The 105,533-nt window shown below is 38.4% G+C and overlaps 3 protein-coding genes, 3 non-coding genes and 2 pseudogenes across 7 annotated transcripts; 3 read left to right on the top strand and 5 right to left on the bottom strand.

Annotated features, from left to right (window-relative positions):
* The first annotated feature begins 14,805 nt into the window (after nt 1–14,805).
* LOC149814301 (TPR repeat-containing thioredoxin TTL1-like) lies at nt 14,806–20,296 on the top strand. Its single transcript, XM_089990241.1, has 7 exons — nt 14,806–16,087; nt 17,194–17,389; nt 17,479–17,663; nt 17,740–18,073; nt 18,422–18,626; nt 19,464–19,570; nt 19,734–20,296. Exons 1-7 carry the CDS (start codon nt 15,168–15,170, stop codon nt 19,884–19,886), a joined length of 2,100 nt encoding a protein of 699 aa, XP_089846367.1. The 5' UTR covers nt 14,806–15,167; the 3' UTR covers nt 19,887–20,296.
* Nucleotides 20,297–33,010: 12,714 nt separating this feature from the next.
* TRNAE-CUC (transfer RNA glutamic acid (anticodon CUC)) lies at nt 33,011–33,083 on the top strand. Its single transcript has one exon. It is a non-coding gene; the product is annotated as a tRNA-Glu (tRNA).
* Nucleotides 33,084–39,379: 6,296 nt separating this feature from the next.
* Nucleotides 39,380–39,452, bottom strand: TRNAE-CUC (transfer RNA glutamic acid (anticodon CUC)). The gene has a single exon. It is a non-coding gene; the product is annotated as a tRNA-Glu (tRNA).
* Nucleotides 39,453–43,176: 3,724 nt separating this feature from the next.
* LOC149814297 (dnaJ protein homolog 2-like) lies at nt 43,177–45,775 on the bottom strand (annotated as a pseudogene).
* On the bottom strand, nt 44,242–44,314 carry TRNAE-CUC (transfer RNA glutamic acid (anticodon CUC)). The gene has a single exon. It is a non-coding gene; the product is annotated as a tRNA-Glu (tRNA).
* Nucleotides 45,776–46,246: 471 nt separating the features above from the next.
* Nucleotides 46,247–50,788, top strand: LOC149814296 (uncharacterized). The gene is made up of 6 exons (XM_089989927.1): nt 46,247–46,836; nt 48,003–48,153; nt 48,249–48,533; nt 48,642–48,813; nt 49,762–49,840; nt 50,486–50,788. The coding sequence occupies exons 1-6, from the start codon at nt 46,346–46,348 to the stop codon at nt 50,697–50,699; spliced, it is 1,392 nt and encodes a 463-aa protein (XP_089846053.1). The 5' UTR covers nt 46,247–46,345; the 3' UTR covers nt 50,700–50,788.
* Nucleotides 50,789–52,359: 1,571 nt separating this feature from the next.
* On the bottom strand, nt 52,360–59,514 carry LOC149814295 (14-3-3-like protein D; annotated as a pseudogene).
* Nucleotides 59,253–90,790, bottom strand: LOC149814294 (uncharacterized). 2 transcript variants are annotated; one of them, XM_089990281.1, is made up of 12 exons: nt 90,523–90,790; nt 85,561–85,702; nt 84,795–84,862; nt 84,599–84,669; nt 84,271–84,513; nt 64,719–64,882; nt 64,565–64,620; nt 64,413–64,465; nt 61,267–61,435; nt 60,660–60,757; nt 60,476–60,580; nt 59,253–59,351 (listed from the first exon to the last, which is right to left on the bottom strand). In XM_089990281.1, the coding sequence occupies exons 1-11, from the start codon at nt 90,686–90,688 to the stop codon at nt 60,512–60,514; spliced, it is 1,299 nt and encodes a 432-aa protein (XP_089846407.1). In that variant the 5' UTR covers nt 90,689–90,790; the 3' UTR covers nt 59,253–59,351; nt 60,476–60,511. The 2 variants fall into 2 exon arrangements, with proteins under 2 accessions (XP_089846407.1, XP_089846406.1); XM_089990280.1 differs by lacking the exon at nt 59,253–59,351 and having other exon boundaries at nt 60,271–60,580.
* Nucleotides 90,791–105,533: the final 14,743 nt, after the last annotated feature.

The following is a 105,533-nucleotide window of genomic DNA, read 5'->3' as shown; positions in this document are numbered from 1 at the left end:
TAAGGGAATCAAATCTTTACTGCCTGTCTAGCAGCCAAGGCCCCACCTCAATACACCAACCTAGCTTAGGGTTACATAATAGACACTTGCAATTAGAAACAAATCTGTAATTATAGTCAATAATTATAAATATAATTTTAGTTAAGATCATAAATATGATCAAGCTTATTTAAATAAGCAATTGAATATGCCAAAACATAAAATGTTTGATTGTCATGCAATTTTGAACATGAAAGTTGAGGGATTTTTCTTTGGCTTAAAAAGATAGAATTTATAGAATTGAATAAGCTTTTCAAAGAATAAAAACTCACTGAAGTTATGACTCCCACAAGCTGACTATGTTAAGTACTATCTAATTTTGGGTATGATCCGACCCAAATATATGTATAGGATTCAAGAATGAATTTGAATAAATAATATACATAAATTAATAATAACATCAAGAAACAGAGAAAAAAAATATAAGTTTCATCAGCCAAAGCTCTCAAATCTATATAGATTGAAAAAAAAGAATAAGGTTAAATAAACTTACTTTAGCTTGAACCATAATAGAAAAAGAATTAAGCTCAAACTTTTGTGTCTACCCTGGAGTACACCAAATGAGGCAGACTGGGCTTGCCTCTTGGTTACCTGGTACAAGGTTACTCAAAAAAATTTCTTCATTACTTTTTCATAGGGTGAGACCCTCTATTTATAGAGTATAGGGACTCCAATCTCCCATTAAGAAAAAGGTTTTCAATTGATGTCAACCTTCAACTACACTTTAATAATTGACAAAATCATCCTTCATTAGGTAATATTTTTAATTAAAATAAAACTCTAAAAGTTGTAGAGATTTTAGGGATACCAAAATAAAATTTAACAAATATAATAGTTATAAATATATCTCAAAAAAAAAAAGATTTATAAAAAATTTGTTTGAAAAATCATGACTTTGACTTAATATATGCATATTTATTAATATACTAATTGGAACTACATTGAAAGATATACTAATGATCTGACATTAATATAATGCGCTTATGCTAGTTACCATTACAAGCATAAAACAAACTTTACTCACCCAATACGTAGACATATGATAGTAATATCAGGCACATTGATTGTCTAAGACCAAAGTTCATGTAGACAATCATATCTCGAAGGTTATTAACGAGTGTGATTATTAAACCAGTATCCCTTAATAGGATTACCTGCCCTCGCATGTATCAAATTGTCTAACCGGTTGGGAGACAATGTCAAGTCTACAACAAGCATATGTGATGCATGTTTCACAGTCTATATCGTGTCCTTAGGTGATTTCTCGATATTGGCATCATGAGTAAATCTATTTCTTGAAGTCTTTATTTTCAAGAGACTTTACTGTAAAAAAAAAAAAGATACATTGCATCACCCCAACTCACTCAAGTTTATACCTTTAATCTGATTTGTAAAACATAAAAGTAGTTTATCCAAAGTTTTGAGGATAGAGCTTTTTTCCTGTTCAAATAAATACTACTTACATAAGTTTCTAGATGTACAACCAAAATTAGTAAAACCATGATAAAATCTTGTAATGCCATAACAACAATTCATCAACATAAGAATGGCTATATTTGAATATCCATGTAAAACCTCCAAAAGTCATAATCAATATTGGCCTTGAATCAAATTTTCAAAATGATTGAGGGAATCAACCAATTTCGATTATGAACTAAATCAGCCATTTTTTAACCAGCAAATGGCACGTGTCACAAAATTATAAAAATAATATTTCAAACAATTTTTTAAAAATAATTAAAAATAAACTGAATCAGCTTGGTCTGTATCGTTTTCTTGGCAATATGATACATGTAAGCCCATTCCCATCGATACTGACACATTAAGACAATAAAATTGATTAACCTCTCTCTCTCTCTCTCTCTCTCAAAGAGCAAGCTAATACTATAGTCTTGCTTGAAACCAACAAACAATAATTATCTCGGGCAACATCAGATTTACAAATTTGACAACGCATCTTATGCAGAAACAGCTAGTTGGCTAATCTATTCCTTGGGTAATTAAAAAAATCACCTAAATCATCAGCTATTTCCAAAAAGCTACCCAGTTTTTTGGTTATTACATTCAGCCACCAACTTTATCTGAATGAGTACCCATCTGATGTATCAAAGAACAATTTCATTGAATCCTCTTATGTTATCTTATGCTCTTTTGTTGAACAAATTAACAAATGGGAGCATTCTGTACACTTTATAAGTCGACTGAATGATTTTAGGACCAAGTGTGCTATTCAATGCGGCTCTCCATTACTTGAATATAATTCACTTTTTGGCATGCATAGAAACAGCCTCACAAAACACCAAGGTGAATTGGAGGATACATGTTTCAGTAGATGACACACATTATGCACGTTTCTTCAATGGCTTGTCCCACTAAAAACACATGAATGTTTGTATGTGGGTACAGTCTGTACATGTGCTATGTTGCATGTCACCATAAAAAAACATTAATACATACAGTGGTATAGATGTCTCTTTAGATGATTGGTCTTAGAGACGTAAGGCTAGGTGGTCGTGTCCCCAACCTTAGGGATGGCAGTGAACGGGGGCAGGGGCGGGGGACAAGGTCTCCACCCCTGCCCCGTCTCAAAATCTTCACAGCATGGGTTTTGATTTTAACCTCCATCCCCGTTTCATGTCCTCCATCCCTGGTTCAAACGGGGCGAGATGGGGGGAGGGGCGTTTCCCCTCGGTCCACTGCCATCCTTGCACAACCTGTAGTTTTACCTTACAGGAAGGCTCCTGAGGGTCCCTTCTTCATAAAAAAAGATTGATTTTAGAGATAAATAGACTATTTGTTTCCATTATGTAGTTTGACAGGCCATAGCAGAAGTATGTGATATAACATGAAGCCATAAAAGTTTTCCTTGTGTGCCTAGACGGCCTCGTAGCATAAGCATGTGAAATAAGATGAGTTTATTTCTTGGTGGGCAAGGGGGACCTAGGGCTCTATGCCAATGAACTCGATAAAATTAGTCGGGCTTGAGTTTTTTTTTTTTTGACAGAGAAAGCTGGGGCTAGTCTGACCGCTACCAGTTATACAACTGTACCATTGGGATTCAAACTTGCAACATCCCAACACAAGGTGACATGCACTAACTGCTCCTGCCAGACAAGTGAAGCCCCTCACTGGTGCCTTTCTTGAGTTATTACACACACACAAAGTATCACCCTTTGTTTTTAACTTTTTCAAAAGCTGAAATTTATCCTTGATTGGATCTTTTTCCATGTCAGTTAAACCAAAAAGTTATAGGCCTATGAGATTTTTTTTTGTCTATAAGTTAACTTACGTCCTAAGTTGCCCAAGTGGTTAAGGTGATTCTTGGAAAGATGATAGAACCATGTTAACGGGGATCGATTAGCCATAGCCAATCACATCACATGACAACATTTCATGTGGGGCCTGCACTCTGAAAATGTGAGCCCCATGCAATGCTGGCATGTGATCGGCTATGGCACTTAACCATGTCACTTAGCCGCTCCTTTGATCTCAACTCTGGTTCCTTGCCAACAAAAGAAAAAGAAAAAGTAGCTGAGTTATATAATACTATGTGAGTACTCGTCTTTGGGGTCATTGTTTCATTTTTCTTGAAATCTGGAAGCTTACCTCAATTCATAGAAAAAAGTTGCTTTTAAATTCACAGTAAAGTAAATAAATTATGAACTGATAAAGACGTAGATGGCACTAACTTTTGGCACCATTTCATGTTTTGGCCGTGATCGATAAAATATGACAAACATGACCAATTTACCTTTTTTGATGGGTTTGCACTTTTTGCCACCTGAAGAATTAGGTTGATTGAAAAAATCAGGTGCCATTTAAGTTCTCCCATGAAAAAACCAGGCACCTTGATCGAAACATACAAGGCACCTAATTTTTTGCAACAAATGGGTAAAACTGTAAAGACAGTAAATTAGTCTTTTTTTTAGAATCAGAGAATATTTATTTATAAAATTCAACACAGACGATGAGAAATCGTCTAGGGGATAATGGATTGCATGAGAAAAATAGGTGTTGCAGCTACATTAACAAAGGGTCCTAACAGACAGAACCCCAACCAAGAAATATCCTCCTTAGGCTAAACCTCTTGAGCAGAATGATATAATCAGACTGTATAGCTTAAAACACAGTATGAACCTCAGATTTTTTGTCGTTGAAAAGTCCTATCATTACGTTCCTTCCAAATCTGCCACCAAGCTGAAATGAGCCAGCACTTCCATGCCCAGCGCCATTCTTAGAGAAGTTCACTAACAGAGGTCCCAAGATCAGTGCCTTGAAGCAAGACGCTGAGTTTAGTTGTATTGTAAGGTTCAGACAAGCCGACTTGAACAGAGACTGGATGAAAGTGCAGAACCAGAATAGGTGCACTGCTGATTCTAAATCCTGTTCACACAACACGGATTTACAATATGAATACCCCATTTTTTTGAAATCGGTGCAGAGTATTGACGTGCACCCCCCATCGTATGAAACCAGGCCAAGAACTGAGCGCAGGGTAAAGGCCCCACCCCCCAAATGAGCGCGGTGTGAAGGCTTCACCCTCTGAAATGATGCCTTTTGGAAAGAAATTCATACCCACCACCTCCAATCCCGAAGAGTAACAAGAGGCGACAGAGTACTCAATCAGGCGTGAGAAACCATTTAAAGGGTCTGAAACCCTCCGACTCGATCAGGAAACAGGCCTTAGCAGTAGCCTTCCAAACAGTAAATTAGTCATGTTTGTCATTTTTTAATTCGTGGTCAGTTATGGTATTGTGTACAATTGACATTGTGATCTTGATCTTCTATGGTTGATCCTGTTTAATTCATAAAAGAGAAAATATCTCGATACCTTTTTACTTTTCTTTTTGCATGTTAAGGAGTTCGTTGTTTCTCTAGACAAGAAGAAAACATGAAGCTTGAAAAAAGGGAAAGTATTTTTTATTTTCTCTTTCCTTTCACAGCAATGTCTCAACCAACTTGCTCCAATGAGAAGCCATTGGTGCCCACTTGCTACAAAACAAAAACAAAAGGGAAAAATAGACCTTTAAGCCTTTTTCTTTCTCAAATTCCAACTAATACCAAAATCCATCATTATCAACCATGAGAGGGAGAGAGATGTCCAGGTGGGTCAGGAAGTCTGGAGCTTTTAATGGGTCAGGACAAAGTCATGAACCCAAAATGTTTGGATCTGGTCAACTGTGGGCCTGCATCCAGGCAATGCTCATCTAAAGTAGACCAAAACTCACAACAAAATTCCTAAGTCTACAGTTTTAAATTTTCCTTTGATCTATCTCATGTGGTTTATGGGCTGGGATTGGATTTTAACCTGGTAAAAAGAATAATAATGAGTTGGATCTGAACATGAGCATACTGAACCCGGATCAAATTCATTTACCCGAAAAGCGATCAACGTTACTTAAAAGTGAAACTCAACAAAGCGTTGAGACCCACAAGCACAAACACAACAGCATAACATGAGAACACCAATAACACAAAGCAGAACACTCATAGAGGATCACAAACATCTATATGAGGATCGGTTTGTGGTCTATGATCAAGGTTAAGGTTGAACAGGACATCCCGAAAAGTAGCATCATTTCTGGCCATCCATATGAACCACCACACTGTATATAAAGAGAGAGAGAGAGAGAGAGAGAGAGAGAGAGAGAGAGAGAGAGAGAGAGAGAGTATGCTTCACTGCACCTACTTGTTGCGAAATGGACCAACAAAATTAACTTTTTTTTTTCTCCGTTGGAAAATTGACCAAACAATTTTAACACTTCAACCCCTAGAAATTGTAATGTATATATATATATACTGTACAGATGTATTTAGCATATTTGTTTACAGGAAATTATAATTTATCTTTGGTGATGCTGCTGGGTTGGACAGGTTGGGTCGGTTCGGGTCTATAAAAAGGTCCTTGTAGTAGACCCATATCTGGATCTGGGCTGGATAATGATTGGGTAATGACAAACTTGAAAACCACTACATGCTTGGACAAACACTCGCACTAGCCAGTTTTCATCTTGGATCAGATTCACATGTTTGATTCCAGCCAGAATAAAATGCGATGGATTTGAATTGGACAAATTAGATCTGTATCTTGGACCGGATTCACATGTTTGGATCTGGAAAAAATCCAGTCCAATGGATCTTAGTAGGTCCAAAAGGTCGATTTGAATGTGAAAGAGGATTAACAATTTTAGGCTTGCAGCCAACACTAAGGGCCAAAGACCGGGTTGGATTGGATCCAATTCATTTTCACATTGGGTGGGGTTAGGCCATACATTAATTGATGAAAACACATGAACAGTCCATAGAGATGACTGATATTTGCTCTTTTTGGGTGTCATTGTGCTGGTGATATTTGCTCTTTCCAGCTCCAGCCAGCCTCTACCCTTTTGTTGGTAGTGATGGCACTCTCCAGCAACCCTCATGTCAGCCCCACCATCCTATAGCCAACTGGTGCCTAGATTGCATCCCTATTTCTTGTTTAGTAAGAAATGGGTTTTGAATCATATGATTGCGACATGTAAGCAGTTTTTTCGTGGAAAAATCATATATTTTCACCTGTAAAATATGATCCAATGTTCAATTCTTAGTAAACAAATAACGTTGAATTCATCTGTATGGTCAGATTGAGCCCATACAAGTTGCACCTATGATTTCTAGTTCAATAGTTTCATACACCTCTTTCTCTCTCTTTATATATATATATATATATATATATATATATATATATATATATATATATATATATATATATATATATATATATATATATATATATATAATCCTACCCAATATAAAACCTCCTAAACCTAGGAAATAAGAAACATTTATCAGATTTTTTGTGTTTTTTTTTCAAATTCTAATCTTACAGATATGATCTATGTATTTTTTTATAGGAATCAGTTTTTGAAGCATTTGATTCCGATGCATGAATGTGTTTTTATAAGGTTTCAAAAATCAAAACCCTATAATTTTATAAATTTTGGAGGCTCCAAATACTAATTTTCATCCAAAATGCATGTTTCAAGTGTCAATTTCTAGTAAATTAATTATGCTGAACACATTTGTAAGGTCAGAATTTTGAAAAAACACAAAAATCTAATAAATGTTTTTTATTGGGTAGGTTTGGGAGGTTTTCTACTGGGTATATATATATATATATTATAAACATTTGTAGGTATAAATGCCTTTAGATTACCATGGAGCATATATGTTGTTCTGATCTAGTTGGACCTCATGGATGAATTCAGTATGGTCAAAATGCTAGGAATCAATATTTGAGTTGTGTTTTTATGAGCTAAAAACAAGATTTTAGGTGCTATATTTTTTCAACAAAAAATTTATTATTCTTTTTTAGTCATGAAATTCATCGGTTATACAGCCATCAAATTTTGAATCCTTGAAAAAAGTTGCACACATCTCGAGACCTAGTATTTTATAAATCGATCCCCACTAAATGGACCATATAGATTACATAGATTCATTAAGAAAAGAGATATTGCTCATTTTAACTCATTAATACTGTTTTCATGTCAACAAATTCCCACTTAAAGAGACATTTTTTATGACATTTAAACATGGACAAGCATCCTGCACTTTTGGTGTATTTATAGCATGCCCAAAGTCACCTACCAAATCAAAGTGTGTATAATTATTTTTTACCACAGAAATAACAAATCCATACCTAATCAATGATTAGTTGGGGGATTATTTCATGGATAATTTTTTAGAATATGTGATCCCCAATGAGCAGCTAATTTCCAAAGCCTCATTATTGGAGAAGTTAAGATAATAATGCACACATGCTGGCTAAAACTTACCAATCAAACCTTCACTACAAAGACTTGTGTTAGAGACATCAATGAGTTAGATGACACCACATTACACTGCTACAACATGGATGGCAAGACTACAACTATGTTTAGACTGCCTCATGATTGGGGGTGGGCAACGGGCCGGGAGGCCGATGGTCAACCCGGCTCGCCATGGGCCGGGTTTGGGCCAAGATTTTTAGGCCTGAGCCTGTTAGGTACCGGGCCGAAACCCAGGGGACTACCAGCCGGTTGAATGAGCCTGAGTTATTTATTAATTTTTTAATAATATAAAATTTTAAAAAATTAACTATTGCATAATAACTTGGTAACTTATTATTTACCTAATTAGTTGCATTAATTTTATGAAAACTAGAAAGATAATTAGTTGGATACATGAGAAGTTGAGAACTTGTTAATTATTACTATTTACAAATGGATTTGGGTCAGGCCAAGACAGACCCATCCTGACACGCTTCACATTGACTCGTTGGGCCAGGCCATGGACTACTCTTCAAACCCGAGTCAGTTAAGAATCGGGCCAAAACCCGGCTCGTTAGTGAATGGGCTGGGCCAGGCTGCACTTAAAGCCTGGCGAGCCAAGCTCTAAACGGCCCACCCTTACTCATGATCTTAGTAAAACTAAGTACACCAATGACAATAAATGTCTGTTAGAGAGAGAGAGCCAATTAAGTGTGAAATGCTCGCATCAAAGACAACGAATCAATCGATGCATGCATCCACTAGGCTTAGGGATATCAACTGATCAGATTTTATCTGATATCTGAATGAATCTGACTCCATTTACTCAGATTTGGTAAACCAAAACCATATCCGATTATGATCAGATGCAGACATGTTTTTGACTTTTTGCTGCTAAAATCTGATGAATAACTAATTTTGATGGACATCCGAATCTGATTATGTATAGAAAAATTGGATTTGGTATGAGCTTTTCACTATGAGTTATCTAAATCTGTTTAGCTAACAACCTATTAGTCAGATTGGGTATTAGCAAGCCGAATTCGAACCGTTTACACTGCTAACTGTGCTAACAAGTGTTCATATATATACTTGCATCTAGGTTGTCATGATCTACGTGTGAAAAGTGCATGCTGAGGTTAGGGATGCAAACAGATCTGATACAGATACAGGGCAGCTAAATACATGGGGAGTTGGATCCAGAGCAGCCAAAAATTGCAAAACCTCCAACCTGGATCAGACCATTTGCCTCCCGAGTAGAAGTGAATGTACCAACAAAGTCATTGTTGATTAATTACCAAGTTTTTAGAGGAAATCCATGTTATGAAAAAAGCAATTAAGTGCAAATGTCATATTAATCCTCTCCTTAAGTAGCCTTTAAAGAGATCGACGTGCTCGCGGCAAATAAGAACATCCAGCCGAGTTAGGGTTAACATATTGGAGAGCTCCAACCACACTGCAGTACATATCATGAGATTGTTCAGTGGCATCCCTGAAAAGGCAGACAGGCGGGTGGAGGTCGCCATGGGTGTGAACATAGGTTCGGCATCAAGCGTATTGGTCTACAGAAACCGTTCAAAAATCTATTTTTTCTAAAATAAGTGCAGGCCTCAAGAGGAGCAAATGCCTTGAAGACCCAAAAAATAATGTAAAACACCATGATCCTTAAGTGCAAGTCGGACACCCAAATATATGATAAAAGACTTAACTACAGCTGGAGAACTTCCTATAACAAGAATATGGTCCACATATACCAAAACAGATAAACAAAGACGGCCTCGAAAGAGAATAAACAACAAAAGATCAATGTGGGAGGCATGAAACCCATGTATAATGAGAGCCTGGATAAGTTTCTGAAACCATGCCCGGTGAGGCTGACATAAGCCATATAGAGCCTTATGCAGTTTATAGACATGACGTGGATTATGAAGATCCCACGATATTCATTACGCAGATTCAAGAAATTCAGATCTCTTGCAACATCATGTGACACACCAGAGTGGAGGAGCGATGCATCGCTATTATTTCCCGGAACAAAATCAGATGAATAAACATGAGGCAGTTCACTGTCAACCTGATGTTATCTAAACACATAGCACGTTTCGGTAGTGTGACCTCCCTTGTCACATGATTTGTTGGTTGTACCATTGACCCGAATTCTGTTGATTTTCATAACCCTTGTTATTTTGTTAACCACGACCTGATTTTTGCTGAAAATGTCCTTGTTCAGAACGACCTTGATTTCTTTCTTGGTTGTAGCAATTGAGCCTCTTCAAACAATAATAGGTGGTGCAGTTCACTAATGGTGATGGACTCCATGCAAGTTGTTACTGATATGCAAAACAAAGAATATTCATGCGGTAACCCCTGAGGGCGTACATCACCAATAGTGATCTGTCTCCAACCAGTTTGGTGGCTATGGCCAGTTGATGACCGATCAACTTCGCTCTTAATTTGGATGTAGTCTTTGATATAGACTTGTCACCCTTACGCATGGTCTATACAATTGACCTTTTAACTGCATGATTTTTTATCGAGCGTGGGCAACATACCCCTCTCTCAAGGCTTTCCAAACATCAAAAGAAGTTCTTAAACCGATTACCTACGTGTGCACAAGTTTGGCAAGAGATGAGATAATCTAGCTTAACAAAGTCTGATATCTTCTTTTCCATGTGATATACTCAGGATTCAAAATATACTCAGGATTCAATTTATGAGCATCATCGTGAGTAGTGTATTGATTTGGACAGGGATTCGATATATCTATGAACCCTTCCATATAATGCGAGATAAGAAGATAGAGTGAATTGAGACTCTCATAACATGTAATTTTCGGCAGTTAATTGTGTGGAGAGCAAATATTGGAGAAAGCTGGGAGAAGGTAATGCTGACGATGAATAACTTATCCCAGAAGCCGATGACCCCATCACAAAAATGTTCAAGTGGGCTAAACAGATCAAGCGAGCAGGCTGGAACCGGGAAGACCCTTGCTAAGATGACTGCCCAAGAGAGCACTATGATACCATAAAGAAATCAACGTGTTCGTGTCAAATAAGAACACAACAAGAGGTCGATTTTTAGCAAAGAGAGAGATCTCTCACACACGTCAGGAAGGAAAGTCACTCATGCGTACACACACACACAAACACAAAACATTTTTAAATGTGATTCTATCTGAAATGACCTACATGACATCCATGATGCGATCTCTCTATTCAACCTGAGATAGAGGCTCTCCATTTATAGAGAAGCTTACAAGGCTGAGATCAAAGTGTGAGAGGTGTTTTGGAAAAACCGTGTTACATAAGGAGACTGTTTGGATTCCAAACTTATCAGCAATGGAAGTCTCACAACCCTGGACTTCCTTGCTGGACTTGGTTTCCAAGGTGAACCTGTCATCTTGAGATGTTGAACTCGAGTGGAGTATGATAGGTAGACCGGAACCATGACCTGGAGTTGGATCACATCATGGATTCGCTGGTTCATATGTCTTGACAACCTTCAAAATAAGAGTACATTTGGACATCACATGACACAAAGTAAGTTCACGCACAATAGTAATCGGTTTATAAGATTGGTTGCAAATTATTGGGGTCATTCACAAGTTTTTTCCTACTATGGTGATCAAATGTACTATTAGGCTATTCTTACTTTAGGGTTCAATAGTGTCACATAGACTCGTTTTTTTTAATCCCTGTGCCCTTGGTGACACGACTAGACACGCTATGACACATTGACATTGGACATGGGCCTGAACATATATTATTTTTATTATAATAAATTTTAACAATATTTCAAAAATTGCATTTTTATGTGTCAAATATCAAGAAATATTATATATATATATATATTTTACCATGATAGCATTTGCTATCCTCGTGGGTAAGGAACCCCCCAGTTGAAACATATAGGGAGAGGTTGTTTTCACTAAAACAGAATAGTTTTTGGACGTAAAAAAATATGTTGCTCCAAGGGGGTTGTCGTAGTGGGGTGGGGCCTTGGCTGTTAGACGGGCAATCAAGGTTCAATTCTCATAGGCATCGCCCCCTCTGCGCATGCCAACGCGTAGCATATATAGGCCCTGGGGGCAGGGGTCCTAGTCTCAGAGTACGATGACCATAGATATGACAGGCTGAGCCAGTGCATTCAGGTCTTCATGTCGAGTGCAGTTTCTTCGGGTTATAAATTTAAAAAAAGGTAAAAACTAAATTTTTTTTGAGGTTTAAAAAATTGATACATTGTGGGCAGTTGATTTTTCAACTCTCATAAAATGTGATACATATCTCAGAAAAAACATGATTTAAAGGCTAGTTTGTACTAAACATAATATATATGTAGATCATGTCTATAGGGCCAGATGTGCAAAAAAACTTGATTTATTTTTAAAAAGTATATTTTTTCACTAGAGGTAGCTTACGGTACCAAACATTACCCCTATATAACATTGTTTATTTACTAAAGATAGTGGTTTACATCGAATCAATTTAATTAGCAAAATTGATTTTTTTATTTATTGTCAAGTTGTTGTGCTATATGAGCTAGTGATATTTTATTGCTCTAAAGAACATTTAAATCTGAAAAGTGACTCAATTAAAACATTTTTTCTATTGATCAAGTGTTACAAAATAGGAAGTGAACCCCTAGCTTTATACATGTTTTTTTAAAGCAATTTAAGATGGTTTAGTAGATAATGCTGTTCTAGACTTACACTCTACTCTTTCCTGCGAGCTACAAGCATACGAACAAGGAATCAGACCAATTTCGGCCATCCAATCTCGCAAAATCAAGGATGCACAAAAAAGTAGCAACATTTTTTGACAGCTGCTACTAGATTGTGAACCTAGATTTTTAATTAGAGTGACACAAAAATGCTATTTAGTTTTTTTTGTTTTTTTTTTGTGATTCTAACTCCAAATATGTGTTCGTAATGGTTGATTTACTAGGAATCGACACACGGATCATGTGTTTCATTAAAAAAGATACTTGAAACTTAAAAAATTTACAAAGATTTTAAACTATTGATTTTTTTTAACCTTATGAGAACTCACATATGTATCACAATCGAACACTTTAAGAGCTGATGCCTATAAAATCAAGTATTAGATCACATCTGTACGATTATAAATAAAAAAAAAGCTGAAAATCCCATTTAGCATGTTTGCATCATGAAACCAAGCTAAATGTGGTTTTCAGCTTTTTTGGTGTTTTTTTCGTGACTTTGACCTCATAGATGTGTTCAATATAATCAATTTACTAAGAGTGAACATCGGGATCATGTGTTTTCGACCAAAAAAAAAAAAAAACATACCAAGATCCTAAAAAAAATTTACAAAAATTTACCGATCCTTAATTTTTTGAAGCTTATAAAATCAAGTATGTAGATCATATATGTAGTAATAATTTAAAAATAAAACAAAAAAATCTCGATAAACCCATTTATAACGTTTGCATCACTCATATCGAGTTTACTAAATATAATGGCGTTTTTGATAAATACTACGACTTTGGATAGAAAGAAAAAATCTAGAAAAAAATAGGTGGTGAGCTGGCAGGAAGGGGAGGAGATATGTCCCGGTCATCATTTCATTCCTACGCCCAAACAGAACGTGGATGACAGCTCCGGCTTGGTCAGAGTCTCGTCAACCCACCGGACGGAATATCCTTCTCCGTTACCCCTGCTTAGTTGGCAGGACGTCGATTTTTTAAAGGTTTTTGGCGAATGGGCCAGCTGGAACGGCACTCTGCACATGGCCAGCTGCCCGCTTGCTGATTCTCCAGCGTGTTAGAGAGAGAATACTTTTTTGTTCCTAATCTACCCCTTCCACCCCCCCCCCTCCCTAACTTCTGAAAATTATATTTTAAGAAAGACTTAGTAGAAAAATAAGGACCTTTGTAAATCAAGCAAATAGATTATGCAAAAATTCCATATTTATGCTCCTATGAAGCGTATTTCTCAGGCAGTGGCAAAAGTTGTAAATTGTATGAAAATGAAGGGCGATGTATCAGACGGTTCGGAATAGTGTGAATACCGTTAAGATTGAGGGTAGTTTCGACCTAACGGATTCCATCGGGGCAATTCGAAGGAAGTATTTTTTTTACCTGCGCGGGGAATTGACTAAGTTTGAATTGAGGGTAATTACGTCATTTTATTGCAAACAAATCGTTCTCGGGTCGCAGACCTTGACAGTGGGGGAGGGGAAGGCGCGCTTTGTAGTTTGATAAACAAACTAAATGTCAAAACTACCCCTCGCGGTACTCTCGACTTTTCTGTGGTTTTTTTCATAGGACGAAAATACCCACAACAGATGCCCCGTGTGTGCCAGATCCCTGCACTATGCAAGGGTATTTTTGACATTTCAGGGGGTTGAAAAATCCTTCCCGGGTTCGGACCCTGATTGAACGCACCAGGAGCACAAAAATGTTACCAAGAAAAGTCCAGTCTTTCAGAAAAGGACGAATACGCCCATGCCGTCCCATCCCGTTTCTTGAGCAAATGACTAAACCACCCTAAAGCAGTCACCGCAAATCAAGCTACGAATTGCATATATGTGGAAGACAATAAAATCTCCTCCAGGAATATTTTAGTCATTATCCGAGAGGCCAGCTTCGAATCATCTTGTCTGATATATGCACAGTACACTGACACACACGCACGCGAAGGGAGGGGCATTCTGGTAATCTAAGGGACGAGCGAATCGATTCGACTCGAGATTCGTATCGGAATTTTCCGGATCGGATCAATCGGGGAGCCCCGTCAACGTGGAAGGCAAACCCCATCGTCGCCTAATAAACTTTGTTTGCAGGAAAAGACGAACATGTCCCTCGAGTTGACAATGGAAAACTACCGCGAGGGATACCTTCGTCATTATGAATTTACTAAGGGAGATGAGGGTTTTTTCCCCAAAAATAACTCAAAAGGGTAAAAATATAATTAATTTGAATATTTAATAAATTAGATGGAGGACAGAGAGAGAGAGGAGACTGGTCTCTGTGAAGTAGCAGAAGCGAGACCGCTCTCCCTCTTTTTCTGTTTTTCATTTTTTGATTTTGTTGTTCGTTGCATTTTTTGGTTTTCTATAGATACTCAATTTCCTCCCATTTCTCTTTTTTTCCCCTTCTCTCCTTTTCTCTGGTTTAGCCTCCTTTGGTTTCTCTCTCTACTCGGACTGGTACTCTCTCTCTCTCTCTCGGAGGCGTCGGGCTAAATCTTCGTCCTCGTCGTCTCTCTCGCACTACAGATTCTTGATCTGAGGAGAGAGAGGTTTTCTCTTTCCTGAGAGAAGTTTGGATTTTGTTTTTGCTTAATTTGGTTCATTGTCGTGGGGGGAGAGGGTTGAGATGTCGCACTCCGGTGACCAGAGACCACGACGGCCGCCGGCAAACCAGAGGAGGGCGACGACTCCGCCGCCACCACCGCCACCGAGGGAGCTGGGCCTCGAAGCCCTACCGGACGACTTCCGCGTCGCGCTCTCCAACAAGCCCAACTCCGTTGACCTCAGCCTCGGCTCACCGGTGTCCCCACTCCTGACGCATTCCCACCCCGGCGGCGGCGCCACCACCAGCTCTTCTGGCTCCTCCGGAGCCCCACCTCCCAGGAAGGCCAGCAACAGCAACTCCGGCGAGCTCTCCGCCGGGAGCAGTGGCAGCTCCGGCGGTGGCGGTGGCAGCAGCCCTACTGCTGAGAGCGTGCGCAACTCCGGTAGATCTGTTCGGACGGGGAACATCTTCGGAGCTGCTACGGCAGCGGATACCCCGCCGGAGTTGGCCTGCGCAAGGAGGCAGGTCGGTCCAGCGGCGACTGGGCTGCTGATCCAGTCGGGGAATCCAGTGAGGAGCAGCTCACCGGTGACACCGGCGAAGATGGGGCGAAGCGACGTGCTGGGTTCTGGGATGGGGAATTATGGGCATGGAAGCGTAATGCGGGGTGGTGGGAGGCACGGTGACTCTCCGAGGTCGGGGAATATCCAGCTTTCCAGGGAATCGGTGATGGTGCGGCAGGCAATCGAAAGTGGCGACCCGGAGGAGGTGAAGAAGGCAGGGAACGAGCAGTACAAGAAGGGGCATTTCGCGGAGGCGCTGTGCCTCTATGACCAGGCGATAGAGATCTCGCCGGAGAATGCTGCTTGCCGGAGTAACCGGGCAGCAGCGCTCGCAGCGCTGGGGAGGTTGATGGAGGCAATCCGTGAGTGCGAGGAGGTGATCCGACTGGATCCAAACTATGGGAGGGCGCACCAGAGGCTGGTCGCATGGTATCTCAGGTGAATTTTTTTTCTCTGTTCTGGTTATTTCTTGATTTTTTTCTTTAATTGGTCCAGATAAGTAATTGAATGTTTCTTTCTTTTCTTCCTATAGAAAGAATTAATCCATCTTTATTTCTTGAATACTCAATGTTTTGGTAAGAGTTTTGTGCTTTGTCGCTGCAAATCTTGTCGTTTATAGTGTTTTTGGTGGTACTCACAGTTGGAGAAATATGTATTTGAGCATTAAAATTATTTATATCTTTACTGTAGGAATTGTGTTATGGTTAACTCATAAGTTTTGTTGGGAGAATTGTCGATCCTGGATCGAGTCTTTTATGTGAAATATGTTTTGTTTATTCTGTGCACGTCCAGTCATTTGCCGGATGTCAACCTCTTTTTGTTTCATGATTTAGTTAAAGTGCACTGGTTTTGCTATTGTTCTTGTTTAAACACAATCATTTGAATTTGATTCTAGGAATTTGGTTTCGTAATTGTGTTTTATAAGATGGACTGATTTTTAATAATTTCCTTCCACTGCTCTGGATCTAAGTTTGCCAATTGGTTTGATTGATTTCAAATAGCAGTATGTTGCTGTTATAGGTTGAAATTATCTCTGTCATTTAGCTGTTCTCGCTGGTTTCAATTCATGGTCATGGCTTTATTATTGGTGCTCATGTCTTTTGTTGAAATTTTCTATAACTTCAGCTGAGATTGGTTCGGAAGTTCTGGTTCCAGGCTCTCGCTATTGAGTTGCTTGAGTAAGTCTGGTTTTCATTAATCTTTCCTTGTTGAGCATGGTGGTTGATTGATATTGTGATGGGGCCTTCTTCCTCCTAGTCGATTTGTTTCTTTTTTAATACATGACTTTAGCTTCATTTTTTAATGCAGTTCATCTGGACTTTTTATCCGGTTTGCTTTTGGGCAGTGAATTTTATCATTCTTAGCCGTTTTGAATGGATTTTGCTTACAATAGCTTATGGCTTCATACCCTGCGCCTCGTGCTTTTGTTTTCTGAAACGTCTACGTAATTGCAACATTTGTTTTGCTTGAAGTGTTTATTAATTGCATTAAGACTATTCTAGTATGTGGGTCAATTTGTTTATTTTATGTTATTCCTTATGCAGATTAGGACAAGTGGAAAATGCAAGAAGTCATCTTTATTATTTTGGTCATCAACCAGACCCAGGGGAGCTGCAAAAACTGCAGACCATAGAGAGGCATCTAAACAGATGTGCTGATGCCCAGAAAATTGGTGACTGGAAGAGTGCTTTGCGAGAAGGCGAAGCAGCCATTGCTGCTGGAGCAGAGTCTTCTCCTCAAGTAAAATTCTCTCTAGAATGATATTTCAAATAATTTTCCCATAGAAACAAAGAAACGGTGTATTTATATGAAACATGTTGTATTTGCAGCTATTTGCATCCAGAGCTGAAGCTCTGCTCAAACTTCATCGTCTGGATGAAGCAGATTCAGCTCTATCTAGTATACCCAAGTTTGAATCACCCCCAGCTTCCTGTTCGCAGACCAAGTTCTTTGGGATGAGTGGTGATTCTTACCTGTTTTTTGTCTGTGCACAGATCGAGATGTCATTAGGAAGGTGTGTTTTAGATCATAAGCTCTTGCTTTAGTTTTATGATTCCCAGTGTTTAGAGCACATTGTATATCTGTTGCAGGTTCGAGAATGCTGTTTCAGCTGCTGAAAAAGCTGGGCATTTGGATCCGCAAAGCCATGAAATTTCAGTAGTGTTGAGCAAGGTGAGAGCTGTGGCCAGAGTTCGAGCAAGAGGGAATGATCTTTTCAATGCTGGAAAGTTTGCTGAGGCCTGCTCGGCGTATGGTGAAGGTTTGGAGTATGATCCATCCAATCCTGTCCTATACTGCAACAGAGCAGCTTGTAGGTCAAAGCTTGGGCAGTGGGAACGGTCAATTGATGATTGTAATCAAGCTTTGAGAATTCAGCCCAATTACACCAAAGCCCTTCTTCGACGAGCTGCTTCCAACAGCAAGGTATTTTCTTGTCTTCTATTATTTGCCTGTTCTCTCTTTTGTACATTGTTTGGAACAAGAGATCAGCTCCAAGTCATCGCAAGTTCAGTGGATTGCTATTGGGATATTTGGATTGTTTCATCTTGAAACACTTAAGGACTTGACTGCTTAGTAATTTCTCCATCATTAGTTAGAGACCAGTGTTATCTTCCACCTAAAGATACTAGGGCAGCTTTGAGTGACTGCATGCATACTATCTTGGTTGAGTAGTTCATTCTGTCTATAGTACTGAAATGCTGCATCACTTGCATGATTACGAGTCAAGTTTGATGGTGATGCATTCATGGGGTCTGGTTGTGTGGGTTGCAGTTGGAGCGATGGTTGGAAGCAGTTCAGGATTATGAAGTTTTGAGGAAAGAATTGCCAGATGACAGTGAGGTAGCAGAAGCATTGTTTTATGCCCAAGTTGCACTGAAAAAGTCGAGAGGTGAGGAAGTCTGCAACATGAAATTTGGAGGTGAAGTGGAAGAGATTTCTGACACTGATCAATTCAGATCAGTGATTTCTTCACCTGGTAGGTGTGCTTTGCATCATACATATTTTACACAATTCCTTCTTCCTTGTTTACTAGGATATGAACATCGTAATCTCTAAACTTTTGAATGATTAGTAATATCTTTAAGCTATGGATGAACATCCAAATGAAGCTTATGTCATAGTTCTTCTGACAGGCAGCTTTCTTGGTTGTTGTTAAGTAAATATTTTTTAAGTCTGTTAATGGACTTTGAACACTGCTTCACTTGACAAACTGGGAAAATCTAGGGGCATAAATCAGAACTTCTTAACTGAACTAAGATGCCCTACATGTAATTTGAGCTCTTTTAGCGCAAATTTCTGAACAATCATGTGGTGTATCGTCTGAAAGTTTATGTTTGTACTTGGAAGGCTAGTATTCATATCAGTAACAAAAAAGGTATCCCACCAAATAATGTGGAACTCTAATTTGCAATAGTTCTTATTGACTTTTTTGGTGAATATGAATGAAGAAAACAGAATAACTTGTTTTTGTTTTTGTACGAATCTGCAATGAAATTCTTTACCTTGAAACATTAGGATTATATACCTCTCTGATAATCTGTCAGCAATTAACTGATTGCAAGTTTCCCTGAGATAAAAGTTTTCTGATGCCTTTGGGAAACTTGAATCAAGAGCTGTCAGAATTTTCCCACCTCCTTTAAGTTTTTTACTATTTCAAAATGATCCAAAGAAATTAGTGTTAGCTTGAATTTCTGATCTATTTTTTTCTCAACATCAAAACGATGGCTAGACAAAGCATAAAATTGTTCAACAGGTATCATCGTGCAGCATGCTTATTGTCATGACATGTATTCCCTTTTCAACTCATTTCCAGGAGTTTCAGTGGTGCATTTCAAGGGACGCTTAAACCAGCAATCTGAGCAGATGTCTCCATTTGTGGGCACACTTTGTGTTCGGTACCCATCTGTTAATTTCCTCAAGGTAGGTTGAAAGCCCTGTAAGAGACTCTCAAAAAGCAGAGCTTGTGCATGTTCATGGTTGATCTCCTTTTATGCAGTGCTACATAGTTTCTGTTGAGTTCCCTATCTTGTTTCAGGATTTCAATTTTTCTTGCTTACTATGTTATTGTCTTCATGCAATAAAGGTGGATGTTGATGAGAGTCCAGCAGTTGCCAGATCAGAGAATGTGAGGGTCGTTCCTACCTTCAAAATCTACAAGAACGGAAGCAGAGTGAAGGAAATGGTCTGCCCAAGCCAGCAGGTATTGGAGTATTCGGTCCGGCATTACAGTCTCTAGAAAATTCACTCATTTATTTTTCATTCTTCCCCTCATCCCTTGGCAAAATTCTTAAGTTATACATCTTGTCACAAGCGCAGCTAGATGCTCAATAATTCTTAGATTCAAGGCCAGAACTGAAAGATCAAGATTTTCCATTCAGCCTTACCGTTCTTTTCATTTCACTCCCACTGCGTTTATTTTTTCACCTTGTCCGTTTTTCTTTTCTTTTCCATGAGATCAGCGCTTATCCTTGTGCCCACTCATCATCTTGAGAAGTTGAGTGAGACTATGTACCATTACTTGGCTGTAGAGAGAGAGAGAGAGAGAGAGAGAGAGAGATTGGTTGGTTGGTTGGTGGAGAAATGTGTACATGTATATATTGATATACATATTGAAATCCATGATAAATTTAATTCTGCTATTCAAAATTTTGTTTGTTTATTGAGTGCTGGCCAGTGAAGAGGATGATGATATGTTGCAGCAGCAGCTGCAAATCCTATGAAATAAAAAAAGTTTTGAGATTTCTCTGCCATCTTTCATCTGTTTGGTGTTTGCGGTCCCTATTGGTGTTCTTTTTGCCTTTTTTCTCATATGGGGGTGTGTCTGTATAGGCATCGTTTTCTACCATGCCCAGACCGTCCAAGGTCCTTCTGCAGTTATAGTTTTCAACCGCAGAACAGTCACAGCAGGTCTCATTCTTTATTCAAACTTGGCTTTAACGGCTATATTCTGCCTTCTGGTCAACACACTGCTGCCATAAACCAATGCTTTTACGAAAATGACCTTAGTCGGTGCTTAGATGACTCACCTAGGGTGGCCTCAGTGTGATGGGCCTTGGTGGGACCCACGTTGCCAAACCAGCCTATTTAACTCGCATAACTGAGTTATGGATTGTGGAGGACTAGCTAGACCTTGAGACTTGTAGATGAGGCTAAATTCTCTGTTCAACATGCAATTCAACCGACCTTGATGGGGGACTAATGTTGATTGGTATTCCATCTCATGCCCCTGGTCGGTAAACTGCGAACCCAGAACTATGTGACCTCCACCACCTTGGGGACAAGGTTGAGTGGTAGCTGAATGAGATATCATCCAGTATCATTTTTTTCATTGAAAATACATGATCCAGGTGTGGATTTTTTGTAAATCGATCATGCCCAACATATTTATAGGCTCAAAACTGCAAAAAATACACCAAAAGAGCATACAAACCCATCAAGCATGTATCGCAAACACCTACTCTCTCTCTATGGGAGTGTCCAACCAATGACGATCAGAAAACTCTCCTCCAATGCTTGAGAATCTCATTGATTGGATCTCATATATTTGTTATTTATAATTTATTTAGTAATATATATGCTTTACATGAAACTTTACTGACATATAGGCATGTTTTTCCAAACATGAAAAATCCATAGCCCACAATGTATTTAAGAACTTTACTATACAAAGTATTGTGGGTCGTTGATTTTTAGTGCTTTAAAAAATGCTTCTTAACATTAAAAATTTATAATCCAAAACATGTTGCTCACTAAATGAATCATAAAAATCCATTATATAAAGTTTGATCAATGAAAATCTTGATCGTTAGAGAAGAAAGATTGTCCATTTCTATCAGCAGTAGAGTTTGGACCTTCTTTTGGTTGAAGGGTCCTCCTTTCCTATATATATTGGTCACTAGAATATGAGAAATAATGTGTGAACCATGTTTTTCATGATCCTTTTTATTTTTCCTTGAATCTATCAGTACAAATGTGATCTACATTCTTGGTTTTATAAGAGCCCGCTCTTGAATCTTGATTTTGATGCATAAATCAGATTTTTTAAAATATATAAAATTAATGGTTGATAATCTTCACAAATATTCAAGCATTCAAAAATCACATTTTTCATCGAAAATACACTATCCAATGATTGATTCCTAGCAAATTCATCATGCCAAGCACATCCATGTGGTTGGATTTGCAAAAAAAAGTGTTGAAAATATACCGATATTTCTAGTTCTCATATATATATATATATATATATATATATATATATATATAGAGAGAGAGAGAGAGAGAGATGTTCTAGTTAGGCTCCATTTTTTGTTAGGTCCCAAATTAGGTATTGTCTAGAAACGTGGTTGTATATGTTTTTTTATTGAATTTGAACCTCTAGAGGTGTTCACAATTGTTTAGTTGATTCTTCACTTTAAAAAACACATATATGCATGAAAAATACCTAATTAAATGCATGTTAATTACTAAGTAAATTATGATGAAGACATCTATTGATTTAGATTAAGCAAAAATCACTTGCATGTTTGTTTTTGGCCGGGACCGGGACTTAACTTGGAGCCTAACTAAGAAAAAAAAATCTTATATATATAAGTTTTAGACCGTCCCCGACTCTTTTAAAAAACATATTTGTGTGTGTTTTTTAATTAGTTTAAACATTTTTTAGGTTTACGTGTTTCTAGCTCCATAAAAATAATTTTATATTACTCTAAAAACTTGATTAACTAAAAATCAAGATTTCTTGTTAAATTTATTTTATTCAAAGTATGGTTCTTAGTGAATATGTAATGAGACACATTTATAGGTTTGGATTAAGTAAAAAAACACATATAGGTGCATTTTTTAAAGGCCTTGAAATGATTTGAGAGATAAAATGTCTAGAACAACACATTCTCTCTCTCTCTCTCTCTATATATATATATATATATATATATAAAACGAAACCTAAATTAATCATGCTATTGGATTTTCAATGTTTTTTTCAAAATTTTGACAATACAAATGTGATATATATATTTGTTTTTATAAGAATAACTTATTGGAGAATTTGATTAGGATGCATGGATAGATTTTTATAAGGTTTCAAAAATCAATGACTTGAAAATTTTATAAATTCTGCAAAGCTCCAAATAAGCTGTTTTCCCATCCAAAATGTATGAACCAACCATCTCAATCATGCCGAAAATGTCTTTAAGTTAGAATTTTGAAAAAAAAAATACCGAAAATCTAGTAGCATATATTTAGCACATGACTATTATATATATATAGAGAGAGAGTAATGGGTCTGTGCTGAACCCATTTAGTGTTAAATTGGGGTTTTCAGCTTCTCCGATGCTTTTTATGCGGTTTCAGCCTTATAAATGTGTTGGGCATGATAGATTTACTAAGAATCCACTTGGATCATGTCTTTTCGATGAAAAAAAATGATGATTGGTGCCAGAATTTTCTTTTAAAAATTTTGGACAGTTGATTTTTTGAACTTTATAAAAACCCACCCATGTGTTGGAATCAAACTATTCAAGATCACTATATCTGTACGGTTATAATTTAAAAATAAAATAAAAAATTCTTAAAACCCTATTTAACACGCAGTTTAGCATCTACTCATTACTCTCTCTCTCTCTCTCTCTCTCTATATATATATATATAAGAAAGAGAGAGAGAGGAGGAGGTGTTTTGGTGGTCTGATTGTGTCAGAGACAGCGGGTACAGTTTTTAAATAAATGAGGCTTGTAGCAGTCGTGGGTGGTGGGTGCATTGAGTGTGATGGGTTGGGAATACTTGAGATTTAATGTCCTTTTGGAGACCAACCCCCCTTGTTAATTATTCGTGTTTGTTTGTTTGTTTTGTTTTTCAATTATTGTTTATTCATTTATTTATTTTCTGAGGGTCCCGTACCTTGGATTGAATTCAATGTTTACTGTAGTTGGTATTGACACGATGCTTTAATCTTTAACAGTTAAAAAAGACAATTACTCTCTCTCTCTCTCTCATATTTTACACTGCACATGCTGGGCATCTTTGTCTGCTGGTTGGGTAGTGGCTAAGGGTGTGTTTGAGCATCCCCTAGTGATCTGGGCTGGAGCTTTTAGGTGACTGATCAATGATCAAAAACTGTACTAGCATTGTTGCTTGATTATTCATGACAGTTAAAAGAAGTGGTGATTGCTGCTACATATTCCTAAGGTGTCAAGCCGTTCTGGGTGGGTTTGTAGCCAATATTGGATGATCAACTGCACCTGATCACCTTGGCAATTAGCTCCCTTGTCCATTAAGGTGCTGTCATCTGGGAGTAGGGATGCAAATGGGTCGGATCCATGGTGAAGGTTTTGCAATTTTTGGCTGTTTCTGTCCTTTCTGATCTGATTCCAATCTGAATTCCCATACATTTAGCTGTTCCGGATCAGAACCATTTGCATCCGCATTTGGGAGAGCACCAATAATCATGCGTCATCTTAACCATGTGCTAGGGCAGGTAAACAAGCCGAACAAGCCCAACTTGGGCAGTTTAGGCTTTGCTTGTTAAGGGTACAACCCTGCTCTTCATGAACCGAGTCAATCATGAGCTGACTTGTTTTCTTAAAAAAAATTGGTTTTTTTAAGTATTTTTTAAAGCTTGATAAATTTTAAATTATATATATATAATATGTAAAATGAGCCTATGCTAGCCAAGCCGAGCCGAGCCAAGCCGAACCAAGAAGGCCATTGAGACCCATGGCGTAGGAGAAGATCTTGGGCTTTTAGAATACTTAATTAGCCATTGAGACAAATGATAGTCATATAATAAACTTTTAACCAAATTGTTGGCCCCATATTGATATTTCTGTTTATCATATTTTTTTATCCATACCATAGATTGGAAGGTTCATGTAGGAAGACAGAATGAAAAAGGGAAAATTATTACGGACGGAGCGGATCCTTCGAATGTTGAACAAGTATCTAAGAGATTCACTTAAAAAAAATGGGACCAATCCCCCCATTGCGTATTGGTACTTATCGGGTATAAAATAAATCTGCTTCTCTTTGTTCCTGCGAACAGAACGGAATCGTTCCATTATTACTATCACCAGCGGCACGTAATAAATGTGAACCCTTGCACAGAGATAATCCACTGAATGAGGTCCATAGCATAGTCTTTTTCAATGTGATAAAGTTACATAGTGTCTATTTTTCTTTGATGAAGGGGTATTTTCATGGGTTTGCCTTGGTATCGTGTTCATACTGTCGTATTGAATGATCCTGGTCGCTTGCTTTCTGTCCATATAATGCATACAGGCTCTATACGAATTAGCTGTTGGACCCATGGCGTAGTAGAAGCCCAAGAGAAAGAGGTCTTTTTGTGATCTTTCAGTAGGAGGTCCAAGGCATGCTCCTGCAGGGTTAGGCAGTCAGCAGAGGAGGGCGATCAGGTGCGAAGTGATTTTACACTTTGAGTGTGCTGCTGTATCTGATCTATTGTTGGACCCTACAGCTGACAGGCTGTATCTTAAAGATGAAGGGTGATCAGGTGCAGCAGCACACAAAAAGTGCACGATCACATTGCACCTGATCCTTACACTCATTCCCACGCAAAAGCACTTATGACAATCACTATGATTGCTTCTATAATGGAGAATGTGCAACCACATCGTTTGTTTTACAAATCAGACCCTACAAATGTGATTCCTATAGATTATTCAGCAGAAACCATAATTAGATTAGAATATTTTTAATACATATTTATAAAAGAATGTCAAAATCAATGGTTCACATTGCATCTAAATTTTAAAGTAAAGAAAATCAAGTTTTCTCGTTGAAAGAGTCTGAACCAAAGCATGGTTTTTAGTAAACAAGCAATGATGAATACACCTGTGGATTTATATCAAGTACAAACCATGTTTGAAAACTAGAACTGTCTACCTACAGTGTCATCTTACCTCTCATGGAATACTCAGCTAACTCTATTACTTTAAAGTAGTGATTCTTACGTTTGCAGGATCTTCCCCAGTGGAATGGGTCAAGTTCTCAATGGCATTTTGTCTTCACCGTGAGGTTTGCAGAAGGTGAAATTTTGCTTGCAAGATGTAAATAGTAGGGGTTTGCCTAACCCCAACTTAATCTTAGAAAAAAAAATGGTGTTAAGATGTACGAATGATATATACATAACACCTAATAAAGTCGATGAAGGCGTAACTAGGGGTGGCAAAACCTGATCCGACCCGCCAACCCGCCTCTTAGGCGGATTCGGGTTTGGCTTAAACTAACTTGTTTAATAAATGGGTTGACCCGCCTAACCCGTTTATTGAATGGGTCGGGTTTGCGTTAGGGGTATGCCAACCCGGATGACCCGTTTAATAAACAGATTAGGCGGGCAGGTCAACCTGTTTACCCAAACCCGACCTGCCAACCCGACCCGCCTGCTAACCCGTTTACCCGACCTAACCTGTTTATTAAACGGGTTAACTAGGTTGTGTCGGGTTACCCATTTAATAAATGGGTCAGGTTCGTGTTTGCCACAGCCGACCCATTTAATAAACGGGTTGGGTTCGTGTTGAGGTATGCTGACCCGCCGACCCAACCCGCCAACCCAACCCGATTGCCACCCCTAGGCGTAACCTAGGTCAAAAGTTATTTTCTTTTTAAGAAATTCAAAACTAGATTAATGTGGTTTTTCCTATCATTAAAAAAAAAACTTATTTTGCTTTCCATTTCCTCGAATTTGATAGATCTGCACATTGAAGGATGAACTTTCTCAATGAGACAGAACCATCATTGCATCTTTAAAGTTATAGTTGGCTTGGGGTTAGAAAAAAAGGCATCATCAGATCCCAATTGAATGTGTTAATGTGCATGCAACCTAAACCAGCACGTTTATCTCTCCTGTTTTTGAAATAAGGGTAGATCATAATTATTGGATTAGTACGATTATTATTGCAATGTTAATATTCCAGTTGGTTTGTAATTAAGCTAGAGTGGTTATAAGCTATTACCAATTGAATGAATTCATGTACATGCAACCTAAAGTGACCATTCCTGTCTGTTCTTTGAAAAGGGTATCTAGCGCAGTTGTTGGCTTAAGTCAATTCACCCCATAGCTGCATTGGTACTCGATCGCATATCAACTGTGCTTGTATAATATGAAACTTTTTTTTTTATATTTACATGAACAAACCCCGACCATCTTTAGACCTAGCTGTACTGACTTTGTCCGGCCATACTTATGGTCGCTGTCCAAAACTCCATGGGCTTACCTCTTGGCCCCAGAGGGTCGTCAAGCTTCGGCTTGCACAAGGGGGTAACACCCATGAGGTTTGGGATTTGAACCTTGACCCCCTGCCTAGTTGCCTAGGTCCCATCCCACTGCGCCAAACCACTTTAGGGCTTACTAAACTTCATTTGTAAACCATAAATAGAAGTCTCTAATGTTTAGGAAACTTGTCCTGTACCATCTATAATGAAAAGTCGTCTGTGCATTAGGTGAATGAGTATTAACTTGATTATCTCAACATCAAAGCACATACAAACGACGATGTCATTATAGGAAGATATTGTTTTTGTTAAGGCGTTTAAATACTGTGAAAGATAAAAAAAAAAGGAAATAATGATTGGTTAAACATATGTAATTTATGACCTTAATTTTTGTGTGATTTTATTATATATCTACTTTATATCATATTTTTAAAAATTTGTACAAATTCTTTTAAAAACTTGAACACTTTAAGAGCCGATCCTTATAAAATCAAGTACATAGATCACATATGTATGATTAAAATTAAAAAAAAAAAACATGAAAAACCCATCAAGCACATATCACAAGCACCTAATATTCGAGCACTATATATAAAGAGAGAGAGAGAGAGAAAGAAAGTAGGGGGAGAGAGAGAAAGAGAGTAGGGGTTAACATCTATCTGCTTAACATCAAATAGGCAGTTGAATGTTCATATGTCGCTAATTGCGAGAACGATCAACACACTTTTTTCCTGCAAAAGGAGTTTTGATGACACTCAAATTTTTTTGGGTTCCCCAAACCATCTTTGATCGTTGGTTCGTGACATCATGTTAGGTCATGACTGGTTGAAAATTAGTATGCATTCATTCACATTCCTTGAGATTTAGAGTGTGAACATTTTATACTTTGTTATTCATCAAGAAAATATTTTTTTTTTATAAAAAGTTTTCTATCATCGTAATCGATCACAAAGCACATTCAAGTATTTTTGAAAGGATATTTTCAAAGTCCAATTTGATAAATGCATTTCAAATGATATTTCTAAATGTTTTCAGGTCTTTTCCAAGGAAAGTTAGTTTTTAACAAATTTTAACACAAGAAATACCATCCTCAACCGCTTTTAACCAAAAGTATTTATAGCTTTTCAAAGAACCAAAAACCACTTCAACATGACATTGAGTGAAAAGTTATAGGCAAAACATATTTTTGGTTACCAACGGGGAGCTTTGCTTGTCTACCCGAAGCAATTAGTGCGCGTCACCTTGACGAATAAAACATGTTTTTGGTTTTAAAAATAAATTCTTTGAAAAAGTAAGGTCTATTTTTATAGCATTTTAACATTTCAAATGATTGAATTTGGTTTTGAGACTAACATGTTGTTTGTAGCGAAGGATGTTAGCTTTCAAATGCATTAAACCACTCATCAAATAGATTTGTAAATCTTGAGATATAGGCTTTTTACCACAACTGCGTTAGAACAGGTGTGGACTATTTTGGGATTCTGACTCAACCTGCATCCATATCCATCTGAAATGGCACCAGTGTGACCCATTGGTGCTAGTTTGTTTGGATCGGGTCCATATAGATCAGACCTGACCTGACTCAGGCCCAAATGCAACATGGACTGGAGGCAGTGCCTCCACTAGGCACAAGTCTGGCTGGATCTGAACAAAATTTGACCCGTGATCCCAAATCCAACTTGGATTGGTGCCAGATAAAGGCTCTGTCGCTAGTCTGGTTGGATCTTGACTAGATCTGGACCCAATCTGACCTATAAGATCCAAATCCAATCTGAACTGGCACCAGTGCTTTGATCTGGCGTTAGTCTGGCTAGATCTGGATCTAATATGATCCAACCTGACCCACTTTTGGGGTTGGTGCCAGTCTTATACACCAGCTTGGTGTTAGTGTGTCTAACTGTCACCAAGCTCTTTGGGTCAAGATTGGACCTGGATCCAACCCAGTCCATCCATAACCTGATCCAAGGGATTTGGATTGGCAGCAGGCCATTTGGCTCCAGTGAATCAATTTGGCGCCAGTACTTGTGGGTTTACTCAATGAAAAGCTTAGAAATACCCCCCATATGTAGGGATGGCAGTGGACTTGGGGACAACGGGCCCCGCCCCGTTTGGACCAGGGATGAAGGGCATGAAACAGGGTTGGAGGCAGGGATGAAGGTTAAAATCTATCCATGTGCGGGGATGGAGGCGGGGATGGACTTACACTTTCCCCCACCCTGTCTCATCCCCGCCTTGCCCCACCCTGCCCCCTCCCCAATCCTTCAAGGGATGACTATAGACCAAGGAGAAACGGGTCCCCGCCTCGCCTTGCCCCCGTTTGGATCGGGGATGGAGGACATGAAACGAAGATGGAGGCAGTGGTGGAGGTTAAAATCCATCCTCGTGTGGGGATGGAGATTCGGATTTTGAAACGGGGCAGGGGTAGAGACCTTGTCCCCCGCCCCGGTCCACTGCCATCCCTACCCATATGCTTCATTTTTTAAACATCTTTGAGCTCGAGTGAGAACCGAAATTTGGTAGCTTTTACCTTGCACCTTCACTTTCTTCCCACGAGGGAGAGGCCCCACAAGATTGGTTCCTAACTTTCTTCTTAAGTTAGTTATCTCTTTTGCTAGCCTTCCTAGCTAGTTTTTTTATGTCCTTTCCCACTTGGTTGACCACCAAGTCGGGAAAATAGGAAAGAGTGCTTAGGATTTTCTTACGTTCTAACGTGAAAATATTCTAAGTTACTACTATGTCTTAAGAATAAATTTTTCTAGCTTATTTGAGTGATATGTGTTAGGAAAGTTTTAAATTATTAATGGTTACTATCAAAAGTGTTTTGAAAAGTTTAGTCCCATATCTAAGAGAGAAAAGCTTTTCAAGAGGTTTAAATAGAGAGTTTGTAATCTATTCTTTACTTTGGTAAGCCTTGAGTATTTAGGTGGATTGCGGACGTTGCTGCGCATCGTGCAGCAACGGACGCGCCGTTCGCGCACACGCGCGCGTGCGCAAGGGCGCTTGAGGCGCAATGTGGCGTTTTGACTTTGCACTTTGCACTTTGCACTTTGCACTTTGCAGCGGTGCACTTTGCAGCGGTGCGAGGTGCATATGAGGCGCAAATATCCATTTTGATTTTTCGGTTTTGAGACATCTGGCCGTTTGAAAGGTTTTAATAGCATTTATATTGAGTTTAAGGCGCTTTGTGACTATTGGACGGTTTTGGAGGCCTTTGATTGACAGTCAAAGGTGGGTGACCGTTCAGGTACCTTTCATCCTATTTTCAAACTGTCAGATTTATGGCCTTTAATCTCATTTATCGCAAAACGTTTTGGCCTCTCTAAAAGGTTATAAATATCTTCTATCTTCGTCTTTTGGAGATAAGAATTTCTGACTCTCCAGTTTTCACCTTTCTTTCTTCTCGGTTTGGCTTGCAGAGTTCATGTGTGGGAGAGGTCATCTGTTCTTGCGAAGCAGTGACTCTCTTGAGGTTCAAGCCTAGTTGTATCCTGGGAACTCAGTCGTAACAAAACCCTTTTTCGCATCTTCGGAATTTCCGGAGTGGGGCGATTGAAGTTCTAAAGATAGCGATCTTAAGAACGTGCCTCTAAGCTTGAATTCTCTTTTCTGAAATCCTGTTTTCACTAGGTTGGTATAACAATATGTCCTATTGAGAATGCCCTTTTCCATGTAGGGTATATAATCTGAGAGGTGAAGCATTGCCAGATTTTTTGCTCAGGGTCAGTGAGGAGACTTTACCGGTGCAACGAGCGAGGGTTAGGGCTTCTTGGAGCCTAGGTATTTCTTTCCCTCTTGTCTCTTGTATTTTCTCATAAATTGCTTTCTCACTCACTTTTACTGACTAGCACATACATTTCTTGCTTTATTTGAGCCCAGAGTATGTCCACCACTCTTGGCTTATTACACAGGTGTTCAAAAAGGCTTCGGAAGCTCAACTTTTCTCACCACTTGCTGAGAAATAGTTTGACCTTGTATCAGTTGGTTTGTAAAAAAAATATATCTTTTCAAATAAAAATCATTGTTTTCAAAGGTAAGATTTCAATCCTACAAATCTTTATTACACTAGAGGGCATTTGGGCAGACACTAGAGTGCCATTGCACATCCACCTGTTCCACGCTCAAATAGCTTATATATATATATATATATATATATATATATATATATATATATATATATATATATATATATATATATATATATATATATATATATATATATATATATATATATATATATATATATATAGTGTGTGTGTGTGTGTGTGGATGATCATACTATATCAATGAGTTGAAATGAGCACTATCTTATTGCTCGTATTAAAGTAAATCTATATGCTCTACATGATATTTTTTGGGGGATAGACTTTTGAATCACTGAAATTCGATGTGAAGGTTTTTTTGTGATTAAAAAATCAACGGCTGTAAATAAATCAAGAAAAAATGTAAAAAACTGGCCCACTAACCATAAAACTTGAAAAAAGAAAAATCTAGCATTTTCAACCATTTTCCAATCAAATGGCCAGACCAAGGAAGGGGTGGTAGGGGCAAGGGCAGATCAGTGGGACGAGGAGGGGCTAGAGCCCCTCCTAAAGTTTTGAAAAGTTTAGATTTTGAAAAGCTTGGCAAAGTTTTGAACAGTTTCTAAAGGGAGGGCATCACTTCCTAAAAGGGGGCATCTCAGATCTTGGCAAAGTTCCTAAAATTTTGAAAAGCCCCCTTTAAGCAAAAGTTTCTAAGCTTCCCTTTAGGAAGTTTGGCAATTGGCAAAGTTTTAACCCCCCCCCCCCTTTAGGAAGTATGCCAATTGCCAAAGTGATGGCAAAGTTTCTAGTATTCAAAACTTTCTAAAGGGGGGGCACACTTCTGAAAGTAAGTGAAAATTTTTCAAAACTTTTCCATCACTTTCTAAACTCCCCTTTAAGCAAAAAAGAAGAAGAAATTTTTAGAAAATTTTCAACTGAGTAAGTGATGCCATCCTTTGAAAAATTTCGAAATTTTTAAGTATTAAAAACCAAATTTTTTTTGTCCCATTTTAAGCAAAAATTTTAGAAAAATTTCAACCGAGTAAGTGATGCCCCCATTTGAAAAGCTTTGAATTTTTTCTTTTTTGCACCCCCTTTAAGCAAAATCCTGGATCCTCCACTGGGTAGGGGTTCAGGTTGTGGACGGGGAAGTGAGGTGGTGGGAAATTGGGGATTGATAAACCTAATCGAAAAAAGAGGGGGAGGGCATTTTGCAAAACTAGGTTGAAACTCTATTTTGCTCCCAAACCAAGTTTTCGTTGTAAAACCTGGTTTGACACCAGGTTTTGAGTGTCATCCAGACAATATCTTAGTGTTTTGAACATGTACACCCATTCACTAATGTCTTCTCTAAATAAGTCATTATTATGACTGTTAGGATGGTCCTACCTCAATAGTTCAAGTCTTTTTAGCTTTCTCTATATCTTTTAACTTATGACCCTATAATTCCAGCACCAACTCCATTCCAATCTCCTCTCCTGTTCCAACTATGCCACAACAAAATGGTGGACAGGGGATTCTACAAAAACCCCATCTCCCTTCCCGACATCGGATCCCGAACAGAGCCCGAATGATGACTACGAATCCGGAGCAGGTCCTTGTAATGGTATTCTAAATAAATGATTACCATTTTGGCTAAATGATACATTTAAAACCCTAAAATCTTTGAAACTGAAAAATCACGTAACACATGATCTGGGATCATGTCTCTCCGGCCTCTCCCAAGTTTTGATTTTTCTCCGGCTTTTTAGAGAAGACCTTGCCAAACCAAACACATTTATTTATTTATTTTTAAAATGCAAAGGCGAAATAAAAGTTTTATGTAGATTTTTTGTGGATTAAAATGTAAATATCATGATAAAATTATGATTTTCTCGCAATATTGTTATTTTGTCACATCTCTAACTTTTATCGAAATTTAGTGTTTTTTGCAAGATTTAGTTAAATATTAAGACATTATGGTGACAATCAACCAATTGCATAGAACCTTGGTTGCCTAACAGGAACAACTATAAGCTTAGGGTGCGTTCATGCTTAACTCATGGTGGATCAGGAAACACAGCACCATGTCTAAATAAAGAAGTTTACACTTTTTGGAAGTGTTGTCATCACCTCCGTTGTAGTCTAGTTGGTTAGGATACTCGGCTCTCACCCGAGAGACCCGGGTTCAAGTCCCGGCAACGGAACTATTTTTTATTTTTTTTGTTCACTTTTGAGGTTTTACTGAGAGGCCACATGAAGTCCTATCACTATTTTTTTTTTCATGTTTCTGGAAAAGTTAAAAAATGACGACCGTGAATCTTCTTCCATCACAACTAGACTACAACGGAGGCGCTTTGTTGCCATAGAAAACCTGACCAAACTCTATGACAAAAAAGGCTCTTTTTTTGTTAAAAAAATCATGATACAAAGTTTGATCTCTATCAAATTAACTATCTTGAATACAACTTGCACCTATGAGTTTCAACTAGTTCTGCACACGAGCCGAGCTTGGGCTGTCTTAGCTCGGCTCGATAGAAAAACTAGGCTGGACGAGCTGATACCGAGCTTGAACAACCACCATCCGTGATCAACTTGAGTCAAGCTTTAAACAAGCTCAGTTTGGCTCGAGCTGAATTTTTTTAAATCAGCGTAAAATTCTTTTGAAAACAAGAAAGAAGTAATAATGAGATTCAAAGTAACACCTTCATCCAAGAGGACATCTTACCGATCGAGATAACGCCTTCTCTTTGTCTCTTTTGTTAACGAAATATATACATATATCAAAATTGTATATTTATAAAACTTTATCAGTCGAGCTTAATTGGGCTTACTGTGCTTATATGAGCTCCATTGCCTGTTCACCCATGCTCAAACTAGGCTCATTTATTTTCTTGGATGAGTTTAAGCTGAGCTTAACCGGTCAAGCCCAAGCCCAGCTCGGCTGATAAAGTTTTATAAATATACAATTTTGATATATGTATATATTTCCCTCTTTTCCAGGTTGCCAGATGCCCTCATAGACATAAAAATGACATAAATCCCTCTTTTCCAGGTCAATGGCCTCTTGTGTCTTGAGCCTTGACTATTGACTATTGTGAATGAATCAAGACTCATCAAAGTAATTACAAACCCTAGACTGGGCTAGCTCAGTGGGCTTGAGCACATGTTTTATGCCAAAATTCAAGGCAAACTGGTCTAACCCAGCTTGATAGAGAATCGGATAAACCAGCATCGGTGATCCAGACCGGGTTGTCATTGAGCTCAATTTCAGTCTCTTTACGATGTCTCAATCTATGGTTAGCATGGTCAGAGCAAGAGATCCAAGTTTACCTAAAGTCAAAGGGCAAATGAGTAGCGAACAAGAGCTTAATTTTCACAATTCTCTATGTGGACTCTGCTCAGAGACTGACTTGGAAAGGCGTCCCCAGTTCAAAGAATTAAGTCATGACCCAACCTAGCCTTGTGCAGCTCGGTTTGGTTTAAGTTCGTTTTAGCACACACTAATCACAGTCCTTCGCATGCTCGTGTGTAACCAAGTCTGAAGCTCACTCGAGCCTAACTTGACTTACCCCAGTCATGCCTCTGCATCAAGTCAAGGAACAATTTATCCTGGAAATGTTTTTGAGGGTTATTTCAGTAATTTGATTTTCAAACGTCTCCTTACCCTGCTCCCACGCAGCGCTCGTGGATTACACCAGTGATGGGTGGTGTACCGAAATTCCATCAATTTTTTAAATTAATCCTTCTCAGAGTGCACAGCCGGGTTACCTAAATTCCCTCAATCTATTCTTTGTTTATTCCTTTTATTTTGTAACTCTCAGAATTTTCTCTAGATTTCCGAGAAGAACCCGTTTCCAATCTCCCAAGTTAAAAAATCACACAGAAAAATGGTCAATAAGTAGTGTATTGTTAGTCATATCGGTCGGGCCAATAGTAACATTATATCATATTGTATCGTATCGTAAACTTTTAATAAAATTTTTTTAAAAAATTATTAAAATTTTTTAAAAAAATATATCACATGAAATAATGATGAATTGTACAAAATACAACCATAAAATCATATATGAATCCTTTATATCTCTATGAGCTATCTAATTAAGACCTCATCAAACATCAACTAATATAGATAATATTGCATGCATATCTCACAAAAACAATGCAAAATATTAAATATATTTTGCAATTAAGAACATACCACAAGACTCATATTTTTTATATTATATAAACAAAAACAAAATAACAAAGTTCATGAATAATTAAGTAATAAATAAACAAGTTTTTTTAATATAACATGATATATCAATAATCATAATCATAATCCTCTATAACGGGCTTATAAAAATTATAGTGGAATGCATGAGAGGTATTCTTCAATGAATCATCTATCAAAATTAGATAGCATTTCTCATAGGGCGCCTGAACATTTAAGAGAGCATGCTAATTGATCGTGAGATGGTTGACACAATAAGAAGCCTAGTGTGATGCTCAATACTACTGACTTGTCCAAGGCCTGCGATAGAGTAGAGTGGTGAAAAGATCAGGTGCAATATGATTGCACAAATATTTGTGCATTAAGCACCTGATCAGTACCCTCCATCTTTGGGACAGGGCCTGCCAGGTGTGGGGGCCCATGACCTGATGGAGGGTGATCGTGTGCTTAATGCATGATTTTTTGTGCAATCATATTGCACCCTATCCGGACTCGTAGAATGAGGCAAAGATTCACTTCACTTTGGGCTTTGTGGAGTGGATCCACTGTCCACAGTATCATGCTGTGTGTCTTCGCCTTCTTTCTCAGTGCACTGGCAATCAATGATGAACCTGAGAAGCAATTTTATATCAGTAGAGGCTTGCAGCAAGGAGGTCACTTCTCCCCTACCTCTTCCTGATTGTGATGGATATTGCTTGCTATTAGATGAACATAAATGGGTTTTTTTTTGTCAGTACAGATTAAATCCAAACCTTGGGGACACTTATTATTCGATTATGATGTGTTATTCTTTGTTCTTGATGCACGTCACTCACTAGCTTCCTTCATTACTACTATGTGGGATTTTGAATCCAAATCTGGTATGATGTTTAACAATGATAATTTTTTCTTTGTACTGTTTTAACTTGCATAGAAATCGCAACCACATCAACCGGCATCTGTGGTTGGAATAATTAAGGGTTCTCTTCCTTCAACATACTTGAGTCTCCCACTTTTACAAGGTCTCCCAATTGGTGGCCTCCTTTTGACCAAGTTACACAGTCTGTTGGAGGTGTGGGGAGGGAGGCTTTTTTCCATTGCTGGGAGAGACACTCACCCAGTCGGTGTTTACAGCTTTTCCATCTCACTGGATGGGTTGCTTCAAGCTAAGATGATCAATAATCAAGAAGCTTGAGAAGATTATTACTCATTTTTGTCTGGTATGATCCTGCAGATCAACAATATCAAGCACATCTTAGTAAATGGAGTGACATTTGCAAGCCAAAAGAAGGTCTAGGCATTCGTTCTCTGGTGGACTTAAACCGCGTTACTTAGTCTGGCTAAGCTAGTGTGGCATGTTATGAAGAAGCATGATAACCAGTGGATGAACATTATAAATCTGAAATACAACCACTGGGATTCTTTTTACATACCTCACTTTCAAGGCTCTTATGGTTGGAAGAGCCTCAAGATAGGTGTTAATGTAATCACTCAAAGGTAGTAGGTGGGTGCTCAAGAATGGTCGTTCATTCAAATTTTGGGTTGAATTGACCCTGGCTACATAATTCTCTTCTCATTGGGAGGATATTGCATGACAACCGTAGGGAGCTCTCTAGTAGGGTATATATTTTTACTAGCTAAGTTGCTTGATTTGGACTATAGGCCCTTTTGTAAGTTGTTAATTAGACTATCCTCCATTTTTGTCGATGGACTCTATTCAATAACTGCACACTCATAGATGGGATCTCTGTAACAAATATCGCGAGATTTATGAAAATATCATGAGATTTATGACAAAAAAAATTAATACCGTGATTTAAACGCGATATTTACATTTTAAACGGCCATTTATCATGAAAAAACCATGTATTTTTATTTTTAAATAATTGTTATTAATATTTTTTTATAAAAATATTTTTATATTTTTTAATTTAATTTTTTATTACCGAGATTTTGCCGAAAAAATGAGAGATTTATGGATTTTTTTTTTTACATTTCTCATGAGCTTTTGACAAATGAGATTTCGCCGATAAAAAAGTTTGTCACTATGGATGGGATCTTGGCCAACCTGACAGGATTTTGTGGGAGGCTTCAAGGGAGTTCAACTCCTGCTAAGTTTGGAACCTAATTCGAGACCAGGGCTTGTTAACCTTTCCTCTAGCTAAGGCAATTTGGTGCAAAGACTACTATCTGTGTGCTGTACTCACCCTTTACTTTGCGATGTTCAAACGATTACTAACTCAGGAGAGGCTTATGCAGCTTGGTATCTCCCTCCCTAGTTAGTGCCAATTTTTACTAAGAGACAACAATTGGATCAGATCCTACAAATGTGCGTTTAGCAGTTTTGCAATTGAGCAATGATTTTATTTTTATTTTATTTTTGTGATGAAGGAAAATCCTCACTGAGAACTGGGTCACTTAATGTGCCTACCTCCCTTCTAGGTAAAACTCTAGGTTGAGAACACGACCACCCAATCTTACAAGCCCCAACCATGATAAAGCAGCAGCAGTCTCCATGCGCCAGCGGGATTTGATCATGGGCCTTCAGCTTACTCTGCTGACTACAAGGGTAACCACCACAATGGAACAATGATTTGGATAGTGTGATTGCGATGAGTACACAAGTTTTTAGAAGATTAAAGAAAATCAACAACTTACATTGTACCAAAATTTTACAACTCAAAAAATATATTTTTTATGTTGAACAAAAAATATGATCTCTAACAAAACACATCTGCAGTATCAAATTAGATCGATACTATTAAATTGGATGGTTAGATCGATATGAGAACCAATCGTGAATCAATTCCCTAAGGTGATATCCTTTCGTCATACTGGGATCTCATTCTTACAAGTCATTTTGATCAAATCTGATTATCTAGGTGAATTAGCATGATTGATTTATCTCTTGGACCCTATTCTTTTGACGAAATATATAAGTTTTCAAATAATAAAAATTTAGTGCTTTTATGGCTATTGAAAATCTTGCACATAATGTTTATCCCCCCATAAAAAAAGAAAAAGAAAAGTCATGACAGGAATTTCAGTAAATTTTGTCTCACAAGGTTTATCCCCAAACTCTCATCTCAGCTACTTTTTTCGAACATCTAGTTTAACCATGCTTTCACCAACCAAATGCATAAACTTTAATCGCAGCTATCAGTTTCTAAACAAGCCCTAAATGCTAAACAGATGTTTCTCTTTTGGATAATCAAATTATGGAAATACCTCTCATCACCGGCCAACTGCACATTGGCTGGCCTCCAGTTGGCAAAATCTTTGAGCTTCCTTTTCCGGCTTACCGGAAAGTACACCAAGCTTAAACCTTGCCGCAAGAGATGCCACTCATAGGCTTCCAACTTGTACCAACGCCGCCCCCCCCCCCCCCCCCTTGTCTGGTAGGAGCTGCTAGTGAACCCCACTTGTGTTGAGACATTGCAGTTAGGGGTGTCAATGGGTCGGGTTTGTTTGGGACCCAAGTCAAACCAGACTTGGACTAAATTTTTTAGTATGCTATCGGGTTGAGGCTCGGGTCTACTATAAGAAAAACCGTACTCGAACTCGATAATAACTACATGAACCAGACTCGGACCATATCAGGTAAAATAATATTTTTTATCATTTTTACATTGAAAATTTGTGGATCTTAATGGGAACTTGGGTCGGGCTGAGGTCTGGTATAAAATTTAACAAACTATACCCAGGTCCATGTATTAATTGGACCTTTGGATCTAAACCCGGATTTTAATCAGGTCTTCTTATTTGTCACCATACCCGGACCTTATAGGGTTTGGTATAGTTGTATTACTTATAGGGGTCTGCCAAACCCCAACTTGCCTTTAAATATATATATATATATATATATATATATATAGAGAGAGAGAGAGAGAGAGAGAGAGAGAGAGGCTTCAACCTTGTGATATGGTGACATGAGAGTCAAGTAAACGCATCGGTTCACATAAAAGGGCAGTTCAGTAATTTTCTTAAATGTCATGCCACTCCTTCCTTGCCTTGGAAGGAAAAAGTAGTGAATGGGGACATAGTCAGAGTCAGAACAACGGGTTAGACGTGACCAAGTTCTTGGTCTCGACCACTCTTTGTTATTACAAATTTTAAATGCCCGATTTCACGAACTTGGTCAGGTTTTCTATGGCAACAAAGCGCCTCCGTTGTAGTCTAGTTGTGATGGAAGAAGATTCACGGTCGTCATTTTTTAACTTTTCCAGAAACATGAAAAAAAAAATAGTGATAGGACTTCATGTGGCCTCTCAGTAAAACCTCAAAAGTGAACAAAAAAATAAAAAATAATTCCGTTGCCGGGATTTGAACCCGGGTCTCTCGGGTGAGAGCCGAGTATCCTAACCAACTAGACTACAACGGAGGTGATGACAACATTTTCAAAACAAACATCTTTATTTATACATAGTGCTGTGTTTCCTCCATCACGAGTTAAGCATGAACGCACCCTAAGTTTATAGTTGCTCCTGCTAGGCAACCAAGGTTCTAGGCAATTGGTTGATTTTCACCATAATGTCTCAATATTTAACTAAATCTTGCGAAAAACACTAAATTTTGATCAAAGTTAGAGATGTGACAAAATAACAATATTGCGAGAAAATCATAATTTTATCATGATATTTACATTTTAATCCACAAAAAATCTACATAAAACTTTTATTTCGCCTTTGCCTTTTAAAAAAAATAAATAAATGTGTTTGGTTTGGCAAGGTCTTCTCTAAAAAGCCGGCGAGAAATCAAAACTTGGGAGAGGATGATCCCAGATCATGTGTTAACGTGATTTTTCAGTTTCAAAGATTTTAGGGTCTTGAATGTATCATTTAGCCAAAATGGTAATCATTTATTTAGAATACCATTACAAGGACCTGCTCCGGATTCGTAGTCATCATTGGGGCTCTGTTCGGGATCCGATGTCGGGAACGGAGACCGGGTTTTTGTAGAATCCCCTGTCCACCATTTTGTTGTGGCATAGTTGGAACAGGAGAGGAGATTGGAATGGAGTTGGTGCTGGAATTATAGGGCCATAAGTTAAAAGATATATAGAAAGCTAAAAAGACATGAACTATTGAGGTAGGACCATCCTAACAGTCATAATAATGACCTATTAAGAGAAGACATTAGTGAATGGGTGTCCATTTTCAAAACACTAAGATATTGTTTGGATGACACTCAAAACCTGGTTTTGGTTGTCAAACCAGGTTTTACACCGAAAACTTGGTTTGGGATCAAAATAGGGTTTCAACCCAGTTTTGCAAAATGCCCTCCCCCTCATCTTTCGACTAGGTTTATCAAGGGTGACAGTCTTCCCTAACTTCCCACCACCTCTCTTCCCCGTCCACAACCTGAACCCCTACCCAACGGCGAATCCAGGATTTTGCTTAAATGGGGGCAAAAAAAAATTGGTTTCTAATATTTTAAATTTTAGAAACTTTTCAAATGGGAGCATCACCTACTCGGTTGAAAATTTTCTAAATTTTTTGCTTAAAATGGGGCAATTTTTTTTTTTGGTTTCTAATACTTAAAATTTTCAAAACTTTTCAAAGGATGGCATCACTTACTCAGTTGAAATTTTTCTAAAATTTTCAAAAAAAAATCGATTTTTTTTGTTTAAAGGGGAGCTTAGAAAGTGATGGCAAAGTTTTGAAAATTTTCACTTACTTTCAGAAGTGATGGCCCCCTTTAGGAAGTTTTGAATACTAGAAACTTTGTCATCACTTAGGCAATTGGCAAACTTCCTAAAGGGGAGCTTAGAAGTGATGCACCCTAAAAGGGGGCTTTTCAAAACTTTGCCAATTGCCAAACTTACTAAAGGGAAGCTTAGAAGCTTTTTCTTAAAGAGGGGCTTTTCAAAATTTTAGAAACTTTGCCAAGATCTGAGATGCCCCCTTTAGAAAGTGATGCCCTCCTTTAGAAACTTTTCAAAACTTTGCAAGGCTTTTCAAAAATTTCAAAAACTAAACTTTTCAAAACTTTTGAAGGGGCTCGAACCCCTCCTCGCCCCCCCTGGATCCCCCTTTGCCCCTACCACCCCTTCCTTGGTTTGGCCCTTTGATTGAAAATGGTCGAAAATGCTAGAGTTTTTGTTTTTTTTTTGTGGTATTGAATTAGTGTTTTTCTAGTATTCAATCTAATAAGACACAAACATTTATATAAAAAGAATATCAATTCTTATTTTTTTCAAATTACCCAAATTTTTATACATTTTTTAGTGTTTAGAGTCAATATGATATCTATATCAGACGTTAAAATCCATAATAAACATGTTAAAACACAAATATGGCTGGTCAGATTGGGTCATACGATCCAAAACGAAGTAATCTGACCCGTTATCCATGACACAGTCCAAGTTGTCTGCACATCATCATCAAACAACAGATATTTGAAACACAGCATCTGAATACGGTTTAAATAAATGTTTTACTTGCTACAGTTGGTATGTAACCAACAGAACCAGCATTATGTTCCGTCTTTTTTGTTCATTTCATCCCATCCTCGACAAGCCATCAAACATACCCTTAAGGTACTGTTTGGATGATACCCAAAACCAAGTTGAAAACCTGGTTTTGGGTGTCAAACTAGGTTTTATTAAAACAAATTGGTTTGTTGGTTGTTCAGGTGTAAAACATGGTTTGGTAAAACTGGGTTTTCAACCCAATTTTACCAATCCCCCTCCCCCCAGTTTTTCAATTGGGTTTATTTGGAGGAGGAGGTCCCCCTCTTTCTTCTAACGCCTCACACGCCCCTCCCATCTCCACTATGTTTGGCCATTTTTTGGTCTGATTTCAAGCCCTTTCTTTTTCAGTAATATGGACATCGGCGATTTTTTGGCTGATGGGTGGCTGAAAATAGTCGGTTTCTGTTTTTTTCCGTTAGTTTATATCCAAATTATTTTTCAGCCACCCACCAGCCAAAAATGGTTGTTTTTTATAATATTCTGTCTATTTTTCGGCCACGCAGGTGGCCAAAAAAATAGCTGGATAGTACTTCTTAGGAGAGGTGACACCATTCCGGCCATTTTCCAGCCAAGGGATGGCAAAAAAATGGTCAGCCTCTATTTTTCTTTTTCATTTTTTAGTTTTTTGTGATCAAAATCCTGGAAACAAAGGTTTTTGGTCATCCAAACAAAGCTTTTATCAACCTAGATTTGACGAAAACATGTTCGTCATACTTGTTTTTTAGTAAAGTCGAAACGCGGCAAGTTTATTCAGTCAGATTCAAATGGTTCAAGTCTTAAGTAGACCCGTTTTTTAATCATGTCTAACAATTAGACCTAGACCCAACCCACTTTGACTTGGGTCTGAGTTTGGGTTTGGATATGACAAAAAATTGTGGACCATACAGATTAATGAGTTCAGGAAAAAAATGGGGAGTTTTAAATGAGTTGGGTCTTAGTTTGATTTATATTCAGATTGGGACTATGTATTAGTAAGATCGTAGGCTTTTAGGGGTTGTTTTACAGCCATATAGCTTTTGGGCTTGGCTCGTTTGGCTCATTTGAGCCAAGAAGCGCTCAGCTCCTATAGGCTCCAGCCAAATGACCCGAGCTCCAGCTGGGTCGCTTAAATAATAATAAAAAATTAATTTTTTATGAAAGGGTTCATGTCATAGTGTGAACGGAATGCTTAACTTGTTGGATATAAGTATACCCACGAACACAGCTGAGGTAACATGTTTTTGAGCATGGAGGACACATGAAACTCTATATACACTACAAGAAAAATGTGGATCAGCTAAGGGTGCTATCCACCGCTATTCGTAACTAAATGTGTTTAGCGATGGACAATGTCCGTCGCATATCCTTGGTCGCTAATTAGCGATAGAATTGATATGTTACTACTTTTGTCGTTAATTTGCGATGGATTAACGACAGACATGATCCATCACGAGTTTGTCATTAAATTTGGTTTTGCGACAGATAAATATTCATCTTTAATCTGTCGTTAAATTGGTGATGGATATTAGCGACGAATATTATCCATCGCTAATCCATCACAAAATTAAAAAAAAAATTAAAAATTTTTTGCTCTTTTCTTTCTCTGTTTCAGTAAAATCTTGAATCTGATCGAACATCTGGGTCTTCTTTTTGTTCACCACAACAGTTCAAGGCAGAGCTCATCGGGCTTGATGACCTCCCCTGGCTGAGACTTGATCAGCAATTGCCTATTGTCCAAGTGGGTCACTATGAATTGGAAACCACATAGTGCTTCTGTTAGAGAAAGAGTGTGCTCCACAAAGAGGTCGTCCCCCTTCCTCTTGAACCTCGGATGCTCCTTTTGTTTCAGAATGAAAATTATGTCGCCCCTCACCGTGTCTGACTGTGATCACAGAAGCATCAAATCAGTAAAGTTTTTGACAAAATCAACAAGAACAACCACAAAGATGAAGAAGAAGACGATGAAAATTAACATACTGCTTCATTTGCCTCGCTTGAGAAAGTGATCTTCTGGCCATTCTACATACCCTTCTCGATGATAACCTCGAGCACCTTCTTCTCCAGGACCACCTTCTCTCCCCTACACTGTGGGCACCGATCCTTGTCGTTGATCATCTCGCCGATCCCTTTATACTCATTGTAGGGTTGTTGCATTTGCTGGATCATGGAAAACCCCAATTGACGGACGGTGACCTTCATTCCACTACCTTGGCAACTGCGGCATTTCATTAAAGCCCCCAATTCCGATCCTTTTTTGCAAAAAAAAAAAGACTATGGCAATGTTAGAAACTCGCTCAAATCTAAAGAAACACACAAAATTGAGGAACCAGCAATGTACTTATATAGGTTTGAGGTGCATGACGTGCTCTGATTGGTAGAACGTTGTCGCACACGGATTGCCAAAGTGGCAATCAATATGTAGTCTCGTGTGCAGAACTAGTTGAAACTCATAGGTGCAAGTTGTATTCAAGATAGTTAATTTGATAGAGATCAAACTTTGTATCATGATTTTTTTAACAAAAAAACGCCTTTTTTGTCATAGAGCTTGGTCAGGTTTTCTATGGCAACAAAGCGCCTCCGTTGTAGTCTAGTTGTGATGGAAGAAGATTCACGGTCGTCATTTTTCAACTTTTCCAGAAACATGAAAAAAAAAATAGTGATAGGACTTCATGTGGCCTCTCAGTAAAACCTCAAAAGTGAACAAAATAATAAAAAATAGTTCCGTTGCCGGGACTTGAACCCGGGTCTCTCGGGTGAGAGCCGAGTATCCTAACCAACTAGACTACAACGGAGGTGATGACAACTTTTTCAAAACAAACATCTTTAGTTATACATAGTGCTGTGTTTCCTCCATCATGAGTTAAGCATGAACGCACCCGAAGTTTATAGTTGCTCCTGCTAGGCAACCAAGGTTCTATGTAATTGGTTGATTTTCACCATAATGTCTCAATATTTAACTAAATCTTGCAAAAAACACTAAATTTCGATAAAAGTTAGAGATGTGACAAAATAACAATATTGTGAGAAAATCATAATTTTATCATGATATTTACATTTTAATCCACAAAAAATCTACATAAAACTTTTATTTTGCCTTTGCGTTTTAAAAAAAAATTAAATGTGTTTGGTTTGGCAAGGTCTTCTCTAAAAAGCTGGAGAAAAATCAAAACTTGGGAGAGGCCGGAGAGACATGATCCCAGATCATGTGTTACGTGATTTTTCAGTTTCAAAGATTTTAGGGTTTTAAATGTATCATTTAGCCAAAATGGTAATCATTTATTTAGAATACCATTACAATGACCTGCTCCGGATTCGTAGTCATCATTCGGGCTCTGTCTGGGATCCGATGTCGGGAAAGGAGACGGGGGTTTTTGTAGAATCCCCTGTCCACCATTTTGTTGTGGCATAGTTGGAACAGGAGAGGAGATTGGAATGGAGTTGGTGCTGGAATTATAGGGTCATAAGTTAAAAGATATAGAAAAAGCTAAAAAGACATGAACTATTGAGGTAGGACCATCCTAACAGTCATAATAATGACCTATTAAGAGAAGACATTAGTGAATGGGTGTCCATGTTCAAAACACTAAGATATTGTTTGGATGACACTCAAACTGCAACTAATTTCATTTTTAGAAATGACTAGTTTTCTCTAGCTCATATATATGGCAAATTTGCGATGAAAAAAATTCATCGCAAATTTTTAGCGCTAATTAACATTTTTCTTGTAGTGATAAGCTATCTAAACAAGCCTAGCCAGGACAAACACCCCTGCTCTTACTCGACTCAGCTATATATAATGAGAGTTTGTGTTTGGCTCGCCACCCAAGTAAACCGAACAAGAACGATTTTGGGATGAGCCAAGCCACGAGTTGCACGGTTCGTTTACCAACCCTACTTGGATCAAATTGAACAGTGTTAGCCTTGATGTAAAGGTTTAAAACTCTGTTAACCCTTATTAACATAAGGTTAGTGACTAAAAAATGGCTTGAAATGTGGCACAATAAAGAATAGCTGCTTATGTTCAACATTACCCCAAAAATCACTCCATCATTTTTTTCATGCATAATTGAAAGAATGCAGACCACGATGACAACGGTCTCCCTTAGGCTTTGTTTGGGAACACGTTATCGAGTATTTGTAGTATAATCTGAGATCGTTATCAGACGTGGCACTCATCTCACGGATTTTGCTGTTGTTTGGTAGAAGGAGTCGGTGAGAGACAGAGCCGACTCCAACTCCTCCAAAATATCCATTTGAACTTTTTTTTAAAAAGATGAGGTATTTGCAACTTCTAGAACCACAAGGATTCCAGTGAGTTTTAAATTTTGGATGGTTCAAAATTTTTTACACCATTTACTTCAGTAAATCTTATATTCACCTATCCTACCTAAGTAAATAATAAGATTTTACTTCATTAAATCCTATATTTTATGTTATATATATATATATATACATATTATGTATATACATATAATATATGCATACATAATATACGAGAACAGTGTATTCTCTGACGCTCGCCGTTGATCGTGCGTGCATCTATGCAGAAAACAGCTTCAGCGACTAAAAGGCGCCGGGAAAAGGTATGGAACTTTTAGCGGCGACTTTTAGTCCTTATAAGTTTCCCAGACCGGAATCCTTGTAGGAATTGTTTACGCTTCCAAACAAAAGAGCCTCCCAAATCCGTTTCTCATCAGTAGTTTCTCCCCCGACTCCTTGCACCCTCCAACACGGGTTCCAATTTGAGCCTTCTTGTCTACTCTCCTCCGACGAGCGACCGTTGCTTCGAATCATTACAGAAAGGTCCACGAAGAATCCTCGAAATGAACATCCTGTCCCAAGCCAGCCTCGCCACCCCCCACCACCGCCTTCCATCACCGGCGCCAGAGCAGAGGCTCTCCGTCTCCGGCGGAGCCACCCTCTCCGGCCACGTGAGGATCAGCGGGGCGAAAAACTCGGCGCTGCCCATCCTCGCTGCCGCCCTCTGCTGCGACGGCGCCTCCGCTGTCCAGAGGGTCCCCGACCTCCTCGACACCCGGTCGATGGTCGGCGTCCTCCGGTCGGTGGGCGCCCGGGTCGAGTGGCAGGAAGGCGGCGGCGGCGAGCTGGTGGTCGACGCCTCCGGGGTCGGCCCGGGGCCGCCCTGCTCCGGCGAGGTGGGGAGGACCCGCGCCGGGTTCCTCGTGATCGGACCGTTGCTCGGCCGGTTCGGCGCGACCGAAGTCGGGCTGCCCGGTGGGTGCAGCATCGGTGCGCGGCCCGTCGATTTGTACCTCAGTGGACTCAGAGCGCTCGGGGCCGTCGTCGAGATGAAGTGGGTACTCTCTCTCTCTCTCTCTCTCTCTCTCTCTCTCTCTCTCTCTCTCTCTCTCTCTCTCTCTCTCTCTCGATTGTTGGTGAGTTATGAAGTGATCTGTAAATTTAGTGTTTTTTGCTCTTGGTTGAGGGAGAGAAGATTGTTTTAGTGGTTTTAGATGAATATGCTTGGTGATTCTTGTTTTGAATTTGTGTTTGGTGGCTTTATTTCTTTTGGGTTGTGAGAAATCTTGCTATTATGGTAATGAAGAAGATCGAGCGCTTACGTTGCTGGCGGTTATGTGGTCCGAATTAGGTCATTTAGTTTCATTCTAAGCCAGTCTTTTCAGGAAAAGAAAGAGAAATTAAAAAGAATTCATGGGCATTGATTGAACTAAGTTTGATCCATAGTCTACTCGCTCGTTAAATTAACCGCATTCAAACAAAACAATCGATTTAAACTCATTTGTGATTGATTTTGTCCCCAAAGGAAAAACTTTCACACAGGTTGGCTCCAAAAGCTAGATGAGGAAAGGGAATTTATCCGGATAGATGATTTCTATTTATGGATTCAGCATATGGTTGAAGATTCTGCCTTTTATCCTCTAGTTGCTGCAGCTAAATGTTTTTGGAGCTTTCATAGTTCTCCTTTAAGTTTTGTACTCTATGTTGGGGAGACACCAAGATTAGGTCGCGGCACTCGGGGTGGAGTACTGGGCCAATGACCCTTAGGCTTGCTAGGTTGGGTTCGCCTAGTGCCACACATGGCTCACTAAAAATAAGCGTGACAGTCTCTTGCCCTTAATCTCTACAGGAAAACAAAGTTATGCTATTCATCGTCTTGCTAGTGGTAGAAGAATTCAATGGCATTCGGAATGGCTACTGTGGAGCATTAGTTACAGGGCAAAGAGATTCAGATGATTACTGTAAAACACATCGTAGTTAAATAAATGAGCTTTAAGAGTACTAGGTGACAAACTGACAATCCATTGATCGTATGGGAGCATTATGATTCTCTTGGGGGTGACTGTAATCTTATAGCATTATCTTCTTTAACCAATAACATTGCAGATGATGTGAACAACCACCAATCTTCTCTAAGGTTTGCTCGGTGACATGAAGAATTTTAAAGCAGCATGAATACTTGCGATTCCTACTCAAGAGAATCTGCCATCATCTTTACAGGAAAGATAAAGTGGTTGCACGTGCTGCAAATGGCAAACGACTCGCTGGGGGAGCATTTTATCTCGATTATCCTAGCGTTGGAGTGACCGAAGCTCTTATGATGGCAGCTTCACTCGCAGATGGAGAGACTGTGCTCTTAAATGCAGCGCAGGCAAGAATCATGCGATGTTTTTCTTTTACTCAGTCTAGCAATCATCAACATATGATGTGTGCTTGTTCACTGTGGATTCTAACTTTTAACCACAGGAGCCAGAAGTGTCTGATCTTGCTCAGTTTCTGACTGCTTGTGGAGCGCTTGTGCGTGGAGCAGGGACGAGTGTGGTTGTAGTCAAGGGTGTGAAACAGTTGCATGGCGCTGAGTTCACTATTGTCCCGGATAGAATTGAAGCTGGCACCTTTATGGCTGCAGCTTCCATTACGCGCTCATGCTTATCAATGTCACCTGTTATTCCAAGTCATTTAAGTGTTGTGATAGACAAACTTTCATTGGCTGGTTGCAGGATTACTCAAACAGGAGACTGTACTTTGGAGGTCAGCATTTTCTGTTGCCTGGAAAATTATGATTTGAAATGTACACTTTTCAGCTTTTTTTCCCTCTCCATTTGGAAACTTGTTATATTTTCTAATATGTACTGGAAGGTTTCAGCCTTGAAGTCAAGGTATGGTGCTGGCCTCCAGGGTTTCGATTTTAAAACATGCCCGCATCCTGGGTTTCCTACAGATCTGCAGCCCCAATTTATGGCATTATTGTCTACATGTAATGGCTCAAGCCTTGTGGAAGAATCAGTTTTTGAAGGACGCATGAATCATGGTATGTACCATGTATCTGCTTTGTGCAAATTGTCATAGCTTACAGTAATCAGTGATTCAAAGCAATTGATTGAATCTGGATTATGAACCCAACTAGAATCAAGGTAAATGCTTTGAGAATGGCAGTCTAAGAACCTTCAAATTCTATAAACCTTCTCGTTTTTCCAGAAGGTGCATCTCTCTCCATGCATGAAAATTTGGAAGAAATTAATCTGAAGCTCCCAGGTTGAACACATCCGGAAGTTCCTTTTAGAACTATCTCCACAAGTTTCTCTGAAGATAATGTTTGACAGTTGCAACCATGAACATGAGAACAATTTAGCACGTTAAGTTTTAAAAAGATTAGCGGTGTCAGTTGTTTCTTTTTATTTCTGTTAGTTGCCACGCTATATTATCATCACAGAAAGAGGGGGGAAAAGTCGGGGGAGGGGTGGGGGATTTGGTTTTGGAAGAATCGAATGCAGTCATAGAAAACCAACTTTACTAGATTAGTATTGAAGCAGTAGATGAAACCATTCAAAGATATGGAGTAATATGATATCAGGATTTGAATATTCGGTTATTTTGTGGGATAAGGCCATTCTTAGGTGAGTAAAGGTGAAGTCAGGAAAGTAGAAGAAAGTCATACTTAGGTGATGTCAGTAACACCATTACGCAGGTTCTGCTGCATCATCAGCTGATGTTTTCGGTTATAGAAGCAATGCTAGTCCTCGAAGGAAGGAAACATTGAAAACATATTTTCTAGGAGATGACTTGGTATGTGGGCTATGTTTGGTATCAGGAGAAAATTCCTATAATTTTTCAGCTACTTCTTTTCTTTAAAAGGCTGTTTCATGTTAGCTTCCAGGCATCTCCCCAAGTCCTGTTCAATCTTGTTTCGAGTTTTCAACTAGTTGTTCATGTCTTGTACGATTCATGCATTCTATATTGTGTTTTGTATTGGTTACAGTGAAAGAACTTAAAAAGCTTGGAGCAAGAATTTGTGTTTCTGGTAGGCATGCACTAGTCAGTGGAAAGGATCAGGGAAGGTATGGTCTGAATTCATCTCTGCTGCTACAATTTACAAAATACAGTGTTTAAAATAACTTCAAGGCTCAGGTCAACCAGCTAAATGAGCTTAGCTGTTTTGTTATACTGATACTAAACCTTCAGTACTAACCTAGCTGGGAATCCAAAATAACAACCCCCAGTCGGCAGGCATTGCAGAATGCATGCTTTATATCGGTGAATGATTGGATGGAAAGCTATGTCCACAGGGATACTCCAATTTAACCACGTGTCATGTCCCCTTATATACTATTTCTTAACGGGAAAATTAGACAAAAATGATGTTACGCCGTGTCCTTGTGACATGATATGAGCCAGTCCACAATGAGTTGGCTCGATTCTGGCTAAATTTGCATTTCAATCATGAAAAACTCCCACATGCTATGACACAAGGACACGGCTAAAGGGACATGAACTTGCCATTTTTGTGTAATTTTCTATTAAGAATGGTATCCAACATGGGGTTAAATTGGATATCCCTGTGACATAGCCCACATGTTTAGTCCATGACCGCTCTGATGGACACTGTATTCTGGAAGTATTGGACCTGGATACTAATCACACACACAGAGCATGCGTACGCTACAAAGTCAGTCTATAACAGTGTTGCACGTGTTATTCTGCAGTAAGTTGGTTGGTGCCCGTGTTATGGCTAATGATATAAGAGGTGGAGCGGCCATGGTTTTGGCAGGCATGGCATCTGAAGGAATTACAGAGGTGTTTGCTTCACAACATATAGACAGAGGATATGAAAATTTTGAAGCCAAACTTTGTAGTTTAGGAGCTGATATCAAAAGAAGCCAAGATGCATCACCACTTATGCTTTCATCAATTACTTAGAACAGATGCATAATACTGTTGTAAAGTCACCAATTTCCATACTCAAGAATGAATTGCTTATCCATTTCTTAATGCATCTTCTGAAACCTTTTTTTGTGCCTTTTCACAGATTATTTTCTTCAAAACAACGCCACTACTGTAGGCTGTTTGTGGTGAGATGGGGATGTCAACGGGTCAGATGTAACCCAACATCCAACCTTAATCTGATTAGTCAGATTCGTAGCCAAATTCAAATCTGATTAATAATCGGATTCCGGTTTGGTATTGAATTTTGCATTCAAACCCAAATTCAGCTAATTAAAACCTGAATCCGATTAAGTGTAAATATTGGGCTTTAAGTTAGTCGGGTCCATATTTGGTTTTATCTGATTCTATCCGAATCTGATTAGTTTTGAACAGATTAGGTCGGACTGGTAATGCCCAGAAGGGACCTGTTTATTCCTATGGTAAGAACATTAAAGAAGCCAGAAAGGAAGAATCCAACCCATTGTAAGGAGGAGAGGGTAAATGGATTCTTTAGTTAGTCACATCTAAATCCATCCCTATGCCCTCTAAAGCCAGTTCCTTGTTGAGCAGTTTAAACCAAAGTGCTGTCCGTAAAAGGGTGAACATTGGACACAGTTAAGACATGCAAAATTGTTAGTTTTATCAAGGCCGGTCGCTAGATAAGCGGATTAGCTATTGTAATTTAGGTGTGAAATGGTGGAATTGTGGGGATTCAATTCCCAACCGTGAGACTGACACGAGGAACGTCAGTCAGTACCTTTCTTTAAGGTAGTTTTTGTTCTCCACAATGGTTCAAACGTCTACTTTAGGGATACAACGAGCCAGCCACGACCCCTGCAGTTCTATTCAGACACGACCTTTCGAAGCTTAAATGAGTGTGCTGAGGAATCACTTGAATTTGATGAAAAATCAGGATGCTTAAACATTGTCTATATACTACCGATAAGAGACGATATTTGCAACCAATGCATGACATGTAACCCTGAGACAAAAAAAAAAAAAAACCCAACTATATACAGCTGTCACACTTGAAGCCTCAAAATAAGCAGCAATAAAAAACCAAATTTGGCTGAAGTGCTTTCATGACTAGGCATGATCTACAGAAATTTAAAAATGTAAACTAAAAATTCAGATCCAAATATGTAGTGTAGAAGCTGAAAGCATTAATACTAGTTTCAGAACAGCGGATGTATTTCATTTTTTCTACAACCAAAGTCCAATAATAAGCTACAACAAACAACAACAACAACTACTACGCCTTCATCCCAAAACAATTGGGGTCGGCGATATGAACCAAAAAAGAAAATCATTCTGGGTCTTCCACATGAATCCTTCTCCTTCAATCATTTCTATCCAATGCCATGTCCTCGGTGAGGTTCAAAGCATTCATATCCTTTTCTATCACCTCCATCCATGTCTTCCTAGGCCTACCCCGACCTCTTTTAACTAATATATTTTCCCATTTCTCCATCCTTCTAACTGGAGCATCATTAGGCCTTCGCCGAATATGTCCAAACCACCGTAAACGATTCTCTCTCATCTTATTTTCAATGGGTGCAACGCCTACCTTCTTACGTATCTCCTTGTTCCGAATCTTATCTTTTATTGTATTTCCACACATCCATCTCAGCATACGCATCTCAGCTACACTCACCTAATAATAAGCTAATGAAGCAAAAAAAAGTGTGAGATATCATTTATTGCATATAGAAGTTAAAGGATAAAAGAAAAGTTAAAGCTGTAAGAAATACCTCCATCTTCTGGGATGACAGATGTACAGTGTTAGATTGACCCTCAGCAGTTGCATAATCAAAGTGCTGTCTTTGTAAGATTCTTCATTCAAGGTGTCAAGCTCAGAAATAGCCTCATCAAAAGCTTGTTTTGCAAGGTGGCAAGCTCTCCATTAAGAAAGATGCCACCAAAGACTTATCAGAGATCACAAGCTATGTCACATGGGTGCGGGGGCGGGGGTAGGGGTGCAGCAAATATATATATGTATATATATATAAAGTTTTAACAACATTAACACTAATGAAATAAAAAACAATTAGCACAATATCATCAAATCAGTTCATCATCATGCATGCAATAAATCAAATTAACAATCTACAATTCTATTCTACATCATAAAATCCAATACAACAATTATAAAAACAATCAACCCCTAAAAAAATAGTAAACCCCTAAAAGTACAAGGAAAATAGTAAAAAACACAATTTAAAAAACAAGATAATATTAAAACAAAAAAATGTAAATAAAATAAGATAATATCTTGATAATAATGTGATATTGGTCAGTCCCAAACAATAAACCCCTAAAAAAACTCCAAAACAATTTTGGGGTTTAAGCTAGGGCCTTCTTCCCACACAGTAATGCACGTCCATTACGGTCTCTGCATAAATAAAAATCCTATGGATTTTCTGGAACCTCTGATCAATGAAAGCCCCAATTTTTTTTCTAGAATCCCAACACAATAAAGCTCTTATTTTTTTCTGAAACCCCAAAATAGAAAAAAAATCCTCATAATATGTTATGAGAGTCCCATGCTTCTATACATAGAGAGAGAAAAAGCGTTACTTTCTTCTTCAACGGCAACACATGGACGACCTTAGTGGCAGAGAATCCAATAGAGTGGCATCAACAACGGACTTCGATGGTTGTTTCTTCTTCGGCAACGCAGGGGAGCCTTTTTTCGAGGCAACCAGCTGTGGGGGAGACACAAGCTATTTGGATGGAGGCGGTGCGGGTTGCGTTCATGTAAGAGGCTGAGAGCAAGAGACTTCGGTAGTTTGTATGGTGGCAGTGGTGGTGGGTTGTGCGAAGGTGGAGGCTAAAAGCGACATCTGCTAAGGTGATTGGTAGAAGAGAAGAGGAAGTCTGGCAATTCCGCAGAAGAGAAGAGGAAGTCAAAGAGGAGAGGAGGAGAGCAGAGGGAGTCGAGGGCATACCTGAAGAGGTCTGAAGGAGTAATCGGCGGCGGAGAGCAGAGGGAGTCAGAGAGGAGACAAATGGAGGATTAGGGCAAAAAAAATTTGCCCTAATCCTCCCCTCTGCAGCCCATTTCATTGGGCAGAAAAAAAAATTAAATCTAAAAATTGGACCAAAATGACCCTGGATGCATTGACCGCACCCAAGGTTGGGTTGACCGCATCGGGTGCCGCACTCTCAAGTGAACCCGCATCGCATCGACACGGGTGTGGCACCTGATTGGTTGAATCCCTGTGACATAGATCACACGTTTTCTCCAAATTTGGTGGTTATCACAATTAAGAAAGAAAAATGTAAAAAGTTGCAGTGTCATACCTTTCAGGTGAATTCATAATCTTATAATAGAAAACTGAAAAGTTTAATGCTAAACCCAATCTAATAGGGTGCGTGGGTGGTAAATTTGCCTCTGCAGTAGTGGAAGTTGTTTGTAGAGAGACAAAATCACAAAAACAAGCACAAATGAAATCTATTTTCCCAACATAAAAATTCACGTTTGGTACATTATGTCTCTAAACCTTTTATTTTTCCTTTTTAAAGGAAAAGATACTCTCTTTTATACGAAAGAACATTTCTTATATAAAACGAAAGAACTGATAATAGTAAACCCAGAACTTTGAGGGCATCTAACAGTCTTTTACATTTTATATCAGCGAATTATGTCTTCATGATGTAATCAGTAGCTACCACAACCTCATGCAAAACAAGCAAGTTTACCAAGATGAATCCACAGTTCAATCCACAGAAGGTTAAATGTGGATTACCCACCGAGCCAACAATCGTGCAAATTTATGTTTGACCAAAAAATGATCCCAGTTCAATCCACAGAAGGTTAAATGTGGATCCAAGTAAGCCCTTTGTAGCGTCTCGATCTAGGACCTCGAAAGTCCAAGTTCGGTTGGTATTAATTTTCAAAGTAAAAGTGTTAAAAAAAATTCATTATCTTTCAATAACTCGCTTTCTTTACATAGTCCATCATTCATAACAAAAGAGAGTAACAATTACATAGATGTTCCATGACAAGAAAGTAAAAACTACTAAATTCTCTGTTGAAGAAGTAGTCGATCGAGTCCTATCTGTACTAGTGTGCCTGGAACCTACACTTGTAATTAAACAAGGGGGTAAGTCTACAACCTAGTAAGAAATAATTATAAATAAATAAGCATTTAAACTTACAATTGTAGTGAGCTCTAAGCCCCTAGTCTGAGTTTAGTTTTTGACACACCATACAAGTTTGTATGTTTTAATTACTCTTCATTCACTCTCTTAAACACTCTGTCACACCAAACTAATCCTAGGTCGGCTATACTGGTTATAGTCGTCTATGGGTGTAACAACCCGCGTAGAACACCTCATTTCTACATATTGGCTAGACAATGAATCATACACTACCAGTGGTTTTCGGACCACCAGGCACTTTAGTGAAACAAAAAAGAGACTCCACCGGTAGCTAGCCGGAAGGTCAAGCTCAATCTCAACCTCAGTATGATTTATGCTACATCCTAACCATGATGGTTTTCAACCATCCATGGTCATCTAGAATACTTAAATACTGTGTGAGTGTAACCCTAAGTCATAAGATAAGTTCAATGCATAAACCCATATTCTCAAACTTGATTTTCATTCGTTCTCTCACAAGTGATATCATGAAATGATCACGATAGATCTCATTCTCAAAATCTCATGATGACGTTAAGACTCACACTCATCTCATAATAAGCACACAACGATGTAGGGTCTACACATAATTAAATCACCAGTGGTCCACTCTTCATGGTGGCTGCACTCTAGTCGCGAACTAGGTAGTCTTTACCACAGGTCACCACTTTCGAGATTTAAGGAGTTATGCATGTTAATCTCAATATATACATTCAGACATGTATAAAATAAAAATGAGACTCAAGTTTAAACACAATCTCATCACAATGCATGTTATTAATAGTTTATCACCTAGATACGCTATCACAAAATAATCTTTTTAACATGCATAACATACAACAACTAACATGTATTCCACAATTAACATGTGTTTGCAATCATCTCATAATATCATACATGGTCAATTTATACATATCATGATCACACTTAAAAGCTATTATGTTAATTCATAACAATTACATGCAACGTAAAAAATATTTATTCACATCTAAAATTACTTATAATATTCCTTATCACTAATGTGAATATTGTACTTTAATCGCAATCGAGTCTCTAGATGCTCAAATAGTAGGATCTGGTCATTATACAAATACATTCATATTAATTCACATAACCTCTTATATTTTTAACAAAAAATTACCAAAATATCTCTTTCAAATTGACTCATGAATCCTTGATTTTTGTGTCACTAATTTTACCAAAACCAATAGACAAGTAAATTTCTCACTACGATATGAGTCCAACGCACCAAACCTCACTAAATTTCGAGTTTAGAGTGCAAAGTTATGTCTATTTTACCAAAATAAATCTCAAGTACACCTAAGGGTATTTTGGTTATTTCAAATTTATTCTTAAAATTCAAAAATAATCTCAACCCGATTCAGGTCCAATGTTAATTTGGATCTAAAGTTGTCTGACTATACTAGATCCAGATTCATAACTCATGTAGATCCAGAACAGTCTGATTGGATCCAGACCTAGTTCTGATCTAGATCTAGAACTGATCCACATATCCAATTCTGATATAAATCTAGAATTGATCCAGACCCATATCTCTTAGGATCTGGTTCTAATTGGATCTATCCAGGTTAACTTGATTCAGAATTGGTCTGATCTAGATCAATCTGGATCCGAACTGAGAATCAAGACCCAGTCATACCGAGACGGTTCGGTATGACTTGGGTTGATCCAAACCGGTTCGGTCTGAACCAACTCCACCTGAACTGGTTCGGCTAGAACCGATTTAGTTTGAATCGGTTCGATCTGAACTGACCAGATCTGAATTCGGTTCAATTTGAACCGGCTTAGCCTGAACCGATTCGACTAAAAAAAATCTATCTGGGTCGGTCTCGGTCTGGGTCACACCCAGGCCGAACCGGCCCCTTGCTTTTTAATATTTGATTTGATCTGGGTGCAACCCAGACCGACCTGGTCTAATCTCTCTCCTTCCTTTCTCTATGTGACAGATGGATCGGCTGCCAGCATCGGCCGGTCGATCGACCTCCTCTCTCTCTCGTAATCCCTCTTTTTCTATTTTTTTTTAAACAGAAGCTTGCCGGCATCCATGGCTATCGGGCCCCCTTTGCTGAGAACGAAAAGAGAAAATGAAGATGAAGAGGAAGGAAAAAAAAAGAAACCCTTACCTCATTGCCGGCGGAAAATCGATAAGCTCCCTGAAATTTAATTTTTTCCTTTTTCTTCTTCTCTCCCTCGCTCTCTGCCGCTTCCTCTCTCCCTCTATTGTTCGCTTGATGCGAGGTGGAGAGGGCTGCATGAGGGCTTTTATAGCCCTCACGCAGGGTGATAAGCCTCACCCCTCCCGCGGATTGTGGGGGGTGAGGTTTATCCTCTCCCCCTTCGGTCTACCGAAGAGGCGATTCCCCCAAGTGAAAAACCGTCTCTTTTTTTTCGTCGGAGGGGATTTACACCCTTGTTTCAGATCTTGACTCCTAGACCTACTTTGGTGCCAAACTGATACATATTCCAAATGCAGGGAAATTCCTTTCTCCTCAGTCCTACAGAACCAAAAGTATTCCCTCAAAATGACGAGTTGGTATTTTCAATAAAAAGAAGAATTATGAGCTCCAAGATTTAAATGAAGAGTTCGACACATGATGACGCATCATGCAAATAAGTCACAAAGCACTGGAAATACAGTGTCTATCTTATGGCTTGACTGATGCCCAGTTCCCTAGGGCCTATTCCAACTTCTCAGGTAGAATTACCAATTCTAAGATTTATATGAGGAATTTTGTAAATGTGGCATGTGTATACTGTGCATCAGTGTTTCTAAAACATAAAAACAGTTTCATAAAATCCATTACCTGATATCCCAAACTTCAACATATGTTTCGAAAAAGGCTGTTACGATTTATTGTTTATTAGGTAGGATCCTTAGTTACAAAATAAAAAGTTCTGGTGCAACATCTTGCCTGATCAGCAGCCTCCTTTCTCTCGCTCCCAGTCTTCAACTCAGCCACGTATCGACAGTAATCACCTTCCATGTCAAAATAAAAACAAAATATGCAAATAAGAATTTTGAATTTAAAACCTTAAAAGTCTGGAAGCAGAACATTAGGGGTGTAACTGGGTCAGGTATACCCGGTGTCCCAGACGGATTATACCCAACCAGAACCGATATTGGTGGACCCATGGGTTTGGGTCGGATCCAAAATAAGAGTCTTAGTGAAAACGGGTCAGGTCTTGGGTATTGTAAATGAAGACCCAAACTTGAACGGACATGACCGGATTATGTACCCATACCCAAATTGTTCTCCATATTTTAAACTTTTAAAACCGAACCGACCCGATTATGTACCCAAACTGATTATACACTGAACCCAAACTGACCCCACTGTATACCTAAACCAACTATACCCGAACCTACTTCATACCTGGTGAAAGTTTCTAATTGATAAATAATATTATTTATTCAATTAAACATTTAAAGATAATGATAAACTTAGAATTAATATGGAATGCATTTTAGTAATCCAAACTTTAATTCATTTTTTCATGTACTTCATGCTGCCCTTTTATTGAGAAAATTGTAGGATTGAGGTGAATCCCAGAATAATACTCAAGAACTCATTGAATTTGATACATTCTGAATATAATATATCATTGATTTTTTTATTTCAACTTAAATGTTTGGTTGGCGTGGATATAGTATTTTTATATTCAGACTTTGACATTATTTAGAATAGTTATTAAGCTTCTATTTTGTTAGCATATAATCTTCTTAATAAACAATTGATTCTAATATTTTATATTGGCGGGTAATTAGGTTTAAAATACTGAGCATATCAAGACCCAAGCTGAAACCCAAACCTGTTAAGGCCCAAACAGTTAATATCAGAACATGTGAACCTATATGGGTCTACTTTTTTCAGCCATACCCAAATCCTGACCCAAATCAAAACGGGTCTACCAAAAACCCAACCAGATGTATACCCAAACCCATTAACCCATATGTGTTCACAGTTTTTAGTTGTACCCGAACACGAACCTGAATTAGATTGGGTCGGGTTTGGGTCTTACTTTTAGACCCGATTCAGAATCGGGGCCGAACCCGACCCTGTTGCATCTCTACAGAACATCCTATGTCAATATCAAAGAAAACCACACACATGAGAGAGAAATTAGTGACAACTTGTAGTAAAATACAGTAGCTTCACCAGCAGATGGTGAAGGTATTAGATGTTCATCAATAACAGTCATCACATCATTACATATACTAGACAATTCTGATTCCACCTTCTGCCGATAATCCCGTATTCGTTTTACATTCACTTCATTCACCTTTGCTTCTTCCTTCTGCTCAATTGATGAAAGTATCCGCCAAGAGGGTCGCCGATCTCCAACCACATTCTTGTACCCTACAGACAGCAAAATTCTCTCCTCCACTGTCAACTCCACATCTAAATGTGCCACTTTCTTCATTGAATCACCATTTCTGGAAAAGATGGGTGAGGCCACAGGAGTATAATTTTCTCGATCATTCTAGAAAAAAAAAACAACTAATTAAATCTAAATAAATTTTTGCTTAATTCAACATCTAAAGTAGTTTAATGACCATTTCAAGAAAGAAAGAAAAATCAAAGGCAAACATTTTTCAATCTTTTGAGAACATCTATAAGTTACATACACGCCTGCGTGCTTTCATGCTTCTGCTCTCTCACTTTCCATCCGTCCTTAGTTGATTTAGTGCACAAAGTTTTTTCCCCCTCATTAAACCACTACCCTCTACTCTAAAAAAATTCAATAACATGAAACTCTCGTCCTTCAGAAGCCTAAACAACTAAAACAACAAGTCTAAGGGTAAAGCCTATCACCATCAATCTGGGCAGGCAGTATAGGTTCAAATCCCATTGGTGTTGCCCCTTGCACAAGCCCAAGCGTACCGACTCCCTGGGAGTGGGAGCAAGGGGTGGCCGACTCCCTGGGAGCAAGGGGTAAGCCCACTGAGTTTTACACTGCCAGGACAGCGACTGTAAGTATCACAAGCAAAGCCAGTGCGGTTAGGTCTCTAATCCTGGGGGTGGTTTCTCCATGTAAATATCAAAAAGGTCTACTTGTCGAGTTTGAAAAATTCTTGATATATTTTGTCTCATAAAAAATTATTGTTAATGATGTCCATGGTGGCCATCTGAATGTTCCTCGTACTCTTTTCCCATTGTCAGTGAAGTTAAATATATTTTCATAGAAAAAACATGATCCAACAGCCGATTTCTAGCAAACAGATAATGTTGAGCACGTCTGTGGGGTCGGATTTGCCAAACATAGCCAGAAACATTTAAAAACAGCATTATCCACACTGTGCGAACAGTAAACCAATTTTCATATGTATATATATATATATATAGAGAGAGAGAGAGAGAGTATCTTGTTTCTGCAAATCATTCAGCACCAATGGTTTCTCGAGTAATAAATGTTCACATTTCTGCATCATTTACAATTTCGGAGTTGCACCTTTTTTTCACTATTTTGTGGTCTGATCTACACATGCACCATGCTCTCTCTCTCTCTCTCTCTCTCTCTCTCTCTCTCTCTCTCTCTCTCTCTCTCTCTCTCTGATAACATACGTCACATTATAGACCTATAATAAGAAGAATAGAATGCAAAACCTAGAGGCTTGATGTAATGAAGATGGCAGATTCTTGCTATTTTAGGTGGTCACTAACATGAGCAACCACCCCTGCACCAGCATTATACAGCCATTCTTGTTTCACCTGATTCAGTACAGATTTTTATCAGCAAACACAACAGAAGAACATCCTCTTTGTTAGCAAAGGAAAGACAGATGCTTACGTGAATGTTATTATGAGCCAAGAATGGCCAAAGTGCAGCATGAAAACTCACATCCACTTTCTTCCATCCAACTCTCTGTAGGCCACGAATCATTTCCTCTGCTTACACTAAGAACAACATCAGGTACTGTGCAGTAACAGTGGAAAAGGCTATGCCAACTAATATCACCAAGCCCCAACTCTCTGAGAGTCAATACCAGGATGGAACCTCCACAATGGTTAACAAAATCATGTTTGATCTTCAATATGCAAGCAAGGAAATTACCAAAATACCCCCATTCATTTATGGATCAGATGAAAACCCATGCTGCTCTAATCCATCAGAAACTCAAGTGGAGGTTGTGGTGTTATCTAGGTCCCAGCATAACAACATTATGGGGGTGGAACAGGTGTTGAGCAGTAATCAACACCCAAATTGTCACACACATGCATATGTATGTAGAAAACATCAGCACAATTATGTATGCGTGCAGCCAGCCGTGCAAGCATGCAGGTATGTATGTAGAAAACATCACCACATTTAATAAATAAGTAATCATACATGTAATGAAGGAAAAACAGAAACCCAAGAAGAAAGAGGACTGAAAAAGTCAATTTTGCATACCAACCTTCAAGGATGTCATGATACTCTGATGCATTCTCAGGACTAAGTGTATTCTGAGCTGCCTCCTTAGCCTTTGCTGCTTTAAGCGGAAAACTTGGTCCCTCAGATGGAATTGGTGGACAATATTCCACATCTACAACATGTTTATACCCATCCAACGACCTTTTGGGAGGCTGGATTCATCACCAAACATGAATCCAAACAGGCAAAGTACAATATCCAAAGAAAATTAAGTGGAAGTTACAGGATTAGATACCACACTAATCCTTTACCAAAGAGGGAGACACTAAGCACGTAGCAAGATCAGACAACATGGTTGCCTCTTTTGGTGCAAGCCCAAACTTTTATGATCACAAATGTTGTAAATATTTTAGAAAATAATGATAATTTTAAAAGATGTATCAAAGATGAAATGCAAAGAGTTTTAGTCAAAGATAAGGAGATTAAGGAGAGATGGAAAGATTATCTTGATAAGCTATTTAATGGAAGTCATGCTCAGGATCTTGGAGACTTCTCCATTCCTTTTCATGAGATGAATCGTGACTTCATGTGCAAGATTCAAAAGAAAGAAATTGCAGAGGCTTTGAAGAAAATGAAATCAAGAAGGGAAGTTGGCACAGATGGTATACCTATCGAGGCTTGAAAATGCTTGGGAGAGAAAGGTTTAGAATGGTTGACAAATCTTTTTAACAAGATTTGGCGGACAAATAAGATGCCTAATGAGTGGAGGAAGAGTACTTTGGTGCCTCTATATAAGAATAAGGGTGATATACAAGATTGCACAAACTAGCGTGGTATAAAACTCATGAGTCATACTATGAAACTTTGGGAGAGGGTGATTGAGTATAGGTTAAGGAAGGTTGTCATGATATCGGAGAATCAATTTGGTTTTATGTCTGGAATATCAACTATGGAAGCTATACATCTTCTTAGACAACTTATTGAGAGATATAGAGAGAGGAACAAAGATTTGCATATGGTTTTTATTGATTTGGAGAAGGCATACGATAGAGTACCTAGGGATGTTCTCTGGTGGACAATGATGAAGAAAGGTGTTTCTCTTAAGTACATTAGTATAATTAAAGATATGTACGAAGGAGTAGTAACCAATGTCCGCACTTGTGGAGAGGTGACAACCAATTTTTCTATAACGGTTGGGTTACATCAAGGATCTGCATTAAGCCTTTTTCTATTTGCTATAGTGATGGATGAGCTTACAAGATCAATTCAAGAAAATGTGTCGTGGTGTATGTTGTTTGTTGATGATATTGTTTTGATTGATGAGTCTAGAGTTGAGGTTAATGCTAAGTTAGAATTATGGAGACAGACATTGGAAGCAAGAGGTTTTAAGTTGAGTAAGAGTAAGACAAAATATATGGAATGTCGGTTTAGTAAGCAACGAAGTAGTGATGGGAGTGTAGTGAAGCTTGGTGAGCAAGAAATACTGGTGGATGACTGTTTCAAATATTTGGGATCTATCATTCAAAAGCATGGAGAAATTGATGAAGATGTAAATCATAGGATAAAGGTTGGGTGGATGAAATGGAAAAGTGCAACTGGAGTGTTGTGCGATCGTAGAATGTCATTGTGGTTGAAGGAAAAGTTTTATAGAACGACAATTAGGCCTGCTTTACTATATGGTACGGAATGTTGGGCTGCCAAGAGACATCATATTCAAAAATTGAGTGTAGCTGAGATGCGTATGCTTAGATGGATGTGTGGAAATACAATAAAAGATAAGATTCGAAACGAGAAGATACGTAAGAAGGTAGGCGTTGCATCCATTGAAAATAAGATGAGAGAGAATCGTTTATGGTGGTTTGGACATATTCGGCGAAGGCCTAATGATGCTCCAGTTAGAAGGATGGAGAAATGGGAAAATATATTAGTTAAAAGAGGTCGGGGTAGGCCTAAGAAGACTTGGATGGAGATGATAGGAAAGGATACGAATGCTTTGAACCTCACCGAGGACATGGCATTGGATAGAAATGATTGGAGGAGAAGGATTCATGTGGAAGACCCAGAATGATTTTCTTTTTTGGTTCATATCGCCGACCCCAATTGTTTTGGGATAAAGGCGTAGTTGTTGTTGTAATGATAATTTTAAAATTATCATGATATTATCACAGTATTATTTCAATGTCAAAATCTTTTTTATTTGACATTAGTTTTTCAATTATTTAGAAACAAATTTTCTTTTCTTTTTTTCTTGTCTTAAACACTCTCTATCTTCGGTTCACACTTTTGCAAAATGAACATTAGCAAAGTCTCCATTCCTTCCTATATTTTTTTCATTATTTTTGCAAAATTATGAGATTTTTCTGAGATCTATAAAAAATCCTGTAACATTGCTGGAAATTGCTTCTAACTTAAGCACATGATAGTTCTTTACTTTTACTGCTTTCTTACAGTGTTCGCTTTCAGTCCTTTTGGTTTTCTGAAGATAGCAAGGAAAGGGTGCACACCTCAAGAATCAAGTTTGCATACTTATTAAACTAGTGGTTGCTGTGTTTTGGTTTATAGGTAAATGCCTGTTGCTTTCAGTGTTTAAACATGACTTCTACTCTCTTTTTTATTGTCACTATCAAGTTGAGGAATTAGCATATAAAGAGACAAAGTTAGACATACTTCTTTTGTCACATAAAAGACCTTGATTAATACACAAAGCATTTATATAGTTCAGAGAATTAACAATAAGCATGTGTTTAGTGTTTAATGTTTAATTTATTATTCTCAACTATGTCGTATGAATTGCACTCCCTTAAACAAGTTCAAAATTAGAAGATGAAAGTGGGAAGTCTCATAGATTTCCACAGGATTCTGATCCCCAAGATCCCTGTCATAAGATAGGGCATCTAATTATAATATCAAAATGCAAATGCCATGTATTAAGCTGGTTTGAGTTGCAGTTTATTTCAGTTTACAGTTTGTGCAGTCAAATGTCATATTCTGTCACATGGGTGCGGGTGCGGGTGCGGGTGCGGGTGCGGGTGCGGCACTTTCAAAAAACTTGGGTGCGGGGGTGCAGCGAATATATATGTATATATCGACGCGGGTGCGGCACCCAGTTTGCCGAGTCCCTGTGACATAGGACTCATATTCTGTTTAGATGAAGAATATTAAAACTACAAAACATATGGAACATCTTACCTTAACAAGCTCTATCTCCCTCCTGATGGAGGACGTGCGCCACCCAACCATGTCTAAAGGATGCTAAGTAAAACAGTTTGGAAAAATGAAAGAGGACACCTGCTTCCTGAGAAGAGGAACATCAATTCTTACTAGCATATGCACCAGGATACGGTCATAAGATACGTTCGCATATACAATACGGCACTTAAATGCAGCAAGAGCAGATCTGCAGCACAAGTTTAAAGCACATGAGAAATACCTCATACAAATTCGATATTAGATAACTGAATTGTCAGTATACATATCAAAAACTACTTAACCTACATAAAATTTCCATCTTCACAATCAGATGCCATTGTCAAAAGAAGGGGTGGTTTAGAAGGTTTGCCATCAGTAAGGAATAGCTGACGACCTGTTCGGCGAATCAGAATAGTAGCTACAGTCGGAGCAAGCTTTTCCAACAGGGGAACCCCCAAGAGCAATGGAAGCTGAAGAATGATGCACGTTAGCAAAATATATCAAAAGTGTCAATTGTTTGCAACTGAAAATGGATAACAGAAACACAAGATACAGGTCAACTAAGGAGTCTGAAGTCATCGTTTTGGAAATATTTCATTAAAATACTGGGTCATAAAACTTCACTCTCAACAGGTCTTCAATAAATATTGAAAACAAGGAAATCTCAGCAACAGCAGGAGGCATGCAAACATAATGGATCAAGAAAATTTAAGAATAACTAAATTGAACTATACAACTGCATAATCAGAAATAGAGTTAATAATGGTGTTTCCTATTTTAGTGTCGGTGCCGGCTTCATTAAATAGCAAAGTATGTTTGCAGTTTCTCCCTTTCCTCTTTTCAAGCTGATACATTCAAAAGGAAAAAGTTGTCAACCATGAGAAAAACTGATAATGGACAAAACCCTCAAATCCATTCCCTTAAGGATGTCAATATGTCACGTATTAGAAAACATTAAGTGAAAGTAAACTGAAGGAAGCTGCAAAAAACTTGATGTTTAAGGTAATCACATTGAGGTGATTATTTCCTCAGCAGACATGAAGGGATATAGGAACAAGGACAAATTTGCTGAAGCAGAGCAAAAGTCACAGACAAAAAATTTCAGCACCAGTATTAACTCACGAGGCAACCTACACTTAGTAGACCTTAAAATAGATATGTGACATGGATATTTTGTTTAGCCTAAATGCTCATACAGTCAAATCTATGCCAGACACAATCAATGCCTTCTTTATGACTCGGTCTTTTATGATCTTGAAACTTTTATTTTATCATTAATTTTTTTCCTATTAGAGATGTCGATAGGATTTGGGTTGGATATCTAACAAAATTCAAATCCCTTTAGTCGGCTTCAGTAGAGCAGGTAACATCCTATTAGTAATCGGATCCAGATTCAGTATGCAGTCTGACATCTAAATCCACATCGGCATCCAAACCAAATCTGAATCCAATGGATAATCCAATGAATTACACATTAAATATATCTGATTAGGGAACCGGATTTGGTATTACTATTACCTTTTGCCATCCAACACTGAATCTGATTTGGCAAGATCTGATCAGTTCTGATTCAGTAATGATTACATCTGAATCAAACCTGACCTGTTTATATAACCAAGCCTATTTGTTATATAACTCATCATGAAGATGAACATATTTATATTTCTTCATGCATGCAAACAAATCTGAATCCAATGGATAATCCAATCAATTACACATTAAATATATCTGATTAGCTAGTTGGATCCGGATTTGGTATTACTTTTACCTTTGCCATCCATCTCTGAATCTGATTAGGCAAGATCTGATCAGTTTCGATTCAGTAATGCTTACATCCAAATCAAACGTGACCCGTTTATATTACCAAACCTATTTGTTATATAACTCATCACGAACATGAGCCTATTTGTTATATAACTCATCATGAACATAAGCAAATTTATATTTCTTCACGTGCACACACACACACACATCTCCGTGTTTCATTATTCTAAAACTAAGGTGTTCATGTAATATGACTGTCTCATATCTGAGCCCACGTGACATAATTGTCAAGTATATGACCAAATGCATAGCATTGGTAGCTTTTGATTGTTATCCACCTAATATCAATCTAACAAAATTGTGGGGGGTGACAAATCCATGCATTACTCAATGGAATCCCAGTTATTCAATTCAACAAGCATGCAAACTTTTTATGTAAGTAAAAACACAACCAAAACCTTGCAACTTGAGTTCATCAAACATGAAGATACATATTCAAACATTAAGAAGATAAGATCTATTACAAAGGTTTTTGTTAGAACCCGAACTCCCATGGAGAACCACGGCTCCAGAGAGAGACGTGCACCATGAGCAGGAGGGGTGTGCAGCAATAGGGAGAGATAATTGTCTCTCCTAGTCGGCTAAACAGGGAAGTGTAAGGTGGAAGGGGGGTCGACGGCAAGGGAGGGAGAAAAAGTGTTCCCTCTGAGTCGATGACGGGTGTGGAAGAGAGGCGAGAGAAAAATACATTCTCTCAAAGAACAACAACAAGAACCAAGAACAAAGCTTAGAGAAATCTATAAATAAACTTCATTATTAATAAACTAAACAAGGTACATCTATATATAGCTTTACAAGAGAGCAAATTAGTAAAAGTACAAACACACTCCCACCTAAGACGGGATTCCAGGGGGGTGTTCCACCATAATCCCAGCCTGGATAGGACTCCGAATGGGGTCCTCTGCGCAATCCCAATTGGGCGGGACTCCATCTGGGCGGATTCTCCTGTCGGACCTGGGGGAGAAAAGGGTTCGTAACAGTTTCCCTAACAATTATTCCTAAATGAATAGTACTGACACAATATAGTAGAATAAGGTAGTAAACTAGGACTAATAGTAAAACACACTATTTTGGTTGTTTAGTTGATACAATTCCAAATATAGATGGTATTATATCTTCAGAGAATTATATCAAAGTTAGTGAACATCGGTAGTGCTCAAAGTTAGTGAACATCGGATCCTATGTTGGGGCAGATTCTCCTGGTCGAACCTGGGGCAGAAAAGGGTTTAACAATCCAACTCCCTCAAACATGCCTTGGCCTCAAGGTGGGAACTTCGAGCATTGTTGCAACCATTCATCCTTAACCTCTAGATGTGCGCAATGGTTGGACTTTGTTGCTCCCTTTCAGACCCGGTGTGCAGCTCGGCCTCGAGTATGGTCCGCTTTTGTTTCTTCTAGTTCCACTTAACTTCTAAGAGCTACGAAGGAAACACAAGTGGATCAATTGAACACTTATCCAGAGAAGTTGGTGGTGAAAAGATATGGTTTGTTAATGATCCAAATATGGCAGCTGCATAACAACCCCAAACGGACCCACTTGTAATTTATGATCCAAAGTAGCAAGATCCAAGTGTAATTGTAATACTAAACATTTTCTAAAACCCAAAAATTTTAATTAATGAGAATTTTTCCTTGAATTAATAAGATTTTGATGTAAATATTTTTATTACGGAAGATTCATAGGTGTAGGCTCATTATAATTCATTATTATTTATTTAGAAAAAGGATTAGTATTATACATTAGATCTTAGGAGTGGACCCTATGTTGGATCATGAACCCAAATAGCGAAGATCCATAGTCCATGCATAGGACCACTTGAGGAGTCCAAACTTTCAAGAAGTGTTAGGTGATAAGATGTAAACCAAGAATAGGAGATTGATTATATTTTTGGAACTTCTAGGAGGGGGCGTCACCTAAGAGTTGGAATCCAAGTAGGTAACCCAACCTCATTTATTTAAAGGGGTTGAGTCTCCTTTTCCTCATACACCACATTGCGAGAGAGAGAGAGAGAAGAGATGACCAGTCTTCTAGCCATCCATTGTAGAGGTCGTTGTTGCGTAGGTAAGCCTTCTACTCCACGATTTTTCTGGTGACAGGCCATATTAGCCGATCGTGTTTGCATTTTGGCTTGTTTTTTTGTGTTGGGTCTGACGCAAGGTCTATACCTTGGTCATAGACAGCAACCGCGTGTGTTGGAAAAGGGATTTATGATGTCTTTCGTGTTCCGAAGAAGTTTCGGGAGCGCTACGTTATGATTTGAGCTTTGTTTTCGTGTGCGGTATTTTAACCGAACAAAAACCACATTAAGATATGTGATTTTACGTTTTTCAGCATGTATGGTGTTCAACATAGGTCAATCAAGCATTGAACCTTGTTTTTATGGGTTGAATAAAGAGGATCTAGGTTGGATCAATTTCAAATTCAAGATTTTTTCCGTAAAAAGCATTTTGACTTGTAAGAGAAATCAAACTCATTTTCCTTTGAAAAATGATTGGATTTAGGTTTTATATTTATGTTAGGTGATAGATTTTTGTTATATACATCGTGTTTAATGCATGTAGAAATTGTTCTGATGTTGTTCTTGATGTGCACATGTACTTTTATTTTGTTTGATGAATTTCTTGGAAAACTATAATTTGTGTTGTATTATTTTTGTCTGACCAGTCAAAAAGATAAATATGGTTCTCCCAAACCACAGTCCTATAAATCCTAGAATTTGGTAGGGATATTAAATACACGTGGAAGTAGTTCCAGATCAAATTTCAGCCTTGGATGAGTTGTGAATTGAGAGATATGTCATTTGTAAGTCAGTACAGATATTTTGTCCTGAATGTGAGCCTACAGAGATAGAGTATTTTGTAAAAATCACAACTCTCAAAATACTCAGGATTTATGGCTGAGATTTTAGGATGTGTTAGTCTAGATATGGAAGAATACATGGTTAAAATCTTAGATGTCAACTCCTCACGGTTTGGAGATGAAAATTCATGAAGAGTGGTCCAGAATCTGTAATTTTTAGGGACACGTTCTGTCGAGTAACAGAAACAATACGTGTTTCAAGATTTTTATCTCTCAACTGAAATCAAATTTAATTCTATAATTTAGTGGGTTTGAATATGACATATCAAGCCACCTACGGTAAAAATCTCAGTGTCTAATTCTTCCTGGACAATTTATAATGGATTTTTCTTTTGAAATGACAAAATTGGACAAGATTTAGGAATCGAGAAAATAGTTTGTGTTCTAAAAATTTTATTTCCTAATTTGTAATGAGTTAAGGTCTTAGATTTTGAAGGTATGTATTTAACATACGTAAGAAACTTTAGTTAAAATATCATAGCATAAATCGTTATGTATGATTTATGATAGAATTTCTAATGTCAGTTAAATTTCTACATTATCAATCCCGAGTTAGTGGATTGTTTTGCTTGTATGCATGAGACGGTTCAATAGGTGAACTAGATGGATTTATGGCATACTGTCGAGCAGCATATGGGCCTATTGAAGCAGTGTGCTGGTGCAATCTCTTGTGAAAATTATTTGAATGCAAAGTTTAAATTTTGTCATGATACATACAATGAATGGCACAATTGGCACATGATGGGTACACGGTTGTGTTGTCCGAACGGGGAGATAACCCAATCGGATTATGCATGAGATGATATGAATATTTGAGTTGGATGGAGCTCGTGTGGCATGAGTGCATGCTATGAATGTTGTGGATCCAAAACCGTTCTTTATGGAAAGAACATGTGAAAGTTAAATATGTAAAAGATACTCAAACAGTAAAATAATTCTTTTCCTTGGTTGCCCTATAAAAAGGTGAGAACCTTGGATGGTTGTCGTGGGGGACAGGGCGGTACTGAACTCCGTGAAATTTTTCCCCAAGGGCACGATAAGTTGCTCATTGTCCTCGGCCATGGTAGTGTTAGAAAGTGACTTGGAATACCTTGGGTTCAATAATGAACCCATACTTATGCACGTAAAGTGCAAATATACCCATTAAAGGGAAACAACACACGCACATAATGTGCCAATACATAAAACCCATAAAAAGGGAATAATATGACTTAAAGTCATAAGTTACATATCATTGAAGAATAATGGAGAAGGGGTGAAAACCCCATTACAATGGAGCATAAGCTCCCTCAAGGATTTCTAAATACAAAGGGGAGAGCCCCTATTTATAAGCATAAGAAGGAGCCACAAAGGGGGCTCCCAAGAGAGTCGTTGGGAGCCCCCAACGGTCACATATGTGACCGTTGGAGGCTCCCCAACGACTCTTTGGGGAGCCTCCCTATGTGGCGCAAAAGCCAAAAAATAAAAAAGGAAAAAAGAAGAAAAATAAAGAAGAAAAATAAAAATAAAAATTACAAGCATTATTCCAAAATGGAATATGCGTAAAACAGGAATTTACAGAAATACCCTTTTGGGTGAAATAAAGTATATATATTTATATTCATATATATATATATATATATACATATATATATATATATATGTATATATCTATATATATCTATATATATATGAATATAAATATATACGAGATTACAAATGTCGATAATACACATATTTTAACATCCCCCCTCAAACTTTGCGGGGAAAAACCCGAAAGTTTGGAAAAACATTTCTTCAAAACAGAGGGAAGTCTTGAAACATAGTCCAATTCTTCAAAAAATCTTTAAGAAAAAGGCTCCATCTTCATGACAGTTGAGCTAGGTCTTCAAATCCAATTCACCATCGATCGAATCCATGATGTACCTAATGTTCCACATCTTAACGATCCTGTAGAAAAACAACAAAGAAACAAGTAAAACATATCTTTGCACTTTTACTCAAATGGAACATTTCTAACTAGCATAATTATGGATGACACATGTTAGAAGTTATGCAAATTATGCAGAAATGACACCAAAGTTTCAAAATCATACATCATAATGAGCGGAAGCAAATTATGCAGAAATAAATTGCAAGAATGCATAATGCATTCATAAGGTCCAACGTTGGACAAATATAACCCCATAATGGGGAATAACAAAATGGTCCACTAAGGGACACCACAATAAGCCTACGAAGAGGCATGATAAACATTATTGAATGAGGGCCCAAAAAAGCCATAAAGAGCATATGCATATACTTATCATGAAATGAATTAATACTCAAAGAACTCATTAATGAACATGCTTCAAACATGTAATGAAGTGCCAAACAAGAGAAACAAAGTCTCCAAACATACTTTAGGCAAAATAAACCCAAGAGTTCACAAGGTTTTAAAATCATTTATGAAAGACATACTTAATACACATTTTGCATATAAGGGTGGCAAAAATCATAAGCACTTAATATATAGATTAAATGCTAAGAATTCAACTTGATATGCATATCAAAAATATGATTTGCTTGAAAAACACAAGTCATGAATGAAATTTTGCAAATTTCAACAATAGTTTATCCATTACAAACATCTTCCTCATTAGTCCTCCAAAACCCATAAATCAAGTGTATAAGCTACTAGATCAAGAATATAAAGCCATTAAAGGCCAAAGACACACACAAAGGTGTGTAAAAGAACCTCTTGTCTACATATAATAATACTTGAAATAAGTGCATCTACGACAAGAACAAGAGAATACATGCCAACATGGACTAAAAAGTATCTCTTGTCTACGTAAAAAATACACTTAAAACCAAGTATGTTCAGCTACTAGAACAAGAGTAATAAGCCAACCATGGGCTAAAACATAATACATCTCTTGTCTACATATGATAGCACTTGAAATGAGTGAAATAAGCCAACCATGGGCATACATCTTAAGCGACTAGAACAAGGACACAAACGCCAACATAGGCTAAAAATCACACACCATGGTGTGAATCAACGTGTCTTGTCTACATATAAAAACACTCAAGACAAGTGTGTTCAGCTACTAGACCAAGAGAGCAAAAGCCAACAAAGGGCTAAAACACACGAAGGTGTAATAAAATTCTTGTCTACATATGATGACACTTAGATAATGGGCATAAAAGGAAAAGACTTTTGAGGCAATAAACTTGTAATGAAAATAAACCTCGAATGAAACAATATTCCTTTTAAAACATGAATACTCATAACAATAACATTTTGGAATAAATGCATGTAAAAGTATCTTCAACAAGATGATAAAATAATATTTTTTAGAACAAATGTGTGAACATACACACACCAAGAACACTTGTGAAAAAACACAAGAACACATGTGCACAATAAGCACAACATTCGGAATCACAAATGTGCAAATGCACTCATAAGATTCATAAATAAAAGGTTGGGCTAAAATCCCAAAACACCTTGATTTTAAATATACCTTAAAGCATTTAAGGTTTCAAACACCATATGTCCATCACATTTACATAGAAGCATCCATAATATCAATGGCCACAAGAGAAAAAATGAGTGACACACTCATAATTAGAGATCAAATACCAACTCATTTTAGAGTCTCAAGGTGCCCATAACTCACCTCAACAACCATCTATAATATGGAAGGTGGACAATCTAAAATGATACAACACGAGGTGCCCATAACTCACCTCGACAAATATCTCTAATATGACAATAATAAGGCCAAATAAATGATGCATTAAATAACATGTGATGGACAAATATAAATGCCACAAAAGGGCAATAAACACATAAGGAATCATTTTCCAGAAAGTTTTTACAAAGAGGACCGATTAACAAAATGAATCAAAGGTCCAATATAATCCATCAAAAAACAATTTTGCATAAACACGAATTATGCCTAATCTTTAAAAGAAGTCTTATATCAAAAAGACCACAACATAAAGAATTCATCAAGACAATCAAGCTTTTAATCAAAGAAATCATAAGAACCGTAATGGTTCACAAAGAAGGCTTTAACACAATACTCAAGGAAAAAGTACTTGAAAATTTATAGATTTGGGATTAAATCCCATACAACAAGTTTTAAATATTCTTTGATTGAGATGAGATATGCGGAAACGTACAAAGTGCTATAAGCACTTACAATGATTTAAAAAGGACTCAATATCTAAATTCATTATGTTTTTCACAATAAGAAATATGCATAAAGGCTCCATAATGCAAAAACGTCTACGAAGAGACAATACACATGTAAGCACACAAGGCTTTATAAAAGATGTGCACGAAAGCATTCATACAATACTTGAACAAATACACACCAAGGTGTAAACAAACATGCACTAAGGCATGTATATCATAGAAAAGAGGGAATGCATATAAGTGCAAATATTTTGAGAAGCAAATGTGCACAAAATACAAAAATACACAAAAGTGAGCAAGTATGCACTTTATAAAAAGAGCAATGCTTGAAATTCTCAAGTTTTAATTATGTAATTACATGCTTGACAAGTGCAATTGAGGACAACTAAAACTATATTATGGCCAATGTAGGCATTTCTAAAGATATTATTAAGAGATTTTGAAACCTTATGAAAAATACAAACCAACAAGTTTATAAGGATGAAAAATGAAATCATTTATACCAAAAAAGGATGCAATAGATGAACTATGCATTCTATGTGGAAAATTCCTTTTTTTTTTTTTCTTTTTTTTTTTTTAAAACAATCTTTCCTAATGGTTTATCATAAATAATTTTTCAAAAAAAAGAAACATTGAAAAACTTTTTAGGAGTTCTTATAAGTTATCATTAACAAGAACTACTTTAGGATTCAACAAAGATTTTAGATGTGAGAGATTCTCATATAATGATTATATCAAATTTTTCAAAAAAATGCACTAACATCCATAATCAAGAGAGGAACTCAAATCAAATTAGGGTTCATATGAGAATTAAGAAATTTTAAGCAAAGATCATTATTTTAGCAAGAGATCATATATAATTTTAAAAGTTAACTTATAGGTCAATCATGAAATACTTATTTAAGAACTATAAATCTCACATAATTGAAGGTAATTTTTTAAAAACATAAATTACTATTATATGCTATGAGTAGTTCGATAAATAGACACGAATTTTATATTTGGACAACAAACGATTTCACCAAATTTAGAAGGAGATATTTTCAAAATATATGAGCACACGAAATGTGAAAAGAAATAATTCAACTATCATGACCATCAAAACGAACAAACTATATGCAAGAAACATACTTTCAAATGCATAATACTTTTTGAGAAAAGGGATACATACCGAATAACTTCAAAAGCATAATACTTTAGGAAGAGCAATGAATACTTCACCATTTCTTGAGCGACACGCTTTCCGTTGCACCAAGAGACAACCCCATCGTGACCTTGCTCTGATACCAAGTTAGAAAGTGACTTGGAATACCTTGGGTTCAATAATGAACCCATACTTATGCACGTAAAGTGCAAATATACCCATTAAAGGGAAACAACACACGCACATAATGTGCCAATACATAAAACCCATAAAAAGGGAATAATATGACTTAAAGTCATAAGTTACATATCATTGAAGAATAATGGAGAAGGGGTGAAAACCCCATTACAATGGAGCATAAGCTCCCTCAAGGATTTCTAAATACAAAGGGGAGAGCCCCTATTTATAAGCATAAGAAGGAGCCACAAAGGGGGCTCCCAAGAGAGTCGTTGGGAGCCCCCAACGGTCACATATGTGACCGTTGGAGGCTCCCCAACGACTCTTTGGGGAGCCTCCCTATGTGGCGCAAAAGCCAAAAAATAAAAAAGGGAAAAAGAAGAAAAATAAAGAAGAAAAATAAAAATAAAAATTACAAGCATTATTCCAAAATGGAATATGCGTAAAACAGGAATTTACAGAAATACCCTTTTGGGTGAAATAAAGTATATATATTTATATTCATATATATATATATATATATATATATATATATATATATATATATATATATATATATATATATATATATATATATACATATATATATATATATATGTATATATCTATATATATCTATATATATATGAATATAAATATATACGAGATTACAAATGTCGATAATACACATATTTTAACAGGTAGTAGGGGACATTTGCCACCATTGAGACCCGAGAATGGTGTGGTTTTGGGCTTCAGCCGATAAGTGTTATTGGTATACCAAGCAGCGGTTGTCTAGGGTGTTGTATCCAGATGGCGCCCCAAGGAATAGGTACATACCACGTTAATAAAATACAATTGTGTGAAAAAAATATACTCCTAGAGATTGCCTTGTACTTCGATTTTTCTCCGTGAACAATACACACATTGGGGTCAGGAGAAAACTTAAATTGATTACAAGTAACATGTTTAGGCATTCAAAAGTAAACGTTAATAAGAAAGATGAAAGTTACATCATACATTATGCATTGTTTTATGTATCTTATTGATTGCAAGCATATTTGGATTGTTTTATATGTAAGGAAATGGAATCCACAACCAAACTTCAAATGCTTATTCACGAATTGATGCAGAGCAGGCCAAGAATAGCAGCAGGCAGAGTTCGTCTTGGGTCCGGGTCTTAACCCGAGACCCAGATCCAGTCAAACCCTTTTAAATAGACCCTCTTAGGGTTGCGTGCGGGGACAGAAATTTCAGAAATCACAGCCGCAGTTTTCCTTTCTTCAGCAGTTTTCTTTTCCTTATTTTTTTATTGTTTTCTTTTTACAGTCTGACGCCTTTGCTGTTTTCCTTTTGTTATTATTGCTCTGTCAGATGTTTTGCAGCAGTCCTTTACTTCTTTTTGTCATTACTTCCTTTCTTTATTATTGTTTCTTTTGTTTCTTTATTGTTTCACGTCAACCTTTGCAGCCTTTCTTCACTTTGTTTATTTGGTATTCCAGCCGCAAGTTTCAGTTTTACTTATTACTTGTCATATTCATTGTGCTCCCTTACCGATCTCATAATAAAGTATCGCTCGGATTGATTGATCCAATTTTTCCTAGTTCACGTTTCCTGTGAATACTCGTGGATGATCGACTGGCTGTGGGTTGGAAGACCAACATCACGTCAACCCCTGGCTGCGTTGGATCGTGCCCCTACTTGTTGCACCCACGTGCATCCCAGAATCCGATCTCCCACTAGAGTCGTGATTCTCACCCTCTGCTCTAGGGTGCTTCGCTGGAGTCTGATCTCCTCACTGCAGCACATCAGCACCCATTAACGTGGGTTGTGTGCTAATCGAGTAGCATCAACGTCAGCCCCATTAGTGTATCAGCGTCAACCCCTTGTTGCACTGAAAGCGTGTCTGGTACCCATTACGTGAAGGCTGACCACGGATTTTCGTGTTCTCACTGCTTCAAATGGTATCAGAGCCCAGTCCCTCATCCTTCATCAACGGCATGACGCAAGGGGCGAGGAACGGTCCTACGAACGAAAAGGCACGAGAGAAGATCATGAAGCGGATGCTCGACATGGTGAAGGAGATGCAAGAAGATATGCTACGCCTAGAGAAAGAGGTAGCCGGTTTGTCAAAACGAATGGATGGAATCGAAGATCGGTTGGTCGTTCTTGAATCAACGATGGAACAACGCGCATTTTTAACACCAACGCCGGTAGCAGATCCAGTTGACAGCGCAGCGGCTCGCATGAATCTCATCTTCGCGAAAACAGGTCAGTCGATGCACCCTCAGCGTGAATCCCATCTAACAACAGATAACCATGCTTTGCTCCACAGTTCAAAGGTAAATGAAGGAAAGGACAATGGTACTCAAACAATAGACCATCTTGAGTTGCCAAAAATGGATAATAAGGGTGTGAATGCCTATCCTGAAAATAATATCAAGTCTGGGGGTGTGACACAATCTCTGATGCGTCTTCTTGAAGATATTGATTCAAAGGGACCTGATTACTTAGACCTTCCATTGGTCGAAACGGTTTGGGAATTGACTGCAAATAATATTATTATGGTTTCAGCAATGGGGAATGACGGGCCTCTTTACGAAACATTGAACATTCCAGCAATAATTGATCTTTTGAAGCTGTTTGGGTTTGCTTTTGGGAACAAGATCCTGAACGGGGATTTCTCTATGGACGGTGAGCAGAGCCACTATGCATTCGGGGCAGATATAGTGAAGTTTTCAGCAGGTGGTCCAGTTTTTGGTAAGCATGTTTGTATTGTTGGGATTCTAGCCAAACCCATAAGACCGCGTGCTGGAGGGACAAAAATTCCGCTTGTGCTTCCATGGGGTGCCATAGCAGATTGTATAGACGGTCAATTTCAAAACCAATCTACAGGCTTTAATTTGGAACCGTCCAGGAATATCGATACATGTTGCCTATCGTCAATGTGTCTGATTTATATGCGTACCGTGGTGACAACAAGTCGTCAGAGTCGACTTCTTCCCAACCTAGGGAGAATGATGCAGAGCAGGCCAAGAATAGCAGCAGGCAGAGTTCGTCTTGGGTCCGGGTCTTAACCCGAGACCCAGATCCAGTCAAACCCTTTTAAATAGACCCTCTTAGGGTTGCATGCGGGGACAAAAATTTCAGAAATCACAGCCGCAGCTTTCCTTTCTTCAGCAGTTTTCTTTTCCTCATTTTTTTATTGTTTTCTTTTTACAGTATGACGCCTTTGCTGTTTTCCTTTTGTTATTATTGCTTTGTCAGTTGTTTTGCAGCAATCCTTTACTTCTTTTTGTCATTACTTCCTTTCTTCCCTTTCTTTATTATTGTTTCTTTTGTTTCTTTGTTGTTTCACGTCAGTCTTTGCAGCCTTTCTTCACTTTGTTTATTTGGTATTCCAGCCGCAAGTTTCAGTTTTACTTATTACTTGTCATATTCATTGTGCTCCCTTACCGATCTCATAATAAAGTATCGCTCGGATTGATTGATCCATTTTTTCCTGGTTCACGTTTCCTGTGAATACTCGTGGCTGATCGACTGGCTATGGGTTGGAAGACCAACATCACGTCAACCCCTGGCTGCGTTGGATCGTGCCCCTACTTGTTGCACCCAAGTGCATCCCAGAATCCGATCTCCCACTAGAGTCGTGATTCTCACCCTCTGCTCTAGGGTGCTTCGCTGGAGTCTGATCTCCTCACTGCAGCACATCGGCACCCATTAACGTGGGTTGTGTGCTAATCGAGTAGCATCAACGTCAGCCCCATTAGTGTATCAGCGTCGACCCCTTGTTGCACCGAAAGCGTGTCTGGTACCCATTACGTGAAGGCGGACCTCGGATTTTCGTGCTCTCACTGCTTCAAATGGTATCAGAGCCCAGCCCCTCATCCTTCGTCAACGACATGACGCAAGGGGCGAGGAACGGTCCTACGAACGAAAAGGCACGAGAGAAGATTCAGAAGACAGCAGCTTGTTCCTTTTGTTATTGCTTACTCCATTCTTTTCCTTTTTTTCCAGTTATTGTCTTTTCATTTACTGTTCGTTGTTCTCCCATTTGTTTTTGAGTTATTATTGAAAATAAAAACATAAGCCACCCGATCTTTCGGTGGCATCTATTCCTTTCTCCTTCGAAGCCGCTGCATCACGAATACACTCTCTCACGAACCATAAAGGTTCATACACAAAGCAAACACTCAAGAACTTCTAGGGTTCACACCAAAACACTCAAAAAGAAGAAACAAATTTCATTTAAGTAGGATAAACCCACAACCAAAAGGATACAAATCAATGGGCTATTACCCCATATTTATACATATTAAAGGAGAGCTAGAGAGAGTTGTTGGACACTCCAACGGCTCTATTTAGAGTTGTTGGAGTGTCCAAGAGCTCTCTTGGACTTGTGCTTTTTTACTTGGTCAAAAAGCAAAAGTCTAGTTCAGTCCAAAACACTTTTGCTTTTTGACTTGGTCAAAAAGCATAAGTCTAATAATGTCCAAAAAGAAAAAAAATAAAACTAAAACTAACTTATTAACTAACTATCCTATTGTAACTAAACTGAAAATAAAAGATTACATATAATGAAGGATTTACATATAAGATTATATAGGAGATTACAAATTTTAACACTGTCCCTCAAACTTACAGTTGAACAACCGAAAGTTTGACCAAGAGAAAATGGAATCGAGGAGCAGCGAGAGGTTTGGTAAAGAAATCCGTCAGTTGATATCCTGAGGAGACATAGAAGATCAATGGTGCCTTGTAGAAATTCCTCAGGCACGTAGTGGCAGTCCATTTCGATATACTTCGTCCATTCGTAGAATGTCCGATTGTTGGCAATATAAATGAAATTTTTATTGTCACAACATAGTTGTGATGCTTTTGTACTCCCAACACTCATATCTTGAAGCAGTCGCCTCAACCAGACTACTTTCATGGTAGTTGTAGTCATGGTTTTATATTCGGCTTCAGTTGATGAAAGATAGACCTTTTGTTACTTTTTATATCTCCAAAAAATCAATGATTCTCCTAAAAACACAAAGTCCAGTAGTTGAGTGTCGATCATTTGAATTACCTCACAAATCTGCATCAGTATAAGCAGATAGTTCTAATGAAAAAGAAGCAGACAAAAACAGTCATCTAAAAATAAAAGTTTTAATATATTTAATAATACGTAACACAACTCCCATATTAACAGTGGTAGGAGCATGTTGGAATTGACTTGTAGTATGAACATCATGTGCAATGTCTGGTCTTGTGATGGAAAGGTAAGACAATGCCCCAACAAGCTGTATGTAGTGTGTTGGGTTCTCAATTGGTTCTCCATCATCAATCTTCATTTTGGTATTGACAACTTCAAGAGTGTCAACACGTTTTTCATCTGTGATCCCTGACTTGTCAATAATATCAAGGGCAAATTTTAATTGAATCAGTAAATAACCTCTAGAAGAGTAGGCCACTTCGATTCCAAGAAAAAAATTTAAAAAACCTAAGTCACTCATTTCAAACTTTGTTTAAAGAAATTTTTTGATGTTGTCAACTCCTTGCTTATCACTTCCTGCGATGATCATGTCGTTCACATAGAGAAGAAGAATAATAATACTTGCATTAGATTTCTTAATAAACAATGTTGTGTCAGTAAGACAAAATTAAAAACCAAACTCACGCATAACTTGACTGAATTTATCATACCAAGCCTTTGGGGCTTGTTTAAGACCATACAAAGCCTTATGTAAGCGAAGGGTTTTTCCTTGAGAAATCTTAATGCTAGGTGGTGGTTTCATATAGACCTTTTCATCTAGACTTCCATTTAGAAATGCATTTTTGACATCCATCTGAAATATAGATCATCTCTTAATGGAAGCTAAGTCAATTAAGGTTCTGATTGTTGTCATACGAGCAACAGGGACAAAAGTTTCATCATAGTCTATTCCATATCTTGAAAATAACCTTTGGCAACTAGTCAAGCTTTAATTCCTTCAAGAGTGTCGTCACTCTTGGTTTTAACTTTATATACTCAACGACATCATATTGGTCTCTTTCTTGGTGAAATATCTTGAATAGTCCACGTATTTGCCTTTTCTAAGGCACTCAAACTCTGTTGTCATGGCTTCAACCCATTCTAAGTATTCTTTTGCAGTATCATAGTTATAAGGTTCTACGTAGGAATGTAATAAGGCAATATATGCTTGATACTTTGGCGAAAAAGACTCAAAGGATACAAACTTTTCGGGCACTTTTGACACCCTAGATGATCTTCTTGTTTCTGTATGATCCTGAATTTTAGTATATTATTCTAGAGGACAAGGTTGCTCTAGATTACCTCGTCTGAAGTATTGAATACAATCTGGATGAGATTTAGTACTTATTTCAATATTTTGATTTTCTTGATCAATTTCTTCTTCATTAACCTCTGAAAATAAGTCCAATAAAAAGGAATATTCATCAAATTCTTTAGTCTTTAATTTTAAAAAAACTTTCGTTTTCTAAGGATACATTTCGCGATGCATGTAACTTTCTAGTTTTAAGATCAAGACATCTATAACCTTTTTTATTGCTAGCATAACCAAGAAATGCACATGGAATGGCACGGGGTGAGAGTTTGTCATTTTTGTTGAAGAAAACAAAACATTTGCAGCCAAATACCCTTACCCTTGAATAATCTGAAGTTTGTTTGAAAAGTTTTCAACAGGTGAAATATTGTTTAGCAAAGATGATGGCATTCTATTAATAAGATATACCGCGGTTAGAGTGGCCTCAGCCCAAAAAAAATTTGGTACTTGATGGGTAATGAGTAAAGTTCTTTTTGTTTCTATAATATGCCTATGTTTTTTTTTTTGCTAAACCATTTTGTTGTAGGGTATGTGAGCATGATCTTTGATGTGAAATACCATATAAATTCAAATAATCATTAAATTCTTTTGACAGATACTCTCCTCCTGAATCAGTGGAATTGCTCTGGTACCATGTAAGAAAACGAAATCCACAATCAAACTTCAAATGCTTCTTCACGAATACACTCTCTCACGAACCATAAAGATTCATACACAAAGCAAGCACTCAAGAACCTCTAGGGTTCACACCAAAACACTCAAAAAGAAGAAACAAATTTCATTTAAGTAGGATAAACCCACAACCAAAAGGATACAAATCAATGGGGGTATTACCCCATATTTATACACATTAAAGGAGAGCTAGAGAGAGTTGTTGGACACTCCAACGACTCTATTTAGAGTTGTTGGAGTGTCCAATAGCTCTCTTGGACTTGTGCTTTTTTACTTGGTCAAAAAGCATAAGTCTAATAATGTCCAAAAATAAAAAAATAAAACTAACTTATTAACTAACTATCCTATTGTAACTAAACTGAAAATAAAAGATTACATTTGATGAAGGATTTACATATGAGATTATCTAGGAGATTACAAAATTTAACATTATGTACCTTAACATTTTCTAAGGTTGATGTTTGTTAGATATATGCTTTATGTCAAAATATTTGATTATGTAAAATTCCGTATGAAAACTATGGTTCTCACCCGTTGTTTCATATTCTCTGGTAGTGAGACTCAGACATAACTGAGCAGCGTGATGGTGGAGAGGACGGATTTATAGATTATTGGGTGTTTTTTTTCTAAACAAGATGGGTTGGATGAAAATTGTAAACTTAAGTTAAAGTTTATTAAATTTTCTTTATTAGTTTTAACTATTTTGTTTCATCAATGGTTTGAAATTAATTGTTGGTTTGATGGTGGAATGTGGGTTCCAAATCTGCGATGTGCCTCGAATCCGTGGGATGCATTTCCATTTTTATATAAAGATTTTCTTCTAAATTTTATAAAAGAATAAAAAAAATCATGATATTTAGGGTGAGTTTTGAGGTCGTTACAGTAATGACCTTTGAATCCAATTTAAGTAAGGAGGAGGTGGATCCAGGTCCAAAGTCGGTGGCAACTAATTCGGGGTCTGAGAACCAATTAGAACCAATCTAGGCCACCTCTTCATTGGTGCTCCATGACTCGGCGAAGGTCTGATAGACAGTCACAAGTGGGCGGGTTGTCGAATGTCATCTCATCCTCCTCTCCTTCTGTTGTTCTCCATTGAGAGGAAGAGGGATCTCCTGCAGGGTCGGGAGGCGGTGCTAGTCCTGTCAAAGTTGCACGTTGACACCTCGTATTCACATGGGTCAAAGATGTAGACGGTGAGGAGTGATCGGAACTCTAGGTCTGCGGGGCTTAGTGCCTTGTTGTCATGGGAACGAGGTTGTTCCTGAACTAGGCGATGGCCATCCTCCAACCGTAGACACTGTCAGGGGAGTTGTCGATGTTGTCGGGCAGGTTCGCGACAGTCGACGTTGGGAGTCTGGTCGGCTCCCTTCGGGGTTAACTAGGAGGATGAACAAGGGAGAGGCTCGACTGGAAGGTCAACCCCCTTGGGTGGCACTGGTTGGGGGCAGCGTCGAAGCCTGCTCTTGAGCTCATTGTACAATGACGTTAGTTCCTGAGAAAAAAATCAACCACACAACTACTAGGTCGTCGAGACTGTCCTCCAGCCCTTGGTGACAGACAAAAACATCCTGAGGGATGTGAATCAACCTGAATCCTCCGGATTCAGTGACTCTGAGTTGGGCGGGTTTCTATAGAAAGTCCTGGAAAAAGAGGGACTCCCTCTGGGCAGTCCTAGTTGGGCAGATCCTGGGCTGGGGCAGCTTCTCCTGGTTGGACCTGGGGCAGAAAAGGGTAACAATTTCCTTGACAATTATTCCTAAATGAATAGTACTAACACAATATAGCAGAATAAGGTAGTAAGTAAACTAGTACTAACAGTAAAACATACGATTTTGGCTGTTTAGTTGGTACAATTCCAAATATAGATGGTATTATATCTTCAGAGAATTATATCAAAGTTAGTGAACATCGGTAGTGCTCAAATGATTATTCTACATTTGAAAAATACACAGATTTAGTGATGGAGATGGAGGGATCAATTATTGAAATGAACTTGAAGGTTAAGGAGTTTCCATGGCAAATGTGCATCTCAACTTTGTATTCTTTTCAAGGAAATCCCTTCAAGGTTTTGGAAAATTTAACAGATTCACAACTATAGCTTTACCACAATGTTGGTGTTGCTGGAAAATACAGTGCTATAAGAATGATGTGTAATTCAGAATCCAAGTAATGATGAATGTAAATACAATAATGCAAAGGTAATTGAACCACTGAAAACGTAGTGAATAGCAAAAAAATGAAAAAGAATGTCCAAAATTAAAATCAATGCTCAACCACATGATGCACTCAAGCGCTTAGGGTATAAATAGTGCGCAATTTGTTCTATGTGTTAATAAGCCAAATATTTGTCCTGTATAGTAACCATAGGCACCATGTGGCAGGTGCATATTATGATTGGGCACCTTTTATGCTTTAGTTTTTAAATAGTTCTTCACACTTCCTAAATAAAGACTTTTAATTGAAAGAAAATAAAGACTCTTCTAGACAATCTATGCAAAACAACTTTTTGTGTGGTTAATAACATGATGTCCATCGTCCAACTATATATCAATACTACCACAAAGAGACATGACATGAAAAGCTGAATAATGTATCAAAATGGGAAGATATCATAATAAAAAATATGTAACCTCCAAGCAAATAAAGAATGAAATGACAGGGAGGCAACAAGATGAATAAATGAATGCAGTTGGCTAGAAAAACACCTGATTTTTTCCTCTCACTCCCAAATGTGGGGTTGCCAAGGTAATAAAATTGACAGGCTCCAACCCTGCTATACTATTTTTTGAGGAAAATGATGATTTCTCTTTATTTCTTCTGAGGCCGGTGAGATCATAATCTTGAGAGTATAAAACAGAAATTGCATATCTTGCAAACAAGCCACCAAGTGAATGAGCCAGAAAAGATATCTTTGTCAAACTTTCTGTATTTTGAACAACTTGTGTGACCTGTTTTCCAGCAAGCACATAATATAAAGATGAAAAGAAAAAATGATTGCCAAATAATTATTAATATGATATTAATAAGACTTACTTCATCTGCTAGTTGCCTGCCAGCGACATCAATACCGCCCAAGGTTTTTGTGTAGCTATTAGCTGAACTTGCTGCATGCAAGCCCGCATACTTCAGCTTTAAAAAGAAATATATATTCTTAAAATTATTTTTAAGACTAAAAGGATCTTACTCCAAAAAAAATGTTAAGAACAAAATGAGCAATTGCAATGCATACCATAGATCAAAAAGTTGCTGCCCAATTGCCTTCTTAGCTCTGCTTCTACATATGTCCAGTCACTAGGGCTGTAAATGATTAAGAAAGCTAACTTGAGAAATAACAATGAACAATTCAATAAATGCAAATCAGACCTCAACTATAAGTATCTCTCAAAACCCAAAGAGTGAGATTCTCACTGGAAACCAGCCAGATTTGGAATAGAGACAACAATTTCAAAATTGAAGAGGAAAAAAGAATCTTCCAATTCTTATGTGGGTTTAGCTATATAACCCTGCTCCAAGAAAACACAGTATATGAGTAGGTTGAGTTAATCAAAGTAAGCTAACTCATGGAATTTCACTCTCAAAGCACTTCCAGGCAACATCATAGTCAATAGGGTCATCAGGTTGAGTGATATGGTGCCCAGAGATCCTTGTGGGTAAACACATGATTACTTGAACTACAGACTCCATAGGTCCATTAAAAGAAAGCAAATCATTAGGTGAATCACAATGGTGGCAACACATTCCACTTTACGGCTTTTGGTGAAGTGAAGATACAGCCTCTAATAGCCAGTGTTATTAAAGAAAAAAGTAATATATATATATATATATATATATATATATATATATATATATATATATTATTGACGCATGAACCTGCTCAGTGTTTATGCAGACAAACATGACTTTCAATAAAGGTAAAAGTGTAAAAGAAGCATATGCCTTTTCACCAATTAGAAAAATCTAGAGCTTAACTGGTGAAGGGAGGTGCAATTTATCACCTAGCTAAGATGCCATGAACAAGGACAAGTAGATGGTCTGGTTCATTGGCAATTTTAGCTTGACCAGAAACAGGTGCATTTCTCTCTCTTGTATTCATCGCATGAGGCATGAACCTTGAATATCTGCAAAAATTGTTTAAGCCTGCAAACAGTTTAGTTTTAAAAAAAATCAGCAACAACTGTTAAATGTGCAAGTAAAATGTATGTTCAACCTTGATCAGCTCAACATTCTTATCAAGAGGTGGCAATTTTTGTATAAAGAAATACACCTAGAAATGTGCAAAAGGATGGTGATCATGAATGAACACACATAATCATGCATGTAGAATTAACACCAAAATTAGTTAATTTTACCATATGATACCTAATTGCAAATACAGAGACATGAACACATCTACAAAATCAGAAGTTAGCATTACTTTTAGAATAAGTAGTTGAGTTCCAATTATGCTTAATTGTATGAGAACCATTTTGTGCCATCTCTCTGGTGTTCATCTACTATTGCTTCAGTGAAATTTCAATCACGCTTACGCTTTTACTCTCATTGCTTATAAAATTGGTAGTTATTTGGTTTATTTGTCCCACTGCTACTTACATTATATTGTCACACTTTTCACAGACATTAATTTCCCAGTGCAGAGGAGTCTCATTACCCAGGATACTTAGAAAAACTTACCAAAGAACGTTACAAGAAAATTTCTTCTTAAAAGACAAGAGAAGGAAAACATAACTCGTATAGAAACAAGGGAATATACAATACTACATTAATTAAGTGCTATCCTGATACGGATCCAATGGCACCTGGATCCAACTTGGCATTGAATGTAGTGGAGCAAGAAAAGATCCAATCCAACTCGGCACTAGACGGATTGGAGCAAGAAGGAAACGGATCAACATTGGATGGAAATGGATCCAAAGGTGACACCAAGGGCCAGCCGGCCAGGTGGACTCCACCAAGGGAGGTCAACCTCCCCTCTTGAAGGCCCTAGATGGGCGTGCCAAGGTTTTTATGAAGGGGTTTGGGTGATACCTAAGGCCCTAGCAGGTTCTATCTAAGGAGACTCTTAGTAGTTTGCAATATTATTTAGGCCCTGTTTGGAATCTAGAAATCCATGGTAGCTGGAGAAGGAAGTATAGAATCCACAAATTTTGTGGATTTGGTACTTCTCACCTGCTTGTTTGGGAGCACCATCATAAATCCGGCCAGTACTTTGCAAATCCATTTTTAAAACTGTTTGGATGACATATGGATTTCATAGTTCCTTCTCTAGCTACATGTTTCCAAACACAGTTGCTAAATACCACACACACACAGCATTGCAAGAAATAAAAAGACAACTTAGGCTGACTTGTTTTCATAAAAAAAAAATTATGTGTTTTTTAAAGATTGATAATATATAAAAATATATAATATATGTATAATACATATATAAAACATATATAATGTGCATATTATATAATATATATAATATAATTTATAAATAGATAATAGGTATAACTTAAAAGCATGTGAATAATTATTGATATCATATAATATGCATATTATATAATATAATATATATAAGATAATTTATAAATAGATAATATGTAAAACTTAAAAGCAAGTAATGGTACCTAGGGAAATATGAAATCACATTGGAAAGTATAATTATTGTGGATTCCATACTTCATTTTAATTGTATAATTACCTAAATGAGATTTCACACTAAAATTATAAATTAAAAAAGTATAATTATTTTAACATGAAAACATGAAAACTTTGGGCTAAACCGATTTGAAAAAAAAAATCCAGGACAGGGTGGGTGTGAGTGAAACCCCATCTCTCAATCCAACCACCGCAGCGCCTCTTCCCCCTTTTCCTCGCAACCTCAGCTGCTGCATGCCCTAACCTCCGGCCAGTGTCTGGGTCCTCTCCCTCCGGCATCGTTCGATCGGCGTTGGCGTATGTGGCTGGACAAGGGTGGAGGTGGGCCCTTTTTCCACCAGTCTCTCTTTGTCACTGTATGGCCGGAAAAGGGTTCCCCACCACAAGCTCCAATTTTAGGGTCCCCACCACAAGCGGCGGAGGAAGAGGAAGCGGGAGGTGGAGCAGATCTTCGAAGAAGATAGGAGGAAGAGAAGGAGGGGGAGGCCCGTAGCTGGGGGGGTTATGTGATTGGTTGGGAGGGGGTCGAAAAAGGGGAAAGCACCGTCGGGAGGGGAGTCGGAATGGGATTTGAAGACTACCACCTCTCGATAGTGGTATCTAAAATGTAGAACTGGTGTCGGCAAATGCCACACAGTTCCATGATTTCTATCTTTTCCCTTCGTCCCAAACGTAGGGATTCCACGAATCCACTTTGGCACCCTCGAATTCACTCTGACATCGAGATTCCAAATAGGGTCTTAATGTTTCTTGTAATTTGTTTCTATTGTTAATGCTTTCTCTAAAGCCTATATAAGGAGCTTGTATTCACTCCCCCTCTCCCTTTCCCTAAGGACGTCCCCCTCGCTCACTCTCAAGTGGCATCTCTCTCTCCCCCTTCTCTCTCATCTTCTCCTTGGCCCCTAGGCCCTCTTCTCTCTCTAATATAGGCTCCCTCCCTTGAGCCTGGACCTCTTGAAGGTCAGCCCCAACAGGACTTGGTGCAAGCCTAAGTTTGGACTGTGCCTCACATCAAGCAAAATCAGGGGAACCAACTTGCATTAGCCAAGTCGACTTCCCTAGACCATTTCCTAGTCGTGGACCCTTAGAAGACCCTCTAACCAACCCCTCAAATCCCTAGTAAGTCATTTATGCCCAAGCATTAACCCTAAACCCAATATCAGACTCCCTAAACCCATTAACCCAGCCACAAGTTCATCATTTTATTGCTGCGAATTATAGAAATTGTCCTTACTTCACTCAAGCATTTCTCCCAAACCTTACTTAATCCAAGCCTGGAAATTTAACCAAAGACTACCCTACTTGTCCTTAGTCAACCCACAAAAAATCGGATCAATCCTCATTCCCATTGAGGAGAAATAAATCTAGCACTGAAACTCATTTTTACCAAATTCCAATCAAGACCCAAACCCGTTTTCTGAGTTCCCATATTTTTATCTCCCTGACCTGAACGACCCTGAACCCCAAACTTTGCCAGAATCTTCCCTAATCTATCTCAAGCCTACCCCTAATTTCTCATAATTTTCTGAATTGTATTATGAGATAAATAAACTCCTCTCTCAAGGTCTGTCAGAACTGAAACATAATCATGTCCCCAGGAAAACTCAGAACTTCCAAAAATTATATCTCCTAAAATAAATAAAAAACAACAACTACGCCTTCATCCCAAAACAATTGGGGTCGGCGATATGAACCAAAAAAGAAAATCATTCTGGGTCTCCCACATGAATCCTTCTCCTCCAATCATTTCTATCCAATGCCATGTCCTCGGTGAGGTTCAAAGCATTCATATCATTTCCTATCACCTCCATCCATGTCTTCCTAGGCCTACCCCGACCTCTTTTAACTAATATATTTTTCCATTTCTCCATCCTTCTAACTGGAGCATCATTAGGCCTTCGCCGAATATCTCCTAAAATACAATTCCCAAAATCCTGAAATTTTTACCCGAGCTTGCCTAACATGTCCCAAAGACCCTCCTAAATTTTCAGCCATTTCTCTGTTGTGAATTGGGAGAACCGAATTTTTACTAAACCCTATCAAAACCCAAACTGAACCCGACCTTGTTATACCCAGTCCTAGGCTTGAACCCCGACCAACCCGTGGGATACCAATATATGATATAATGTTGGTTTTAACAAAATATGCATGTTGTGACCAGTGGACAAATGTTACACACATTGAGCTGCAGGTCCATCGAAGTGGATATTTTTATAGCTGCAAGATTGCTGTCCAATACATATTAAAGTGTCTTCTGTTTTTTGATACATTTGAGTTCTTCGATCCAATACCACATCCTAAGCTTTTTTATCCAATTTAAAGTCAGTCAGGGAAACTTATTCATGTCCAGAAGAGGTGAACTCCACGAGTCCAGCTAAACTGAAAATTAATCAAGCAAGTTACCAATTGCCAACCTGCAAACATCAGCCCCAGACAGACTGAGCTAAGTTCTTTTTTAAGACACACAAGTAATATCTTGAACCAGTTGTGAGTGCAAAAGTCAAAATGACGGATCTCTGCTACCACAAGCAAAATTGTTGAAGTTCTCTCCAAGCTCTCCTTCACCTTTTCTGTTAACTCAAATACAATTCTGATTTGTAGAAGTAGCAGCATCACATAATGGGCAGTTGAGTATTACGTTTTATTTTTGGTCAATGTATCATTGATTTAATCTTCAAAAAGGCACTCTATTACAATCTGCACCCCACAGTGAAGACCGCATAAACTTTTGTTTAAACCCTTTGGTGAGTTATGATAGAAACCATCTTAGAGTTGTGAATAATCTTATCAAGACCTGCATCTCAATCCACACCCCAACAAAAAAAAGAAAGAAAAACTATCAAAAATCTTATGAAGACCTCGAGACATATTCAATAAGCGGCTCCTTCAACAAGCCATGCACTAAACAAGGTACGATAATGAAGAGATATCAAAGCTAATCCCTATTTCTTACAATTCAAATTCGTGATGTAGCTAGTGTGATGACATGAAAAATAAGAACATATATAACCAAAGAAGCCACAACCATATAACAAAGAATTAAAGCACTCACCAGCACGTCTTGCAACCCACCACTACATACACATCTTATGGACCATTATCGTTCCAAATTCATTTCAATAAGACCATCATTCAAAGGAAAGAATGTACCCTCGTAATTCCATTACCTAAAGCCAGAATCCTCCAGATGGTATTCGCAAAACAATCAAAATCAAGACCCCAAATTCCCAAAAACTAAAAAGAACAATAAAAAGATCACACACACACAACTACCCAAGACAGACACACACAGATAGAGAGATAGAAAGATGGGTTACCAGAGAAAGAGAAAAAACGAATGGGGAACGCGTCGCCGTTGCCGAAAGCGAACAGATCAGAGGAGAATGGAGAAGACCAACGTCCGGAATTCTTGGGCTTCCCCCCTCGCGCACAGAAGGAGCCATGAGAATAGTGCAGATTATTTATAGCAGGCAAGACCGCCATTCGCTGAACTCAGTTACGCCAATCTTTGCGGTGTCTTGAGTCGGGTTCCTCAAACACATGGCATGATGACGCCTTCCCTTTGTAAGAATTTTTCGTCGCAACAGCTTCAACATCAAAGCCAAAGAAGAAAAAAGACTTCTCTCTCTCTCTCTCTCTCTCTCTCTCTCTCTCTCTCTTCGCACGTGTGAGTGCCACGTATCATAGTTTGCAGGGGAATGTGCAATAAAAAAGTTGAAATAATTTACAAAAGCCACCTAATTTATCAGTTATTTACAAAAGCCTGGCTAACATTTGAGTAGTTACATTTAAATGCTCGCATTTATAATTATTTTTCAAAGAGACTTGGTTCTAAACATGCTGACAGATCTTCTTATCCAGTTTTTCTCAAGATTCAGGATGTCAACGGTTTGGATTCGGATCAGATGTAGCCAATACCATATCTGAGTAATTGGATGTTGGCTAAACGAATTCACAGCTCATACTATACAACAACAACAACTACGCCTTCATCCCAAAACAATTGGGGTCGGCGATATGAACCAACAAAGAAAATCATTATGGGTCTTCCACATCAATCCTTCTCTTCCATTCATTTATATCCAATGCCATGTCCTTGGTGAGGTTCAAAGCATTCATATTCTTTCTTATCACCTCCATCCATGTCTTCCTAGGCCTACCCCGACCTCTTTTAACTAATATATTTTCCCATTTCTCCATCCTTCTAACTGGAGCATCATTAGGCCTTCGTCGAATATGTCCAAACCACCGTAAACGATTCACTCTCACCTTATTTTCAATGGGTGCAACGCCTACCTTCTTACGTATCTCCTCGTTTCGAATCTTATTTTTTATTGTATTTCCACACATCCATCTCAGCATACGCATCTCAGCTACACTCATTTTTTGAATATGATGTCTCTTGGCAGCCCAACATTCCGTACTATATAGTAAAGCGGGCCTAATAGTCGTCCTACAAAACTTTCCCTTCAACCGCAATGGCATTCTACGATCGCACAACACTCCAGTTGCACTCTTCCATTTCATCCACCCAACCTTTATCCTATGATTTACATCTCCATCAATTTCTCCATACTTTTGAATGGTAGATCCCAAACATTTGAAAGAATCATCCACCGGTATTTCTTGCTCACCAAGCTTCACTACACTCCCATCACTACTTCGTTGCTTACTAAATCGACATTTCATGTATTCTGTCTTACTCTTACTCAACTTAAAACCTCTTGCTTCCAATGTCTGTCTCCATAATTCTAACTTAGCATTAACCTCAGCTCTAGACTCATCAATCAAAACAATATCATCAACAAACAACATACACCACGACACATTTTCTTGAATGATCTCGTAAGCTCATCCATCACTATAGCAAATAGGAAAGGGCTTAAAGCAGATCCTTGATGTAACACAACCGTTATAGGAAAATTGGTTGTCACTCCTCCACAAGTGCGGACATTGGTTACTACTCCTTCATACATATCTTTAATTATACTAATGTACTTGAGAGAAACACCTTTCTTCATCATTGTCCACCAGAGAACGTCCCTAGGTACTCTATCGTAAGCCTTCTCCAAATCAATAAAAACCAGATGCAAATCTTTATTTCTCTCTCTATTTCTCTCAATAAGTTGTCTAAGAAGATGTATAGCTTCCATAGTTGATCCTCCAGGCATAAAACCAAATTGATTCTCCGATATCATGACAATCTTCCTCAACCTAGACTCAATCACCCTCTCCCAAAGTTTCATAGTATGACTCATGAGTTTTATACCACGATAATTTGTGCAATCTTGTATATCACCCTTATTCTTATATAAAGGCACCAAAGTACTCTTCCTCCACTCATTAGGCATCTTATTTGTTCGCCAAATCTTGTTAAAAAGATTTGTCAACCATTCTAAACCTTTCTCTCCCAAGCATTTTCATGCCTCGATAGGTATACCATCTAAGCCAACTGCCCTTCTTGATTTCATTTTATTCAAGGCCTCTGCAATTTCTTTCTTTTGGATCTTGCGCATGAAGTCACGATTCATCTTATGGAAAGGAATTGAAAAGTCTCCAAGATCTTGAGCATGACTTTCATTAAATAGCTTATCAAAATAATCTTTCCATCTCTCCTTAATCTCCTCATCTTTGACTAAAACCCTTTGTGTTTCATCTTTGATACATCTAACCATACCCAGATCCCTCGATTTCCTATCTCTCATCTTTGCAAGCCTATAAATATCCTTCTCACTCTCTTTGGTATCCAACTTGTCATAAACCTCCTTATATGCCTTATCCCTCGCGTTCCGAACTACTTTTTTAGCTTCCTTCTTAGCCATCATATACTTCTCCAAATTCTTATTATCACGATTTTTACTTAGATTTCTATAACACTCTCTTTTAACCTTAATAGCTAATTTGACATCCTCGTTCCACCACGATGTATCCTTACCTAGCGGTGCATCGCCTTTAGACTCACCCAATACCTCCTTAGCCACCTTTCTCATGTCACCCGCTATCTTATTCCATATAGATTCTGAATCCTCCTCGAGACACCAATCAACTTCCTTAACTACCCGCTCTACAAACATTATTTGTTTAGCTCCTTTCAGTGCCCACCACTTAATTCTAGGATCTATCATATGTCTATCCCTTTTGCGGTATTGTCTAATTCTAAGATCTAAAATTAAGACTCTATGTTGTGTAGCTACACTTTCTCCCGGTATAACCTTACAATCGATGCAACAACCCCTATCTCTCTTTCTAAGTAGGAAAAAATCTATCTGACTCGTATTAACCCCACTTTTAAATGTTACTAGGTGAGACTCCCTCTTCCTAAACCAAGTGTTTGCTAAGATCATATCATAGGACAAACCAAAATCTAAAATCCTTTCTCCACTTTCATTTCTTTTTCCTATACCATAGCCTCCATGGATACTCTCAAATCCATCCCTACTAATGCCTATATGCCCATTAAGGTCACCGCCGATGAAAAGCCTTTATCCATAAGATATCCCTTGTACTACTCCATCTAAATCTTCCCAAAATTGACGCTTAATAGAATCATCTAAACCTACTTGAGGTGCATAAACACTAATAATATTAATAATATTCGTACCTAATACTAATTTAATAAGTAGAATCCTATCACCCTTCCTACGGACCTCAACTACATTATCTATAAACTCACGACTCATAACAATCCCTACTCCATTCCTATTCCTATTTATTCTTGTATACCAAATCTTATATCCCCAAGGTTCTATCACTTTTGCTTTCTCACCTACCCATTTGGTCTCTTGTAGACATAAAATATCAATCTTTCTCCTACACATAACATCTACTAACTCTACCAACTTACCAGTTAAAGATCCTATGTTCCAAGTGGCTAACCTAATTTTATGGTCTTGGACTAACTTCTTTACCCCCACCGGTCCAATAAAGTGAGGGAACCCTTGCCTATTTGACACTACACCCGGGCGCCGGTGTGACGCGTCGCTTCCGGGCGATGACCTAGCAACCCTTGCCCATTTATCACTGCCTCCAGGCTTATAGAGTACAGCGTGTCGCTCAGTAGGAAACGCCCCAACGAAATTCTTATATTGGTTCATATTCATAGGGTATGACTAAGTTTTTATGCTGGCTGTCACAGGCCTACCGCAACCCTCATCCTTTATCCGGGCTTGGGACCGGCAGCCTATAACTAAACAGTTATACACAGGCAGAGTTTCACAGCTCATACTATATATGTTTTTTTACATGTAAACAGATTCAGATATTCATCAAATCTCGAGTCTTGGATTTAGGAGCAAAAATTCAAAACCATATCCACATCCGATTTTAATCGGATATGGTTTTTGCTTGCCAAATCTGACTAAATGGAATTGGATTCGGTCAAATATCAGATAAAAACCGATCCAGTGACATCCCTACTCAAGATTGAAAAAACTCACGACAAATTAAGAACTTGTTTTCTCAAAATTTCTCACAAAAATTATAAGAAAATATTTGAATTTTTTTTTTAAAAAAAGTATTAAAATAGACAAGAATATAAAAGATATAAATATCACATTAATAATGCAGTCACGTTGCGATAAAAAAAAACATGATTTTTTCAAATTAGGTGACACATTGAAAATATCCCTTCTTTTTTAGATTATATCATTTTTTTTAAAAAGTCATGATAAAATCATGATATCTTCAAAAAAATGACCAATACTTGTGTCTGTTGTCCTAAAATCATTCAGATGACCATTGTCTGCTCAAACAAAGTGATAAAATGCCCATTAAGTGACCCAATTCTCAAAGTGGGATCCTCGTCATCAACACCTCTTGATGACCCAAAAAATAGTGGTTTAATCCCAACGTAAAGAAAAAAAAAGAAAGGACCCTCATGCAGGTATTTGATATGAGTTCAAAAAGATTAAGTGGTTGGCTGCAATAAACCAAAAAATGAGCATCTTGCTATAAATATCTGATATGCTAGGCCTTTTTTTGTAAAATTACCCTTTTTGTTCTTACCTCACGAAACAGTTAACTTGTCTCATCATTGCATCAGAAGAAGAAATGCAAACTTAATTAGCAATCTCATTTTGGATGGGAAGGGTATTGAATTTTTTCCCTTTTTGCACTCTTCTAACTTTTTGCTCTACAAGTGTCAGCAGTGTGAAATACATTAAACACACAAATCAGTTGTTCATAGTAAGGTTGGCAATTTCTTTCTATCTTGCTATCAGCAGATCTTAGTTAGATATACTTTCCTTTATTACGTTTGCTATAAACCTGTGAGAAAAGTGTAATCTCCAAAGTCCTCCATGGGAAAGTTGGTATTTCCGCAACTAGGAATCCTACTCCTACAGTCTATGCAGCTTTTTGGCAGCCTCCATGGGAAAGAGGTCCATTTTCACACTGTGTTTTGGGTGAATTAAGTTTCCCCTTGGAGCATTGCCTTTTCGCACGAGAAAACACCATTCCAGCCTAACGGTCCTTATGAAACCGTGCCCTCCACAACTTAAAAAGAGAAGAAAAGAAAACATATCAGCTTGGTGGAATTAGGTACTGAACATGACATGAAACTCAAAATCCTCCCCCAAATTCTGAGATTTTTTTTCATAGCAATAATCACTGGAATGCCCAAAGATGGTATTCACCTATTTGCATCACCAACCGATTAGACCAATGCAGAACCACATGTTTAGGTGAAGACCCTTACCTTAGAAAGCTCAACAGCTCCGCTTGTAAGTGCATGTCACCTTGTGTTGGGACATTGCAGGTTCAAAACCCAATGGTATAGTTGTATAATTGGTAGGGGTCTACCGACGGGGCACAACTTTTCTGGCAGGAGTAGTTAGTGCATGTCACCTTGTGTTGGGACATTGCAAGTTCAAACCCCATATGGTATGGTTGTATAACGGGTAGGGGGGCAGCACAAGGGGTTTGACACGTGAGGGGGGCTTGGACACTAAACGGGTGTTCACGGTTCCCATGAGTGTCAAACCTCTTGCATTAATGAGGGTAAGGAAAAAGCACTCAGCCGAAGCTCGAAACTCGAAGGTCGAAGCTCGAAACTCGAAACTCGAAGCTCGAAGCTCGAAGCTCGAAGCTCGGAGACTCCCCATGAGCAAGGGATGCGCCACGGGTTTGCACTGTCAAGAAGGAGACCGTAACTGCGGCAGGCTGAGCCAAGGCGACTAGGTCTTTCCCATCCTTCATGAGAAAGAAAATGTTTGTGTAGGGCAGTGTAGGTGGGTGAAGTAAATGCACTCACCTGATTTGCATGTTTCACGCATAGCCCCCAGCAGACCTCACAGCCAGGCTGGACAGCTGGAGATAGCGTAGCCTACTAAATCAATTAAAACCAACTTACAAGTTTGTGAATGTTGCCAAACTCAGATTCAGAACCCAGTTGATTTTAAAAAAGATTCAAAGAATTCACCGATTCAGGATCGAATCTGATCCAGCTGAATTGGTTGGTTAATTTTTTATTAAAAAACTTAAAATTTTGAAAAATAATAAATAAATAAAATAAAAAATGGCATATTCAGCCTGATTGAAGATTGAAGCAGGCCGATTGAGCCCTAAAGCGAATCAATTTGGGGCTGATTAGACACTGATAACATTGTTCTATCCACACAAAGCACATTCAAGAAGCTCAAATTTTCACTAATCAAAATACCTTCATAAATTTCATCACCAGACCCTCACTTTCTCTTAAATGAAATTCAAGGGCTTCCATTTTAGAAAAATTGCTGCTAGCCTGCTATCCTTTGTATGTAGTGTTGGGAGTCCTATCCAGCACCACACTCCTCTTCCAACACTGGTGCTTCTAGCATTGACACCAATACCTCCTCCCAAGACCCAAAACTGCACCACCTTTCTCTCCCTCTCTCCCACCGCTCTTTGTCAGTGAATCCTCATATTTTTCGCAACATCTTTGATGCCTTTTGCGGCAATCTGACTTTTTCCTCACTTCTCTAGGATGAGTTGTGGAGCTTGATTCAGAGTTTTTGCTCTTGCAATAGAGGGTTTAAAAAGTCTTGAGGGGTCCCAAAGCAGGGGTCCTAACTAGATCTAGGGGGTTATGTTTGAGACCCGTTTTCTTATGTATCAGACCCGATTTGTTCACTCCCGAATTACCTTCCACAGCTCTCTCGTATCCTTCTTTATTTCATTCCTTTTTCATCATGCTGCCCGTCACAAAACTCACATATGATCTTCGATTGTCATTGCTCGGTCAAATTTTCCAGCATCACCATGTGCTACCTCACTAGTCCCATGCACTGCAATTCCGCGATTGTCTTCGTCGAAAAAAATTCGCCGGCGAGATTTGATAATTTGGGTCTGCTCCCATGTCAATGCAAGCCGAAAGGCCTCTGTGGTATGATCCAATCCTAATAGTCCTCCCTTAGTATATCAATGAAAATGCCCTTGATCATACTCTCCGGTATGTCGTGGTCCGGCCATTTCTTCAGCAGCCATTGAATCCAGAGGTACAACGCGTTCACCGATTCGACGGGGGCTTGCCGGATCATCATCAATTTCGACAGGAACGAATATAAGAACTCGGTCCTTCGGAACCTCTTGACGAACAGAGACGCGACCTCGTCCCAGGAGACATCCTTCCGGGGCTCGACATTGAGTTCGTACCAGAGCCCGGCCTCGCCGTCAAGCGTCACAGGAAAAATCCGCATCATTATGTCGATACTAGTCGCATCGTTCGCCCGACAGACCCTCGCAAACCGGCTGAAATGCACGATTGGGCACTCGCTGGAGTCCCCTCTGAAGACGGGGAGAGGAGCAACGTTAATGTAGGCAGATTGAAGGTTGGGATTCGACAAAACAGGGGACAGTTTCATCGGATTTTCGCTGCGGAACTCTTCGGTGAAAGGGGCGCCACCGGCGATCGATCCCGAGACCGAAGACGGTGCTGAGAATCGACATCCGCGGTGTTTTCTGACGCTGATTTCTTCGCTTTCGAATTCACCATCATCTTCTTCTTCCTCTTTTCCTTTGTTGTTACTGTAACCGTCCTCTGTTGTGGTTCAGAACTTCAGATGTAGACTATGAATCGAAATCAGACTCCCGAGGGCTCTCACCGGGAGAGTATCGGAAACCCTTTTCCGGCTACCCTTTCCCATTGTCTTCTTCGTGGGAGGCTCTCTTCTTCTTCTCTCGAATTCCCGACGAGGCATTTTTTCGCTGGAAAGCTCTCTTTTTTCTTTCTGGACCACCATGGGTCGCGACCCATGATGTCAATGGATCGGGTTTTATCAATCCGACCCGAACCTGATTCCTATTCGTCAGATTCTGAGTCAAACCTAACTAACATTCGCCCAGAACGCTCCACTCATCTGGTAGTGGCCGCTTCTGTATGTCACCAAGTTGACTGGAGGTTAAGAGTTTGAAACCCACAGGTGGCGTCCCTTGTCGCGTACTTTCTGGTGGCCGAGGGACCTCAAGGGTTTAAACAATCGAAGCCCAGCCAATGTGCGGTCCGTGATAGGGATTTTTCTCTTGAGCTATTCAAAAAAAAATCTGATTAACATTCGGATTCAGATCAGTTTGGGTTTTGATACCGTATCTAAGGGATATCGGACTTTGTTTGATATCCAAGCGCAATTAAATGGAATTTGTTATAGCCCTTTCACATCCAAATCCAAATAGCAAATACCAGATTTGGTTGTATTAAAAGCACATCCAACCCAAAATCAAACCGCTTAAATCCCTGCATGACGATGTAAATAGGTCTGACTCAGTCCTGTCTCAGGTCCGACATAATTGGATTGACCTGGATGGGGAAGGCCTTTTACAAAACCTAATTCATATATATATATATATATATATATATATATATTACATATGTATATATAGTCACTAGAAATATGGGCATTTTCAATGAAATTTTTTTGCAAATCCAATAATGTAGATGTGTTGGGCATGGTAAATTTCTTAGGAATCAATTGTTGGATCATGTATTTTCGATAAAAAAAATATGATTTTTGAATGCTTGATATTTATGAAGAATATGAGTTGTTGGTTTTAAATCCTTAAAAAATCTCATTTATGCATCATAATTAGATAATTAGATGCTTCAAGAGCTACTCTTTATAAAACCAAGCATGTAGTTCACATCTGCACGGTTAGATTTAAGAGAAATGAACAAAAAAAATCTATGAAAATCATAATTCATATGGTGTGTGTATATATAGAGAGAGTGTGTGGTAGCTATGCAACCCTTAGGTGCGTAGCTACCAGTGCAATCATACTGGTCATCCATCCCAGCCCTGATGGACAACCAGTACAAAAAAATGCAAAAAACTGTTGGCTTTTAGGCTTTAATGGCTCTCAAAAGCATCAGTAAAACTCTTAAACGACACATCCTTTTTTTTTTTAAAAGTTCTAATGACACTCTCAATACACCGTTAAAGCCTAAAAAGCGAAAAAAAACTCACTTTTTAGTGAGTTTTTCGTATTTTTTTAAAGCACAGCCAGTATGGTTGCTAGCTGCATATATATATATATATATATATATGGTAACTAAAATATGTTATGAAGCAAGATTTTCATAGTTTCTTTTACTTTTTTTTGAAAATTTCACCGTACAGATGTGATCTAGACTCTTGGTTTTATAGAAATAGACTCTTGGATCATCCAATTACGATGTATAAGAAAGATCTTTTAAGGGTAGAAAATCAACGGCCTAAAATTTTCTTTAATATTCAAGCATAAAAAATTGCACTTCTTGATCCAATTAAGATGATCCAATAGTTAATTCTTATCAAATGGATCACACAGAATGCATTTGTACGGTTAGATTTGCAAAAAAAACTATGAAAATCTTGATTCATATCGGCAAACATATTTGGTTGGTAAACATATTCTAGTTTTTGTATATGGGTAACTAAAATGGAAAATGAACGTACTGCATGGAAAATAAGCCATGTTTTTTAAAAATGCCCTTCAATTTCTCATATTCTCCGATGTCCAAAATAGCAAATATCTAAAGTTGTAACCTTTTTAACCCACGCATGTGCGAAACTGTTGAAGTTCGCACGGTATATCGCTCAGCTCCTTGGGTGATGCAAACAGGCCAAAGGTTTTTGTGTGGCTATTGGCTGAACTTGCTGCGTGCTTCTCAATTAAAATCATAACCCAAAGAGTGAGCTTCTCAATTAAAATCAGCCAGATTTGGAATAGAGAACAGTTTCAAAATTGAAGAGGGAAAAAAGAATCTTCCAATTCTTATTTGGCTTTAACTTCCAGAAAACACACAGTAAGTAGGGTCACCAGGTTGAGTTAATCAAAGTAAGCCAACTCATGGAATTTCACTCTCAAAGCACTTCAAGGCAATATCACAGTAAGGCTCCATCCCACTACGTCAAACCCCATTGGGGTTGTTAAAATCAGATTCTGAACTGAATTGATTTTTAAAAAGATTCAGAGAATTCAACGATTCAGGATCGAATCTGATCGAGCTGAATTGGTTGGTTTAATTTTCTATTTACAAAAATTTGAGAAAAAAAAACAGAAAAGGGCCGATTCAGCCTGATTGAAGATTGAAAGCGAATCAATTTGGGGCTCGACTCTGATAACATTGATCTATCCACACAAAGCACGTTCAAGAAGATCAAAATTTCACTAATCAGATGTTCATAATTCTAAACTTACAAGATTCAAAATACTTTCATAAATCCCATCACCAGGACCTCTCTTGCTCTTTAACCAAATACAAGGGCTTCCGTTTTAGAAAATTTGCTGCTATCCTTTGTCTGTGGTGCTGGGAGTCCTATCCAGAACCACACTCCCCCTCTCATTCCTCTTCCAACACTGGTGCTTCCAGCATTGACACAGAGACCTCCTTCTCCCAAGTCCCAAAACTGCACCTCTCTTCTCTCCCATTCCCCCACAACTCTCCGCCGGCGAATCCTCGGCCTTTTCTGCCGCATCTTCGGCGTCTTTTCCAGCGACCTGTCCTTCCCCTCTCTTCTCCCCATCTCCCTTCATCTTCCGCCACAGCTCTCTCATTTCCTTCTTTATCTCACACTCCTTTTCCGCATGCTGACCATCACAAAACTCACATCTGGTCGTGCCGAGTTTCTCTGCTCCGGCAACTTTTTTCCGGCCATCTTTGATTGACATTGCTCTATCAAATTTTCCAGCATCACTATGTGCTACCTCACTAGTCCCATGCACTGCAATTCCGCGATTGTCGTCGCAGGAAAAAATTCTCCGGCGAGATTTGATAATTTGGGCCTGCTCCCATGTCAATGCAAGCCGGAGGGTCTCTTCCAGAGAGGAAGGCCCCTGTGGTATGATCCAATCCTGAAAGTCCGCCCTTAGTCCATCAATGAAAATGCCCTTGATCATACTCTCCGGTATGCCGTGGTCCGGCCATTTCTTCAGCAGCCATTGAATCCGGATGTAGAAAGCGTTCACCGATTCGTCGGGGGCTTGCCGGATCATCATCAATTCCGACCGGAATTGATCGAAGAACTCGGTCCTCTGGAACGTCTTGACGAACAGAGACGCGACCTCGTCCCAGGAGACATCCTTCCTGGGCTCGACATTGAGTTCGTACCAGAGCCCGGCCTCGCCGTCAAGCGTCACAGGAAAAATTCGCATCATCATGTCAGTACTAGTCGCGTTGTTCGCCCGGCAGATCCTCGCAAACCGGCTGAGATGCACGACGGGGCACTCGCTGGAGTCCCCTCTGAAGATGGGGAGAGGAGCAACGTTAATGTAGGCAGATTGAAGGTTGGGATTTGACGAAACAGGAGACGGATTCACCGGATTTTCACTGCGGGACTCTCCGGCGCCGGCGATCGATCCGGCGACCGAAGACAGCGCCGAGAATCGGCGTCTGCGGTGTTTTCTGACGCTGATTTCCTCGTTTGTGAATTCACCATCATCTTCTTCTCCTTCTTTGTTGCTACTGCAACCGTCCTCTGTTGCGGGTTCAGATGTAGACCATGAATCGGAATCGGATTCCTGGGTGCTCTCGCCGGGAGAGTACCGGAAACCCTTTTTTCCGGAGACCCTTTTCCGACAACTTCTTCGAGGGAGGCTCTCCACTTCCTCTTGGGAGATCGAAGGAGGGAGCTCTGAGTTTGGTGTTCTCGTCCTTCTCTCGAATTTCCGGTGAGGCATTTTTCGGAATTTCGGTTGAATGAAGTGACCGTTTTCCGTTGGCTTTTTCTTGACCACCAAGGGTCGCGTCCCATGATGTCAATGGATCGGGTTTTATTCAAAACCCGAGCCGAATCTGATTCCGATTAGGTATAGCCTTTTTTCATTTGGTATCCAAGTGTGATTAAATCGGATTTGGTATAGCCTTTTTTCATTTGAATCCAAATTCAAGTAGCCAATACCAGATTTCATTGGATTCAGTGAACGAGTAAAAGTGCATCCAACTCGAATCCAAACCGCTTAAATCACGATCTAAACAGGTCCAACTAAGTCTGTCTCAGGTCGGACATAATTGGATTCAGAGTTGGATGGAGAAGGCCTATGACAAAACTGAATCCATATATAGTTACTAGAATATGAGAATTAGAAGACCCAAGGGATTTGGCTTAGAGGGATGGGCTTAGACCGTTTGATGGGCAGTCTAGGTTAAAATATCATCACCCCTTGTGTAAGCCTAAGCTTGGTGACTCCCTGGGGTCAAAGGGTAAGCCCTAAGAGTTTTACAGTGACATGGACAGAGACCGTAAGTATAGCAGGATGAGTCAGCACGGCTTGGTCTCCGTGCCGGGCAGTTTCTCAGAGTAAAACTCAAAAAAAATAAAGAATATGAGAACTAAAAATATAAACATTTCCAACAATTTTTTTGCAAATTCAACCATGTAGATGTGTTGGGCATGGTAACTTTGCTCAGAATCATGTATTCAATGAAAAAAAAATGTAATTTTCAAATATGTAAGGTAAGATTCAAGAGCGGGTTCTTATAAAACCATGCAGGCAGATCATCACATCTGTTGGGTTAGATTTAAGAGAAAAGAGCAAAAAAATCCATGAAAATTGTGGTTCACACCTTAGTTCTCATATTTTTCATAGATTTTTGTTTGTTCTTTTTTCTTGAATCTAACCCTATAGATTTTTTGAGGCTTTAAAATCAATGGCTCATAATCTTCATAAATATTCAAGCATTAAAAAATAACAATTTTTTATCAAAAATACATGATCCAATGGTTGATTTTCTCTATGCCAAGCACATGGGCATGGTTGGATTTGCAAAAATAGTGTTGAAAATGTCTATATTTCTAGTTCTCATATTTCATTTATCATATCTTAATGATCATTAGAGAGAGAGAAATGTGCTCCTCCCAAATGTTCTCCTCCCACCTCATTCTGCCCCTTCAAAAATCATCATTTTTGGCATTTTTTTTCTCACATCTAACACTGATTTATAGGTTTTGTTTAGTGAGAACTGGTTTTTAGATCCCCGGAATCTTTCTTATATATATATATATATATATATATAAGTGGACCTGAATTTACATGTAATGAGAATCGGATGCAGTCATATCCAGTGTTGGATCCAGATTCTGATTGGATTCAAATTGTAAAATCACAAAGTGAAATCCAACCAGATTTGATAGTGAGATCATATTCTCTTAACCAAATCCAACTAAAGAGGTGTGGCTTCTGTTGGATATACGAATCGAACCCGATTTATATCCCTACCCATGGACCTTCTTGCCTGTGCCATGAGAGAGAACAAGAAATATTATAATTTTGTATCGGACGATTCAGTTTCCAATTCGGAGCTGAATTGGTCAACCAGAAAATGACGTGTCAGAAAATATTAAAATAATAATAAAAATTATTTTAACCATTTTTAACATTAAAAAAAGGCCGAGGCCTTGTACCATATCAACTCTAGCCGATTCGGGCCGATTCGGGCCGATTCGCACCGATACTGACAACGTTGCTCCGGATCATTCTTGAGCATATTTAAATGCAAATTTCATGCAAAAGACACAAATCTCACCATGGATCCAATGAGACCTGACGTAGGGGATAATTGGGAGCCAAAATGTGCATTTTACTATTGGATCCAGTAAAAAGCAGGCTAAAACAATTTTTCACGTGAAAATAGGTAGATTTGGTCCAAATTTAAACACAGATCCAGCATAAATTACTGATCTGATTCACTTTACCAAATTAGAATCCGATCCATTTACACATTTGGATTTAATGTTGTCTTCAGAAAATAAAGTGCCAAGCATCTGCATCAGGTGTGAGAACAAAACCCGATCCATTTGCACCAGTACTGGAAAGCACTAATATTTACGGTTTGGACCTAGGTTAATCAAATCCCATGTAACTGAATCCACATAACTAGATCCAGGATCCAGACAACTTGAGAAATGTGTACATATAGTTGATTTTGGATCTTGGATCAAAACCCACAACAGAAGGTCAAATCTGACCATTTAGCTGACCTGATTTCAGAAGATTACATGGATTCAGGTTGAGAATCCAATCCTAAACCGATGAAATTGTCATCCCTAATTCTGATTTTATTTGAGTTTATCTTGAAATCTTTCATGATCGCTCAAAAACTTCTCTTAAATGGGCCATTCTTAGTACTTTATTTTTCCAATTTCATGTTTGGTACTTTTAGATGCCGATGCATATTTTTTCAGTAAGAAGTGTCCAAAATTGCATTGACGTTTAAAATCTAGAGATCTCAAATCTTCCAAGGTTAAGCTAGTCATAGGAAATTCAAGATTTTTGTGCGACATCCAAACGCATCTTGTGCTTCTGCTGTTGATCCATCGTAGAAAGGAGGATACATAGGGATGGCAATCGGGTCGGGTTGGCGGGTTGGCATACCACTAACACGAAACCGACCTGTTTAATAAACGGGTTAGGCTGGTCGACCCGTTTATGACACGAACCCGTTTAAGCCAAACCCGAACCCGCCTAAGAGACGGGTTGGCAGGTCGTGTCAGGTTTTGCCACCCCCAAGGATACATAATGTCTAGTCACATGGACACAAATACAAACGCAGATGGATTTGACATTCTAGTAAGAACATGTTTTTTAGGTAAAAATAAGACAGACTAATTTAAAAAGATACTCGTAAACATGACACAAGTTCCTAAACTTATTTTTTTTAAATAAAATATGGCAACATGCATGTATTATACAGAAATAACTGTACTGACCAAAATGACATGCTTCTCAAAAACCCTACAATTTTCAAAATTTTACCCCTTGTCAAAATCCACAAATGCTCGGCTTTAAAAAATTATTTTATCCTTTGCACAACGGACCTCCTAAGGTTTGCGTGATATATTGGTCTTCTCGTCGATTATTGCAAACACCCGTTTAAATA

Source organism: Nuphar pumila, chromosome 15 (genome assembly GCF_984573655.1).
Source record: "Nuphar pumila chromosome 15, dmNupPumi1.hap1.1, whole genome shotgun sequence".
NCBI lineage: Eukaryota > Viridiplantae > Streptophyta > Magnoliopsida > Nymphaeales > Nymphaeaceae > Nuphar > Nuphar pumila.
This window is presented reverse-complemented; position numbering and strand designations above follow the sequence as displayed.

Bases quoted from the DNA above. Each gene is read 5' to 3' on its own strand.
- LOC149814301 (XM_089990241.1), top strand. From the start codon at position 15,168: ATGTCGCACTCCGGTGACCAGAGACCACGACGGCCGCCGGCAAACCAG. The intron at 17,390-17,478 runs GTAAAATTCTCT...TTGTATTTGCAG, and splicing joins GAGCAGAGTCTTCTCCTCAA to CTATTTGCATCCAGAGCTGA. The intron at 19,571-19,733 runs GTAGGTTGAAAG...CATGCAATAAAG, and splicing joins CATCTGTTAATTTCCTCAAG to GTGGATGTTGATGAGAGTCC.
- LOC149814296 (XM_089989927.1), top strand. From the start codon at position 46,346: ATGAACATCCTGTCCCAAGCCAGCCTCGCCACCCCCCACCACCGCCTT. The intron at 46,837-48,002 runs GTGGGTACTCTC...TCATCTTTACAG, and splicing joins GGGGCCGTCGTCGAGATGAA to GAAAGATAAAGTGGTTGCAC. The intron at 48,814-49,761 runs GTATGTACCATG...TATTGGTTACAG, and splicing joins TGAAGGACGCATGAATCATG to TGAAAGAACTTAAAAAGCTT.
- LOC149814294 (XM_089990281.1), bottom strand. From the start codon at position 90,688: ATGGCGGTCTTGCCTGCTATAAATAATCTGCACTATTCTCATGGCTCC. The intron at 85,703-90,522 runs GTAACCCATCTT...AACTGTTTGCAG, and splicing joins TCGTTTTTTCTCTTTCTCTG to GCTTAAACAATTTTTGCAGA. The intron at 84,670-84,794 runs GTATGCATTGCA...GCTTGCATGCAG, and splicing joins CAGCAACTTTTTGATCTATG to CAAGTTCAGCTAATAGCTAC.